The sequence below is a fragment of the Gorilla gorilla genome, chromosome 5 (genome assembly GCF_029281585.2).
Source record: "Gorilla gorilla gorilla isolate KB3781 chromosome 5, NHGRI_mGorGor1-v2.1_pri, whole genome shotgun sequence".
Classification (NCBI taxonomy): Eukaryota; Metazoa; Chordata; class Mammalia; order Primates; family Hominidae; genus Gorilla; species Gorilla gorilla.
In genome coordinates, this window is record NC_073229.2 from 44161022 (window position 1) to 44303614 (window position 142593).

Genomic DNA, 142593 nt, shown 5'->3' on the forward strand with positions numbered 1-142593 from the left:
CACACCCAGCCCAGTTTTAATTTTTAAATGCTAAGTGTTGATAGATATAACTCACATAAATAAAAACTCTCTGGGATTCTCAATTATTTTCAAGAGTATAAGAAGGTCATGAGACCAAAACATCTGAGAATTGCTGCTCTAAGATAACCAAATCTACCCTGGGAGGAAAAGGCTGAGGTTTTAAAGCACAAGTTATTTTCAAATTATATTTTTAGACATTAAACACGTGTGCATGCATGCACACACACACATGTAGAGAAGTCAGTGAGAATGGTTAAGTGAGGACTTCTGAAAATCCCTCCCTCCATAAAAGCAATAAACACTGGCAAAGATTGGCAGAAAAGGCCAGGTGCAGTGGCTCACGCCTGTAATCCCTGCACTCTGGGAGGCCAAGGCGGGCGAATCAACTGAGGTTGGGATTTCGAGACCAGCCTGACCAACATGGAGAAACCCCATCTCTACTAAAAATACAAAATTAGCCAGGCATGGTGGTGCATGCCTGTAATCCCAGCCACTCAGGAGGCTGAGGCAGGAGAATCTCTTGAACCCAGGAGGCAGAGGTGGCAGTGAGCCAAGATCGTGCCATTGCACTCTAGCCTGGGCAACAAGAGTGAAACTCCATCTCGAAAAAAAAAAAAATTGCTAGAATCAACTTTCTCAGAACTCTGCAAATTAACCTAAGGCTTGCAGCAATCAGAGTGAATTTTATTCAAGAAAAAAGGCTGAACCTCAGTAAGAACAGTAAGTTTTATAGGCATTTTAACATGTCCTATTACACTACCACCACCCCACCACAGCTCTGCAGTAGCCTAGAAACCACCCCACAATCACAGTGAAAAACAGCACCTGACAGTCACTGGAGGGAATAGAAAGGGGTTGGGGCTCCTTCAAAACCCCATTCCTAGAGACATTACTAGGTCATTACTAGACCTGCCTGGTTGTTCCTTGTGTAGGGGAGGGAAAAATCTGCTTCTCTCTACCCCTCTAGGTTATTTGGCTAGGCTATTAATTAAATTGATCTAAAACAGATTAACAGGAGAAAAACCACTTTAATTACATGCATATGTACAGGAGTCCCTCAAATCTCAAAATATGAGACTCAAAGAAGGGCCAGATGATTGAAGTTAATATAGCATCCTGAGCTACAGAAAGGAGGAGGTCAGGGCTTCTGGGAAACGATGGAGACAAATTATGGGATGGTGAGAGAAGAAAATGTATGGTGAGTAAAGGTTACCTTGTTACAGATAAAAGTTCCCCAAGTGGTAAAACTTGTCTCAAAGCAGTTCTCTTCCTGGTATAAATACCTCTACTAGTAAAAATTTCTTTTATAGATGTAAATTTTTCTTTACAAAAGGGGTGTTTTAAAATTCATTTTAGACAGTTGAGGGGAAGGCAAGGAGATTTTTCTATGTTGGCTGGTCTTTAATTTCTTTTAGCTCAAAAAGATCAGTATGCCAGGGTGGCATATTTTGAGATGGCATATTCTGGTCTCCCACACTCATATTTTTGGATGGTGTGTCCTGAAACTCAGCACCCAGAAGATGTCACTTGCAAGCTTTGTCCTTATTTGATCTGACTCAAAGCTCACCAAGTGTGAACAGGGTTTTCTCTGGGAGCATTTGTTGACAATAACCAGTGACAATTGTTTAACATCACAGCTGTCTGAGATGGTGGGTAATCATTGGAGCAAACAATAACTAAAAAGCTTAATAGGAAAGGCTAAGGAGTGAAATATATACAGAGGGCTTTGAAAATCTCTGACGTATTTCTTGGATTCTAGAAGTCCACACATATACATAGGGTTGTGCACATGCCCAGGGCTGTGTGTGTGCTCTGGAAAGACCTGAGAAGGCCCTAAGTTCTCACTCTGGCTGATCTTGAGGCTCTGTGTGGCCTCATCCTTCACAGGATGGGGACCCACTGCCACCACCACCAAATTCCTGGTCTCAGAGTCATGTAGAGAGGGCCTGGCCATCTTGACTACCACAGCACAGCACACTCTACCCCATGCCTGGTGGTAAATGAGCTCTTCCCTCTGGTCGCATAAAAGGACCTCTTCCAGTTGCCCCATTGACACCCATTTTAGGCCCCAAACCCACCTCTCTTCCCGATTAAACTGTTGCCTTAGTAGCTCATTAGCTTATAACCATAGGGCGAAGTCCCGTCTCAGGGAAACTATTGCTGCCACAGGGTTGTCAACCAAGGAGAAAAGTGTGAGAAAATGACATGTTGTAAACCACTTGCTTTAACATCAGGGTGGCACATTCAACCTAATGCTTGATTGACACTGTACGCTTGGACTTACAGTCCTCTCTCTCTATATATAGAGAGAGAGATGGGGGTGGGGGGAGAGAGAGAGAGACAGAGAGAGAACTACGGGGCCTCCTAAGGAGAAGAGGAAACCACAAATGAAGGTCAGAGACAGAAGTGGATAGAAAGCTGGGAGAGGGAAACAGCTGTGAGCCTGATTAAATCCCACCATGACAGCTATGAGGCCCAGGAGCTGACAGCCCATTTCCACCCAACCTCAAAGATTTCCAGTCCACACTGGAAATCTCCAGGCCTAGAACTGGGATGAAGGAATATTGTACTCTAAGTTTCCAGGAGAACAAACTCATGATAAGCTGACTTGGTGCAGGTGATCCTAGAATAACTAAGGCTGTAGGCATGGTTACCCATGACCTGAGTTTGAACTTACTGGCAAGCAAGTAAGTAGTGAACCCAGGCTATCATTAGGTTCATCCTCAGTAGCTGGAGGGGACTGAAAGTGAGCCGGGCATCTAAAATGATGGCTTCAAGGGTAGTGTTTTGGATTCAAACCAATTCAATAATGCATTTTTGTAATAATGACCTGGAAAAAAATGTTTTAAAAAAATAAATTTATCAATGTTGGTCAAAACCATCATTAATGCAGTAGTCAGATCTGGAAATATTTAATAGGAAAGTATAAAAATCAGTCTTTTATGGCTGCAGCTCTAGAGGAGTTGTATGCTTTTTTCATTTATTTCTGGTATTGCTGATACTGTTTGAACAGTTTTGTTTAAAGAAAAGGTACAACACTAAGTTTCAGGAAGAGAGAAATTCAGCCGTGGTCTCACTGGTTGTATTTTTAAAAAGTCATTTTATTAGACCATTTTCACATTGCTATAAAGAACTATTTGAGACTGGGTAATTTATACATAAAAGAGATTTAATTGACTCACAGTTCTGCATGGCTGTGAGGCCTCGGGAAACTTACAATTGTGGCAAAAGGTGAAGGAAAAGCAAGCATCTTCTTCACAAGGCAGCAGGAGAGAGAGAGGGAGGGGTGAGAGGGAAAGTGTCACACTTTTAAACCATCAGATCTCGTAAGAACTCATTCACTATCACGAGAACAGCATGGTGGAAACTGCCCCCATGATCCAAACACCTCCCGTCAGGTCCCTTCTTCAACACATGGGGATTAAAATTAAAGATGAGATTTGTGTGGGGACACAGATCCAAACCATATCAGTCTTATCTTCATGGTGTCTCTGTTTCTTCATCTGTACAAAGAGAGTTAAACCTGAGGACTTTTTAAAATGAATTTGTGTGTGCATGTGTGTTTAAGTTATAGAATGTTTCTATTCACTCTTTTAGAGTTCTCATGACAACCCTGTGAGACAGTTTATTTATTTTATTTTATTTTATTTTTTTCTTTGAGACAGAGTCTCGGTCTTGCCCAGGCTTGAGTGCTATGGTAAAATCATGGTTCATTGCAGCCTCAACTTCCTGGGCTCAAGCAATCCTCCCACCTCAGCCTCCTGAGTAGTTGGGGTGGGAAGTGCATGCCACCACACCTAGCTAATTTTTTATTTTTTTGTGGAAATAGGGTCTCACTATGTTGCCCAGGCTGAGATAGAGATTATTAAGTCCATATTGTGGTTGATAAAACTGAGGTCTGGAAAATTTAAGTCTTTTCCTTTCTGAATATTTCCAGATAAAATAAAAAAGAAACTGTTTTGTTTTTTCTTTTCTAAATCCTACTCATCTATATCAATTAGCTATTGTTGCTTAGTAAACCATCAAAAACTCAGTGGCTTTAAAAAGCAAGCATATCTATTGCTTACATTTCTGCAAGATGACTTGGGTTTGGCTAATCTAAGTTAAGTTCAGATAGGGTGCTCTACTTCTCACCTGCCAGTTTATGTGTCAACTGGAATACCTCTGCTCTATGAATCTACCAACCTCCTGGGACCAGTAAGCAAGCCAAGGTATCTACTTCTCATGCTGCCGGCAGAGACAGAAGAGGATGAGAAGTGACAGTCGTGAGGTTTTTAAGTCCTATGATTAGAACTGGCACACTATCATTCTCACCCACATGCTACTGGCCAAAAAAGTCATATGGGCAAGCCTAGAGTCAAGAGGTAGGACATATATTTCACCCATGAAGAAGCATTGCAAAGGTTTCAGGGATGGCCAATAAGTCCTTCAACCACAACGTACCTCTAGGCCATAATTATTCATGTCTCTCACACATACAAAAATATCGATATATTCAATCCCAATCACGGGACCTTCAAAAGTCTTACCCATCCTGTCATCATTCTTAAAGTCCAGCACCTCATGTTCTACCTGAGGCTTGATCCAGCTCCTCTTGATCTGGAGACCAATGAACAAAAAAAGGGTAAGTCCATCCACCATCAGCATAGATCCCTGCATTACACACACACACCCAATGTACAATGGTGGAATAGAAGCAGAATTACCACATTAACTTCCATTTGAGAGAGAATTATTGGAGACCCATAGCTGTCACAGTTCCACAGCAATTATGAAATGAAATCCCACTGGGCAAATGTTGCCATTCTTCCTTACTTTGTGATAGAGTCTGTTCCTTGATTAGGCTGTGGTTCTGTTCACTGGGAGTGGCTCTGGTGTCCTTGTCCTCCACAGCTCTTGGTTCCACCCTTTGGGAGAGTCTTCATTTTCCATCCTCCTCAGCCCCTTCTGAAGAGAACTTTAGAGAATAAACCATTTTGGTCTGCTGAGTAACTTTCTTGGCCAGCTTCATGGCATTCAAAATTGGGAGTCCAAACAATCTCAGTCTCTTCTAATGTAGGCTGACTTTGTCAATACAGTTTTCTCAAGGCTTTGTGAGTTTTCTTTGTATTTGATTTGAGTTCACTCGCATGTCAAAAGCAACACCCAAATTATTTTAGAGAAATACCTCTTTCTCTAAATCTTATTTGGGGTACAGCAAGCTGTTATGGGTCCACACCCTTTAAGCTACCCAGAAACCCTCTTGTACATTACCTTATTCCTTTCAAGGGATTTGAAAAGTATTTTGGTCTACACTGGGCTGTAATAATAACAATAATAATAATAATAAAGAAGTATGTTACAGCCACACCCATCATTTGATCTTAAGCCAGAAGCCATATCTTACATGGCAGTCCCTGAATTTCATCTTTGCTCCCAGAGTATGTCAACTGCTGGCTGGAGATCTACTGTCTCATCTACACTCATAGATGAAAAACAGTTTTATTTTTCAACCCAGAAGCTCGAAGTTCTTTATCTTCTAAATTCTACTTAAAAGCTTGCCTGGGCCGTGCCCAGTGGCTCACACCTATAATCCTAGTACCTTGGGAGGCCGAGGAGGGTGGATTGCTTGAGGCCAAGAGTTCAAGACCAGCCTGGGCAACATGGCAAAACTCTGTCTCTACTAAAAATACAAAAATTAGCCGGGTGTGGTGGTGCATCCCTGTAGTCCCGGCTACTTGGGAGGCTGAGGCACAAGAATCACTTGAGCCTGGGAGGCAGAGGTTGCAGTGAGCGAGATCGATATTGCACCAGTGCACTCCAGCCTGGGTGACAGGGCAAGACCCTGTCTCAAAAAAAACAAAACTTGCCCATTCTTTCCTGAGCCCATCTCTTTCCTGCAGTATCTTATATGCAACTAAAAGCAATTAACTCACATGTCCAACATTTTGCCTGGAAATTTCTTTGCCTAAATCCAAAAGTTCATTAGATAACATTTTATATCTCTCAAGTTCTACAGGCAACAGTTTGAATAAATATTTGGTAAATACATAACACAGGTCGCCATTTCTTCTAGCCTTCTCTGAGGGAAAAAAGCAGTTTTTCTCTCCCTCTACTCACACACTCAAACACAGAATACTTTTGTGATCAGACATATGGGGTTGGCCTCTGCTAACCACAAGGCAATTATCCAGTGGACACCAATTGGGTATCTTATAATTCAATTCTGACACCATCTACCTGGAGATAGTGACAGATCTCACAAGTTGGGGGCTGGGTCCAATAAGACTGCCCCAATTCAGATGCCATTCTAAAATCTGGGCCACCCATTCTTCTGACCCAACAGCTACAAACCAGGGTTTCCACGACCTCTTTTTAGCGGGGAGGTTCATTAATTTGCTAGGATGACTCAAAACTCAGAGAAATGCTTACTTACATTTACTTGTTTATTCACTTATTTTTATTTATTTATTTTTTTTGCTAAACATCTCCTTGCAGACATTTACTGGGTTATTGTAAAGAATATTACAAAAGATAAGCTCCACAGCCAGATGAAGAGATGGACAGGACAAGGTATGTGTGTGGATGGGAGGGCGACACGGAGTGTCCATGCCCTTTCTGGGCATACCATTCTCTAAGCACCTCCATGTGCTAAACAGTCTGGAAGCTCAGAGAGAGCTGTAGTTGTATAGTTATTGTCAGGCCTCTAAGCCCAAGCTAAGCCATCATATCCCCTGTGACCTGCAGGTATACATCCAGATGACCTGAAGCAACTGAAGATCCACAAAAGAAGTGAAACTAGCTTTAACTGATGACATTCTACCATTGTGATTTGTTGCTGCCCCACATAGTTTCCCCGGCCCTTAAGAAGGTACTTTTTAATATTCTCCCCCACCCTTAAGAATGTACTTTGTACGCCTATCCCAAACCTATAAGAACTAATGATAATCCCACCACCCTTTGCTGACTCCTTTTTCAGACTCAGCCCGCCTGCACCCAGGTGAAATAAATAGCCTTGTTGCTCACACGAAGCCTGTTTGGTGGTCTCTTCACAGTGACAGGTGTGACAGTTATATAGTTGTATAGTTTGTGTAGAGCTTTGTCTGCAAACCCCATACCATTTCCTGGAGGTTGGCCAGTGGTGCTAAAAGTTCTAACCCTCTACTCCTCTGATCACTTAGTCTTTCTGGTGATTGGCCCTGTCCTGAGGCTATCTAGGGGCCCTACCCTAACTTATCGAATTTAATAGCTCAGGTGTTATCTAATTGGCTCACTATGAATAACAAAACACACTCCTAAGAATTTTCACTCAGGACATTTCAAGGGTTTTTTTCTCAGTACAAAGACCAAATATATTTCATATTATACCACACCTTCCATAACAGTTTCCAGCCATTTTCAGCTTCCTATTAAGATTTTTTTTAGCTCCCGCCTATCCAAAATCAATGCCACATATTTTTGGTTTTCAATATTGTAACACCTCACTTTCAAGTATCAATTTCTGTATTGTGTAACTATCGCTGAGTAAAAAATCACCCCAAACTCACTGACTTACAACAACTCTTATTATTGTTCATCTTTTGGGTCTCAGCTGAGTGTGGCTGATCTAGTCTGATGATGAGTTCTCATGCCTTCAGGGTCCCCCCTTCCAACACCTGCCTAAATTAAAAAAACAAAACAAAACCAACACCTTCATAGCAGTGACCACATGGCCAGAGTTAGCCACTTATTCCAGAGTTTTTAGAGATATGAAACTTGCTCCAAAAATCTCCACTTAAAGAAACTGAAGATTAAGAAACAAAACAAAACAAAAACAAAAAACGCAGATTGGGTGCAGTGGCTCAGGCCTGTAATCACAGCACTTTAGGAGGCCAAGGCGGGAGGATCACTTGAACTCAGGAGTTCAAGACCAGCCTGGGCAACAGAGCGAGACCTTGTCTCTACTAAAAATTAAAAAAAACAGCCTGGCTAACATGGTGAAACCCTGTCTCTACAAAAATACAAATATCAGCTGGGAGTGGTGGCACGCACCTATAGTCCCAGCTACTCCTGCGGCTGAGGCAGAAGAATTGCTTGAATCCAGGAGGCAGAGGTTGCAGTGAGCTGAGAGAGCACCACTGTGTTGTAACCAAGCGAGTTATAGAGAAATGCCACACTTTGAGACTAATTCAGGAGTCCTTTATTGCTGGCAACTGAGAGATGGCTAGCGCTCAAAATTCTCTTGGCCCCCAAGAAGGGGCTAGATTTTCTTTTACACTTTGATTTAGAAAGAGGAGGGGGAGCCTAGCTGAAGCAATCTTACAGAAGTAAAACAGACAAAAAAAGTTAAAAGACAAATGGTTATGGGAAAACAAACAGTTCCAGGTGCAGGGGCTTTAAATCCATCATAAGGTGATAGATGCAGGCCTTTTGGATACCATCAACTGGACACAAATGTGGGGGCTTAGGGTACCATCAACCGGGCGAATACCTGGGAACTGCGGATATAGCTTGCCACAGTATCTTATCAGTTAATTGCATTCTTTGATGTGCTGGGAGTTAGCTTGCACAAGTTAACTCCTTGAGGAAGGGGGTGGGTAAGGGGCTGCAAGTGAAGAAGCCAAAATGGAGTTTGTCTGGCTCTCTCAGCTAAGGGAGAGTCAATTCAGGTTAGAACAAGGTAGGGTATCACAACTGTACTTCAGCCTGGGTGACAGAGTGAGACTACATCTCAAAAAATAAAAAAAATAAAAACAGCTGAGTGTGGTGGCACACATCTCTAGTCCCAGCTACTCGGGAGGCTGAGGTGGGAGGATCATTTAAGCCCAGAGGTTGAAGCTGCAGTAACCAAGCCTGGACAACAAAGCAGGACACTGTCTCAATAAATAAATAAATAACCAATACCTGAAGGAAAGTAACATCTCAATAGTGCCTGTTTAAAAAGCAGAGAGGGGCTCCTCAGGAAGCTGACTTATTCCTGATTCTGTGTGACTCTTGAGAAGGTAGAGAAAGGGAAGACAGAAGAATCTCCAAAGACGAGACCCCTTGCCACTTCATGTCACATTTTCCCCATTCCTACTCACCTCCCCTTATTCTCACTTTCCTGATCCTCCTCATTTCCCATACTGTATTTATTAGTTTGGAGGGATTTAAACATCAACTCCAATGGTTAAATTTTTTTGTTTCTTTTTTTCACAAGCCCTTTCTCATAATATCTCTTGCTTATCTCCCTCCTTCTCTCTCTCAGAAAGATTCAAAACTTTTTTCGAGATGATCAGGTTGGACTTGGAGCCACTGTTTCTTGCTGTAGGAGGGAAGAATGGATTGGAGGACAGATGCAGCAGTCACAGAAGGCCCTGAGTCGCCCCCGACTCCCACACCAATCGTGCAATTAGGGGGAAAATACTTCCTCAGAGTTTCTCATCAACTTTTCTAGGGTATTTTGTTTTAGCTCCCTTACTCTAAGAGTGATTCTCTGCTCAGTGACTGTAACATGCCTCAGACTTTCCATTTAGACAATAATTTTTCTTTCAGAAATGAAATGGGGGGAAAACACAGAAACGATGAATTTACTTCCTGGTCCATTTCACCATACCAGGCTATTTGTCAGGAATGTTCCATCCTGGTGGGGATTTAAACCTTAAACATGTGCTTGGATTCACACACTTTATGATGATTTCCAATCAAAAGTCATCTAAATGTATACATCTAGAATCTAGAAAATGATTCTAGGTTTTTCAAAATGGAAGGGACAATAAAAGTTATAAAAGCCAAATATGGCTGTGCGCAATGGCTCAAGCCTGTAATCCCAACACTTTGGGAGGCCAATGTGGGCAGATCACCTGAGAGCAGGAATTTGAGACCAGCCTGGCCAACATGGTGAAACCCCATCTCTACTAAAAATACAAAAATTAGCCAGGTGTGGTGGCGGGCCCCTGTAATCCCACCTACTCAGGAGGCTGAGGCAAGAGAATCACTTGAGCCCAGGAGGCGGAGGTTGCAGTGAGCAGAGATCGAGCCACTGCCCTCCAGCCTGCAGGACAGAGTAAGACTCTGTCTCAAAAAAAAAAAAAAAAAAAAAAAAAAACAAAAAGCCAAATACCTTTTAGACCTGAAAGAGAATGAGGGCTCTGATTGAGAAAGAAAAAAAGCAGGCCTGACAGCTATCAGCTGAGAACAGGTCAGGCACTCCCAGCTAGCCTGTGTGTTTCCTACTGAAAATAAGTAACTTCACAGAACACTAAATATCAAACAAGGCTATTCTGTGACTGTGACTGAGTGAGATAAAAACAAGACCACTTCATAATCATGCCAGAGCACAGACAAAATGACCATACATACCCCTCTCCTGGCTAACCAGAGTAACTGCTGCTTCTTTACCAACTACAACTTGAGCCTTCTCTGTTCTCCTACCTCCTAATAAAAAGCACTGGAATAGGGCCGGGCACGGTGGCTCACTCCCGTAATCCCAGCACCTTGGGAGGCGGAGGCAGGAGGATAGCTTGAGCCCAGGAGTTCAAGACCAGCATAGTGAGACCCTATCTCTACCAAAAATACAAAAATTAGCTGGGTTTGATGGTACACACCTGTAATCCCAGTTACTGAGGAGGTTGAGGAGGGAGGATAGCTTGAGCCCGGGAGGTGGAGGTTGCAGCGACCTGAGATGGCACCACTGCACTCCATCCTGGGTGACAAAGTGACACCTTGTCTCAAAAACAAAAACACACAAAACATTGTCTAATGCTTCATGACATTCATCCAGATCAATCCATTGCTTTCTTGAACATCTCCCAAATCACCTACAACAAATTCCTCCCATATTTTCTCGTGGGTGGTGTGCTCCACCTTCCAATTCCCCATGGTGTGTGGAATCTGCCCACAGTGTGTGGAATCCAGGCTGCTGTAACAAGTATCCATAAACCCACTTGGTTGGGCTCCAAGGGGCTCCAGCTGATGAGGTTCAGCACGGCCACAGGTCAGAGCCCACTATAATCCTCCCAGTGCCACTCTACCCACCCCAAACTTGGCCCTAAGACTTTTCGTTCCCAGGTACAGCAAAATTTCCTAGCATCTAAAGCCAAAAGGAACTTCCCACAGATTTCTAAGAACAAAAACTGAAACAAAAAGCAAGTTCATGATTTACTGATAATGTTTCAGTAATCAGGTATTCACAGAAGGGAACAGTTGTTTCATTGTGTGTTTCATGCACGCATTCCATCTTCCTTCCGACATCTTTAACTCAAATGATAATTTTTTTTTCATTTTCTAAATACACTCATCAAAGGGCTTGAAAAATTCTGAGTTTTTACCCCTATTGTTCCACAGACAACAAACATTTTATAAACCCCTCCGTTACTGCAAAATGGAAAAGAGCACAATTGTGCCCAGGTCAGAGACTCTTCACTTCTCCAGGATTCTGAGCTCCTTCCTCCCAAGGGCTCAAGGCCTCAGGATATATGAAAATGAAGAATATTTGAGACCCTGTCTCTACCAAAAAAAGGAAAGTAGGGTGAAGTCAGGACAATAATGAATTCATAGGCTGCTCCTAAGATGTCTAAGTCTTGCATTTTCACATTTATCATAGCCTGTCCTCGCGCGGGAGAATGTACACCTGTTTTGGAAGGATCTACCCCACCAGGTAACAGGAAGAAAGACTAAGATGAACAGATATGGAAGATATCTCAGAGGCTGCAATGGGATAAATTCTGGGCAGAACTCAAACAGTGGTCCACACAACCTTGATCCCTTCCCTGAACTCTTTCTCTCTTACTCAATCCAACCTCAATTTATTGGCTCCCATAAGTTCCCTGTCTACCCCTCTTGTTCTAGGAACTCTCCATTTCAAAAGTACTTCCAAGAATATAATTCAGGGACGTCCACACTCCACCAGATCTCAGCCTTTTGCTTCCCCAGGGCAAATCCCTGCTAACCCCTCTTCCACACAGAAGTCCACCATCTTCATCTCCACACCATCTTCGCTTCACTTCCCCTCCACCTTCACATATGCAAGCTGTTGTGCATAAATTACACAAATTATAATTATAACATTATACAAACTCTGTATGTATAATTTTAACACGGGCTTGGTAAATAGTGGAATTATGTCACTATAATAATATTGAAGCACCATTAGGTCATATCTGACTATTACTACCATATCAATAGTGTGTGCCCCCAAGAAAGAGCAGCTGACCACAAAGCTCACTAGGAAGCCACAGAAGAATACAGTATTGTACATGATGCCCATTCACCCCAGTCCTTTGTCTTGGCTCAGTATGGCCACATGTATAACAAGCCCAAGACCTTGAGCCAGAACCATCCCTCAGAGGCATCTCCATAATTCATGCAAAGCTGGTAGCTGCCTCTTCACAGAAAGCTTCTGAATAAGGAGCAAGATAAAGAGCTATAGCTGGGTGGGTGCAGTGGCACGTGCCTGTATTCCTAGCTACTGGAGAGGCTGAAGTGGGAAGTCCCTTGAGCCCAGGAGTTTTGAGTCCAGCCTGGGCAACATAGCAAGACCACCCCCCAACCCCGCACTCTACACCGAACACCACCCCCACTCAAGAAAGAAAAAAAAAAAGAGCTGTAGGCTGTAGATCTTGCCCTGTGGACCTGTGGACCAGAGCAACTAGCAGTGAGAATCCTGGTCCTATTCCAGACCTACTAAATCAGAATCTCTTTTTAAGTAAGACCCAAGTGCTGCTCTGGGAAGAATGAAGAGAGGGGATTGATAAATTACCTGATATGCTTGACTATGGAAACTGTGCTTAGAGTCAATTAGAGGAGTGGGAAAAACCTGTGAGGGGAATAAAGAAAACAAAACAAAGGAACAAAAATGAATCATTTCACCCCCTCCCTGCTCCTAAAAAAACAAGAGGTCATACATGAAAATAAATGTAATCATATATGATACTTGGTCCCGTAAAACTATAGTTACATAGCCACAGTATTGGAAATATGGAACAGAAGTTGTGATGTATTACTACTGGTGGTATAAGAGAGCTAAATCACAATTGATCATAATAGGGTATAGAAAAGTAATATCTAGAAATGGATATATAGAGAAATAGCAGCATAAATATGGTATTGTCTCTAGAAATATGCAGATAAGTACCAGATAAAACAACTGAGCACTTAAAGAAGCTGTTTCTGGGGATTCAGGAGTAATAGGTTGGAAGTGGGAAGTGGAACTGACATTTCTTAAAAGCTCTTTGTCCCATTTGGTTTTTTTTTTTAAATACATGTAATACATATAAAGAGCTTTTTTAAAAACTTTGACAGAATATGATATTGTCTTGAGAAATATGTAGATAAGTACCACATAAAACAACTGAACCACATTTAAAAAGAAAAGACGTTGACTGGGCATGGTGGCTCACACCTGTATTCCCAGCACTCTGGGAGGTCAAGGCGGCCAGATCACTTGAGGTCAGGAATTCAAGACCAGCCTGGCCAACACGGTGAAACCCCATCTCTACTAAAAGTACAAAAATTAGCCAGGCATGGTGGTGCATGTCTATAATCCCAGCTACTTGGGAGGCTGAGGCACGAGAATCGCTTTAACCCAGGAGGTTGCAGTAAGCCGAGATTGTGCCACTGCACTCCAGCCTGGGTGACAGAGTAAGACTCCGTCTCAAAATAAATAAATAGACTCAAATGGTTGCCTCAGTGATGAAAGTCAAGTAAGATGAGAATGAGAGTAACCATTGAATTTGACAAGAGGATAACACTGAGAAATTTGAACAGATTATAGTGAAAAGCAGGGAGGGGAAACAAATGCTGACATTTTATCATTAGGTTCCATATGAAGCATATCATATTCCTCAGCCCAAATGATTTCATGTCTAAGAAGAAGAAGTTTTTGTTTCTATCTCCCAGTGGGCCTGGGAAGAGCAGGAACTTCCTAAGAGCAGCACCACCTCACAAGGCCTCTCCCAATCAGGAACCATGACAGGCAGGGGCATCCTAGGGGCATCCTAGAGGTTCTGTTCTCTAAGCCTTGGGAAATTTAGAGATCCTGTCTTTCATTGTGTAAGACTGATGACTTGGTTTCTGTCAAAATGACCCAGATGCTATCCAATCAAAATACTGTCTGTTATGCAATAGCTTGAGCTCTAAGTACTTTCTTCTTCTTTCCCCCAGACCCTTTCTTTTCAGTATGGCTCCCTTAGTTGCAAGTAAAAGCTCTTTTTCCCCCCTGAAAACAATGTCTTATGAGAATATGAAGCATGAGACAAAAGTATCATTGAAAGGGGCTGATAAGAGAAGTGAAATGAGGAAGGGGAAATAGATTATAGGTGATATGATCAGAAAGTTAAGCATGAAGAGGAAAATGGGACAGGAGCCTTTCAAACTAGGAAGGCTAAGGAACGATGGGTTTGAACGAAGCCACAAATTCTATTTCAGTCTATGTGCTGATGAGAAGACAGGGAGTAAGAACTAGGAAAGCTCAGTTTAAGAGGGGAAGATAAGCTTGGAAACAAAAGATGACAATAAACACATCTGCTTCTGAAACTAGGGCTCAGATCAGGTGTCTGCCATGAGAAAGGGACCAAGTGTCACAGGATACACCTGGCCCATCTTCCAGGAAAGCCTACTTCTCTTGGAGGGGACAAAGGCTAATCAGGAGAAGCCCTAGAAGTGAGGTTGCATCTGCCTGATGCAATGTCTGAAAGACATTGCAGAAGGTGCAGCCCTTACATGAGCTTTTGAGGGAAGAATAGGAGTTCATCATAAGGATAAGAGGGAACAGGCTAGTCGCGGTGGCTCACATCTATAATCCCAGCACTTTGGGAGACCGAGGCGGGTGTATCACTTGAGGTCAGGAGTTCAAAACCAGCCTGGCCAACATTGGGAAACCCCACCTCTACCAAAAATACCAACAAAGCCAGGCGTGGTGGGGCATGCCTGTAGTCCCAGCTACTTGGGAGGCTAAGGCAGGAGAAATGCTTGAACCTGGGAGTCAGAGGTTGCAGTGAGCTGAAATTGTGCCACTGCCCTCCAGCCTGGGTGACAAAGTGAGACTCCATCTCAAAAAAAAAAAAAAAAAAGTTAAGAGGAGACAGAATATTCTGGAAGGGGGAAGGCAAGCACTGCTATCTGGAGGCCTGAGAGGCATTGTGGGTTGAGGTAACCACACCCACTCCAAATTCAGCCTGTGGGTGGACAAGCAGGGAAGGAGAAGGGGAATGGAGAAAAAGCCCTCAGGAAAGAAGCAAGGAGACTGCTAGAGTATTTTCTTGACCAGATCAAGCTAGACCTACAGTATTTTCCTAACCAGATTAAGGTGCATAAACTTGATGCTGAAGTCACTAGGGAGACGTGGAAGGATTTTTAAGCAAAAAGTGATATGATCAGATTTGCATTTGGGAAAGATCATTCTCTTGGCAGTCTGGTGGGTGAAATGGAGCAACTGTCTTTTATCTTAATCACAATTCCAACTCAAAGATAAATAACAAAACTGGGAAGAATGTTTGTTACAAATATAATACAGGATTGATATTTTTAAGTTATTAAAATTCACACAGATTGCTAAGAACTAGCACCAGGACCAGTCTTGAAAACAATGGGCAACTGGCCTGAACAGCTCATTTCTAGAATGTATTAAATGTCTAATTAACACATAAAAAACTCTAGCCTCGCTAACATATAAAGGCACAATAAATAATAATTTAATTAATTTGACCCATCCCAATAGTAAGGATGTGAAATAATAACTTCTCAGTGCTAGCAGGGATTAGGTGAGGGCACCTCCGTTGAGGGTGTGATGGATTCAACATTTCAGGAAGGGACTGTAGAAATATGCTGATACCAGGTCGGGCATGGTGGCTCACACCTGTAATCCCAGCACTTTGGGAGACCAAGGCAAGCAGATCATTGAAGCTCAGGAGTTCGAGACCAGCCTGGCCAACATGGTGAAACCCTGTCTCCACTAAAATACAAAAATTAGTTGGGCATGGTGGCACGTGCCTGTAATCTCAGCTACTCAGGAGGCTGAGGCAAGAGGAAAATCCCTTGAACCCTGGAGGTGGAAGTTGCAGTGAGCCAAGATTACGCCACTGCACTCCAGCCTAGGTGACAGAGTGAGATTCTGTCTCAAAAAAAGAAAAGAAAAGAAAAGAAATATGCTTATACCATTTGATCTGATGACTCTATTTCTGGAAATTTATTAAACAGTTTATCAGGACATTATCCAATTTGTAAATAAAGACTTATATATAAAGTGTATTATTTACAATAGGAAAAAAATCCCAAATGTCCCACAACCATGGCAATTATACAACTATTAACAATATTTTGAGTTACACAAAAAGTCTAATTGATTGCTTTTATGATATACATAAGCATAAAATAAATCTTGGAAGGACTATGCCAAAATGTGAATTGAGGCTATCATTAGTTAGTAGATTAAGTGTGACCTCCATTTTATAAAAATATTTTTCTGTATTTTTAAATTTTTTCATAACAATGAGAGGTAGGTTTAGTATAAATTAAGGAATTGTAGGCCTCATGATGAGTTGCTTCAAGAGAAATAATTGTCAGGGAGGCAACTTTTGGGCCCTGTAAACAGAATTCACAGCCTACCCTTAAGACTGGCCTTTAATGGAGTTGTGCCAACAGACACAGCACCTAAGGTGGACGGACGCTCCAGTAACGAAGATGGCTATAGCCAGAGGCTACTGCTACCTTGGCCTCTGGGCTTTCATTTTTCAACCCGCAGAAATAATAATAGAATAACAATTTATCCTCCACTGAGTCCCTACTATGTGCTAAGCACTTTACCTGCTTAATCTCACTTAATCCTCCCAACACCTCTTCAAGAAAGGTATGATCAATATTATTACCATTTTAGAGATCAAAGAACTGAGGCTTGGAAACAGGAAATAACTGGCTGCAGCCATCACATCTCATTTGTGTGTTTCCTTGCCTCTCTTCTTTTTTTCTCTTTTCTGCCTTTCATTTGGTCCAGCTCATCAATGCATATCTTGATTTCTGAGCTGAAGACCACAAATCCAGTTTTCCATCTCTCTGAAAAACTTTTCGTCTCCCTTTTTTTTTTCTCAGAGTGAATATACCAGGCCACCTGGAGGCAGGCTTTCCTGAGAGCACCTCCCCCTTCCTTTTCCTGCTGGCTTTTAACTTTTGCCCGGGGGGGCCACAGCCAGCTTTCTCACTTGGTAGCAGTGGCCTCTTGTGCCTTTTTCTCCAAGATCACCCAGGTCAGTATGTGTGGTTACTCTCAGCTCCCTGAGGGAGTGAGCAGCCAGGGGGGCATAGCATACTTCTCTCCCTCCAGCTCCTTTCTCCTCGGTCCTAGGCCCTCTACTCTTCAAGCCCTTTTGCTTGCTTCAGCTCCTGCTTCTTGCTCCATCTCCTCCCATCTTTTCTCGCTTCTCCAATTCATTTCCTTGGACTCCATTTCTGCCTTTATATCCTTATCTTTATTATCATTGCCAAAAGCAAATACCAAATTCTTGTATTTGAAAAAAGACTTTGGCCAGGCACGGTGGCTCACGCCTGTAATCCCAGCACTTTGGGAGGCCAAGGCGGGTGGATCACGAGGTCAGGAGTTCGAGACCAGCCTGGCCAACGTGGTGAAACTCCGTCTCTACTGAAAATACAAAAAATAGCGGGGCATGGTGGTGCGCGCCTGTAGTCCCAGCTACTCCGGAGGCTGAGGCAGAAGAATCGCTTGAACCCAGGAGGCTGAGGTTGCATTGAGCCGAGATCATGCCACTGCACTCCAAGCTGGGCAACAGAGCAAGACTCTGTCTCAAAAAATAAATAAATAAATAAATAAAAAGGAGACTTTTTTTTTAGTGCAGTGATTCCAAGATTTGTTCATCGATATGCAACCAACTAATGAGTGTTATGCCTCACAGTTCCCTTCTCCTAAGTTTTAGAGTTAGAGTAGTGGGTGGGAAGGTGATAACCACAGTGTAAACTAAAAATCCATACTGGGGATGGAGGCTGAGAGGAGGTTTCAGGGCCAAATGACCAGAACACTTGCAGCTGGAAAGAACTGTAGAGAGGACTTTGGAAAGCGGAGGGTTGACAGAGCCGGTAGTTTTCTCCTGTCCATTCATCTCCTAGGCTGAAGCTCCTGAGGGACTCACATCAGTTATCTTGCTGCTCCAGAAGGGTGGGAGATGGCAGTTTTCCCAAGCTCCGGTCTCCCCAGATGTCTGCTCACCCTCATTCTCCTCCAGCTGCCCAAACTGGATTCAGGTAGGTCTCTCTCTCTCTCTGGGCTGCATAGTTGAAATATATCAATAAATGTAAAATAAACAATCCCACTTTGCTCTCCCTGGAGACCTCCACTGGATCCAGACAAACTCAGCTGTCAAAGGAGTAACAGAGCGCGGGGCACTGCGCTTTGGCGGGAATCTGGTCGGTGTCTGTCCGTAGTTCCCATCTCCACATCCCGTCTGATCCCGCTCGTTTTTCGGCAGCTCCCTTTGACGTGATTGGACCCCCGGAGCCCATCCTGGCCGTTGTGGGTGAGGACGCCGAGCTGCCCTGTCGCCTGTCCCCGAACGCGAGCGCCGAGCACTTGGAGCTACGCTGGTTCCGAAAGAAGGTTTCGCCGGCCGTGCTGGTGCATAGGGACGGGCGCGAGCAGGAAGCCGAGCAGATGCCCGAGTACCGCGGGCGGGCGACGCTGGTCCAGGACGGCATCGCCAAGGGGCGCGTGGCCTTGAGGATCCGTGGCGTCAGAGTCTCTGACGACGGGGAGTACACGTGCTTTTTCAGGGAGGATGGAAGCTACGAAGAAGCCCTGGTGCATCTGAAGGTGGCTGGTGAGTAGACGGATTTTGACTTTCTCCGACGACTCCCCAGCTGTATACACTTTCGTATGGATCAGTTACTTTGGAAACCATCAGATTCATTCTCAAAATCTCTTTTAGGTTGATGTCGCCGGGGAGGGACGACTATCTGGGCGGGAGGCGAGGGGGGTAAAAGAATTTACCAAGACAGCTGTAAAGAAAGGCAGATTTACTTTTAAAAGTATGAAAATACTTTTCGAGGAGGCAAAAGGCAGGATCAGCAACAGAGAAGCTGACTGCCAGGAAACAAAGGCTTGCTGGATAATTTATACAATAGTTTTTATGCTGTCTGTTGAAGATGGCTTTGTGCAGTATCTATAAGGCAAAGGTTGCAGTGAGCTAACTTGCAGGTGTTTGGTGATAGTTGGACACAGGAAGGACGACTGTGAGTTATTTGCACAGGAGGGCTGTGTACTGGACCATGAAGAAAGGCAGACTTGTAGCTTATCTGCCTTATCTCTTTGTTTTCCCCTGATTAGGACTCCACAGCTAGAAGGTACTGAAGGTCCTACAGTAGGAAATCAGTGAGAAAGGGTTTTGAGTTGAACATGGAGAGAACAGTGCAATGTCTTTATTGTAGAACTTTATTTCAATTATCTCCAGCCCTTTTTCAATAATAGGGTAAGCATTTCTTCATGAAATAATTAAATACATGTAAGAGTTATATAACATTCTTTTATACAAGTACATCATAATTTACTTCATTGAGTCCCTGAATTGTACATTTAAATTGTATTTGTCACCATTACACATCTTATGGCTGTGGTGAGCATACCACACACTTTAAGGCTGGCTTATGGATTAGTTTCTAAAGACTGACATCCTAAGATTAGAGAGCATGGCCGTTTGTCACATTCCTGATTCATATAGAAAAGATTCTGTTCTTGTTCCCTTTTTTGCTTCAAGCCAGAATTCAAAGGGAAACAATAAAGAAAATAATAAGCTTTGAGGAGGAAAGTACGCATTGAGGTCTGACTTTCTCAATTCCTAGTGAATGACATCAAGCATATCTCTTTCTGATTTTTACTGTAAAACTGAGGATGTTTTTATCTAAGATTATTTTTCAAGAATAAAATAGTCTGGGACCAGTGGCCAACTCCTATAATCTCAGCGCTTTGGGAAGCAGAGGCAGGAGGATCTCTTGAGCCAAGAAATTCAAGGTTACAGTGAGCTGATGGTTGCCACTGCACTCCAGCCTGGACAATAGAGTGTGCTGTCAAAAAAAAAAAAAAAAAAAAAAGTGGGGTGTGGTGTCTCACGCCTGTAATCCCAGCATTTTGGGAGGCCAAGGCGGGTGACTCACTTTTGATCAGGATATTCAAGACCAGCCTGGCCAACATGGCAAAACCCCATCTCTACTAAAAATACAAAAAGAAATTAGCTGGGTCATACCTGTAATCCCAGCTACTCAAGGAAAATCGCTTGAACCTGGGAGCCAGAGGTTGCAGTGAGCTGAGACTGCACCACTGCACTCCAGCCTGGGCAACAGAGTGAGACTTGTCTCTAACAAAAAAAGAAAGAATAAAATAAAATTAGACAATATATGAGAAATGACCTCGCCAATTCTAAAAACATTATAGACTTATTAGATACTATACTGTGCCTTAAACTGATCTAAAACATATAATATACAAACATATTGCCTTTCACATATATATCATATATGCATATATTATCTAAATCTATATGCATATATTATATATATCTATATACATAGATATATATTCAAGTAAATATAAAGTTTGAAAAATACTTGGGTGAAATGTGGGTCCCTGCTTCACGACAGGGTCCCCCAGTTGCAGCATCATGTATAATTCAAATTTTGACATTTTGTTTTTAGGGAAGAAGTATCTTAAAGGTTGATTATAAAAACATAGAAATTTGATGGCATAAAATGTGTTACCTTTTATGAGTGGCAGACACCCTTGAGAATCTGCTGAAAGTGGCAGCTCCTTCCATGAAAAGAATATATATTCTTGTATATACACACATTCTTGGAATGTGGATTTTAACCAGTGGTTGTGGAAATGTGTTTAAGAGTTCTTTTATGCAGCTCAGTGTTTTTCTGTACCATGTGGAATTACAGAAAAAAATAGGCTAAACACACAAGAAAAGCAGCTTTATGTTTATATATAACAGGCCACAATTATGTGAGGGAATATGAAGTTGAGACCATTTAAGAAAATTTCTGAATCAACATCATAGATAAAGAAAGCTTAAATTGTCAACTATAATCTCAAGCCAAAGAATCGCCAATCCTCTACTCAAGGATATTCCTCTGTTCATCCTTAAATACCCAGTCCTATTTCTCCTCCTCCCCACCAAAGTCTTCTCATAATGCTCTCAACCACAGAGCTATCGGCCAGCTCTGAGGCTCTCAGCCTAGACCACTAATCCACCTCTGAGTTATTGGTCTTAGTGTTCCTGCTGGCTGGACAAGCACCCCCAAGTCTGCCCACCAAACTGCTGCAAACATTTCAAAGGCTTGATCCCAACAAGGCATCCCTCTCTGATAAGGTATATGAAATTCCTTTTATTGGTACTTCAATTTCCTTTAAAAAAAAAAACTTTTTTAGAAACAGCATTTCACTCTGTCACCCAGGCTGGAGTGCAGTGGTGCCATCACAGCTCACTGCAGCCTTGAACTCCTGAACTCAAGCAATCCTCCAACCTCAGCCTCCCAAGTAGTTAGGAATACAGGCAAGAACCACCATGCCCAAAGAGATGGGGTCTCATTGTGTTGCCCAGGCTGGTCTTGATCTCCTGGACTCAAGTAATCCTGCCTCAGCCTCCCAAAGTGCTGACATTACAGACATAAACCACTGTGCCTGGCCCTCAGTTTCCTTGTGTATTGAAATATGGAGATGAGTTCTTCCCACTACTAGTCCACTTGTGCCTTTCTGTCTCTCTCTTTCTCAAACTATGTAGCTCTCTGGTTATAAGGCTCCCAAAAGGGGTCCACTAAAACATTAAGTCTAGATTCTCTCTTCATAGCTCTGGGCTCTGACCCTCACATCAGTATGCAAGTTCAAGAGAATGGAGAAATCCGTCTGGAGTGCACCTCAGTGGGATGGTACCCAGAGCCCCAGGTGCAGTGGAGAACTTCCAAGGGAGAGAAGTTTCCATCTACATCAGAGTCCAGGAATCCTGATGAAGAAGGTTTGTTCACTGTGGCTGCTTCAGTGATCATCAGAGACACTTCTGCAAAAAATGTGTCCTGCTACATCCAGAATCTCCTTCTTGGCCAGGAGAAGGAAGTAGAAATATCCATACCAGGTTAGTGGAACCAATGCTGCTGGATTCCTATGTCGACACAGCTTCAGAGCCACACCACCTGGGACACCTGCCCAGATGTGACCTCATGGCAGAGTTGTCTACTTTCCCCACCTAAGCTCTTGTCCAGTGACTTAAGGGAACCCCACCAACTTTATTAGAAGAGTTAAGATACTGAAGACATAAACCTACCTTGATCTCAAATAAATTTCAGATTATTTATCTGTTTATTTTTTGAGACAGTGTCTCACTCTGTTGCCCAGACTGGAGTGCAGCAGCAGAATGATCTCAGCTCACTGCAAGCTCCGCTTCCCAGGTTCAAGCGATTCTCCTGCCTCAGCCTCCAGAATAGCTGGGACGACAAGTGCACACCACCGTGCCCAACTAATTTTGTGTATTTTTAGCGAAGGCAGGCTTTCACCATGTTCCCCAGGCTGGTCTTGAACTTCTGGCCTCAAGCAATCCACCTGCCTCGGCCTCCCAAAGTGCTGGGATTATAGGTGTGAGCCATCACACCCAGTGAAATTCCAGATTTTCCATTTCAGGAGATCTAAGTGAGAAAGAGAAGCTTTGTCCCTGGAGGCCTTCCTGATCCAGAGCCTTCTCTCCTCAAGTAAACAAAAAGACTAAGTTGGCCAGGCGTGGTGTCTCATGCCTGTAATCCCAGCACTTTGTGAGGCTGAGACAGGCAGATCACAAGGTCAGGAGATCGAGACCATACTGGCTAACATGGTGAAACCCCGCCTCTACTAAAAATACAAAAAAATTAGCCAGGCACGGTGGTGGGTGCCTGTAGTCCCAGCTACTTGGGAGGCTGAGGCAGAAGAATGGCATGAACCCTGGAGGCAGAGCTTGCAGTGAGCTGAGACCGCGCCACTGAACTCCACTCCAGCCTGGGTGACAGAGCGAGACTCCATCTCAAAAAAAAAAAAAAAAGACTAAGTTATTTTTCTACTTTTGCCATTTCCACCCATACTCACTTCTCCTTCCCATCCCATGCTAGGGCTCTGTCTAGGTTTCCATGGTCCTCAGGGAAGAAAATCCTCTCATTATTCCCCAGATACTGTCTCTGGTTCAGGCAGAAACCTTTCCTTATTCTTTGGTCAATGAGTCCCATTCTGTTACATACAGAGGCACACTTCCCCTTCCTTATTTACCTCCTTCATCCTCTTGGCTCCCATTCTGCATTGATGGTTAAGGAAGATTTTCCATAATGACATGAATTGGTCCATTATATTTATTATTTCACAGGTCCTGTCCCAAAATTACTCGTCATTTCTCTCTTTCTCTGCTGACTCCTGCTTGAAGTCAATTTTTTTCTGAAAAGTTTAGAGTGGCATTGGAGTGACTATTTTTTTGCTATATGAGGGATGAGAGTGGTCCAGGCCATCACCTCTTCTACCCTCCTTTGGAATCTGGAGAAAAGCTGGACTTGCTCAGAATTTCTCAACTAATGTCCTTCTTGGGGATTTTGTTTTAGCTTCCTCCCTCCCAAGGCTGACTCCCTGGATAGTGGCTGTGGCTGTCATCCTGATGGTTCTAGGACTTCTCACCATTGGGTCCATATTTTTCACTTGGAGACTATACAACGAAAGACCCAGAGAGAGGAGGAATGAATTCAGCTCTAAAGGTAAACCATAGAATCCACAAGGGCTACGTGTCAGGAGTGCTTCAGAGGCAGGCTGGATCCAAGTCCTTTAGAATGACTTATTTTAGGATGACAGGAAGATATTTGAGGCTGGGCATGGTGGCTCACGCCTGTAATCCCAGCAGTTTGGGAGGCCGAGGTAGGTGGATCACCTGAGGTCAGGAGTTCGAGATCAGCCCGGCCAACATGGCAAAACTCCATCTCGACTAAAAATACAAAAATTAGCCAGGCTTGTTGGTGGGTGCCTGTAATCCCAGCTACTCGGGAGGCTGAGGCAGGAGAATTGCTTGAACCCAGGAGGCGGAGGTTGCAGTAAGCCGAGATCGTGCCATTGCACTCTAGCCTGAGTGACAGAGTAAGACTCCATCTCAAAAAAAGTAGAAGATACTTGATTCTAGAATTCTGAAAATTGGAGGAAATCATAAGGGTCCTGAAGTCACAGATGCCAATATGAAGAAGCACAGAGGATTGGGGCATAGGCAGAGTCTAATCAAGATATCAGGGCTGATGTTTACTCACTACCCACCCTCAGACCCTACTCCCACTTTTAACTCAATTACCCAGTACCAATCTTATTATTAAAGATCTGAGGCCGGGCGCAGTGGCTCATGCCCATAGTAATCTTAGCACTTTGGGAGGCTGAGATGGGTGGAACACATGAGGTCAGGAGTTCAAGACCAGACTGGACAACATGGTGAAACCCTGTCTCTAATGAAAATACAAAATTTAGCCAGGGTCGTGGCCCACACCTGTAGTCCCATCTACTCGGGAGGCTGAGGCGGGAAAATGGCTTGAACCTGGGAGATGGAGGTTACAGTGAGCAGAGATTGCACCACTGCACTCCAGACTGGGCAACAGAATGAGATTCTATATAAAAAAAAGAAAAAAAAAATCTGATCCCAAGCCAGTTCCAATATGTAGGAACTTCCTGCATCTTTCTTCGAAAACAAAGCAAAACAAAATCCTTGTTCTTGATTTATTGGCAATGCTTCAATATTCAAGTAGTCATGAATTAAACAGTTCCTCTTTTGTGTGTTTCCCACATGAGTTTTGTCCCCTCCTTTACGTCCACTATAGAAAGCCATTGAGGTATTTTTGTTTGTTTTCCAGAGAGACTCCTGGAAGAACTCAGTAAGTTCAGTCTTCTTGTTATTTCACCCACAGAGTTTTCTCTCTCTTATTATATAACCTGTCAATGACTATCTTTCTCTTTTGTTGCAGAATGGAAAAAGGCTACCTTGCATGCAGGTCAGTGGCTCTGAACTTCTCTAGGGCTCTGAGGCTCTATCCCCTAGGAATTCAAAGTGCTATGATACTTGGAAATGAAAACACTAACACTTTAGTGATGAGGACAGGAAGGGAAACGGTGATGACAGATGGCCTCAACAGTTTCTGTGAGGCACATAGAGAACCCTTGGAAGATGGCACTTCCAGCAGAGTCCCATTAGGCCCTAGGCACAGTTAGCTCTTACATCACCCTCTGGCTGCTGGTAAGGGGGGATCCTGTGGTGAATGGAGACCCCTGAGCAGGCCAAACATCCCCCCACCTCCAGAAGACCTGTCAACTCCTACAACAGTGTTCTGTTTCTTAGGAGAAGGAAAGACAGTCCTGCAACCTGTAATATTCACTGATGTCAGACCTGCTGTTTCTTTCTCTCCAGTTGATGTGACTCTGGACCCAGACACAGCTCATCCCCACCTCTTTCTTTATGAGGATTCAAAATCTGTTCGACTGGAAGATTCACGTCAGAAACTGCCTGAGAAACCAGAGAGATTTGACTCCTGGCCCTGTGTGTTGGGCCGTGAGACCTTCACCTCAGGAAGGCATTACTGGGAGGTGGAGGTGGGAGACAGGACTGACTGGGCAATTGGCGTGTGTAGGGAGAATGTGATGAAGAAAGGATTTGACCCCATGACTCCTGAGAATGGGTTCTGGGCTGTAGAGTTGTATGGAAATGGGTACTGGGCCCTCACTCCTCTCCGGACCCCTCTCCCATTGGCAGGGCCCCCACGCCGGGTTGGGATTTTCCTAGACTATGAATCAGGAGACATCTCCTTCTACAACATGAATGATGGATCTGATATCTATACTTTCTCCAATGTCACTTTCTCTGGCCCCCTCCGGCCCTTCTTTTGCCTATGGTCTAGCGGTAAAAAGCCCCTGACCATCTGCCCAATTGCTGATGGGCCTGAGAGGGTCACAGTCATTGCTAATGCCCAGGACCTTTCTAAGGAGATCCCATTGTGCCCCATAGGGGAGGACTCTGCCCCTAGGGATGCAGACACTCTCCATTCTAAGCTAATCCCTACCCAACCCAGCCAAGGGGCACCTTAAGGAATGTCTCAGCTCATCTGTTTTCCTTTCCTCTAACCCCTCTCCTCCATAGCCTTCTGAGGCTTCACCTGCTAGCTTTACCCAGTCTGTTTCTTCCTGTTGGGTGGCAATTAATTAATCCTGTGAAGGTTACATTGCTGCTGCTAGAGAGGGTGGGGATTGCACCTTCCAAATCTGTTTCTGTACCAATATTTGGGGGATGGAGGGGTGACTCAAACTGCTTCTAGTGTTCTCCTAATCCCTTAAGACTAGAACCTATAGGAAACTACTTGGAGCAAACTCAAAGGACAGATTAGGGATCGAGATTGGGTCAGGTTAGCATGGGGTTGTGGTTGAAATATCTTGGTATCCAGGATAAGGGTATGTGGAAAAACAGGCTTTAGGCAAGTGGAAAATTCAAAATGTGCTGTGAAAGGACAATCTCAGGCTGAAATCCCATAAAGGAACTTGGAGGGAATATTATGATGGAGGGAAGTGAGGTGAATCCAGGCACATGATGAACACCTGGCTCATCCATAGAGTTTTCACAGCCTATATTGCAAATTTTCTAAGCCACGTCCTATAGGACAGAGGAGACTGGCCCCACTTCTATGGGTGCTGAGCTGTGGAAAAGGGGGAGCAGAGAGGAACTGAGATGAGCAGGGATGAAGGGTCAGGCAGAAAGTGTGATAGAGGAGAGAATTTTTGACAAAACTCAAAAGTTGTTTGCACAGCTGTTCTTTGTACCCTGTTCCTTTCTCTGCGCCCTCCTGTTTCTCCCTTGCCTGGAAGTCATTCCACCCTCAATTTGTTGACTCCACAAGTTTCCAGTTGTCCTCTTCTTTTTGTTATAGCATCTGTCTATTTCAAAGACATTCCTAGAAATCATCCTTCAGTGATATCACCACTTGCTCAGTCACCATCTCAACCTTATGTCACCTCAGCCCTCATCTCAATGCCCAAACCCCTTACACACACCTTCAGTTAGCTTCAACTGCCTCCATTTCCACACTGTGCACCTTTCACTGTTTCCCTACCCAGCTTTCCTACATGCTGCCTCTCCTCAGGGTCCCCTGAATGCTGCATCATTGTGTTCAGTGCAGCTGGACTGATTGCACCTGTGTATTTGCCCCTGAGCACTTTCCTTTACACATGTGGCTTGTCTTGCCAATGGACTCCAGGCTTACACCTTCCATTTCCATCATATTCTCCAGTTTCCAGGATAGACGTTGCTCATCGTCTTTACCTAATAAATAAGTTTGTCTGATTGCTGAAAGCAGCCTCTTAACCTTTCTTTTTTAATATCAACTGAAACAAAATAAAACATAGGGCAAGAAACCTGCATGGGAATGCAGCTGTCTAAAGCTTTGCCATTGTATGTGGTCTAAGACCCATCCCTAGGCCTGATGGCAGTGGGCTCACCAGGGCAGGTGCACACGGGGGCTGATGCTTCATGAGGGAACAACTACTTACCAGGGTCTTCAAGCAGGAATACAGAATCTCAACTCAGGAACAATTTTTTATTAGTCCATCCTCATATTTCTGTAAAGAAATACCTGAGACTGGGTAATTTATAAAGATAAGAAGTTTAGGCCAGGCACGGTGGCTCATGCCTGTAATCCCAGCACTTTGGGAGGCCAAGGCGGGTGGATCACGAGGTCAGGAGTTTGAAACCAGCCTGACAAACATGGTGAAACCCCGTCTCTACTAAAAACACAAAAATTAGCCAGGTGTGGTGGCAGGCACCCGTAATCCCAGCTGCTCAGAAGGCTGAGGCAGGAGAATCACTTGAACCCGGGAGGCAGAGGTTGCAGTGAGCTGAGATCACGCCACTGCACTCCAGCCTGGGTGACAGAGCAAGACTCCATTTCAAAAAAAAAAAAAAAAAGATAAGAAGTTTAATTGGCTCATAGTTCTGTAGGCATGACAGCTTCTGCTCAGCTTCTGGGGAGGCCTCAGAAAATTTACAATCATGGCAGAAGGCGAAGGGGAAGCAGGCACATCTTACATGGCCATGGCAGAAGGAAGACAGCAGCAGGGACGGGGGAGGAGAGAGGGGGGAGCGGGGGATATGCTACACACTCTTAAACAATCAGATCTCATAATTAGTCACTCATTCACTATCACAAAAATAGCATTGGCTGGGCATGGTGGCTCACGCCTGTAATCCCAGCACTTTAGGAGGCCGAGGCAGGCAGATCACCTGAGGTCAGGAGTTCAAGACCAGCCTAACATGGTGAAACCCCGTCTCTACTAAAAATACCAAAAAAATTAGCCGGGCTTGGTGGCATATGCCTGTAGTCCCAGCTACTTGGGAGGCTGAGGCAGGAGAATCGGTTGAACCTGGGAGGCAGAGGTTGCAGTGAGCCGAGATCATGCCACTCACTTCACTCCAGCCTAGGCGACAGAGAGAGACTCTGTCTCCAAAAAAATAGCACTGAGGGGATGGTGCTAAACCACTCATGAGAAACCGCCCCCATGATCTAATTACCTCCCAACAGGCTGCACCTCTAACATTAGGGATTACAATTGAACATGGGATTTGGGTGGGGACTCAGATCCAAACTATATCAAATAATATCCAAAGATCACCCACCCCATTTTTTTTCTTTTAATTACAAGGCCTTAACATTAAAGATTTCCCAAATATTTCCTCCTCTTGCAAAAGTACTGTTAATTTAAAGAGTTGGCTTCACTTACCTATATCATTGACCAGGTTACCTTTACAGTAGTAGAAATGAAGTCACCACCCAAACAGGGGCAGAGGGTAGGTAGCCATTGGCACTCTGGCCTTTTGAATAGCTGAACACACGGAGGTTTCTGGAGGGCAGTGCGTGCACAGAGAAAGCTTCGGAGCTGCATGCCCCTTCCCACACATCTTGCCCTGTACATATTTTCCATCTGTCTTTTCATCTGTATACTTTGTAATATCCTTTATAATAAATCAGTAAACATGTATTTGCAGGATAGGGTGGATAAAATCAAGAGTAAAGTCTATTGAAGGAAGGAGGAGGCTTAGTAGCATCAGTCCCCGGATTTAAAAGGGATGTTTGAACGAAACTGGGATTCCAAGAAGAGGAAAGAGAAGACTAAAAAAGGAGCTAAAAGAAATTGCTCGATCTATTTATAAACATTATGATGTATTATGAAAGTAAATACCACTCTAATACTTTCAGAATACATTATAATCCTCCCTGCACTTACTTGCTTAAATCCAGCATCTATTTCTGCAATATTAAAATCCTCCAAAGCATTCTATTTGTTTTAGGGGCAAGTAGGCAGTGGAGAAGCTGTGAGCCTGCATTGCATTCTAGTGTGGGCCACAGAGAAGAGGACTCTCAAGTTGAAGAATGGATGGTATCAGCCAGAAAGAGGAAAATGGGCTTGTTTCTGGAGCTGAGGGGAGAGAAAAGGGGGTCAAATGGGAATTCGCTTGGGGTTATGCATTACATTCAAGTGTGTGTTTAGATACAAGCCTTTACCTCAACACCTTCCTTACCCGCATTCTGAATAGATCTCATGCCAAAGTAAAAATAAAACCAATTCATAATCATTCTATTAAAAATAATAAATATTTAAGAACCTCAGGCAGTTGCTTTACTGATTTAATGTGGAATGTATATCTTAAAATGTATCTCTAAACCTCACCCAGAATAGATGGACTGCCACAGAAATCCCCCTCTGAGAGTAGGGAAAAAGAACAGTCACAGATTATAATCAGCTCTATGACTCCTCTTTCCTTTTTCCCCATGACCTTCCAGGAAAATGGTCACTGGGCACAGTACTGAGCTTGTGGTAGATTCTTAGGAGATACAATGTCCTTCCTTTTTCCCTCCAGCTCCAGCCCCACACACCCCTTAGAAAGAATTTATGTGGGCCAGGCGCGGTGGCTCACGCCTATAATCCCAGCACTTTGGGGAGGCCAAGGCGGGCGGATTGCTTGAGGCCAGGAGTTCTGAGAACAGCCTGGTCAACATGGCAAAACCCTGTCTATACTAAAAATATAAAAATTAGCCAGGCGTGGTGGCACACGTCTGTAGTCCCATCTATTCGGGAGGCTGAGGTTGGGGGATGGCTTGAGCCTGGGAGGCAGAGGTCGCAGTGAGCCAACATCATGCCACTGCACTCCAGCCTGGGCGACAGAACCAGACACTGCCTCAAAAATAAATAAATAAATAAATAAATAAATAAATAAATAAATAAATAAATAAAATAATTTATGTGATAGAGCTAAGAACCTGCCTTTGGCTCCCTGTCCTGGTGGCACCAGCTATAAGGACTGTGCCCCAGAGATAAGGAAATTATCAGTCTCAGTATGTCTGGCCTTATTTCCAAATCTTCTAAAAGACAAGAAATGTTGCATTGCCAATGCTTTACCAAAGCCTGTCTGAGTTACCCAGGCAAAGTAGGTGACACTATGATTTCAAAAGCACTGAAACTAACTGAAGTGTTTGTTAATGTCTGTTTTCATTTTTAATCTAGAAACAAATACCTTTCCACCCTACAACTAAAAATCATACTAAAAATGCACTTACCCCTAAAATAATAATAGCTGACTTCATTTCACACTGCCAAATGCCAGCTCTGGTAGTCACATGTTTCTGGGAGCCTGCCTCTATTTAACAGAAACTATGAGGTAACTAAGCCCAGACATTCAGATTGTGAGAAAAATAACTGAACAACTTCCCTCTTCCCTAATCAATAGCAGCTCTTCCATGCCATTCCTCCACACATCTTGAGTCATGTCTCTTCTGCCTCCAGACAGCACTCATATTTCCTCAAATCCCCCTCTTGCAATAGTCCCTGACAGCCCACTCCCAACTACATACACATTTACTCTTGCGCTCATTGTATTATTTTAAAATGGAAATAACTTATTTTCCTAAAAATACATGAAAGTATATTTTACAAAGTAAAAATGGTCCCAAATCTCATCACTCAAATATGACCAATGCCAATATTTGGGTTTATCCTTTCATTTAAAAAAAATATATATATATGTATGCACACACACACATATATATATATACACACATATATATAATATATGCGCACATATATATATTATATATTTTATATATATATATAATATATATATGTGGTGCCAACAGCTTCCAAGAAAAGGTCAGATGAGCAACAATCATCCATCATAGAAGACTGGCTGACCATGGAGGAGAGCACTGCATATGGATTCCATGCATACTTTAAAGCATTGCTACTCATGCTGATTCTGGACTGTCTTGTTAGAACCACAGAACCTTAGATCCCACTGAGAACTCCTGAATCAGAAACTGCATTTAACAACATGGTGATTCATGTGCACTTTAATGTTTGAGAACAGACTAGATGTATGCTTCAAAATATTATGCATCTACTTGGGATTGAAGATCTTAGTTGAAGTAACAAGAGTCTTTCTAGAGGAATATCTCGCTGGGTGCAGTGGCTCATGCCTGTAATCCCAGCACTTTGGGAGGCTGAGACAGTGGATCACCTCAGGTCAGGAGTTTGACACCAGCCTGGCAAACATGGCAAAACCCCGTCTCTACTAAAAATACAAAAATTAGCCGAGTGTGGTGGCCCATGCCTGTGGTGCCAGCTACTCGGGAGGCTGAGGTAGGAGAATTGCTTGAACCCGGGAGGCAGCGGTAGCAGCAGCCAAGATTGCACCACTGCACTCCAGCCTGGGTGACAGAGTGAGACTCCGTCTCAAGAAAAAAAAAAAGAAAGAACAAGAAATATCTCCAAATTTTGATCATCGTGCAAAATGCATTTATGTAGCGACTGAATATGCATACTCATAGTATTAACAGTAACAAAGTACTTATTATGCGTCAGGTCCTGTATTTTGCGTGCTGTAATTCCTGCCATTTTTCAGACCCCTAGGAGGTAGGTAGGCATCAGTGCAGTCTCCATTTTACAAATAAAGAGTCTGAAGAGCAGAGAGATAAAATGGCTTCTATCACCTGCTAGAGAGTAAGCAGAGATGAGATTTGACTCCAGGCCATCTGACTCCACGGTCCATGCTGTTGGTTAGGTACAAAGTACATTGTCCAGAAAATGACTTTTAAACAATCCTATAAGCTGAGCAAATCTTGTGTTAGTTTACAAAGCAGTATACAACTTAGAACAAGTAGGAGGTAAGAAAGTTAACATAACATCAAGCTACTGCCACAGAAAGACCTTGTACTGGACTGTACAAGAATTTGGCCTCATGTTCTTCTAAGAGAGAGAGGTGAAGGCAGCCACCAGTTCCATTCAAACAGCAAAATAGCAGTGGAAGATAATCAAGTGCCAGGACAGTGGCTTTGGATTGTAATAACCACAGTGAGACACTGTTACATTGTTGTAGTTGTTGAATTGTAGTTCTGGCTGACTAGTTTATTGTTGTTTAAAGCCTTTTAATCCTTTCAAGAGCCTGCTGAAGACTGAATTTTTCTCTCCGTCTGCAGCATTAACTCTCACCTATCGGCTCACTACTCCTGAATCGATGACTCTGGCCCCAACATGGTTTCCAGAATGGCCTTACTTATTCTTCTCCTGAACATCTTCTCTGTGACAAATAATAGGTACCTCAAATTTAAGGGGACCAAAGTACAACTCTAGATTCCCTCTGACCAATTTACACCTTACTTAATCTTTTCCACTCCATTAATGACTCTGTGATCCATTTTCTCGAGCCAAAAATATAGGCATAAGCACTAATTCCTCTTTTTATCTCATTTTCCACCTCCAAACGCCTAGTAAGTCCTGTCAGCTCTACCTTCAAAACATATCCTGGACATGAGCACTTCTTTCCTTCTTTACCACTAGCTCCCTAAGCCATCATCACTTCTTACCTGGATTTTTTATATAGCACCTGCTTGAACCCTTGCCTCTATGGTCAGCTACCCACAAAGACCAGAGTATTGTTTTGCTTCGTTTGGTTTGGTTTGGTTTGGTTTCGTCTGATCTGGCCTGGTTTGGTTTGGTTTGGTTTTGAAATAGAGTCTCACAGCCAGGCGTGGTGGCTCACACCTGAAATCCCAGCACTTTGGGAGGCCAAGGCAGGTGGATCATGAGGTCAAGAGATTGAGACCATTCTGCCCAATATGGTGAAACCACATCTCTACAAAAAATACAAAAATTAGCTGGGCATGGTGGTGTGCGCCTGTAGTCCCAGCTACTCTGAAGGCTGAGGCAGAAGAATCGCTTGAACCAGGGAGGCAGAGGTTGGAGTGAGCCGAGATCATGCCACTGCACTCCAGCCTGGCGACAGAGCAAGAGTCCGTCTCAAAAAAAAAAAAAAAGAATGAAAAAGAAAAAGAAAGAAAGAAATAGAGTCTCACTCTGTCGCCCAGGCTGGCTAATTTTTTTTTTTTTTTAGAGACAGGATCTCCCTATGTTGCCCAGGATGGTCTCGAACTCCTGAGCTCAAGCGATCTGCCCTCCTCAGCCTTCCAAAGTGCTGGGATTACAGGCATGAGCCACTGTGCCCCGCCCAGAGTATTGTTTTCAAAGACAAATCAGATTATGTTATCAAAATTCTCCAATGGCTTCCCAGTGCAGCCTCAGGATTAAACTCTGGCCCAACACCATCTGGTCCTTGGCTATCTCTGCAATTTCATCTCTTTCATTCCCTTATTCCTCCTCTTCAGACACAGAAGCCTTTTGTTGCTCCTTCATTCTCTCCCTAAGTTCTTTGCCCTTGCTCTGCCCTCTGTGTGTCCCCTGGATATGTTTGTCTCGCCCCCCATTTCATTCAGGTTTCTGGTCAAATGATGTCTCTAACCACCCTCTGTAAAATAGCACACCCCCCCCCCCCCCCCCACACACACACACACACTTTTCTACTTTCTGACTCGTCACCCTGCACTACTTTTCTTTTGGGAAAACTCCTGCACAATTACTATTTTTCTTAAAAGTACTTATTAATACTTGAAACTATAAGCATATTTGTTTTTTTTAATAGTCTTTCTTCATCACAGAGGCAAGAATCCACAAAAGCAGAGATTTCCTTTTGTTTGTAAATAAAGTACCTGGCACATATTAGTTGCTCAATAAATATCAACCGACAGATTAAGTTATGAGTGTGCGCAAAGTTCAAGGAAGTTTGAAACTGACCTGGAGGTCAGGGAAAGTATGGTTAAACTACATGAAAGAGATGGCTGCTGGCTGTTTTTCAAACACACGTGTGGACAAACCAAACCCTGCCTCCCAAGTAGGCTTTTATTGACTCAGCCTCTTTGGGAGTCAGAAAGTAATGTATTTTAATGTTGGACATACTTAAACTAAAAAGTCATTCATTGTTTATCTGAAATTCTAATTTAACCATGCATCCTGTATTTCATCTTATTTGAGAGCCCTGAGCCCTTATACCCTCTGGCTGAGTAAACCCCACGCTTCATCAGAAAACAGCTTACCTCAAGAAATTTGTATGAACACCCACTCTCTATCCTCTTCTTATCTTTCACCTGATTTTCAATTTTGTGTCTTACAACTTAGTTTTTCAATTCTTAATTTTGTTTCTTCTCACTATTTAAGATTACTGTGGTAGATGGTTGTACAAATACACCCAATAAACCTTTCCTCCCTGGGCCCCACTCTTGCAGTACCCTCTCCCTACACTGCCTTTAGTTTGGGCCCTGTGACTTGCTTTGGCCAATGTGAGGCAAGCAGAAGTTGGATAAGAACATGGCACTGGGGCAAGACCTCGGGGAACTGCTTTCCCATCACGTCTAGCCTCCTTGGGAATGAAAGACTTTATGAAGAGAGAGGCCTAGCATCTTGGCTGAATGGTGGGCATAAATGAGCCTAGGCAAAGCCAGCCGGAGCGGGGGGTGGGGAGGTGGGGGGTAGGGGAGTGGGGGGTGGGGGGTAAGGGAGTGGGGGGTGGGGGGGTGCGGGGAGTGGGGGGTGGGGGGGTGCGGGGAGTGGGGGGGTGGGGGGAAGTTTCGTTCTTGCTGCCCAGGCTGGAGTGCAATGGCAGTCTCGGCTCACTGCAACCTCCACCTTCCAGGATGAAGCGATTCTCCTGCCTCAGCCTCCCGAGTAGCTGGGATTACAGGTATGCATCACCACGCCTGGCTATTTTTGTATTTTTAGTAGAGATGGGGTTGAAACCCCCGATGTTGGCCAGGCTAGTCTTGAACTCCTGACCTCAGGTGATCCGCCCGCCTTGGCCTCCCAAAGTGCTGGGATTATAGGCGTGAAGCCACCACGTCTGGCCTTCATTTTGCTTTCTACATTTTTAACCATTTATTTAATTGAGACGGAATTTTGCTCTTGTTGCCCAGGCTGGAGTGCAATGGCACGATCTCGGCTCACTGCAACCTCCGCCTCCTGGGTTCAAGCGATTCTCCTGCCTCAGCCTTCCAAGTAGCTGGGATTACAAGCGTGTGCCACCACGCCTGGCTAATTTTTTTTTTTTTTTTTAATTTTTAGTTGAGATGGGTTTTCACCATGCTGGCTAGGCTGGTCTCGAACTCTTGACTTCACGTGATCCACCCGCCTCGGCCTCCCAAAATGGTGGGATTACAGGTGTGAGCCATTGCACCTGGCCATTTTCAACCTTTTATAAAACTATCTAGCCAGGGCAACATAATAACAAAACAATAAAAAAACAGCCAGGCCAGCTGGTGTGTGCCTGTAGTCCTAGCTACTGTAATCCTAGCTCCTGTACTCCTCCTGGGAGTTCGAGGCTACAGTGAGCCAGGATCATGCTGCTACTCTCTAGCGCGGGCAACAGAGCCAGATCCCGTCTCAAAAAATACATACATGTATTGTTTCTAAATTGGGCTTTTCCTCCCCCACTTCTCTTTCTTTAGAGGGCAATTCTATTTTTCACTGGGGAACTAAGCTGGGATTTCTCATGAGGCCTAGAGACTGGAGTTAAAATAACTACTTTATTAGAGGTCTCAGCTTCTCTCCATTTTATTATTATTTTTTAATTTTTTATTCTTTTTTTTAAAAAATAGAATGCTTCGATCGGGCTCAGTGCCTCATGCCTGTCATACCAGCACTTTGGGAGGCTGAGATGAGTGGATCGCCTGAGGTCAGGAGTTCGAGACCAGCCTGACCAACACAGTGAAACCCCTTCTCTACTAAAAATACAAAAATTAGCCGGGCATGGTGGCGGACGCCTGTAATCCCAGCTCCTAGGGAGGCTGAGGCAGGAGAATCGCTTAAACCCGGGAGGAGGAGGTTGCAGTGAGCCGAGATAGCGCCATTGCACTCCAGCCTGGGCAACAAGAGCGAGACTTCGTCTCAAAAAGGAATGCTTCACAAATTTGCCTGTCATCCTTGTGCAAAGGCCATGCTAATCTCTGCATTGCTCCAATTTTAGTGTAAGTGCTTGCCGAAGGGAGCACAGCTCTGTCCATTTTATTTCATGTTTCTTGGGCTCACTGCCCCATTATAGTGTAAGCCCTTCGATGGTGGAGCTTATTCTGTCTGTTTGTTTACTGTTGGATCACCAGCACCTAGAATGCTGCATGGCACATAGTAGGTACCCAATAAATATTTCCTGTATGTTGGATGAATTGCCTCTCTCCTCTCTTGTCTCCAAAGTTGGTATCCACCACTACCCTGTGAAAAGAGCAGAGGTGACTGAATTTTAGAGGCCTTGCAGAGGACTTATTAAACACTTACTGTGGGACTCTATCCTCATAACTTTTTAATTTACTTATTTGTATTTTTAAAATCAACAAATAAAGATATATATATTTATGATGTACAAAATGATGTTTTGTTCTATGTGTACATTGTGGGAAGGTTAAATCAAGCTAATTAACATATCCATTACATCACATACTTATCTTTTTCTTTTTGTGGCAAGAACATTTAAAATCCACTCTCTTAGCAATTTTCAAGTATTCAATAACGTTGTTATTAACTATAGTCACCATGTTGGACATAGCAAAACTTCTGAATCGGTAGGCCTGAGAAGAACAGAATTTGCCTCTAATTGATTCCCTGGAGATGGGGATTTAATGCTTAATTTAAGGGATTAAACATTGTATTCTATCAATTGAACTCACGATGAAAGTATTATAGGTGTCTAAGAAAGCTGTTTCTAATGTCCACAGAAGCAAAATGACTTATCTAAGATTCTCCAGGTAGTGACCAGTTCTAGTTCTGTCTGAAATTCGTACTCAGGTCCCCTGACTTCCAGTCAGTGATATTCCGACCATGGCATCCTGACTGCTAACGCTTGCTAACAAAATTTGAAGTAGGTCACCTCTGACCTTTGTTTATGTTTACAAAAGTTGTTGTGCTCGAGGCCTTCTATCAAGTACCCGCTGCGCCAGGTTTAGTAAAATACATAAGCTACTCCCCATTTTTGTTGTTGTTGTTTTTGCTTTTGCTTTTTAAAGTTTTTATTACAGTATAACATCCACACCGAAAAGTACACAAATCCTCCATAAACTCCGACCGAGAGGCAAGACAAGCCAGCCTTCCCACGCTCCTGTCCCCTCCACCGGCCCTGCCAAGGGTAACCACGTGCTGGGAGATTTGCAGCACAACGCAAAGGAGAAGGACTAGCGAGCACCTTGTTCCAGCAAAAACTGGAGCAAGCCTAAAACTTCCTGGGAGTTAAGTGTAAATTTAAGCCAGGTATTCTAGTAATGTTGAGTTCAACAGGATTGCCATTATTTTAACTAGAATTCAGTTGAGAGCAGAGCGCCATCGCCGTCTTCCGCCTTAGTCACTCGGCCCTGGGCTGGCTCACGCCCGCCCCGCCCCCGCCCCGCCCCGCCCCTCCCACGCCCCCGCCCCCGTCCCGCTCCCCCTACCCCGACCCGCCCTCCCTCGCCCGCCGCCCCACCCGCCGCAGCCCTACCCGCGGAGCCTGGGAGTGACTCGGCGTTCACTCGGGAGACGCCGCTCTGTGGCGCGGACAACCGGTCCTATGCAGCGCCGTCCGAGGCAGTTCGCGGAGTGGCGGCTTACCTTTTAATCCAGGAATGCCCATATCTTGAGAAAAAGAACAAGGGGGTGGGGACATGGTAGGGGGGCGGTTGGTGGATGGGGAACTAATAGCATTTAGATAGAGACAGAAGTAAGTCCTGAGCACAATGTAGTATAAGCGGGTCAGGATGGCCGAGCGGTCTAAGGCGCTGCGTTCAGGTCGCAGTCTCCCCTGGAGGCGTGGGTTCGAATCCCACTCCTGACAGCCGTTAATTTTAGTGTTTAGACACAAATCGAGTTTAAGTTTACGCTACGTTTTCCTACCTGCTCTTTGTGACACGGTCTTCTCTCTTTTTAAAAAATAAATTTTCCGAGTTCCGGAATAAAAGCACTCTTTGTTTTTATTAGCCACTCCAAGGACAGCAAAAAGTACTCTGTACTCCGAAAATAATTTCAGAACCTACCGGTGTTTTGAAATCTCACCTCCTTTTTTCCGTTTCTCCTCTGTCTCTAGTTGTCTTTCCCTCTCCCTCCTTCACAGGCAGAGTTGAATGAATGTTACTCTTCAGTTCATGGCTCATTACATTACTGCAGGGCTCCTCTTTATTTAGTTATAGTTATCTTTTTAATTCCCTTTCTTCAGTCTCATTCCCCACCTCATCCTGACTCCCCGTAAGAAATCACTGCAAGAGTTCCGGTCTGGCAGAGAGCGCGGAGAGACGCAGAGCGCGGCCCGCTCCTCCAGGGCCCTCCAGGCCCTCCGGCCCCGGGTCGGCGGGTGAGCTAGGGGGCGCCCCGGGACAGGCCGCGCCCTCTGCCCTGCAGATACCGGAGGCCTCTGCTGTGGCTGCCCACTGGCTGGGCCCAGGCCTTGAAGCGGTGGCGAACCTCTCTTCCCTACCCTACCTCGGTGACTGATGGCGGCGGCGGCCTCTCCCAGTCCGGACCCTGCCGGCCGTCGGGTCTCCCGGCCCAAGCCTGCCGGGCCTGGACGAAACCCCCGCCGAGCAGCCTGGACGCAGCGCCTTTGGGTGGCGGCGGGAGTAGCGTGCCGGGAAGCATGGCGGCCGCTCGAACGCCGCGCGGCGGAGGGCGTTAGCGCATGGAGGGCCCGGGAAGGCGGCCTAGGGACGCAGGCAGGCTCGGCCGCCTCTTCAGGCCACGGAGCCGCCAGATCTGCGTCCCGGGTGACCACTCTGTCGCCACTGGGCGAGACCTACCTAGTCCTAACGACAACGGACAAAGGCCTTAACAGGCCTGGGAGGTGAGCGAAGTCCCGAACGACGACGGGTGGAACGGTTAGCGGCGATCGGGCGGTTGGTCTTCGTACTACCAGACCTTGCTGTCGGAAGAGAGAAATGGTAGAATGACAGGCCACGTTTGGCCCGTTGGAAATGCCCATCATCCTCTGGGAAGATTCACTGGCCGTTTACGGAAGGCCTGTGTATATAATATGAAAAAGCTGCTCTCAACTCCACCCCAACCTTTTAATAGAAAACATTTGTCACATCTAGCCCTTCTAGATGGAAAGAGGTTGCCGACGTATGATAGAGTTAGAAAGTCACACATCTTGTAAATTCTCATTTGTTTAAAAGAAATCATAGAAAATACATGTCTTCCGGAGTTGACTTTTGGAAACTGGGTTGTGAGACGGCCTCTAGAAGCGATACGTTCACGTTTGTTCAGTGGGTTAGATGACATGGAGCTCGAAGACCTGAGAAGGAAAAAAAGAAGGTTCTATGCTAGACTGGTCATATTTAGAAGACATTTTCATATTCTATCCATTGTTTTGTGTGCATTCGCTTCCTCACTACTACGTATATGGTTGACAATGCTAAGCTTTTTTGAAATGTCTATTCTTTTTAGATATTCTGAAGTGTCTGATATATGTTAAAATTAGAGGTAGTAAAACCACATTTTGTAAATATCTTTTTGTTACAATTCATAGAAATGTTGTTTTTTGGGGGGAATGGCCAAATCACCTGTTGAGTAATACTCATAGTGTTTGTGCAGTGGTTCAGGGGAGGAGAGAGGAGGGGGAGGTGCAGAGAGCTCTATGCCATCCTGCTTACAGCGAGGCAAGATGAATCACTATGTCTGTGCATTTTGTTTTATCTATGTATATAATGTACATAAAGGACAAACAAGTCCTAATTTACAACATCTAGTCTTTCTGGATGTTAAAGAGGTTGCCAGTGTATAACAAAACTAGAGTTAGTAAACTAATATATTTTGTACATTTTGTTTTACAACTCCTAGGAAAGATTGTCTTCTGAAAATTTGAGCATTCTTGCCCACTGGGTTGATGGAGATGGGAAGGGTTCTAGGCCAGAATGTTCACATTTGGAAGACTCTTTCAAATTATAACTGTTGTTACATGTTTGCAGTTTATTCAAGACTGCTGTGTACATAGTGGACAAATTAACTCCTTACTTGAAACATTTAGACTATGTAGATGTTTAGAAGTGCCCGATGTATATTAAATGTAGAGGTAGTAAAATACCCTTTTGTAAATATCTTTTTGCTAAAATTCATAGGAAATACTTTTGGAAGTTGAATTGTGAAGCCACCTTTGTGAGCGGTATATTACTGTCTATACTTGCTCAATGGTTTAGAGGAGGTGGGAGGGAAGAAATTGCAAAAGATAATATGCTAGTGTGTTCATACTTGGACATTTTCAGACACCATTTTTCGGTATGTTTTGTGCATTTTGTTTTGCTCTGTATATAGTGTATATAAAGGACAAATAGTCCTAATTTTTTAACATCTAGAGGTTGCCAGTGTATGACAAAGTAGTAAAATTAGCATATTTTGTATGCTTTGTGTTGAAATTCATAGGAAAACTTGTCTTCTGTAATTGACTTTTGCATAGGAATTTGTTCAGCCATCTCTAAGCATTACACATGCGTGTACTTGTCCACTGAATTGAAGGCAGAGAAGGAAGAGAAGAGGGAATGATTCAAGGCCAAAATGGTCACATTTAGAAGATACCTTAGATGATAACCATTGTTATGTGTGTGCAGTTTTATTTAAGTGCCGTGTACATGGTGGACAAGCTATGAAACATCTAGTTGTTAGATATTTGGAAGTGCTTGATGTATTTTAAAGTAGTAGTAGTAGAATAACACTTTTTGTAAATAGCTTTTAAAAACTGATGGGAAATGCTGTTTGGAAGTGGATTTGTTGAACCACCTGGGAGGTGGGAGGGAAAAAATTGCAAAAGGTGTTTTGCCATTGTTTATTAGAAAATTTCAGCTTAATCCATTGCCTATATGTTACAAGCATTTCATTTAACTTTGCTATACTGTATATATTGTGTATATACTGGACAAATGAGTCCTGATTTTATAATATCTAGTCTGTAGCTATTAAAGAGGTTGCCAGTGTATGACAAAAGTAGTTAGTAAACTAACGCATTTTGTACACTTTGTTAAAATTCATAGAGAGGCTGTCTTCTGAAAAGGACTTTTTGGAAGTGAAATGATAACATCAGCTCGAAGTGACACATGTGCTTATATCCACCAGGTTGGTGGTGGAGAGGAGTTGGAAGGAATGTTCCAGAATATTCTAGACCAGAATGTTCCTATTTAGAAGACACTTTCAGATATAACCATTGTTACATGTGTGTAGTTTATTTGACAGTGCTATGTATATAGTGGACACACTTAAGTCCTTATTTGAAATATCTAGTCTTTCTAGATGTTTAGAAGTGCACAAAGCATGTTAAAAGTAGAGGTAGTAAGTAACACATTTTGTAGTTATCATTTTGATATGAAATATTGTCTTGGAAATTGATCAATTCTCTGAGAAGTACACGTTATGATATTTGTGCTGGTTCAGGGGGAAGGAGGAGCACAAAGTTCAAAGGGCTTTCTACCAGTGTCCAGTGTGTTTATGATGAGGCACATTGACCATTGTCCCTTATGTCTGCATTTTCGTTTACTGTGCTATGTATATAAGCAGACATAGGAGTCCTAATTTACATCTAGTCGATGTTAAAGAGGTTGCCAGTGTATGGCAAAAGTAGAGTCAGTAAACTAATACACTGAGTACACTTTGTGTTAAAATTCATAAGGAACACTTCTTAAAAACAGAAGTAAAATTGTTAAACGCCCCCCGCCCCCAAGCATTACAGATGGCTTATAGCTGTCAACGGGGTTGGTAGAGGTCAGAAAGGGAAGTGTTCTAGGCCAGAATGTTCCTATTTAGAAGACACTCAAATTATAGTCTATGTTATGTATATATGCCATTTATTCAATACTACTGTGTATATAATGGAAAACTTAAGTGCAGTTTGAAACATCTAGTCTTTCTAGGTGTTTAAAAGTGCACAATGGTCAGGTGCGGTGGCTCACTCCTGTAATCCTGGCACTTTGGGAGGCTGAGGTGGGCAGATCACGAAGTCAAGGGATCGAGACCATCTTGGCCAACATGGTGAAACCCCATCTCTACAAAAAATACAAAAATTAGCTGGTCGTGGTGGCACGTTCCTGTAGTCCCAGCTACTCGGGAGGCTGAGGCAGGAGAATCGCTTGAGCCCGGGAGACAGAGGTTGCAGTGAGCCGAGACCACACCACTGCACTCCAGCATGGCGACAGAGGAAGACTGCATCTCAAAAAAAAAAAAAAAATTCCACAACATAGATTAAAAGTAGAGGGCTAAAGTAACACCCCTCTAAGCATTTGTTTTCAGTACTTCCTAGGAGTGGTTGCATTTGGGAATGGAATTGTTAAAACTTGATGCTTAGGAGCGTATGCTGACTATTCACTGTGTGGTGGGCTGGGGAGGAGGAGGAGGTATGCAGGGAGAAGGGTTCTGTGCCCCTGAGTTAGATTAGTTCAGATGGTCTAACCATTGCTCTATATATGCATTTTATTGTGTTAATATTGTGTATTAAAGGATAATCAAGCCTTAATGCTCAAAGTATGTTAAAAATAGGTGTAGTGAGTCAGTCCCTTTGTGAATGTCCTATTGTTAGTTTTTAGGAAGGCCTGTCTTCTGGGAGTGACCTTTATTAGTCCACTTCTTGGAGCTAGACGTCCTATACTTAGTCACTGGGGATGGTGGAAGAGGGAGAAGAGGAAGGGCGAAGGGAAGGGCTCTTTGCTAGTATCTCCATTTCTAGAAGATGGTTTTAGATGATAACCACAGGTCTATATGAGCATTTTTAGTAAAGTGCCTGTGTTTATTGTGGACAGAGTTTATCATTTTGCAACATCTAACCTTTATGAATGTCTGAGGTGACAATGTATGATAAAAACTAGAGCTAGTGGGCCAGGCGCGGTGGCTCATGCCTGTAATCCCAACATTTTGGGAAGCTGAGGCAGGCGGATCACAAGTTCAAGAGATCGAGACCATCCTGGTCAACATGGTGAAACCCCATCTCTACTAAAAATACAAAAATTAGCTGGGCGTGGTGGCACGTGCCTGTAGTCCCAGCTTCTCAGGAGGCTGAGGCAGGAGAATCACTTGAACCTGGGAGGCGGAGGTTGCAGTGAGCCAATATTGCGCCACTGCACTCCAGCCTGGGCAACACAGCAAGACTCCATCTCAAAAAAAAAAAAAAAACTAGAGCTAGTGAATTAGCCAATTTGTAAATACCTTTGTTATAATTGATAGAAAAGATGCATCTTGGACATGGAATTGTTAAACCGCCTCTGAGCAGTATATGTCAGGACTTGTTCATTAGGTTGGCAGCAGAGGGGCAGAAGGAAGTATACAGGGAGAGATGTATGCAGATGTGTCCATATGTGTCCATATTTACATTTTGATGATAGCCATTGATGTATGCATCTCTTTTGGCTGTACTATAGGAATACATTAAGTAATTCAATGGAAATATACCTTGCTAATATTATAATGGTATAGCTCTGCTAATGAACTCTCTTAGAAACATTATACTTAGTGTATTCTGTTGCTGTATGTTTCATTTTAATTGAGCTTTAAGGGAATGCAGCATTTAAATCAGAACTCTGCCAATGCTTTTATCTAGAGGCGTGTTGTCATTTTTGTCTTCTATGAAATTTTTGTCCCAAGAAAGGTAGGACTACATTTTTTTTTAACAGATTAAGTTGGTGTAGTGTATTCTTGTTTATCAAAATACTCATAAAGCTTTGGGATTTTGAACTGGTAAATATTCATGATGTGTCAAAAATCATGATACATACTGTACAATCTCAGTCCCATAAGATGGGATGTTGTGCCTACACACACACAGGACCTAGAAGAACATGTCAAACTGTAAACTGCTTGTGATTGTAAATGACTTTGTTCTTTGCTTCTTGTGATTTTCAGTTTCCTATAATGCACATATTAACATATTAACTTTTTAAAATAAAGGTTATTTTAAAAGCCTGTTTAAAAAAAAAGAAATCACTGGAAAAGGCATCCTTTTCTTTCTATATGCTTTTATAGAACAGGTACGATTGGTTTGGGTGAATGTGTTTTTATTTTACGTAGGTGGTACTGCGTCATAGATCTCTTTCTTATTCCATTGGTACCGCAGTTTTGAGCTATGTTGCTGTGTGCACATCTAAACCAACTATTTTCATTGCCACATAGAGGTCTGCAATGTGAAGTCACCTACTCTTCCACTTTGCCACTACAAATGAGGGTTCCATCAATGAACATCTTCCTATATTTCAATTATGAGGCTGTGTAAGATTTTCCTTGAGATACAGCAGGAACACATTGCAGGTCATGAGATCCGACAATCTACTAATTTTGCAGTTCAGAACAGGACCTAGGACCCAGGGAGCATGATGTATACACACAGAAGTTCATGTTTAATGACATCTCCAGAAATATTCCTCAGATTGAAGTTTCCTAATGTCTAGCCTGATCATCTTGAGCATTAATAGCTACTGTTAGAAACATGAATAGGCAATGTTTCTATTTTGAGCTCATAATTTACTGCAAAGCCTCAATTAATCAAAAACCTCAGATGACTGGAATTTTCTCTTCATTATTCCTTTTTAAAAAAGAAATTCATCTAATTACCGAGTTACCAAAGCAGAATACAGAGTGAATCTGTTTCATGATCATTGATATTCAAAATTTTTCTGCCCTCTTTCTCTCCTAAAACACTCAAACTTCACAAAAAGATTCAAGCATGCACTAAAAGAAAAATGAATTGATATGTGTTAGAAATATCATCATCAGCAAGGCTAGAAAAGAACAAAGGTCCCCCTTATTGCCCAAGTATTCACTCCACATATTCACTCCATTTCTGCCTACCCTGACATTCTGATCAAACATGGCTTTGAATCCCTCCTTCAGAGGTGGCAACATAAGAGAAAGGAGGAAATGGCAAATAGGTGTACCCCCTAGGGTAGCAGAAAAAACACTTAAAGGTGCTTGGAAGGCCAGCAGATTAGTCGAATTCAATTCAGGCTGCCTAGGCCCATCTCTGGACATTGCCACTTGCCAGCTACTTACCTTCCAGGAAAGTGACTTTGCATCCTTGTGCCTCAGTGCCCTTCTCTTTAAAATGGAGGAAATAACTGCACCTTTCCTCATAACTATGCAGTAAGGATTGCATGACTTGGAAGATGTAAAAAGCTTAGAAGAGTGTCTGGCAAACAACAAATGCCTAATACATTGTATTTTTTTTTTCATAGTTGAGTACCTGCTTGTATTAGGGTCCTTCAGAAATACCGAACTAATAGTCTATCTATCTATTAACTATGTATGTATGTGTTTATGTATCTATCTATCTATGCCTGTCTATCGAGAGAGAGACGGTAATTTATGATAAGGAATTGGTTCATACAATTATGGAGGAGGCTGAGAAGTCCCACAATCTGCCATCTGCTAGCTGGAGCCCCAGAAAAACAGGTAGTATAATTCAGTCTGGGTCTCAATCAGGCCTGAAAGCCCCGGGAGTCAACGAAGTAAATCCCAGTCCAAGAGCAAGAGGAAAAAAAATGAGATGTAAATCAGTGAGGTAGGGGGAGAAGAGGTGAATTCCTCCTTCCTCAACCTTTGTTCTATTAAGGCCCTTAACAAATGGGAGGGATCATACCCAGGAGGGCAATTTGCTTTACTGAGTCCCTGATTCAAATGATAATCTCATCCAGAAACACCCTGAGATAAGGTCTCGCTCTGTCACCTAGGCTAGAGTGCAGTGGCACAACCAGGGCTCGCTGCAGCCTCGATCTTCTGGGCTCAAGCATTCCTCCCACCTCAGTCTTATGAGTAGCTGGGACTACAGGTGCGTACCACCACACCTGGCTAATTTTTAATTTTTTTTTTTTGTAGCGACATGAGGGCCTCACTATGTTGGCCAGGCTGGCCTCAAACTCCTGGGCTCAAGCGATCCTCCTACCTCGGCCTCCCAAAGTGCTGGGAGTACGGGCATGAACCACCAAGCCCAGCCAGAAACAATGTGTAATCTGAGTATCTAATGAACCACTCTAATTGACACATAATATTAATCATCACACTGCTGTTGGCCAGGCCCTGTGCTGGTCTCTGGAGATACAGCAGTGAAGAGGACAGGCACAGCCCTTGCCTTGAGAAGTAAACAGGCTAGCTCAGACAGATATGAAGCAAGTAGATGAGCATCGCTACTCAGAATGCAATGGGAAACACAGTCCCTTCTAGCTCCACCTGCCCATAGGAGAACCTCAGCAGCTGAGCTAGAGACCCTACTTAATCCACAACTTGTAAATTCAAATGCTATCCAAACTGCTTTGGTAAGGCATTGTCTTTTTAAAAGAAAGCATGAAACACCTGACACTTATCAACTGCCAAGTCAAATGTTCTCTGGCTATCTCCAGACAAAAAACAGTTTTAAGACTTGCACATACCCTCACCTAACTGCTTTCCACTTATTTGAACTGAGCATTCTCTTCCTCACCTTTAGTTACACACTGTTCCCTTTGCCCAGGGCATCTATTCTACTCCTCCCACGTCTATCCTCTTTCCTTGACAAGTTCTGTGTTTCCCTCATGGCTCAGTGTGGGTATCACTTCTTCCATAAAGTCTTCCTTCCACCTTCGCCCAATCAGGGTTTTTGTTTGTCTGTTTTTCTGTTTTGTTTTGTTTTTTTCAGCCTCAACCTCCTGAGCTCAAGAGATCCTTCCGCCTCAGCCTCCCGAGTAGCTATGGCTACAGGTACACACCGTTATGCCAGGCTAATTTATTTTATGTAGAGATGTGGTCTCGCTATGGACTATGTTGCCCAAGCTGGTCTTCAGCTCCTGGCTTCAAGTGATCCTCCTACCTTAGCATCCCAAAGTGCTGAGATTACAGAGGTGATCCCCACTGCACCCAGCCCCACACAGACAGGTTTGTTTTCAAATGAGGCTGCAGGCCTGCGCAGTGACCCATGCCTGGAATCCCAACACTTTGGAAGACCTAGGCCAGAGTATGTCTGGAGCCCAGGAGTTGGAGAACAGCCTGGACAATATTATGAAACCCTGTCTCTACAAACAAAACACAAAAATCACCTGGACGTGGTGGCAGACCCATAGTGGCACAAACTGGTAGGCCTAGCTACTCAAGGAGGCTGAAGCAGCAGGATTCCTTGAGCCCAGGAGTTCAAGACTGCAGTGAGTTAGGATTGTGCTATTGCACCCCAGCCTGGGCAACTGAGCCAGACTCTGTCCCTAAAAAAAATAAATAAATAAGCAAATGTGGGGCCAAGCGTGGTGGCTCACACCTGTAATCCCAGCACTTTGGGAGGCCGAGGCAGGTGGATCACTTGAGGTCAGGAATTCGAGACAAGCCTGGCCAACATGGTGAAGCCCGTCTCTACTAAAAATACAAAAAGTAGCCGGGCGTGGTGGTGGGTGCCTGTAGTCCCAGCTACTCGGGAGGCTGAGGCAGGAGATTCGTTGAACCCAGGAGGCAGAGGTAGCAGTGAGCCAAGATTGCGCCATTGCACTCCGGCCTGGGCAACAGAGCGAGACTCCATCTCTAAATAAATAAATAAATAAATAAATAAATAAATAGGCAAGTGTGGCTCAAAGCACCCTGTACTCCCAATAGTATTACATCCCACTATACTATAACTGCCATTAAATTGTTTTCCCTTCCCATCAGCCTCTTCACCCATGTGTGATTAGCATGGTAACTGCCACATAGTAATTGGCCATTGACAAATAGCCACTCACTAGACAAACAAGCATCTGATTGCAAACCATTTCCACTTTTACACATTAATTGTTTCCATGATGTATCCATATATGGAGAACTAGGAAGACATAGGCTTTTGGGAAAGATGGTGAGACTCATCACCTGGAATATTCAATAGCTTCAGTAGCCAGTACCACTACTGCCAACTCAGTGTACAGACCATGCAATCTGTTGAGGGCCACTTGGCCACAAGCCTCCTATAAAGGTATTTCTGGAGCTGATGGAGCAGGAGAGTGGAAATGAGGCAGGATTGGTAAGGGGATGAATTAGTGATTTAGTGTTGACATCTGCACCAGTGACCCAGCCTGTCTTATCATTTGAGGGAAGTTTGTATCTGGGCCTAGGGAAAAAGAACAGAAGATAGAAGGCTCTAGTGAAAAAAAAGAAGGGTCTGCCTTTCCATTGCTGCTTGATGTTTATAAAGAAAAGTGGGGAATTGGCCGGGGGCGGTGGCTCACACCTGTAATCCCAGCACTTTGGGAGGCCGAGGTGGGCAGATCACCTGAGGTCAGGAGTTCGAGACTAGCCTGACCAGCATGGTGAAACCCCGTCTCTACTAAAAATACAAAAATTAGCCGGGCATAATAGTGGGCGCCTGTAATCCCAACTACTCGGGAGGCTGAGGCAGGAGAATTGCTTGAACCCTGGAAGCAGAGGTTGCAGTGAGCCAAGATCACACCACTGCACTCCAGTCTGGGTGACAGAGCGAGGCTCCGCCTCAAAAAAAAAAAAACAACAACAAAAAAGAAAAGTGGGGAATTAAGCTGCAGAATGGGAGTAGAAAGTCTCCATAAAAGTAGAGTTGCTTCTGAGCTGTTCCTCCAAGTGTTGGGATTTTGTCTCCAGAGCTAGAACAGGAAATCATATTGCAAGCCTTGACAATCTACATAAAATAACATGCTCTGAAAGCAAAAGCCAGAGAAGTGGAACTTTCTGTGCCAGGTGAGCTGTGGGCTGGGTCTTGGGAGATGGGTGAGAGGGTTGGTAATAGTTACAGTGAACTTCCATTTCCTTGGTCTTGTGTTTCTATGTGGAGAACTTCTGCTAAGAGTAAAACTGACTTCTTTCCTACTTCTCAATTTCTCTTTCTTCCTCTTGGAGAGTTTGGGAGAAGGCATCTCAACCCTTCCTGGACTTCTTCAAGTCAGCCTGTTCTAGTGGGCCCCATAAGCAAATGGAGGCTTCTCTGACAGCTTCTTTTCTCAAGTCTTGGTGACAAATATTTGTTTTTGCTTTGATTTGTTCCTTTACAAAAAACTCTGAGTACAATGCAATCTTTTTAAATAGCGAATCACAGCTTGTTTTATGTGGCCAGATCTTACTATTTGCTGTGAATTTTCAGAGATGCTACAGCCTTCTCAACAACAGATTATGAATCATTCCAAAGATTGACCTTCTAAAAACATTACCTGCAGATTCTGACAATGAATCTGTTTAGGATTTCCCCAGGAAAGAAAATAGAATGACTAGAGATTATGATGTTGCTTGTAGTTTAAATTTGGTGTTTGCCTTCTGCTTTCCCTGGTTCCTCTCGTACATGTTGTAAGATATAACATGTGGAAGAAAAGTGTAAGAAAAGCAAGAAATTCAGAATTTCATTATTCTGAAAGCCAAATTTATCTTTGCTTCTTTTTTGTAAACAAGGAGGTTTCACACCGGACCCATATAAAACACTTTGATGGAGCCCCATAGGGGAAAATAACCTTTTCACGCTGTACTTCAACGGTTCCGTGGGTACTTTGAATGCAGGAAAACTACAACAGGCCCCGCTGGGATTCGAACCCAGGATCTCCTGTTTACTAGACAGGCGCTTTAACCAGCTAAGCCACGGAGCCACCGTGTCTGTGGTAGTACAAATGAGCATAGAAAAGAGATGATTTTTGCCTTTGTTCTGTGCATTGATGCACTTTCTTGTTACTGAGGTTTGAAAGTAGCCACACGCTTCTTCAGACACTGAAGATTAACCTTGGCTTCGCCCCAAAAGACCTAAGAAACCGCTCAGCTGCAGGATAACGAAGTTTTTCGCGTGGGGGAGGTGGGGGGTGAGGGAAAGGCTGGCGATAGCCTGACCCCCGCCCCGAGGCGAACAGGAGAGTCCTCCGAGAAACTGCCTCAAATAGCAAGCAGCTCATCCTAACGTGGGTAAAGTATGACCTCGGGCTTCAGGGAGAACAGGGTAGGAGAGCGGGTAGCCAGCCACATTTACAGAACACTCCTCCGAGTCGTGTAATGCATTTACACCAGAACACTTACGGCACCAAGAACTGATCTAGCAGGAAGCAAGCTATTTGTTTCTTATTTCATGGCTTTTAAATTAAACTGGAATTAGATTAAAATTCCAGTCATTCCTTACCCCATTTCTTTCCGTTAAAATTGGGCTCCACCTACCTGCTTCTTGCTTATTAAAGATTAACTAATGGGGTTCCAGAGTTGCTTCTTAAAAATGCAAGATTTAAGAATTAACAACTTAATCTTGGAAAGAGATAAAGAAGTCCCCTTCCCGGTATAGCTACACAGAAAGAAAAGCTTTCTTGTCCTAATACTTGTCCAAAGGATCTGATTTGATGTGTCAAATCAGCATTATATATATATGTGTGTGTGTGTGTGTGTGTATGTGTATATATATATATTATATATATATATATAGAGAGAGAGAGAGAGAGAGAAAATTTCTATATTGTCATGGGGGCTTATGTGTTTCCAACTTATTCTGTTCTCTATTAAAAATAAATCTGATCTTGGGAGTATAATTTGAATAAAGGGGTTTAATGAAATTCTGAAGAGTATACAAATTGTTGGCACAGCTGTGAAAGTAACTTCCCAAATGAAACCTGTAATTATGTTTGGCTGTTTTACTTGAAATCTGTTGTCCTGGTGATTATGCTGAAACAGACATTTCAGTATTCCTTAGCTGTATCAATATTTGAAGGATTTCTCTGTCACAGTCTAAGGCAGACATTGGCATGTACCTTTGCCTATGTATGTGATGGGGGGAACAGTAAAAGGTCACGCCGACTAGAGTTTTCATTTTTATAAAAAGATGCAAGTCGGCCGGGCGCAGTGGCTCACGCCTGTAATTCCAGCACTTTGGGAGGCCGAGGCGGGCGGATCACGAGGTCAGGAGATCGAGACCATCCTGGCTAACACGGTGAAACCCCATCTCTACTAAAAATACAAAAAAATTAGCCAGGTGTGGTGGTGGGCGCCTGTAGTCCCAGTTACTCGGGAGGCTGAGCCAGGAGAATGGCGTGAACCCGGGAGGCAGAGCTTGCAGTGAGCTGAGGTCGCGCCACTGCACTCCAGCCTGGGCGACAGAGCGAGACTCCGTCTCAAAGAAAAAAAAAAGATGCAAGTCTATGAACTCAGCACTCACTTTGATTGAGACTCATGAAATAAGCACTTATTACTTTATTATTATAAGATTAGCCATCATATTATTAGTGTGCTTGGAGCCAATATAATCATCATAAATAGCACAGTCACACCTAATATGGCTTTAACCCAACTGTGGCAGGCCCCAGACAGCAGAGCCAATAGTATTTTATTTTGGTTTTTCCTTTGACTGGCAGCTGATGAAGTTTGCACAGAATTTCTAGAATGTCAAAGGAATTGTTTAGCCAGAGATGAGCCTTGGAAGCAAATTGAGACTTTGAGCAATCATTTACAGAACTCTTGGTGTGAACCATATCTTCTATTCAGTTCCGACTGTGATTAGGAACCATGGAACCCTCACATTGGCTCCGCTCCACACATCTGAAATTGGAGAGGATGCAGGTGGCTGTGTCACAGACTGCCGACAGTCATGTAAAACAATGTGAGAGAGGCAGATGGTGTAGTTTTCCATGTGCCTGGGAGTGAAACTAAAAAAAACTGCACTGAAACAGAGAAGAGACCACCACTGTCATAGTTGTATGTGTCAACTTAGGCTACCCAGTTATTCAATTAAACACTAACCTACATGTTTCTGTGAAGTTATCTTGTAAATGTGGTTAACAATCAGTTAACCTTAAAAAAAGATTCTCCCTTATGTAGATAGGCCTTATCCAATCAGTTAAAAGGCTTTGAGAGCAAAACAAAGACCTCCCTAAGGAAGAAGAAATTCTGTTTCAAGACTTCAGCATCAGCTTCTGCCTGAGAGTTTCCAGCCTGCCCTTCAACCCTACAGGTTTCAGACTTGCCAGTCCTCACCCTAGATATATATAGATATATATGTAGATTTATATATCTGGACTCTTTCACCGATATATGCTGAAGAAAAGACTGGAAGTTGAAACTGGAACTGTCAGAAAAGATGTAGAAAGATTTCCAAGAGCAAAGCAAAAGCATTTCTTTTTCTTTTTTTTTTTTTTTTTGAGACAGAGTTTTGCTCTTATTGCCTGGGCTGGAGTGCAATGGGCGCGATCTCGGTTCACTGCAACCTCCGCCTCCCGGGTTCAACTAATTCACCTGCCTCAGCCTCCCGAGTAGCTGGTACCCACGCCCGGCTAATTTTTTGTATTTTTAGTAGAGACGGGGTTTTACCATGTTGGGCAGGCTGGTCTCGATTTCCTTACCTCGTGATCCGCCCACCCCGGCCTCCCAAAGTGCTGGGATTACAGGCGTGAGCCACCGCGCCCAGCTGAAAGCATTTATTGTAGTGAATATGGCTAAGAAATTTGAGGCACCCAAGGGAGGTCTTCAAAGCCTGCAAAACACAGATAAATTTTTATAGACAAACACTAAGGAGACTGAATGTGGACAGAGCCTACAGCCAGCTGGGTTAAAGCTCATTTTTAAGGTGCTAGGTGGGACCTGTAACTTCCAGGGATGCTCTAGCCTGACCAACATGGAGAAACCCCGTCTCTACTAAAAATACAAAATTAGCCAGGCGTGGTGGCGCATGCCTGTAATCCCAGCTACTTGAGAGGCTGAGGCAGGAGAATCGCTTGAATCCGGGAGGCAGAGGTTGCGGTGAGCCGAGATCGCGCCATTGCACTCCAGCCTGGGCAATAAGAGCAAAATTCTGTCTCCAAAAAAAAAAAAAAAAAAGTTTTGGTAACCTATTTTAACATAATTAGTTTTCTTTTGAAATCTTACATATTTATCTTTTCTTTCGTGTATTTAAAAGTATTATTCTGAGACAGAGTCCTGAATCACCAAGCTGCCCTTGGGGTCCATAGTACAAAACCTAACGAGAAGATCCCTATGCTATTGCCTAGGGAGGAATCCATAACCTAGGTCTACCTTAATATTTATGCAGAAAGAGCAAAATATTTTTTGTAACGGCTGTTGAAACCTTATGAACTGAAAACAAATATTTTCTAATCTCAACGTGTATATTCTCAATATCAGGCAGTTTTACTTCTGTTTAGTAGACCTCAACTTATTTAAAATGCTCACCAGGCATGGGGATGATTTATTCTCAGAAATATGGACAAACTAAAACACACACATATGAGACGTCTGTTTGCTTTCAAAGTGAAAAAGTGAACATTCATATGTGTGTCCGGGTTGATGATGCTCCTTATAAAGCTGTCAAATTCTGAGATCAAGGCCCTGCAGTAGAAGCAGCATGCAGTGAGGAGGCCTAGCACAGTTTCGCTTAGTAAAATATATGAAGAAAAAAAAAAAAAGAAAAGACCCACAGAGAGACAAACAAAAACTCAGACCACGTCACCGTACAACGGCTTCCAGTTTCCTACAGAATACCAGCCAGAGTCCTTACAAGAGCCTGTAAAGCTGGAGGTGGTCTCCCAGGATCTCCTCTTCCTCTCCACTGAGCACCGGCCTCCTCAACATAACTCCCAAGCCTGCTTCCACCTCCAGGCCTTTTCCCTAGCGATTTTTCCCTGTTCCAGATCACTCATTTCCCCTGATATCAGCATTTATCCCTCATTCATCACTTTCACTGCTGGCCTTTCCTATCCTCTTTCCCTGTTTTATTATTATTTTTCTCCAATCGCTTATCACTATTATTTTGTTTATTTAATGCTTTATAATCCGCTTCCGCCACTGCCATGTAATCTTGAGGGCAAGGGTCTCTCATGTTTTCTTCACCGTTATCTGCAGTGCCTTGAACACTAATACTGGTTGAATGAACGAACGCATTAATGGAGCAGTGATATTGGGGCAGAGAGGATGCAGGGCTTGCTTTTCACCGCCATTTTTCAGCCGGCAGAGACAGACCGAGAAAGGAATGAAGGCTACGGGGCGTGTGCAGAAATAGCTACCACGGAGTCCATGCGCTGCGAGCCTGGACCAGCGGGCAAACGCGGCTTACAGGCCTTCACCCAGACATTACGGGTACAACCTAGTTTCTTATGAAATACCTCGCCCCTAAAACACGCGCGGGGCCAGTGGCGCAATGGATAACGCGTCTGACTACGGATCAGAAGATTCCAGGTTCGACTCCTGGCTGGCTCGGCATAAGCAGGCTCATTTTACAACTTTCTGACTCCGCAGGAGTAAGGAAATTCCTGCAAGGTAAATATGCCTGAAGTCTCAGAAGCAAGAGGGGCACCTCACGACAACATATGGGGTTATCATTTCTTTGCGGAGCATATTGCCACTGAGCACGTGGTAACGCCAACTACGTCAGAGAAACGCTCGCCCTACCCAAGTTGTGCCCAGCCTTGCCTGGCCATTTTGGCCGAAGAACGAAGGACCGTTCAGAGATTAAATTAAAGTCTCTATTCTGTTCTTCCCTATTCAGTCATTTGTAGAATAAATTCTATGGCTTCAGTTTGAACACTGGAGGGGCTGGGTCTGAGCTTTTCATTGGTTTTTCTGGTTTGAGAGGTCGGTACAGAGACGCACGCGCACATCAGCAAAACTCGCACTTGGAACGAAGAAACACGGAACTAGGCAGGAAAAACTATTTACTCTGAAAAACAAGTACTTTGTGGGTTTCCGTAGTGTAGTGGTTATCACGTTCGCCTCACACGCGAAAGGTCCCCGGTTCGAAACCGGGCGGAAACACGTTTTTTTTTTTTTTCCTCATCTTACTACGAAATTCTTCCAGTGTGTATCTTTTAAAGACTTTTTCAGGCCGTCATAAATTTCCTGTCTTCTTCTCTTGCTAGATCGGGGCAGCGGTGCTTAGGGCGGGCCTCAGAGGCTCACACGCGTATCGCCAGGGGGAGAACCGGCTCTCTCCGGCTTGGACTCGGGGCGGCTCCCCGCCTGCAGCCCCGGAAGCGCATCCTCACCTTCCCTCGCCTTCCTGTTCCTGGCGGAGCCGGGCTCCGCTCGTCTTCTCTGTCTTAGGGCTGGTGCTGGCCCTGCCCACGCCTAGGGCTCCGGCGCGTCACGGGCCTCAGCTGGGATTCCCGCGCCCCTCGGACGGCCACGAGACTCGGGTAAGTGCCTCACAGACTTTGTGCGCTACCCCGGAAAATGAGGGGCGTGGTGGGGGGGGGGTCCCGCCGCCCTCCGTATACTTAGGACCCTCCTGCCAGCTGGCCCCGGTCATGATTAGGGGACTTGGGCCCCGTCAGCCCCGCCTGTCTTCCCGTCTCCAGAGTAATCGCAGCATCTCTCCTGAGCTACGAGTGTGAATCCCTGGGAAAAGCTGAATCCAGAGGTGGGGTCACAGAGAGCCGCAGGCCCGACCGGGATGAGAAGTCCTAATCGGCGCTCTAGGGGCGTTCTAAAAGAAGGAAGGAAGGGGATTTGAAAGGATTGCTCCCGCAGGGCTGTGGCCTTGAAGAGGTGGTGACTGGCAGGTTGGACTGACCTGCCGTGGGCTCTCCCTTCCTCCCCAATTTACCTTCGAGAAACCCTCGTTGAGGAGACACCCAGGGGCTGAGTCCTCCTCCACTTTGACCTTTTGCTATTCCATCACAAAGAAAAAATGGATCCCAAAGTTAGGAAATGGACCAGCACTTGTTTAGAATCAGGACTGGTGCTTTGGTGTTTGGCCTCTTACCTCTGCCACATGGCTTGCTTACAAGTTAATTGGATTAATCAAACGCTTTTATGAGAAAGTTTTGTTGTGTCACCTGGCAGCCTCGGGTGTTCCCTAAGAGGGATTTCTTTCTTAGATGTATTACTACTTTTTCTAGGGATTAGCCAAGCCTAGCCTCTCAGATCATATTGCTCCAGGTTCCCTCAAATGACTAATAAGAATGTGATGTGTTTGTTTTTGTTTGTTTGTTTTTGAGACGGAGTCTCACTCTGTCGTCCAAGCTGGGGTGCAATGGTGCGATCTAGCTCACTGCAACCTCCACCTCGATTCTTGTGCCTCAGGCTCCCGAGCAGCTGGGACTACAGGTGTGTAACACTACACCCGGATAATTTTTGTATTTTTAGTTAGAGACGGAGTTTCACCATATTGGCCAGGCTGATCTCAAACTCCTGACCTCAAGTGATCCGCCCGCCTGGGCCTCCCAAAGTGCTGAGATTACAGGCATGAGCCACCGCGCCCAACCGAATGTGATATTTTTATGACCATGAGAAAAGAAGGGCTGCATTCTTTGGTGGGTCCGCAAAATTAAAAAAAAGAAAAGAAAGAAAAGCACAATGTTAATGAGCTGTTTTCTTTTTATCATTTTCTTAAACAGGCTGCTTGGGTAGACGTTGACTTGAAAGGTCCATTCTTTTGTCATCTTGCTGGTTCCCTTAACAAGACAACACCTTGGCTAGCAAGATAATATCTTGGTTAGCAAGACAATAAACTTGGGCATGTGCTGAACAGCAACCTGTCTAAATACATTTTCATTTAAAATCCCCTCTGTGCTACTCAGAAATATAAGCAAGTTATTATGGTGCCCAGAAAGGGGGCAAAGGTTCCAGGGTCCTAGGAGATGACAAGGATTTATCCTCTTCATCTTTCTCCGATCCCAGTTAGCAGGAATACTTTAGCCTGGAAGCTGAGTGTGCCCCTAACCAACCTTTACAGATGGGTGACTGTTTGGGAGCTTATGGCTCACTCCTTCTCTTCAAAGCAGATGCATTCTGGCAAGCTGCAGCAGCAAACCTACCCTTTTAGACACCCTGCGTTTTCTCATCTTTCCTTTCTACCCCTGCATCTCCCAGTCTCTCTCACTTAACATCCATGGAAACTCATGCTGCGTCTCTAATACTTTGGAAGATGAAGAACAAACGTCCTGGAGAGTGACTGACACCATGTGACCTCTTGCTTCTGTAGCACACTGCATCTTGCCTGTGAATCTTTTTTTTTTTCTTTTTTTTTTTGAGACCGGGTCTTGCTCTGTCACCCAGGCTGGAGTGCAGTGGCGCAATCTTGGCTCACTGCAACCTCCGCCTCCCGGGCTCAAGTGATTCTCCTGCCTCAGCCTCCCAAGTAGTTGGGACTATAGGCATATGCTACCACACCCAGCTAATTTTTGTATTTTTAGTAGAAATGGGTTTCACCATGTTGGCCAGGCTGGTCTTGAACTCCTGACCTCAAGTGATCCACCTGCCTCCACCTCCCAAAGTGCTGGGATTACAGGCGTGAGCCACCGCGCCCAGCATTTGCCTGTGCATTTTTTATTGTATTTTAATTATATCCTTTATTCTCTCCTTCCTAAGCTTGGTGTTCTTAACTTTCTTCCAGATCTTCCCTCCAACCCCCAAACACGATCTCTCCTTAAGTAAGAGGCAGGGAGGAAGAGGGGAACCTTCTGATTTTGGGGTGGAATTGAGGCTAAAACCCAAGTTAGAACTACCTCCCAGAAACCCAGTTCCGTATCCATCGAGTGATCAAAAAGACGCTGCTAAAATGTGCCTTGTGTTTGCTAGGGATGAGGTGAAAATGAGTATTGAATGAGGTGGCATTTTGGTCCATGGATTTGCTTGCTATGAAAGAGAAAAAACATGGAAAAATATATTTTGAGAGCTGGGTGAGACCCCCAAATTAATGTAATCCAAGATGTTTCCCTAGTCGTTACATTCCTTTTTTTTTTTGAAACAGAATCTCACTCTATTGCCCAGGCTGGAGTGCAGTGGCGCAATCTCGGCTCACTACAACCTCTGCCTCCCGGGTTCAAGCAATTCTCCTGCCTCAGCATCCTTAGTAGCTGGGATTACAGGCACGCACCACCACCCCTGGCTAATTTTGTATTTTTAGTAGAGATGGGGTTTCACCATGTTGGCCAGGCTAGTCTCGAACTTCTGACCACCTTGGCCTCCCAAAGTTCTGGGATTACAGGCGTGAGCCACCACGCCCTGCCTGAGTCACTAAATTCTTACACTGTTCCCTCCTATGTTAGTCCGCTAGGGCTGCCAAAACAAGGTACCACAGGCTGGGTGACTTAAACAACAAAAATTAATTTTCTTTGACTTCTGGAGGATAGAAGTCCAAGATCAAGATGTCAGGTTTGGTTTCTTCTGAGGCCTCTCCTTGGCTTGCAGATGGCCACCTCCCACCACGTCCTTAGATGTGTTCCTCTATGTTGTCTGTATCCTAATCTCCTCTTCCTATAAGTACACCAGTAATATTGAATTAGGGCCCACCCATAATACCCTATTTTGCTTTTTATTTCACTATTAGTTTTTTTTTTTTAAGCTATTTTTGCCAGTTAATTTAAACATCATGATCTTCTTCTAATGATAAAAATGCAAGTCTTCATGCTAACAAAAGGATTGGAAGAAGGATGAAGCAGATGTTTCTTCTCCCCTACAGCAATCTGGTTAAATGAGGAGTTAAATTGAGAGCTTTCATGAGAATTTCAGTCCAGTTCTGTGCAATGAAGACAAGTGATTCAAAACTTTCACTAACTTGCTCTGTTGTTTGTAATATAATGTTATTGGAAGAGTTATTTTAACAAAGGGGAACTGTTATATTTCTAAAACTTTTAAAATTGTTGCCATGTCTTGGGAAAATAACTTCAGTATCTGTCTTGATAATTTCTTGCCCTGATGATACCACTGAAAGTCATTTCTCTATGTTTCCAAAAGTTATACAATTACTACTACGATTTATCTGCCAGTTAATAATTTTTCTTTTCTTCCACATGCATGAAGGAGTATTTGTAATGACTTTTATATTTTATCATTAACATTATTTTTTTGAACTCTTAAAATGCGTATTTTTTTTACATTAATAGACTTCCTTTTTTCAGAGCAATTTTTGGTTTACAGAAAATTGAGCAGAAGATACAGAGAGTTCCTACATACTTCCTTTCCCCCACCTCAGTTTCTCCTAAGTTATTAACAACTTGCACTGGTGTGGTACATTTGTTACAAATGATGAACTAATATTGATAGCTTATTATTAACTAAAATATATAGTTTACATCAGGGTTCACTCACTGTGTGAAGTTCTGTGGGTTTTGTCAAGTGCATAACATCTACCATTTTATAATATATGCCATTACAGTAGCATACAAAAGAGTTTCATTTACCTAAAAATCTCTTCTGCGCCACCTCAAATAATTTCTTCTAAGTTAAAACCACTGTGTGGTGAGAGCTCCTTCCTTTTCCAACCTCCTTGTCCTTTATGGAAATGGTAAGAGCTTTTACCCATCTCTCTGGTCCCTTTTCATTATGTGTGTATCTGTCTCCTACATTTGTAAGGTCTCTAGAGAGTCAGTGACCTGGTCTCCTAATCAGCTTCCTAAAGGTGAGTTTCAAGAATTAAATCCGTATTTATATACTCAGATACAGCATCCAGGCAGTGGCCTATTTTTCCTGATTTTATTTTGTCACCTGCTGTATTTTGGCCTTTGACATGTGGAGATCATGGCCCCCCTACTTAGGATGGACTTCAATGGATCTAACTCGAAGAAGACTGAACCCAGGAAAAGAGACTGTGTGAGCATTCTCACACCAGGAAATGGGCTGAGAAACAATTTTGGAGTGAGATGGAAGGAGAATGGTATGGAGTATCTATTCTTAGGGAAATGTGTGCTAGGCCAAAAGCTCACTTTTTGGTTAAACACTCTCATTCTCTGAAAACATAAAGGCCTCTAAAAATACATGCAGAATATTTGGGGTAACCTTATTATTCATTGCCCAAGTTGGGTCACTTTTCAAAGTAAAAGGGAACATTATGAATAATTATACTAGGGCAACAGGTATAAATCAAGTCACCCTACCATTAGACCAAGTGATTTTCACTGGTTCCTTCATTGTAAGAGTAGCTCCTTTTGTTTCCTAAAAATTGTTAAAATGATTCCTTAATGTTGCATTTGAAATAAAGGGAAAAAGACAAAAATTAGCAATAAATTTGCCGGGCGCGGTGGCTCACGCCTGTAATCCCAGCACTTTGGGAGGCTGAGGCGGGCGGATCACGAGGTCAGGAGATCGAGACCATCCTGGCTAACATGGTGAAACCCCGTCTCTACTAAAAATACAAAAAAAAATTAGCCGGGCGTGGTGGCGGGTGCCTGTAGTCCCAGCTACTCGGGAGGCTGAGGCAGGAGAATGGCGTGAACCCGGGAGGCGGAGCTTGCAGTGAGCGGAGATCGCGCCACTGCACTCGCGCCACTGCACTCCAGGCTGGGTGACAGAGCGAGACTCCGTCTCAAAAAAAAAAAAAAAAATTAGCAATAAATTCATGTAATGTCTAGGCAAGGATTTCTTCAGAAGAGAGCACCTTTTTTTTTTTTTTTGAGGCAGAGTCTCACTCTGTCCCCCAGGCTGGAGTGCAGTGGCACAATCTCGGCTCACTGCAACCTCCGCCTCCCAGGTTCAAGCAATTCTCAGGTGGATCACCTGATGTCAGGAGTTCGAGACTAGCCTGGCCAACACGGTGAAACCCTGTCTCTAGTAAAAATACAAAAATTGGCTGGGTATGGTGGCGTGCTCCTGTAATCCCAGCTACCCAGGAGGCTGAGGCAGGAGAATTGCTTGAACCCGGGAGGCAGAGGTTGCAGTGAGCCTAGATCGCACCACTGCACTCCAGCCTGGGTGACAGAACGAGACTCTGAGACTCGATCTCAAAAAAAAAAAAAAAAAAAAAACTGGAGCAATTTGGAGACAAGATTAAAAAAATAATAATAACATTGTAGAATGGTGGCCACTCACAAGGTTACAGAATTTCCCAGTAAATGTTTTCAAGGGTGGGGCAGAAGGTATGATAGACAAAAGCTTTAAAAAAGTCACACAGTGCCCATGAATGCCAGCCCTAGGCCTAAGTCCTAATTACTCAAACTCAAACTATTTTCCATTTCCTACCTGTGTGGCTCTCAATCTGTGCTCTGGGCTACCCACATTTTTTAGTACTTTTATTAATTCTTGAGCAGACACATACAATTTTTCTGTGTAAGACATAGGTAATACTCCAGCCATGTGCTTCCCCTACAGTTTAAAGAAGAGAATGCAACCTCCCCCATCTCTGGACTAACCTACATGCCTTCTCCAACTACATCCCTTTCCCAACTCCCAAGAGATGACCACTGTCCAATTTTTATTTATCCCTTTTTTTTTAAGTTTTACTATATGTTTGTGGCCTCAACATGTCATAGTTTTACATGTGTAAATGGATCTATAGTGTACATATTCTTCTGCAACTTGCTATTTTTCTTCGGCATTATATTCTTGAGATTCATCCTCGTTTTTGAACCTACCTGTAATCTATTTGTTTCTGCTGCTGAATAGTATTCCCTTTTATAGATACTACCAAAATATATGTATCCCTTCTACTATTGAAGGACATTTGGGTGATTTACAGGTTTTTGAAATTACAGTGTTGCTAGAAACATTCTTGTGGAGATCTCCTGTCCACACCTCCAAAAATCCCTCTAAGTAAACACCTAGAAGTAAAATTGCTTTACACAATACCACTGTTTGCAGAGTGCTTTACAAATAACCACTGTTTCCAAAAGCAAATACACTAATTGGCATACACACACAGCGGTACATAAGGGTTTTGATTGCTCCATATCAGCTGAGCCCTTGATATTGTCAGACAACTTGGTTTTCCTCAATTTGATAGATATGAAATGTTATATCCTATGCTTTTAATATGTACTTCTTATATATTTTTAGGTGCTTATTCCTCACTCATGCTTCCAAGAAGTACCTGTTAACATTTTTTGCCATAGTTTTAAAATTTTCATTTTGTCCTTTTCTCATGGATCTATAGGAATGCTTTATGTATTCAGGATTCTAACATTTTGTCCATTATATATGTTACATATATCTTTGCCAAGCTGGTACTTATTGTTTTACTTTTATTATGCTATCTTTTTTGATATACACGAATTATTAACAATATAGTCAAATTTGATTTTTAATGTTTACATTGGTCAGTCTTTCCCTTTATGGTTTACACTTTTTGTGTCTTGTTAAAGACATCTTTCCAGGAGCAGCGTGAGGAGGACAGAAGCACCCAACAGGACTGCTCAAGCCACCTGCGAACACTGCTGCTACCATGCCCAAGAGAAAGGCAAAAGGAGATGCTAAAGGTGATAAAGCAAAGGTGAAGGATGAGCCACAGAGGAGATCAGCTCGGTTGTCTGCTAAACCAGCTCCTCCAAAACCAGAGCCCAGGCCTAAAAAGGCCTCTGCAAAGAAGGGAGAGAAGCTTCCCAAAGGGAGAAAGGGGAAAGCAGATGCTGGCAAGGATGGGAACAACCCTGCAAAAAACCGAGATGCCTCTACACTCCAGTCCCAGAAAGCGGAAGGCACTGGGGATGCCAAGTGAAATATACATTTTTGATAGCTCTGTACTTATAGTGACTCTACTGTTTGAAATACTATTTTTTTAAATCAAGTTTTATAAAAGTGTAGAATTTTGGCTTTTTTAAGTTATGTTGTTAGCACACAGGACACTTCCTTGTTGTCTTTTGTGGAAAGGGCAAGTACCACTAATAGGGTGTATCTCAGAAACTGAATTGAAATAAGGGAAAATAGGATTTTCTGTCCTGGTTTTTGAAGATTGTTCTTGATTCCCTTGATTCCCAGGAGAGATTCTCTGACATTCACGTGTCAGCCACTTTGGCACGGAAGCCTTACAGTGTGGGGAACCAAAACTTCGTGTCTCCTCTTTCCCTGATGCCATCAGCATAGACTTGACTTCCTTAAACCGAGAGTTTTGATGTGGCCTTGGCAACCCTAAAATCAACTGTGTTAGGTAACAAAACTCAGGCTTTCTGTTGATGACATCGAGATGGTGTCACTTAAAAGAGCCAAGATTCCTGTTTTCAGTTTGTGGATTCATCCTGCTGGTTTTACTTTAGTCCCTCCATGTCAAAGTGGGCCTGTGAAAAGCTCATACATGCCTCATGTGAAGTGTCCACCCTCTCTGAAAATCTTTCTTGTTCAAAACAGCAACGACATATGTTGTTAACTTTTACAGTGACTTTTGGAGGAGGGGAGTTTGGAAATTGTAAAATGTTATAGATTGTTGCCTATTTCCTGCTGAAAGTAAATGTTTTTGAAAAGTATCATATAAAGCTGAATACAAATTGGTTTGGGGGGAGATCCTTTCCTACCCAAAGTCATAAATGTATTCTTTACTGCCTTGTGGAAATTTTATAGTTTTGCCTTTCACATTTGTCTTTAGTCTGTCCTGAACTGATTTTTGTGAAAATTATGAGTTAGAAATTCAATTTAACATTTTTCATATTCGAAGTGGTTGTCTCTGCACTATTTACTGAAAAGCTCATCCTTTCCCCAGTGATTTGTAACACTGCCTCTTTCATAAATTAAATTTTTGTGTACATGTGTGGGTCTTTTGATGGTTTCTATTCTGACTGACATCAATTTGTCTAATCTTGTAGCAGTACAGTACAGTCCTGATTATTGCAACTTTAGGAAAAGGTCTGATAAAAACGAAGATGCCTCCACATTTTGTCATAATTGTAACCAATTTCACCTCTGTCTCCAGTATCACCACAAAATTGTTCTTCTTTGGAGTGTCTTGGCTATTCTTAGCCAACTGTTCCTCCATATTACTTCTAGAATTAGACCAACAATTTGTAAATCAAACAAACCCAAGAGCATTGAAATTTTGATTGGATTTGTATTGAATTTATAGATTAATCTGGTAAACCATGTCATCTTTACAATGTTGTCTTCCAATACATGAATATGGTACAGCTCTTCATTTACTTAAGCCTTTGAAATATCTTTCAATAAAGTTTGTAATTTTCTTCATAAATGTCTTCTTGTTAATATTTCCTAGGGACTTTATGCTTTTTAACACTACTTCGTATGGTATATTTTTAGTTACCACATTTTCTGTTTTTAGCTAATGTTGATTTCGATTTTTGTATCCAGCAACCTTGCTACCTCTCATTCTTGTATCTGCATATTCTTGTGGGTTTGTTTTTTTTACATAGACAACCATATATTCTGTGTATACAAACAATTTTGTTTCTTCTTAGTCCTTATTATACCTGTAATTTCTTTTTCAAATGCTCAGCGTAGTCTAGGTGTTGGTGTCTGCTTTTTTTTTTTTTTTTTTTCCCAGACAGAGTCTCACTCTGTCTCCCAGACTAGAGTGCAGTGGTGTGATCTTGGCTCACTGCAACTTCCACCTCCCGGGTTCAAACGATTCTTCTACCTCAGCCTCCAAGTACCTGGGACTACAGGCGCGCGCCACTGCACCCGGCCAATGTTTGTATTTTTAGTAGAGACGGAGTTTCACCATGTTGGCCATGCTGGTCTCGAACTCCTGACCTCAGGTGATCCACCCGCCTCAGCCTCTCAAAGTGCTGGGATTACAGACGTGCGCCACCACGCCCGGCCGTGTCTCTGCATTTTTTTTTTTTTTTTTTTTTTGAAATGGAGTCTCACTCTGTTACCCAGGCTAGAGTGCAGTGGCGCAATCTCTGCTCACTGCAACCTCCGCCCCCGATTCTCCCGCCTCAGCCTCCCGAGTAGCTGGTATTACAGGCACCTACCACCAGGCCCGGCTAATTTTATTATTATTATTATTTTGCATTTTTAGAAGAGACGGGGTTTTGCCATATTGGCCAGGCTGGTCTCAACCTCCTGGCCTCAAGTGATCAGCCCGCCTCGGCCTCCCAAAGTGCTGGGATTACAGGCATGAGCCACCATGCCTGGTGCCATCAGAGTTTCGAGCAAAGAAATGACACAATCTAAGGTGTTTTATATATGTGTGTGTGAGTATGGCTGCTGCATGAGCAATAGACTGTAAGCTGTCACAGCAATCTAGGCAAAACATGTTGATGATTTGGACCTGGTATGGAAGGGTGAAGAGGTCTGAGAGAGTTGGCAGTAAATAATGCCAAGCTTGGATGATTGCTTAGCCTTTCTGAGCCACAATCTCCTCAGTAACAAAGCAAGAACTATTATCTATTTTGCAAGGTTTTGAAAAGAATTAGAGATACTTTATGGAAATGACTAGTATTGCAATTTACCTCATTAGCATATTGATGCATAAAGCTCTGTTGAAGATTTGAAAAAAAGATTCATATTTCCCAGAATCTTACATCGCCACTGAAAAACAAGGAAAAAAGACAATTCGATTACTCCACAAAACTGAGACCCAGGCCACTCCATATGGAGCCCTTACTAAAACCAGTAAGTAGCATATATAGTAAAACTGGAATTACATAATAGCATTTTTTTCCATTGTAATAGTGAATTGCTGGCATTTCTACTTTGTCATGCCGTATTACCATCCTTCATCTGCTCAACTATTCCCACTCCATTTTATTTGATAAACAGCAAACATTTATCTGCACTTTATGCCTGACAACAGATTAGGATCAAGGATAAAATAAATATTCCCTGTTCTCAGCTCAAAGTTGAATGAGAGCCGGGTGCAGTGGCTCACACCTGTAATCCCAGCACTTTGGGAGGCCAAGGCGGGCAGATCATTTGAGGTCAAGAGTTTGAGACCAGCCTGACCAACATAGTGAAACCCTGTCTCCTACTAAAAATACCAAAATATTAGCCAGGCGTGGTGGCGCATCCCTGCAGTCCCAGCTACTCAGGAGGCTGAGGCAGGAGAATCGCTTGAACAGGGGAGGCGGAGGTTGCAGTGAGCCGAGATGGCGCCACTGCACTCCAGCCTGGGCGACAGAGTGAAACTCCATCTCAAAAAAAAAAAAAAGTTGAATGGGATAGAGAGATAGGTCACCATACAGTAGTGTGCTCTCTGTTATAACACAGCAAGAGACCCAAACCCTGATGCCAGGGCATGAAGGGGCCTTAGGGAGGACTTCCTGGAGTATGTTGACATATGACCAGCAAAATGAAAACAGAAAGGAGCTGGTCAAGCAAGCAGTGGGGAAAAGGCTTCCAGTAAGAATAATAACATTTACGAAGATGTTAAGAGAATACGGATAGTGCATACAGATGTGCATATTAGTTGTTTACTTTTATTCTTTTTCACCCTTCTTGCTGTCATCTTAGGTGCATAGTAGATGTTCAATAAATTATTGTTGGATCAAAAAATTAAGATGAATAACCAAATTATATCAGGTTTCTGACTATAATAAAAGAGAATTATTAAGTGTTGTTGCCAAACTGTGTGCCCAGTGATTTACATGAAAAATTTTATTTCGAAAACCCTATGAGCTGAGTAGTATTGTTCTCATTTAACTTTACATTTAGACAAACATAAATTTAGACATATATCAGCCTGGGTGATCTAGAGTTTTTTTGTTTGCTTGTTTGTTTTTTTGAGACGGAGTTTCACTCTTGTCGCCCAGGCTGGAGTGCATTAGCGCGATCTCAGCTCACTGCAACCTCCGCCTCCCGGGTTCAAGTGATTCTCTTGTCTCACCCTGCCGAGTGGCTGGAATTACAGGCGCCTGCCACCATGCCCGGCTAATCTTTTGTATTTGTTTTAGTCGAGACAGGGTTTCACCATTTTTGCCAGGCTGGTCTCGAACTCCTGACCTCGTGATCCACCCGCCTCGGCCTCCCAAAGTGCTGGGATTACAGGCGTGAGCCACCACGCCCCGCCTAGAGTTTTTAATAACCAAATTTCTGACCCTCACATCTGAGGCACTGAGCATGGAAGAGTTGGAAAGAAGAGGGAGGGAAACTTATTTTTCTGTATCTGTCCTTGCACCACTACCTTCTTTTCTCAATAGTTGTTGTGTTACAGAAAAAGGGCCCCGATCCAGACCCCAAGGGAGGGTTCTTGGCTCTCCCGCAAGAAAGAATTCAGGGCGAGTCCGCAGTGCAAAGTAAAAGCAGGTTTATTAAGAAAGTTAAGTAGTGAAAGTACAGCTACTCCATAGACAGAGTAGGGTGTTCCTGAAACGCGGAGGAAAGCGTCCACCCTAGATACATACTCGTATGTATGGGGAGATGTGCTCTGCTACAAGGGTCTGTGATAAAGGATTACTTTTCTTATTCTATTTTGTAAGAATCGATATTATTATCTTTAAAGCAAAATTTGGAATGCCTTTGTTCTCCAGATACGGGGACATCTAGACACTCCCAAGTCTGGGTCTGTTTAGTAAACATTATTAATTTGTTCCCTTAACCATAAACATCTAGAGGCTAGGAATGCCTGACTTTCTGGGAATGCAGCCCGGCAAAAGTCCCGGCCTCGTTTTCCTAGCCCTCACTCAAAATGGAGTCGCTCTGGTTCGAATGCCTCTCACAGAAATCCCGCTAAAATGTAGCTCCCTCGGTTGCGGTGAGCCGTGATCGTGCCACTGCACTCCAGCCTGGGAGATAGAGTGAGAACTCCGTCTCAAACAAACAAACAAACAAAACCTCCCTCTTCTCTCAAAACTCTCCAATGGCTTCCACGCTGGGTCATCAACATGGCCTGGAAGAGCCCTACTCTGGATACCCGAGGGCACGGCCCCAGCGCCGCGACGCCCCGCCCCTCTGGCTGCTCCGCTCTGGGATGCACTTCCGACGCCCTCTAGGCTTGGGAGCGCCTCTCGGTGTGGCCTGGGGGGCCTGCTCCGGTTGGCGCACTGATTCCCAGTTGGGTAGGGGAGGCTTGACTGAGCTCCCACCCGGAATTTCACCTTAGACCTTTAAAGACCTTGCTCCGGCCTCCCGCGCCAGCGCTAACACCTAGTCCTCTTTAGTGGAGTTTCGGCGGAAGGGGATGGCGGGCACCCGACGGTGGTCTCCTCCCAGATGGCGAATTTCCGCGGCTTCTTCATCTTTTAGCTCCCAGGGAGCCCTCTGGCCCCAGCATGAAGCCCATGGAGCCCTTTTCAAAATTGTATTTTTAAAAGCTTTTAAAAAATACACAGGATTTTAAAGAAAGCCAACTGTACTACAAAACAGTTTTCTAATGGTTAAAATAATTTCATAGAGTAATGTGTGCTTCTCATTAATGCATTAAATATTAAACATCAAGACCCGTCATATGACTGCTGTAATTTTCAAACAGTTGTCTTGGGTATTTGTAACAACTGTATTGTGATACAAAAATATGTGATTTTTCTTTTCTTTTTTTTTAGACAGAGTCTCCCTCTGTCGCCCAGGCTGGAGTGCAGTGGCGTGGTCTCTGCTCACTGCAAGCTCCGCCTCCCGGGTTCACGCCATTCTCCTGCCTCAGCCTCCCGAGTAGCTGGGACTACAGGTGCCCTCCACCAATTTTGTTTTTGTATTTTTAGTAGAGACGGGGTTTCACCGTATTAGCCAGGATGGTCTTGATTTCCTGACCTGGTGATCCGCCCGCCTCGGCCTCCCAAAGTGCTGGGATTACAGGCATGAGCCACCACCCCCGGCCAAAAATATGTGATTTTTTTTGATGACAGAGTCGTAGTTACTTCTCTTTCAATTGTGGTTTGTTACCTGTATTAGTAAGTGAAAGATATGTTAAATTTCAGTTAGAATAGACTAGAATCAGAAATAATCAGAATGCAGTGTGTGTGGTAAGAGTAAGGAATAGTTCATGCAACTTTTGTTTCTGTTACATATGTATGACTGAATGACGATGTAAACTAAACTAAATTGTAGGTCACCACCAAAAAAATGAAAGCTACTGCCACTAGGCCCAAGTTCTGGGTGAAGAACCACGTCTGTTTACGTGGGCAACCGCAGGGATCAGGAAAGCAGGGGATCAGAAAGGAGCACGCTAATGGAGAAAAGAGGGAGCCTGTGCATTTTTGTTGCTTTTCAAGAAAGAGTTTAACCGTTAACAACTTGTAGCCATTGTTATTGCAACTTTTACTCCTATTGCAGATGAAAAGCTTTGTGCGCTGTGGCTCCCTTTCCAAAAGGCCCATCTATTTTCTAAAGAGCTCCTAGGTTATGAGACCTATGGTCAGCTCAAGAGTCCTTCATTTATTCGGGGATATCAGACTGTGACTTGACCTTAACCTTCCTCTCTCTAACTGCAGTAACCTCTCCCGCCTTGTCCATAGTTTCCCTTCCGCTGTCTCAGTTACCCCCTTCAACCGTGGTCCAAAAATATTAAATGAAAATTCCAGAAATAAAAAATTCATAAGTTTCAAATAACTCCCCTTTCTCAGTAGCGTCATGAAATCTCCCACCAGCCCGAGGATCATCCCTTTGTCCAGACTATCCACGCGGTATGCGCTCCCCACATCTTAGTCACTTAGTATTCATCCTGGTTATCAGATCGAAAAAACATAGTATACTATGGTATTATCCGAGGTTTCAGGCATTCACTGTGTGTCTTGGAACATATCTCCCGCTGATAAGGAAAGAATACTGTACGTATTGGGTTAAAAATGAAGAAATGGAAATAAAAAAGGAGAAATACAGCGACACCTGAACAGGGACTTGAAACCTGGGTCCTCAGATTAAAAGTCCACGGCCATACTGACTGAGCTACCAAGCTTCATACAAAATGTCCAAACTACATCAACCCTGGTTTATTAATCTATGTATCTGACCTAGAACGTGATTTTAGAAGGTTCAGCTGAGATTTTAATAAGGAGCTGGTAATTTAGAAATTCTTGCTAATAACAGCACAGAAGCTCAGCCATAACGAGGGTCCGTTTGAAGACCGAGGTCTAACCATATTACAAATCAATACTAACATCCCCCCAAAATTCTATCTATCTATCTATCTATCTATCTATCTATCTATCTATCTATCATCTATCTATCTATCTATCTATCTACCTACCTACCCATCTACCTATCTTTCTACACGCATGTATATGTATTCATATAATCCAGTCCAGTCAAGGACTAACAGAATGCTCGCCTTCAGTTCCTAGGCTTCCCAGGTAAGTATCTCAAATCCTCTCTCTAAACTTGGGCCCAAACAAAACATTTTCAAAAGTAACCTGATCTGACGCTGGTGCACGTAAAGGGGAGTAATTGAATCACCTTTTCGGCGACGGACTTAGGGAAGCTGTTGTGAGACGAAAGATAGAGAAAACTAATTTAGCAGTTCTTGGTTTCACCTGCCTTGGTTTTCCTTAAAAAAGGAAAAATAAATTAAAGAAGTTTGTAAAGAAGCGTCCTCACTCTCCTTTTTCTTGTCAGATTTCCAGGTAGTTATCAATAGTTCTATCCCTTGGTCAGTAGGTTAAGTATTTGACAAGTGTGTCTGATGGCTGGAAGGTTTTCCACACTTTGAAAACTGATGGATGCTGCCCCATTAACCATTTCAGGATTTTGTTCGACAAATAAAAGAGAATTTAGTTTCAGCAGTCCGCAAATCTTAGAACTTTGGGGACAGAGATGGGGACGGGGACAGATATGGGAGGACGGAGACGGCGGGGCGGTGGGGTGGTAGCAGAAATCGTTCACAAACAACTAGGGAGAGCTACAAAGAACGGTTTCTTAGAGTAGGGGATGTAGCTCAGTGGTAGAGCGCATGCTTCGCATGTATGAGGTCCCGGGTTCGATCCCCGGCATCTCCAAATCTTTTTATCCTATCTACCCAATACTATTAGAAACTATATTTCAAAATGTCAAATAATTATGTTTTGTATCCTCCACTTCTTTAACTTTTTATGGCTTGTTTTTAGCCACTGTATGTAGAATTGTATATGGAGCACGGGGAACAAGATTGCTATGAATTATGTTGAACTGTCTATGTGAAACAAATGGAATTGAGAACACAGAAAAACATGCCCAATGGGGAGATGACAGAAGAGGAGCAACCTGGAAAGTTGCCCGGAACCCATTAATGAGCCCTATTTGTGGTATATGGTTTGCCTTTAGGGCAGAAATAATCTTGGCTTGAGAACATGGAAAGGGGAGGGAAGACGGGCTATTGTTAGTCCTGTGCGTCATAGGATGATAAAAATAGGACAAATATCGGGAGAAGGATGAATCTCAGCTCAGCAAGGGCGAATTTGGCTGCTCTAGTGCACCGGTCTCCCGTAGCGGAATAACAAAAATGAAAACATTCCGAAATACTGATGAAATTCTTGATGCAGTTTTTAAGACTTCCCATAGGCAGGTGGCCGGTTAGCTCAGTTGGTTAGAGCGTGGTGCTAATAACACCAAGGTCGCGGGTTCGATCCCCGTACGGGCCAACCTTGTTTTCTTCCGTCACGTAACTTACAGCCAAACAAGGAAAGATCAATTGTCTGAGGACTGTTACTACAGGAAAGACTGTGCTAACCTTTATAACTAACACTTTGCCAGAAGTCCAAACTTTTGTAGCAAGTCCAGAGTTACTGTTTTCTTAAGTCATGGTGCTCAAAATGTTTGCTCATGAGAAGCAGAAAAGCAGGAGGATATTTTAGGAGTTAGATTTAAATTCAATAGAGGGCAAAACAGTGTCACCAATTTGTTTAGTGCCCCAACACTGTCCTTGAAATAGTCTGAAAACAGATAAATCTTCAGATAATGAAATGTGGGGCAAGTGTGAGAAGGCAGTGTTCATTATCTCTGATTGCCCAATTAAGGATCCGTACTTGGGAAGATCAACACTCCCACATCAAGACAGAAATTCCATTCTGAGAGGAACATTTTCTTGTTACTTTGATTTCCCAAGAAAGGACTAAGCCCCTTTCCAAAATCTACCTTTCTCACATCAGCAACCTGGACCCTTTGGTCCAGGTTGGCCAACGCCAGGAATAACTGCTCAGTCCACATCTTGATGTTAAATATCCCCTGTTCCTTGTACAACTAATGCCCTCTGTTTATTTACGACCTCACAGCTGTATAGCCTGTCGAGTGAATTTTCACGTGTTTTACTATTTTCTGTGGAAAATGCTGATCGCAACTCACGAGCTCCACGTGGGCTTTGTTAGCCCCACACCTGTGGGTGAGCTCTAGCGCTTGTCAAAAACGAAACTTACTGGGCCTCGCCTCCAGAGACTTTGACTCAGATTTGAGAAGGAACCCAGATTTCTGCGTTTTAAACAAACGCCACAGCTGTTTCTCAGAAAGGATGTGTCAAGAGCCCTTTGAGATAACAGTCCTTAGGATTGGATTGAGGGAAAATTCGGAGAAATTCTGAGAGCCTCATTGACCTGATAATTTTTTTAACAAAATTAATTAAAGGTATTATCAATTATAGTTGCATATAGCTACACGTACATTAAAAAAAAAAGAAATTTGGTAAATATTTAATGCATATAAAATAATGAATGCTCAAGTGGCTCGTTGGTCTAGGGGTATGATTCTCGCTTAGGGTGCGAGAGGTCCCGGGTTCAAATCCCGGACGAGCCCTAGTTTTGTCCTTTGCTTCTGAATCTGGCTGCTTTCGCCCAACCTTAGTATATAAGTTAAAACTTGCCAGTTAGAAGCGCCGATAATTGTGGCATCGATATGCGTTAGAAACCAACAAGTGAGTTGCGATCTCTAGTTAAGGACTTTTTTTTTTTTTGCTTCTCTTTAGTCCGCTCTACAGACTTTGGCAAAGGCAAACGTTTCCGGATCTTCTAGAAGTTCCGACTTCACGATTGTGTTCGTGTGAAATATGTTAGAAATAAAATGGTCACATCTTAATTCAATGCTATTTATTATTGATTCATTACATCAAAGGATGGATTTAAACGGGAAGATCAAGAGTCAAGGTGTTAGGAACCTTTGAGTTATTTAGACTTTCCTCGTTGCCACAGCGTCAAGTACTACCCTGTCACACAGATCACGGTTCTGCTTTCTTCTGAGAAGGAGCATTTTTTCTCTCCTCCTGGAGCGTACCATTGGTATACTCATTAAGTAGATTTTTTTTTAATCTGTTGTGCTGAATCTACTTTTGCGGTTGGCGGTAAACACAACATACAAGAATCACTGCATCCTATATTGTAGTGGTTGTCAGATACTTTATATTAAAATATAATTGCAACCCTGCCCCCTTTTCTACGTGTGCCTTGATTATGAAGGACAACAAATGAGCAAACATACGGGTCCCGCAAAGGTGGGAGAACACCGCAGACATTTTCTTGAGGGCCATATAGCTTGGCAGGAGGGGCAAGAATTGATGGGTTATGAGAACAAGAGAGGAACGCCTCACTGGGCCACAGAGAGGGTCCAGGAAATTGGGCTCGAGGACCTAAGGTCCTTGGGACTATGCTTGGAGCCACATTGGTAACCGGGTCTGCAGTTTTGGGAGTGCCAGTGCAGGGGTTACTCCGGTAAGCATCCAATGACACTGACTTTTAGGTCCTGGAAACATTTTGCGGCCTATCAACACAAATTGGTGAGAATGGGGAAAAGAGGGAAAATGTAGAGAAAGTGACTGGAATGCATGCTAATGATTCAGGTAACATTTACGTCCTTTGAGTTTCATTTCATCTTACCTATAAAACCAACATAAACATTGAAATCTAGAATCCTAATCATACAAAAGAAATTATGTATTCTCTTAGCGTATTGGGGGAAGAACAACATCTGTGTGAGCCCGGCTAGCTCAGTCGGTAGAGCATGAGACTCTTAATCTCAGGGTCGTGGGTTCGAGCCCCACGTTGGGCGCTGTAGTTTTCAGTCCTAAAACGTTTTCAGGTTTCTCATTGCGGTCCAAAAAAAGGGCATTATTAAAGCTCATCACTCTGGAAGAATGGAATTGTGTGATCATCGTGACCATATTAGCCTTACTGACTTGACTGACACATTCCAGCCTTCTCTGAAACTCTAGCTGAACTTAGTCTCAGTGCTCCCTGGTGTGGATACACTTCTCTGGCCTAGAGGTTTTGTAAAACCAGATATACTTAAACATAGGTTATGTAAGTCGTTGGTAGGCATGAGCTCTTGTATATTTAACAAGTTCCTGGGCTGATTCTAAAGCACAAATCCCAGCCAAAAAGGTTTAGGAGGCAGGAAGGACCCATGACCATGAGTTAAAAAAGCATACCACACACCTCTTCGTTGATTTCAAAAGCCCAATTAGCCACATACTTTCCTCTCACTTCACTAACATAGTTCTCATCTCTTCAGGTCTCAGGACAATATAAAGAAAATGCTCTAGCTCAGGTGTCCAAGACTGGCTGTACATGTGAATCACCTGAGGCACTTCTAAAATTTTAGATTCCTGGGCTCACAGGATCTGAATCTCCAGTGGTTTAGAAACCATTGTTTTATAAGGTCATTTTTTAATTTTATGATACATATAGCAAGTTGGCTGCCTACTCAGTCTAGAATTCCACAGGAAATCAATGCCTTATGGAAAACATCACGTTTCTATAATAGGTGTAAGGTATTAGCTTTTTGGGTTGAGAAACTTGATGTTACATGTTTTCCTGCCATTCCCAGTGGCTGCAGCAGTATGAGAGAAGAATGGTGGGGAGGAAGTCAAAAAGATATGGAGCCTTCTGGGCTTGTAAGGACTTTAGATTTAACTGAGAGATGTGAAGTCTGTGAAGATTCTGAGCAGAAGAGTAACAGAATCTAACTTACCTTTTAAGAAGATAATTCTAACTGCTGTGTTGAGAATAGACCTTAAGGGCACAATGATAGAAACAAGGAAACCAATTAAGAGGCTCCTGGTAACAAAAAGTATTAAGAAAGATCAGAGTGCTAACAGGGGAAGAGGAGAAGTGGGTCTATCTGGAAGGCTGAATCAGTAAGATTTCCTGGTAGATTTGAATGGGAGCGAGAAGAATAGTCAAGGATAACTTTAAGGTCAGAACACCAACCTTATACATCGATACCAATGAATAAAGTGTTAAGTGGCCCAGTGTATTTTTTAAAAATTGCCCTCAAACTTGGAAAGACTGAATTCACATGAAATGTTCTCTACTATATAATCAGAGCAAAAGGGGTTCAATGACAACAAGAGTTATATCACTGTGAAGGCTTGATATATCAGGTCTGCAGCCCACATCATCTGTAAGGAGCCCCAGAATATGGATATTGTATTGAAAGAATGCTCACCTCTGAGCACACTGGAGACACAGTGACAAACTACCACTGTCTGTCCTCTGCCATACAACCCTTCCTTTCTTCTTCTTCTTTTTTTTTGTAGATCTCCCTATGTTGCCCAGCCTGGTCTCAAATCCCTGGCTCAAGGAATCCTCCCCCCTCGTCCTCCCAAAATGCTGGGATTACAGGCATAAGGCACCACAGGCCCTTTTTTCTTTACTCAGTAACCTAAATATTATCAGTAATTTATCACTTGCTCCATGTGATATGTTATATCCAGTTTTAAAATGATTCCATATTTTATCTACTTAGATAAATAGCACGTACAGTTGGGCACAGGAAATCATGAGTATTAAACTGGACGGGGCCAGTCACAGTGGTTCACGCCTGTAATCCCAGCACTTTGGGAGGCCAAGCTGAGTGGATCACTTGAGCTCAGGGGTTCGAGACCAGCCTGGCCAACATGGCAAAACCCCATCTCTACAAAAAATACAAAAATTAGTTGGATGTGGTGGTGCTCATGTCAAGTTCCAGCTACTGGGGAGGCTGAGGAGGGAGGATCGCTCCTCAGGTGGCGGAGGTTACAGTGAGCCATGATTGCACCACTACACTCCAGCCTGGGTGACAGAGCAAGACCCTGTCTCTAAATAAATAAATGAACAAACTAACTAACTAACTAACTAGATGGACTCCCTAGGATTTGGGTGTATTGTTGGTATATACACCATGAAACTGAGAATTATGAGTTAACACAAAATGGATGAATTTGACCACAGTAACTTTTCTTGAGTACACTGAGAGTTGACTGTTCTCTAAGTCTACTTTATAAAAGATACAGTGTCTTTCAAAACAATTGACGAACACATTTTTATTAAGCACCTTTTCATTGCTGGACATTTAATAAAAATATGAACATGATATAGTCCCTGCCTTCAAGAAAGTTTCCATCAAGACTGCTTTCAGTGATCGTTTCTATGCTTTGTTACTAGAGAAGTTTCTCTGAATGTATAGAGCACTGCAAGAAAAAATAAATAAAAAAGAAAATTGCCATATACCTACTGGGTGAATGTGACTGATTTAACAAAAATTACATCCACAGCTATATTTTAATTGTCTGGCAATAGGAAATGAAGATGCAGCCAGGTGCAATGGCTCGTGCCTGTAATTCTAGCACTTTAGGAGGTCAAGGCAGGAGGACTGCTTGAGGCTGGGAGTTCAACACCAGCCTGGGCAACATAACGAGACCCTGTCTCTATATTTAAAAAAAAAAAAATTCTTTTTCAATAAATACAAAAATTAGCTGGGTGTGGTGGTGCACACCTGTAGTCCCAGCTACTTGGGAGGCTGAGGTGGGAGGATCACTTGAGCTCAGGAGGTTGAGGCTGCAGTGAGCTGTGACGGAGCCACTACACTCCAGCCTGGGTGACAGAGCAAGACCCTGTCTCAAAAAAATTAAATAGGCTGGGCGCAGTGGCTCACGCTTGTAATCCCAGCACTTTGGGATGCCTAGGCGGGCGGATCACGAGGTCAGGAGATCGAGACCATCCTGGCTAACACGGTGAAACCCCGTCTCTACTAAAAATACAAAAAAATTAGCCAGGCGTGGTGGCGGGCGCCTGTTAGTCCCAGCTACTCGGGGGCTGAGGCAGGAGAATGGCGTGAACCAGGGAGGCGGAGCTTGCAGTGAGCCGAGATTGCGCCACTGCACTCCGCCTGGGCGACAGAGCGACACTCCGTCTCAAAAAAAAAAAAAAAAAAAAATTAAATAAAAAAGGATAAAGCATTGTGCATTGCTTTATGCTTCTGTAAATAATTCTAGGGTTTGAGTGCTAGAAATAGCATCAAAAAATGTTAGTGGGGCCAGGCGTGGTGGCTCATGCCTGTAATCCCAGCACTTTAGGAGGCCGAGGCGGGTGGATCACCTGAGGTCAGGAGTTCGAGACTAGTCTGGCCAACACAGTGAAACCCCATCTCTACTAAAAATACAAAAATTAGCAGGGTGAGGTGGTGGGTGCCTGTAACCCCAGTTACTTGGGAAACTAAGGCAGGAGAATCATTTGAACCCAGGAGGCAGAAGTTGCAGTTAGCCGAGATCGTGCCACTGCACTTTAGCCTGAACAACAAGAGCGAAACTCTGTCAAAAAAAAAAAAAAAAAAAAAATTAGCCTGCCGGGCATGATGGCTCATGCCTGTAATCCCAGCACTTTGAGAGGCTAAGGCAGGTGTATCACCTGAGGTCAGGAGTTCAAGACCAACATAGCAAAACCTCATCTGTACCAAAAATACAAAAATTAGCTGGGTTCGGTGGCTCGCACCTCTAATCCTAGCTACTTGGGAGGCTGAGGCACAAGAATCGCTTGAACCCAGGAGGCAGAGGTTGCAGGGAGCCGAAATCGCACCACTGCACTCCAGCCTGGGTGACAGAGTGAGACTCCGTCTCAAAAAAAAAAAAAAGTTAGCCTTGTATGGATATATGATTTTAAATATCAACTTAAAAGCAATCTAAAATGAAAATTGAAATATATGGGCCGTCTAATGTATTACAATATGAAATGCCAGCAGCATCTACGAAATCCTTTTGCCAAAAATATTTTAAGTTGAATTGAATCAAGTTTCTAGACATACCTTCTAATTCATAGAACATAGAGGATCAAATGCAACAAAACTATGAATCAAATGGTCTTTAAAAAGTCAACGTTATAAAAATATTAAGAGACTAAAGACGTTACAGTCACATGTAATGAGTGACTCTATACTGAATTCTAGTTCAAAAAAATAAATACATAAATATATTCTTGGGATAACTAGAGAAATTGGGTCATAAGCCAGTTATTAGACACAATGAAATTACTGATACTTTTCCTAGGAGTGATAATAATTTTGTGATGTGTAGAATGCTCTTACATGTAGGAGTGCTTGCTGAAGTGTTTAAATGGTAAAGTCATCACATCTGTCACTTATTTTCAAACAGCTCAGCAAAGGAAATGTACATGCTGTCTGTGTCCATACACAAGAAAGAAAGATTGTTTTAAAGCGAGTATGGCAAATACTAGCAATTGTTGATTGTGGAGTGTATATATTGTTCACTGCAATATTATTTCAACTCCTTTCTGTAAATTTAAAACTTTTCATGGTAAAAACCCTATAGGGTAAAAATAACCTCCTTCAAGAGCAACATAAAAAACATGACACAACTAAAAACTGTGATAATTGTGTCCCTTTTGTCATTTCTGAGAATCTCAAAACATTGTCTTGTATTCTGTTGTAAAGGAAGAAAGTTTAGTCAAGAGTTTATTTTAGGGACAAGCCTAAGAACATGTCCTCATTTATTATTTCTGTTTTAATCCAAAGAGCTTCTTCAGATGTCAAAAGTCATGTAAAATTTGTGTATGGATGAGATTATACAGCAAGGCAAGTTCCTAGCTAATGATTCACATTAAGGGGCTGAACATACTGGGTTTGAAAATGGCTCAGGCTGGGCGCTGTGGCTCCTTCCTGTAATCATAGCACTTTGGGAAGCCAAGACCAGCCTGGCCAACATGTTGAAACCCAGTCTCTACAAAAAATACAATAATTAGCCAGGCGTGGTGGCAGGTGCCTGTACTCCCAGCTACTCGGGAGGCTGAGTAGGAGGATGGCTTAAGCCCAAGGAGGCAGAGCTTGCAGTGAGCCATGTTCATGCCACAGCACTCCTGTAGCAGGAGGAGTCATAGACAAAATCCCTCAGACACTGGATTGTGGAAGGAAAGAGCTTTATTCAGCTGGGAGCATCGGCAGACTCGCGTCCTAGAAACCGAGCTCTCCGAATAAGTAATTCCTATCCTTTTTAAGGGCTCACAACTCTAAAGGGGCTGCATGAAGTGGGGGTTATGATCGATTGAGCAAGCGAGGGGTACATGACTGGGGGCTGCCCGCATCAGTAATCAGAACGAAACAGAACAGAACAGGGAGTTTCACAATGCTTCTTCATGCAATGTCTAGAATCTATAGATACCAAAAGCGGTGAGGTCAGGGGTTGAATTTTAACTACCAGGCCCGAGATGTGGCGCCGGGCTGTCTGACTATGAATTTCACTTCTGCCTATTCTTTTAACTTCTACCTTTTCAGCAAACAAGAAATTAAATTATAAGACAATATGAGGAGTGGTCTCCTCTTTCACTCCAATCTGGAAACAGAGCCAGACCATCTCAAGAAAAAAAAAGAAAAAGAAAAAACAAAGAAAGAAAAGAAAATGGCTCAGTAAATTGGATTGGGATTGTTGCGAAATTTGAGAAACTAGGTATTAAAGCATGTACAGTGGCAGCATCTTGTATGCACTATATGCTAATAAATAATTACTTAATATTGGTGAGGTTTGGCAGGGTAATGGAATATGTGTTAACTGAAAGAGGACACCAACATCTAAAAAAGGCAAAGTTCTTACCAGCTGAGAGCTGAAAACACAGCTAATATTTAATTATTCATAGAAGGAAAATAAAATGAAGAAAAATCTCGACTGATCTATCTTCTAATGTTCTGAAATTTACAGCTCATTGCTTAAAGTAGGCCTAGTAAAGAGAATGGAGTCAATGCTCTTTTTTTTTTTTAACCAAATAACATCTATTAACATCTCAAGGAACTATTGATACTCAAGGAACTAACATTTAGCAAAAATGTATTTTAGAAAATATGGTTCTTTTCAAATGTAAATTATTAATTGTGACAGGCAAACAACCAGGAAATAACAGAAAAGACTGGAAGAACTGGTTAAAGACACATCTAATGCCATAAAAGTTCACAAGACTACTTACAGATAAATAATAGTTTATTAACAATCTTGTACTTTTAAAATTCACACTGGTAATTCTAAAATGCTTCAAGTGACATCAGAATCACCTAAGATGTGGGCATGACAATCAATTAATTAATTTATAATTAATCTAAGAAAAGTGATATACATTTTAGAGACCAGGAAGACTAAAGTGGCTTCTGAATTACTGTGTTTATGAACCAAGAACTGGATTATGAAGACTTTTATAAAATCATCTTGAGGTAGGGAAAAAACCAACATTCTGGGAGTACGATGCCCATTTTTGTGTGTGTTTACAATATTGTGATTGCTGTAATAATCAGGCAGTGAGAATACTAGCCCTTCATCTGATAAGCCTTACCCTCAGGTCCCTCTTAACCGTTTATAAAACTGGTGATATGGTGTGATATGGTGTGGCTGTTTCCCCACCTAAATCTCACTTTGAATTGTAGTTCCCAAAATCTCCATGTGTCATGGGAGGGACCCAGTAGGAGGTAATGAAATCATGGGGGCGGTTGCCCCCACGCTATTCTCTTCATAGTAAGTTCTCACCAGATCTAACGGTTTTTATAAGGGGCTTCCCCCTTCACTTGGTTCTCAGTCTCTCTCCTGCTGCCCTGTGAAAAGTAGGCACCCTTCTAGGGGCATGCATTATCACGTGAAAGTATACCAATGTTAAATGCAGAAAAAATAGACTCTAAGGAGACTTCAGAAAGGAAAAACAGTAATATAAAAGAGGTCAGAAAACGGATACCTCTCATTGACACCTATTAGACAAGTACAGGACGAGATCTTGACAGGGAGTGGAAGAATATCCTGCCCTATCTCATTAGGGTTACTCTGTGAGGCAAGACCAGGAGTGGGGATAGGTCTGGAACAGCCATGTTGTAATAAGCTTTCCAAGAAAACGTCACTACATTATTTTGGAGGAAAGTATGAAAGGTAATGTAGCTGGGAGAATTGGGGATAATCAAAAAACAGGCTATCTCACTCAGCTTTCTTCCTATTTATTTATTTATGACACAGGGTCTCCCTCTGTTGCCCAGGCTGGAGTACAGTGGCGCGATCTCGGCTCACTGCAGCCTCGACTTCCCGGTGAGGCAGGAAAATAGGGTCTGGAGTCAAGGAACGTAAGGCCAACTCACACTTCAGCTATAACAGGAAATATCCTCTCCATAGGGCATACACGGAGTAAATTACTTTGTAACTTTACTTCATCCTCTTCATTTACATAGGGCGTACCCCAAGTAGATGATATTTAAACTCACAAAAACTCTGTAACGGGGCCTTTGAGCTCCTATGCTCAGCCCCACTCCCACACTGTGGAGTATACTTTCATTTTCAATAAAACCCTTCATTCTTTCCTTGCTCTATTTGTGCGTTTTGTCCAGCTCTTTGTTCAAGACGCCAAGAACCTGGACACCCTCCACCATTAACACCAGGCTCTAGTGATCCTCCCATCTCAGCCTCCTGAGTAGCTGGACTGTAGGCACGTGCCACCACGCCCAGCTAACTTTTGTATTTTTTGTAGAGACGGGGTTTTGCCATATTCCCCAGGGTTAAATTTTTTTTGTTGTTTTTTGAGATGGAGTCTCACTCTGTTGCCCAGGCTGGAGGGCAGTGATGTGATCGGCTCAACTGCAACCTTCGCCTCCTGGGTTCAAGCGATTCTCCTGCCTCAGACTCCCGAGCACCTGGAATTATGGGCATGCAACACCATGCCCGGCTAATTTTTGTATTTTTTAGCAGAGACAAAGTTTCACCATGTTGGCCTGGTTGGTCTTGAACTCCTGACTTTAGGTGATCCGCCTGCCTCGGCCTCCCAAAGTGCTGGGATTACAGGTGTTAGCCACTGCACCCAGCCAAAAATTTCTTTATTAAGCATCAATAACTGTTATCATTTATTAAAACCCTGCCACAGTCAATCAAGGCCCTATACTATGTGCTCGAAGGCTAACTGAACACAAGACAGAAAGTCCTGACCTCAGTTAGTGAAGGCTACGTAAGTAATGCCTAAAAGTATCAGGTATTTGCCAAACATATCAGGTACTTTGAAATGTTAAATGTTTTCCTGACAGTTATCTAAAGTCTATCAAAATGTTACGGACTTTACCATTCACTTTTCCTACTTTCCTAGCTCTTTTGGTTTTTCCTTTTTAAAAATCTTACACTTCTAGCATAAAATACCTTTAACCAAAAGTCATGGGGGAAGGAGAATTTATGAATCAATTAAAAAAAAAACTCAAGGGAAAAAAATGATAAAATTTTACTCTGAAAAACTTCTAGAAATACTGATGTCTGCAGGTATGTATAAGGCATGTTTTAACCATCTTATGGCATTCTTCATGTTAGGTATTTGCAATTAAGCTATATAGCATACCAGGGGAGAAATTTATCTTAAAGCAGGGAAGTTGTTTGCAAGTATGATTAATTTAGCTTTGCCTTGTGTAATCATTTTTAGTATCTGTCTGTGTCCCAGCACATATTTCCTAATTTTCATAATTACTTGGGTCTAGAGTTCAGAGAGTCCCAGGACTTTTTCCAAAAGACATACGTTTACATAAGCAAAATACACTTTTATTATAGTATGGTGTAAATCACCAACCAGAAAGGTTCTACAAACCTAAATTCCAAGCATTCTGAATCATACCTTCAAAGCCAGAAACCTTTATTTCCGTAACTGACTCATGACCTATTCTTTGAGCTTTTAAGTTTTGACAGCTTTTGAGGACAGAGGCTGTCTCGTTTCTGTGTGTTCCCAGCACTTAGCATGGGACTTAGAATAGTGATCAATACATGTCTGTGAATATACAGGTCACCGCTGTGTACATATTGTTTCCTTTTAGTACTTTTATTCTCAAAATTACAACAGCTGTAATGTTCACTCATTTGACTACCAAGACCAATGTAAAAAACACAAATAAAAAAATCAAGTAACTTTTAGATCTTGCTCACATATACATAATCCTGGGATGGATTCAAAATGTCTCTACTTAACTTTTGTCAGGAATCTATTCAAAATGTCACTACTAACTTTTGTCAGAAGTGATTCTGGGCAGGGTGCGGTGACTCACGCCGGTAATCCCAGCACTTTGGGAGGCCAAGATGGGAAGATTGCTTGAGCCCAGGAGTTCAAGACCAGCCTGGGCTACATAGTGAGACCCCATCTCTATTTTTTTTTTTTTTTTTTTTTTTTTTTTTAAGTGATTCTGGCCGGACACAGTGGCTCACGCCTGTAATCCCAGCACTTTGGGAGGCTGAGGCGGGTTGATCACGAGGTCAGGAGTTTGAGACCAGCCTGGCCAACATGGTGAAACACTGTCTCTACTAAAAATACAAAAATTAGCTGGGTGCAGTGGCGGGCGCTTGTAATCCTAGCTACTAGGGAGGCTGAGGCAGAAGAATTGCTTGAACCTGGGAGGCGGAGGTTGCAGTGAGCCAAGATCGGGCCACTGCACCACTCCAGTTTGGGTGACTGAGCAAGACTCCGTTTCAGGGAAAAAAAAAAAAAGTGATTCTGATCAATCGCTTCTTCAAAATTCCTAACTAAGCATGGGCAACATAGTGAGACCTATGACTCAACATACTGAGTCTCTACAAAAATACAAAAACAAAATAAACCAGCCCATTAGCTGGGCATGATGATATGTGCCTTAATCCCAGCTGCTCAGGTGGCTGAGGGGAGAGGATCCCTTGAGCCTAGGAGTTCAAGACTTTAGTGAACTTTGATCCCACCGCTGCACCCCAGCCTGGACCACTGCACCCCAGCATCAACAACAGAGTGTGACCCTGTCTCGAAAAAAAAATCCTCTGTAAGGACTATAACTCCATCTAGGAGGCTTTCCTTAATTAATCTCAACCAAATCTGATCTCTTACATAGTCTAAATTCTTGTGTACTTAGCTTTTTTTGTGGTACTGTTTGGGACTTGTTTTAGTGATTACATTATTACTCGTATGCTTCCTATGGTGTTATTCTTGAATTTTTTATACTCTAATTTCACCAAAGATAAGGCCCAGCTAAAAGGCTTTCAAAGTACCCTCTGTGGGTTCCGCTGTTTGAGCCTGTGGGAGTAAGGCAGTGGACAGCACACTCTGAGAACTGTGCGTTACAAATTCTATTTCATTTGATATTCACAACTATCCCCTTAGGATCTGTATTACCTTCATTATCATCATCTCCATTTTGTATAAGGCATGAGGAAGTTAGGGAAGTCATACTACTAGTGAGACATAGATTCAAAGGTGGACTAAGTGGCTCCAATACCTCTCTGTGTTCTTTCCATTACATCATACATACGAGTAAATAGCCTGTCCATGTTGCTGTAACTTCTACTACCAAAATTCATTATTTACTTTTAAATTGTGTTCAAAAGGGTCTATGTATACAATTAGTTCAATACATATTTACTCTTTTTAGGAAGTATTACAGTACAGTTACTGTTGAAACACATGCCACAGAAATTGGTTCTTCACTCAAGCAGCCTCCACTTGGGGTTCTTCCTGCGTTATCTGGCGCTGCTGCACCACGTCCTCCCCTACACGTGGAGGTCGGTGGTGCGATTTCCTCACCCTCAAGGGACTCAAGGGACCACGCGCTCGCAAAGAACCCAGGGCCTCTTCCATCAGCTCGCAGCAGGTACACAGTAAACCTTTACCGAATGAATGAATGGAAATCAAATCTGCGAATTAACTGCATGTTAGTTTGCCACATGGGCTGCATTTTAAAATTTTATTTATTTATTTACTTATTTTTATTTTTTGAGACGGAGTCTCGCTCTGTCGCCCAGGCTGGAGTGCAGCGGCGCAATCTCGGCTCACTGCAAGCCCCGCCTCCCAGGTTCGCGCCATTTTCCTGTCTCAGCCTCCCAAGTAGCTAGGACTACAGGCGCCCACCACCATGCCCGGCTGTATTTTTAGTACAGACGGGGTTTCACCATGTTAGCCGGGATGGTCTCGATCTCCTGACCTCGTGATCCGCCCGCCTCGGCCTTCCAAAGTGCTGGGATTACAGGCGTGAGCCAACGCGCCCGGCGGGAACTTCTTTTAATGGTGCCAATCTTATGGACCTCAGACACCTCTCAGTGAGAACTTGCTGGCGTTTTGTGTGGAGAACAGAACCGAGGGGACCAATCTGGACAAAGGGAGCCAATTAGAAAACTGCAGGCCCAGGATTATCTTATTTTCATTCTCTAGAGCAGAGTTTCAATAGAGCGCTATTGACATTTTGGACTAGATATTATAATTCTTTTTTGTGGGGGCTGTTCTATGCATTACAGGATGTTTACTAGCATTCCTGCTCTTTACCTACTACATTCCTCAGTCACAACAATTTACCTACTATATTCCTCAGTCACAACAATTAAAAATGTCTTCTTACATTGTCAGATGACCCTTGTGAAGGCAAAATTGCTCCATTAGAGAAATTACTGCTCCACTAGTATGTACCATTGTTTTGGCTTACTATTTATTTTTGAGACAGGGTCTGGCTCTGTCACTCAGGCTGCAGTGCAGTGACACAATCATAGCTCACTGTGGCCTCAGACTCCTGGGCTCATGGGATCCTCCCTCCTCAGCCAGTCCCAGTAGCTGGGACTAACAGGCCCCCGACCACTACGACCCGCTAATTTTTGTATTTTTTGTAGAAACAGGGTTTCATCATGTTGGCCATGGCTGATCTCGAACTCCTTGTCTCAAGAGACTTAGCTGCCTCAGGCTCCCAAACTGCTGAGATTACAGGCCTGAGCCACCAAGCCCGGCCTAGTTTACTGTTTATTGATTAGGGTAGTTTTTCAGCTTTGTAAGGGAACGTCGTGATGTGGTGATGCAAATGAACTTCGTCTGATATTTAGTTATTTTCCGTCCTGTAGAAACAGTAACAGTTTTATTGTCCTGTAAGGCACTTTCCAGTTCTCTACCTCACTTAGCAATGTTAATTTACAGCATTGCTTCTTTCAGTGACTATCAATAAATTCTTCGATCCAGTTTTACCAGTTTTACCATCTTGATGATTCCCTCATTAGTGAATTAAACCTTTGACAAGTGTTTATTTCATATTCGTATACGAATCATGCATTTAACCGTTTGAAAAGTGTATTTTGAACAAATGTATTAATAGTAAGTACATCTGTGAAATAGGATAACTTATTCAGGCAATTGAGGTTGGAGAGGAGATAAAACATTACATTTAATTCATCGAGACACGCCCCACTCAAATAAATGTTTCATGGACTTGAGGAGATTAATGGCCAAGTTAAATGTACTTTCAATTCTTGTTCAGAAAAGAAAAGAAAAATCTGTGTGCCATAAAGGAGTGAACATTGGGCTCAATGGCCTACTTGCACAAGAAGGATCATTTGCCCTGTGCATGTTTCATTATATGACAAGCTAATTATCTTTAATGGAACATGAAAAAGAATGAAACAGATTTTTTTTCTCTTTTCTTTTTTTTTTTTTGCGACGGAGACTTGCTCTGTGGAGTGGCTGGAGTGCAGTGGCAACATATCTGCTCACTGCAACCTCTGCCTCCTAGGTTGCAGTGATTCTCCTGCCTCGGCCTCCCGAGTAGCTGGGATTACAGGCGCCCACCACCACCACCACGCCCGGCTGATTTTTGTAGTTTTAACAGAGACAGGGGTGTCACCATTTTGGCCAGGTTGGTCTCGAACTCCTGACCTCAAGTGTTCTCCCCGTCTCGGCCTGCTGAAGTCCTGGGATTACAGAGGTAAGTCACCGCGCCGGGCCGTAATGAAACAGATTTCGGATGCCAGATTCCACCACAAGTGGATTTTTTCATTAACAAGGGAGGATAATAGCTATTCTGAGCTTCAGAGTCATAGAAAGCTAGACAAGAATCTTACACTTTGCAAAACTAATATTTGAAATGATATTACCTTGTGTTAAAGTTGATCATTCAAAAATGTATCATTTTAGCACACTCATGGATAGGTTTTTGCTGACTTAAGAATTAATATGATGGCCAGCTGCTGTGGGCTCATGCCTATGATCCTAGGGCTTTAGAAGGCCAAAGCGGGCGGATCACTTGAGGCCAAGAGTTCGAGACCAGCCTGGCCAACATGGCAAAAATCACATCTCTACTAAAAATACAAAAATTAGGCGGGCGTGGTGGCTTGCGTTTGTAATCCCAGCTGCTCGAAGGCTGAGGCGGGAGAACGGGAGAATCGCTTGAACCTGGGAAGCGGAGGTTGCAGTGAGCCGATATCGCGCCACTGCACTCCAGCCCGGGCGACAGAGCGAGACTCTGTCTCAAAAAAAAAAAAAGAAAAAAAAAATTATGCTTTCGAAGTTGCATTATTTAGCCTGCTCTTCCTTCTCTTCCTCTTGTCAGTTATCTCAATAAAATCTCATTAAAATTGCATTGTTAAAGTGTTTCAAATTCTATTTTTAGGTAGAGGTTAAAATTGGTTATATAATGCATTCATCACAACAAAAGATGGTCATTGCTAAATTCTTATCAGTTCCTTGTGCCTCCTTAACATTTTATGTTTCTTTTTGTAAACTAGTGAGGGTGGTGCTCCCGTTTTCTCCCTGTTTCAGAGAAAAGGGCCTCTGAATATCAGTCAGTTCCGAAGGGGTAGTGGATGTCAAAAGAACATCAACGACGCAGGTAAACAGGACGACAAGCATCCACGATTGCCCAACCTTCCGCAGAGATGGCATCCCCAGCGGGAAGTAGAAATCGTGTGAATCCTTCGATAGCTCAGTTGGTAGAGCGGAGGACTGTAGTTGGCTGTTTCCCTAGACATCCTTAGGTCGCTGGTTCGAATCCGGCTCGAAGGAGTCCACAAATTTTTTTTTTTTTTTTTTTTTTTGCGTAAGTTTTAAAATTCATTCTCAGAAATGCGTATTTCACTTATACATGTCCTCGATGAGAATCTATTTAAAACTATTCTGGATGTGCAGTGAATCTCTTTAATTTTTTATTATTCTCCGTAACAATTTTTAACACGCGCCATCAAGACTTCATCCCTATAATTCGTATAATCCAACCCTCTTAGAAGCCCTGGGCACTGAGGAAGTGAATCAGACACTGGTCCACTGGGCTAGAGATCCACAGAGGCGTCTCCACCCCTCAACCCCGGATCCACAGCCGGGGGAAAGGGGCGGCTGGTGGGAATTACTCGGAGCAACTGGTAATTGGTGGGGCACGCGCGTCCCCTGGTGTTCAGAGTTCTGAATCGTTGAGAGTCAGTTACAAGCTGAACCACTAGCGTCTGAACCCTACACATCTGAAGCCGGGATGAAATTCGGGGGTTCTATTCCCCCTTCTCCTTTTAATTGTCGTGGTGGTGTCTTTCGACCCTAGCTGAGAATATGTGGTCGATATTAGAATCACCTGGGGAGATTTTACAAAGCATCTAGCTTGGGTTTCTTTGGAGGTAAGATTCAGGTATTGTAGTTTCAAAAGCTCACCAGGTGACTTTCCTGTACTGCAAGTTTTGAAAAACACTGGTAGAAGAGAATCATTTTAGGAGAAAATAGTACATAAGGGAAAAAATGGACAGGATTTCCTACCCACATAGGGAATTAGCTCACAAAGTAGAGATCTGGCATAACAGTGGTACATATTTGCTAATTTTGTGTCAATCTAATTACAATATATTAATCCCATTGTACCCTTTTGTGTCTCAAAAATGTGATCCCAGATACCTATGGAAGAGTTCTTAATGACAAATATCTTTGTCTAGATCAAAGTAAGGAAGCGTTTTCTGAGGATTTTGTGCCTGGTAATTTCTTGTATGTTCCTTCCCATGTTTCCAAACTTTTATTCTTTATGAAAATAATTCTCAAACTTGGATATCAGAACCACCTGGAAAACTAACAAAAAACACAGAAGCCCAGGCTTATTGAATTAGGGTGGTGGTTGGAGAGCCCTGCCCAAAAGGCATTGGAAGCCACTCCTAGTAAGGGCTGGAGATGGATCTAAACTGATAGCTCCCCATGAACTTGCTTTTTGAAAGCTGGTTGGGGGCAAAAGAAAAATGGCCTTTTGTTTGTGGTTTCTTGAGACGGAGTCTCGCTCTGTCGCCCAGCCTGGAGTGCAGTGGCTCCATCTCAGCTCACTGCAACCTCCACCTTCCGGATTCGAGAGATTCTCCCGCCTCAGTCTCCCGAGTAGCTAGGATTACAGGCGTCCGCCACCACGCCGGGCTAATTTTTGTGTTTGTGGTAGAAACGGGGTTTCACCATGTTGGCCAGGCTGGTCTGGAACTCCTGACTTCAGTTGATCCACCAACCTCGGCCTCCCAAAGTGCTGGAATTTCAGGCGCAAGCCACCGCACCCAGCCAGAAAACAAAACAAAACAAAACAAAACAAAACAAATAGGTATTTTCAAAGGTAATGTTTGGGGCTTGAATGCAACATTTGTTAAATAGTCCTGGACTAAGCTTCTTGCCAAGGCACAATAGATTTCAGTCCAGATAGATTCTCTGTCACAATTTTCCTCCCATGTGCCAGCACCAGTAACAGCAGCAGACCCCCCACCCCACCCTCCGGCAAGATATAGCAAGATGACTTCAGAAGAGGAAGAGTGAACGTCAAAACAAAACAAAACCCTCAAACATACCTACATACCCTTTGGCTCTCCATCATTTTATTTTTATATGTTTTATTAATTTTTTTCGAGACAGAGTTTCGCTCTTGTTGCCCAGGCTGGAGTGCAGTGGCCCGATCTCGGCTCACTGCAACCTCCGCCTTCCGGTTTCAAGCCATTCCCCTGCCTCAGCCTCCGGCGTAGCTGGAATTACAGGCATGCGCAACCACGTCGGGCCAATTTTTGTGTTTTTAGTAAAGATGGGGTTTCACCATGTTGGCCAGGCTGGTCTCGAACTCCTGACCTCGTGATCAGCCTCCCTCGGCCTCCCAAAGTGCTCGGATTACAGACGGGAACCACCACGCCTGGCCCATCCACCATCTTATTGAGATAATGGGAGTGCATTTGTTACAATTGTAACAACTTAAGGTGGTCCTCAATAGGTCGGACATGTAGGAAATAGATTCTAAGAATAAAAATGTAATTTTAAAAATCTTTTAAAATTTGTGATACAGGGCCAGGCGCGGTGGCCCACGCCTGTAATCCCAGCACTTTGGGAGGCCGAGTCGGGTGGATCACTAGAGGTTAGGAGTTCGAGACCAGCCTGGCCAACACGGCGAAAGCCCATCTCTACTAAAAACGTGCCGGTGTGCTGGCGCACAGCTGTAATCCCGGCTACTCCAGAGGCTGAGGCACAAGAATCGCTTGAACCCGGGAGCCGGAGGTTGCAGTGAGCCGAGATCGTGCCACTGCACTCCAGACTGGGCGACGGAGTAAGTCTGTCTCAAAAAAAAAAAAAAAAAAAAAAAAGGAAAAGAAAAAAATTTGTAATACGTCCTCAGTCTGCTGTGATAAAAATGTAATACATAAATGATCGAAGTGTATAATAGATTTGCCAATGCACCTGGCAGAGGCCAACACTCAGAACTGAAAATAGTGAGAGAAATTCGAAGAATCCAGCTCTGTCTACGATAGAACAATCTGAGGACTAGGGAACCACCGAGTAGATGGGTTTTCATGGGTGGTGAGAGAATCTTGAGCTTGAAGGAAAGACCACCCCCATTTCGATACGGGAGTGTGTTGTTAGCTGCTTATGTGTCAGCAAGATATTCATGGAAATATAGGAGTAAAGGCCAAAGGGTAAGGTGGGAGAGGAAACCACATAAAACTGGAGAATGCGGGCGTCGATCCCGCTACCTCTCGCATGCTAAGCGAGCGCTCTACCATTTGAGCTAATTCCCCTTGCGGGAAAAAGTCTTTATATCCTTTACCCTCTTTGATATCTGAAAGTAATTCAGGACTCGCGCTATTTCAATTGACTTTCGTCACTAGCCAATAGGAAAAAAATGAAGAACTGTGTACAATGGTGACTAAAGAGCCTCAGCATGACTTCCGCCCCTCAGCGCCATCTATAACCTGTTTTACCGTGTCGGATCCCGTCTGGAGAAGCCCACCGAGTGCAGGAGAACCAGGGAGGCGAAGTCCATAGAAACAGCTGTCTTGGGGATCCGGGAAGAGTTTAATACTGGAATCACATCTGCGGAAACCGGGAACTGGAAGCAAATTGAGGATGCGGCCAGAAGGGACAATCAAGTTTTTCAAGCAATGAGGTTCGGCCTTGGCCTAACCAATAGTTTCTACCACTCTCCGCATCCCTAAAATTTCCATCTATTCATCTGGTTCCAGAAACAGATTATCCAGCGTCTTTGTAGATCTACGAATATCCCTTAAAGTCGGGTGCGGTGGTTCACGCCTGTAATCCCAGCATTTTGGGAGGCCGAGGCGGGTGGATCACTTGAGATTAGGAGTTCGAAACCAGCCTGCCAATATGGTGAAATCCCTGTCTCCACTAAAAATACAAAAAATTAGCCGGGAGTGGTGGCGCACGCCTGTAATCTCAGCTGCTCGGGAGGCTGAAGCAGGAGAATCGCTTGAACCCAGGAGGCAGAGGTCGCAATGAGCTGAGTTCGCGCCACTGCACTCCAGCCTGGGCGACCGAGTAAGACTCCCTCTCAAAAAGGAAAAAAATAAAAATAAATCCGCTTTTTGTCTGGCTTTGTCGCTGCCGGAGGACCTGTGGCCACAAGGGGGCGTGCGTCCCATTTGATTTCTTTATTCTGGTTTCTGTAGTCCTGATTTCGATCCAGGGGTGTTCAAATTATTTTTCTAAGGTAAATATTAGCAAGAGAAGCGAATATACTTATGGCTGCAGACTTAGAGGCAGAGTCTTTGCACAAAGACAAATGCTTTAGTTGCCACTTTTTCTTCTGGGTCTATTGAGTACCAGGTACTGTGCCAGGTGCTAGGTGCTAGGTACTGTTCAGCAGAAGCTAGTTGGGAAAAGGAGGATCCGTTGGGCATTACTAGAGGCCCATCACTCTCAGAAAAGCCATACGAAAGCCGTCACCCAACATCTGCACCTTCAACTGCTTCTTTTCCAGAAATTCCATCATTAGAAACTTCCTCTTTTTATTTTCTAGTCTCAATGAAATTGGGGCAAGATACTAAAAATTGAAAGTGGAGAAGACAAAATATCTTATTTAAGAAAGTGACTTTGCTGCGCAGGGCATAGTAGGTCTTTTAAAGACCTTAAGACAAACTTTAATACTTGCTTTTCTCTTTTGCTTTTTCATTGCAATCAGGGCTGACAAAAAGTGGATAACTCTGTTGGAAGAAGACCGTCCAATTTCCTGCCCCCACCGTTTTAGACAAGAGAGTTAAAAACTCAGATATTAGCCAGGCGCAGTGGCTCACTCCTGTAATGCCAACACTTTGGGAGGCTGAGGCGGCTGGATCACTTGAGGTCAGGAGTTCAAGACCAGCTTGACCAACATGGCAAAACCCTGTCTCTACTAAAAATACAAAAATCAGCCGTGGGCGGTGGGGGGTAACTGTAATCTTGGCTACTTGGGAGGCTGAGACAGGAGAATCGCTTGAACCTGGGAGGCAGGGGTTGCAGTGAGCAGAGATTGCACCACTGCTCTCCAGCCTGGGCGACACAGCGAGACTCTCTCAATAAACAAACAAAAAACCAACTCAGATGTTCTAAGCATGTGTAGAAACCCACCACTCATCTCAGAACTTGGCTCAAAATCAGCCTTGCTTTGAGGCTCACACCACCTAGGTGCTTTCTCCTTCTTCAACCCTGGACAGAATTTACCCAGTCAGTTTGGCCTCCCCTTACTCTTTTCTGTTTATTTTCTATGACTCTATTAGGCGCACAGGTGTGGAAATGAGGTGAAAGAAAATTAGCCCAATCCCATAGTTCAGATCCATGGGTTGTGTATTGGCATGACTGTAAACTGGGAGCAATTGGTTTGCCTAGGGCTTTTGAATTGGGAGTTCTGTTTTCTAGCAACATTGGATTAGGTATCAAATTTTACAACTTCTTAGCTTCCACAGAAGTAAATTAAGGTCAAGAAACCCCATCTCTACAAAAAGTACAAAAATTAGCCGGGCTTGGTAGCATGTGCCTGTAGTAGTCCCAGCTACTAGAGAATCTGAGGTGGGAGGATCACCTCAGGAGGGTGAAGCTGTGGAACTGTGATCATGCCTCTGCACTCCAGCCTGGGTGACAGAGTGACAGACTGAGACCCTTTCTCAAAAAAAAAAAAAAAAAAAATCTTAAGTTTCACATGGAAGTTTTAACAGTTGTTAGCAGTTGTTAAACTATTGACTCTCAACTCCAAACCCACTGCTATGGACTGAATTGTGTTTCCTTAAAATTCTGTGTTGAATCCCTAATCCTTAAGGTGACTTAGTTGGAGTAAGAAAGTAGTTAAGGTTAAATAAGGTCATAGGGATGCACCTTGATCCCTAAGATTAGTTTCCTTATGAGAGGAGACAGAGTACTCAAACCATGTGAAGACACAGCAATAAGGTGTCCATCTGCAAGCCAGGAAGTGAGCCCTTACCAAGAACCAAATCAGTTGGCAACTTAATCTTGGACTTCCCAGCCTCCAGAACTGTGAGAAAATAAATTTTTGTTGTTTTAAACCATCCAGTCTATGGTATTTTTGTCATAGCAGCCTGCTATAGTTTGAATGTCTGTGTCCTTCCAAAATTCATTATACTGAAATCTAAGACCCAATATGATAGTATTAAGAGGTGGGGACTTTAGGAAGTCATTTGGCCATCAGAGCTCGGCCATTTTTTTGTGGGGGGGGGGCCTTCTCTTTCTTCTGCCATATGAGAACACAATGTTTCTTCCTTTTGCCCTCCATTTCTTCTGCCATGTGAGGACACAAACATAAGTGCTATCTTGGAAGGAGAAAGCAGGTCTCACCAGACACTGAATCTATGAAACTGAATCTGCTGGTACCTTGATCTTGGACTTCCCAGTCTCCAGAACTGTGAGCAATAAATTTCTACTTTTTTTTTTGAGATGGAGTCTTGCTCTGTCACCCAGGCTGGAGTGCAGTGGTGCAATCTCGGCTCGCTGCAGCCTCTGCCGCCCGGTGTCTCCTGCCTTAGCCTGCCCAGTAGCTGGGACTATAGACATGAGCCACCATGCCCAGCTAATTTTTGTATTTTTAGTAGAGATGGGTTTTCACCATGTTGGCCAGGCTGGTTTTGAACTTCTGACCTCAAGTTATCCACCCACCTTGGCCTCCTAAAGTGCTAGGCCACAGCACCTGGCCTCTACTCTTTATAAATTACCCTGTCTCAGGTATTTTGATACGCAGCACAAATGGATTCATTATACAGAAGACGTCCAGTGTCTGAAAAAACTGCTTTAAAGCCGATTGTAGTTTTAAAAATGAGTATCAATATAATTAAAACTGAGTCTCCTTAGTGCAACAAGACTTGAAAACCCAGAAACTTTCAGGACACATATTATTTTAGGAATTCTAGAAGGTAGAGGAGTAAGGGTCCTTCGGTAGCTCAGTTGGTAGAGCGGAGGACTGTAGGTTCATTAAACTAAGGTATCCTTAGGTCGCTGGTTCGAATCCGGCTCGAAGGACGGAAGTTTTGAACTACGGGCTAATAATTCCAGAAATAACGAACTTTACGAAAATCAGGATCTAGACAGGAAGATGTATTAGACTGCTGTTTAATCCCTTCTTTAATCCCCTTTGTGATACAGGAAGTAGGACTCTGTTAATCACATCGCAGTTCCACCACTTGACCCTATGGGTAAGCCTTGCCAAAAGGGTGGTTAGAGACTCCAAGGCTGAAGGTGGGGAAGTGAACTTGTTTTCATTCTGGGGCCTTCCTGTTTCTCTAGGTGTCACCCCAGTAATCCTAACAGAGACAACAATTTTGTAGCAGCCCCGTCTTGAAATTTCACTTCTTATTGGCATCTCTGTAGCTTTTCCGCCTGGTGTCTAAGGCACAGATAGGACACACAATAATGTCAGGAGAGACTGTCCACATCCTGGGATCCCTCCTCTCTAGCTGCTAGCTCTCTATTAGGTTAGAAACATTGAAAGTTAGCATATACTATTTTCTTAGTTACCCATGCAAGGGACTTAATTACAGAGTTCAATATCAACTGTATGCTATTAATATTTCTGACAAGAAGCACTGGCAGTTGCCATTTGAAGAAAAATTTGGGATTTTTCCTTTTAAAGCCTTTTCTTGCGAGATAGTTTTAACATATTCCCCATTTCTGCCTTAGGTATAAGGAAGCTGAGCAGACAACAATCTACACAGAACCTCTCTTTATGTTGGACAATTTGCTTTGAAAAACGAATATTTATATTTCCACGTAAAGTTTTCAAGAATTTTTGCTTCATTTTAACTGCTCCACCATGATTATGTAATATACACTCAAATATACACATACACGCACAGATGACACTTCCACGTTTCATCACTACAGTTGTGAATACACACAATTTATCATTCGACTTTCAGAAAGGAGAACTGCAATGATACCAGAATGCTTTGTTCACAACCCTGGGATCCTCATCAACCCGGTTATCTGTATTTATCAAGCAAATACATTTTATCAAGCAAATACAAAAGCCATAGCATTTATCAAGCAAATCCAGACACTTTTAAGACAGAAAGGAGGAGTTAATCAGACAAAACAGCAGGACAGACGGCGTAATCTGGGAGATTGTGTATATCTAGGGGAGGAGGACGGGGGATTCCAGTAAGGTTTTTGGTTTGAGCTATGCATAAATATCCTAATGTTTTCAATATAAAACCCAATGCCTTTTACATATTTATAAACCCATGAAGCCAATTACCTAGAACATTACACAGAATACTTCCGGTGTATGAGAATACTGCTTTAAAGCCGATCGTAGTTTAAAAAATGAGCATTAATATAATTAATTAAAACCAAATCTCCTAAAGGGAACAAGACTTGAAAACCCAGAAACTGCCAGGACGCACATTATTTTGGGTATTCTAGAGAACGCAGAACTACGTGTCTAGAGAAGACTCAGTCGTGTGTCCTTCGATAGCTCAGTTGGTAGAGCGGAGGACTGTAGGTTCATTAAGCAAGGTATCCTTAGGTCGCTGGTTCGAATCCGGCTCGAAGGACGGTAGTTTTGACCTAGCAAGCTAATAATTCCAGACAATAAGGTCTTTACAAATACAAGGATCCAGACAAAAAAACGTATTGGATAGCTCTTTATGCTCAAACATGCGCAAGCAAACCATTTTTGGTTACATGAGTAAAAAATTTTAGGAATAAACTAGAAATGTGGTAGCTTCACCGAAGGGCACCTGCGTAGATGAAAAGCAGCGTTTCCAGGAAGTCTGAGGCTTTACTTTTTCCCTGTGAAATTTGTGCCTCGCAACACTCTTCACCTCCACTCCCTCCCTGAGTCTCCTGCTGGCTGGCTCTTGGTTTCTCGATGCCATTATTATTTCCGGCTACTGATCGTCAAATGCAGTTTTTATTCCCACTTCCCCTCTCCATCCCCGACCCGAGCTGACGTTCGACCAGCAAACCACAGCCAACGTCCGCAACGGAGTTCAGTTAAGAAGGTGCGTGGGAGGTGTGGGGAATGACAGGAGCACTCTGGCCCCAAGGTTTTCATTTCAGTTTTTATTGGAGGTTAGGATATACGATGACTTTTGGGGTCCTCTGTTATCCTGTTACTTTTCTTCTCTCTCTCTGTTTCTCTGTGTGGTTTTTGTTGTTGTTGTTGTCGTTGTTGTTTTAAACAATCTCACTCTGTCGCCCAGACTGGAGTGCAGCGGTGCAGTCTCGGCTCACTGGACTTCCCGGGCTCAAGCGATCCTCCCACCTCAGACTCCCGAGTAGCTGGGACTACAAGCGCAAGTCAGAACCCCTAGCTATTTTTGGAGAGACGAGCGGTGTGGTGGGAGGGTCTCGCTATGTCGGCCAAACTAGTCTCGAACTCCTGGATTCAAGTATTCGTCCGCCTCGGCCTCCCGCAGTGCTGGGATTACAGGAGTGAGCCACCGCGCCTGGCCAATACTTGTTTATTCTTTAAGCACAGAAAATGAAGAATAAAAATTGAGAACTTTTTTATTTTTAAATTTTCGGTTCAGGGGCTACATAGGCAGATTTGTTACGTGACTAAATTGCGTGTCGCTGGGTTTTAGTGTATGAATGTTCCCATCACCAAGGTAGTAATCGTAGTACCCGATAGTTTTTCAACCCTCATCCTCCTCCCATCCTCCTGCCTCTAGTAGTTCCCAGGGTCTATTGTTCTCACCTTTGTGTCTGTGTGTACTCAATGTTTAGCTCCCTACTTATAAGTGAGAGAACGTGAAGTATTTGGTTTTCTTTTCCAGAGTTAATCCACTTACAATAGTGGCCTCCAGCTGCACCCATGTTGCTGGAAAGGACGCGACTTTGTACTTTTTCATGGCTGTGTGGTATTCCATGGTGTATTTGTACCACATTTTCTTTATTCCACCCTTAGTGGTATGTAGGTTGATTCCATGTCTTTGCTATTGTGAATAGTGCTGCAATTAAGATACTGATGCATGTGTCTTTTTGGTAGAACGATTTATTTTCCTTTGGGTTTATACTCAGTAGTGGGATTGATGAGTCAAATGGTAGTTCCAAGTTATTTGGGAAATTTCCAAACTGTTTTGCACAGTAGCTGAATTAATTTACATTCCCACCGACAGTGGGAATGTAAGCATTCCCTTTTCTCTGCAACCTTGCCATATATCCATTATTTTTGATGTTTTAATAACAGCCATTCTGACTGATGTGAAATGGTATCTCATTGAGGTTTGATTTGTGTTTCTCTAATTAGTGATGTTGAACATTTTTCATATATTTGTTGGCTGCATGTATGTCTTCTTTTGAAAAGTGTCTGTTCATGTCTCTTGCCCATTTTCTTTATTGGAGTTATTTGGTTTTTGCTGATGGAATTATTTAAGTTCCTTCTGAATCCTTGGCATTAGAGCTATGTTGGATGCATAATTTGTGAACATTTTCTCCATTCTGTAGACTGCCTATTTACTCTGTTGATGGTTTTGTTGTTTGTTTGTTTTGTTTTGTTTGTTTCAAGACAGAGTCTCACTCTGTTGCCCAGGCTGGAGTGCAGTGGTGTGATCTCGGCACACTGCAATTTTGGCCTTCCAGGTTCAAGTGATTCTCATGCCTCGGCCTCCTGAGTAGCTGGGACTACAGGTGTGTGCCACCATGCCCGGCTGATTTTTGTATTTTTAGTAGAGATGGGATTTCGCCATATTGGCCAGGCTGGTTTCGAACTCCTAACCTCAAGTAATCCACACACTTCCACCTCCCAAAGTGTTGGGATTACAGGTGTGAGCCAGTGAACCGGGCCCCTTGATGGTTTCTTTTATTGGGCAGAAGCTCCTTAGTTTAATTACATTCCCCTTAACAATTTTGGTTTTTGTTGCAAATGCTTTTGGAGACTTAGTCATAAATTACTTGCCAAGGCTGATGTCCAGAATGGTATTTCATAGGTTTTCTTTTAGGATTTTTATAGTTTGAGGTCTTACATTTAAATCTTGAATCCATCTTGAGTTAATTTTTGTATATGGTGAAAGGTATGGGTCCAATTTCAATCTTCTGCACACGGCTAGCCAGTTATTCCAGCACCATTTATTGAACACAGTCCATTCTTCATTGCTTGTTATTTTGTCAACTTTGTCAAAGATTGGATGGTTATAATTGTGTGGCTTTATTTCTGGGTTCTCTATCTTGTTTCATAGGTTTGTGTGTCTGTTTTTGTACCAGTACCATGCTGTTTTGGTTACTTGTAGCTTTGCAGTATAGTTTGAAGGTGAGTAGGGTGATGCCTCTGGCTTTGTTCTTTTTGCTTAGTATTTCTTTGGTTATTTGGGCTCTTTTTTATTTCATATGATTTTATTTTATTTATTTATTTAGAGATGGAGTCTTGCTCTGTCACCCAGGCTGGAGTGCAGTGGCACGATCTTGGCTCACTGCAACCTCTGCCTCCCAGGCTCAAGTGATTCTCCTGCCTCAGCCTCCCGAGTAGCTGAGATTACAGGAGTGAACCACCACACCCATCTGTTTTTTGTGTTTTTAGTAGAGATAGGATTTCACCATGTTGGCCAGGCTGGTCTCAAACTCCTGACCTTAGGTGATCCGCCCACCTCAGCCTCCCGAAGCGCTGGGATTACAGGCGTGAGCCACCATGCCCAGCTTGATTTCATATAAATTTTAAAATAGTTTTCTCTAATTTCTAATTGGGGAAAACGATGTTGGTAATTTGATAGAAATAGCAGTGAACCTGTAAAGTGCTTTGAGCAGTACGGCCATTTTAACAATATTGATTCTTCCTATCCATGAGCATGGAATGTTTTTTCATTTGTTTGTGTCACCTCTGATTTCTTTCAGCAGTGTTTTGTAATTCTTCTTGTAGCGATCTTTCACCTCCTTAGTTAGCTGTATTCCTAGGTATTTTATTCTTTTTGTGGCTATTGTAAATGGGATTGCATTCTTGATTTGGCTCTCAGCTTGACCTTATTGGTGTATAGAAATGCTATTGATTTTTGTACATTGATTTTGTTTCCTGAAACTTTATCAAGGTAGTTTATCAGTTCTAGAAGCCTTTAAGATTTTCTGAGTATCGTATTATGTCATTTGCAAAGAGAGAAAATTTGCCTTATTCTTTTCCTATTTGGTTGCTTTTTTTTTTTCTTTTTTTCTTTTTTTCCTGAGACAGAGTTTCACTCTTATTGCCCAGGCTGGAGTGCAATGGTGAGATCTCAGCTCACCGCAACCTCTGCCTTCCGGGTTCAAGAGATTCTCCTGCCTCAGCCTCCGGAGTAGCTGGGATTACAGGCATGCGCCACCACGCCCACCTAATTTTGTATTTTTAGTAGAAACAGAGTCTCTCCATGGGGTCAGGCTGGTCTCAAACTCCTGACTTCCGGTGATCTGCCTGTCTCCGCCTCCCAAAGTGCTGGGATTACAGGTGTGAGCCACCACGCCCAGCTTGGATGCTTTTTATTTCTTTCTCTTGCCTGATTGCTCTGGCTAGGACTTCCAGGACTTTTTTCTTTATTCTGAGGGCAATAGATAGGCTTTACAGCTGTTTATCAAATATAGTTACCCTCTTAGATTTGTTTTTTATAAAGCATTTAGTAGCACCATGAGAGTGGGGAATACTGTTGGAAAGGGGGATGGAAAAGGAGTTTGGGGGAAAGGCAGAGAGGTTTTCTAAAAGGTTACATGAGAGATAGTGAAGGGTGATACTGATGTACTATGCTGGCAGCAGAAATGGAAACATTCATTTAGAAACATTCTGGGTTTCTAAAAAGTGATTGTTGCTACTCTCTTGCATCGTGGAAGATGCTAGTCTGAGTCCAGAGACTATTCTAGCCTCCCAAATAGAGGCTGTCAAGGAAGCAAAGGTCTGTCAGAAAGGGAGGTTCAGGATCAAGTGTGAATGGTGGATCCCTATTTGTATGCCAAGCTAATGGACAATTTACTTTGATTAAACAAGTTAGTAGAGGTACTGATTTTACAGATACTCTTACATAATCGTATTGGTCCTCCTGGGCACTAGATCCCATCCCATTCTCAACGATGACACTCCAGCTGTTGTCCTGATTATCGTTCCTACATCATCTCCCCCGCCCCCTCACTTCCTGATATTTTACATTCAAGGCTAACTTTATGCATATGCAACCTGTGCAGTTGCACAGGGCTTTGTGTTCAGAAAGACTAGCTCTTGGTTTAATACTCTGTTGTTGCCATCTTGAGATTCATCATAATATAATTTTTGAATTTGTGTTTTTTTTTTTTTTTTTTTTTTGAGACGGAGTCTCGCTCTGTCGCCCAGGCTGGAGTGCAGTGGCGCTATCTCGGCTCACTGCAAGCTCCACCTCCCGGGTTCACGCCATTCTCCTGCCTCAGCCTCCCGAGTAGCTGGGACTACAGGCGCCCGCCACTGCGCCCGGCTAATTTTTTGTATTTTTAGTAGAGATGGGGTTTCACCGTGGTCTCGATCTCCTGACCTCGTGATCCGCCCACCTCGGCCTCCCAAAGTGCTGGGATTACAGGCGTGAGCCACCGCGCCCGGCCGAATTTGTGTTTTGAACGTGATGTCCAATGGGACAATGGAACATTCACATGAACAGAGGAGACAGGTCAGGTGGCAGCCTCAATTCCTTGCCACCCTTTTCACATACAGCATTGGCAATGCCCCATGAGCACAAAATTTGGGGGAACCATGATGCTAAGACTCAAAGCACATATAAACATGTTACCTCTGTGACTAAAAGAAGTGGAGGTGCTGACAGCCCCCAGCGGCCACAGTTTATGTTCAAACCAAAACTTGCTTAGGGTGCAGAAAGAAGGCAATGGCAGGGTCTAAGAAACAGCCCATCATATCCTTGTTTATTCATGTTACGTCCCTGCATAAACTAATCACTTACACTGAAAATATTAACAGAGGAGGAAATGGAAAGATAGGGCAACCCATAGTTCTTTTTCCTTTTAGTCTTTCCTTATCAGTAAACCAAAGATAGTATTGGTAAAATGTGTGTGAATTAATTAATGAGTTAGTTTTAGGCAGTGTTTCCACTGTTGGGGTAAGAACAAAATATATAGGCTTGTATTGAGCTATTACATGTAAATTGTGGAATGTCAGTGATTCCAAATATGAATTAAATATCCTTGTATTTGCATTTAAAATTGGCACTGAACAACAAAGATTAACAGTAAAATTAATAATGTAAAAGTTTAATTCTTACTTAGAATGACATTAAATAGCAAATAAAAGCACCATGATAAATCAAGAGAGAGACTGCGGAAAGAAGGAAAACGTTTTTATTTTAGTATATTTAATGGGACTTTCTTCCTGATGTTTTGTTTTGTTTTGAGAGAGAGGGATGTGGGGGCAGGGAGGTCTCGTTTTGTTCCCCAGGCTGGACTTGAACTCCTGGGCTCCAGCTATCCTGCCTTAGCTTCTTGAGTAGCTGGGACTACAGGCACACACCACAGTGTCTGACATTTTCTGGATTTTTTTTTTTTTTTTTTTTGGTGAGACAGGTTCTGGCTCTGTTACTCAGGTTGCAGTGCAGTGGCATGATAGCGGCTCACTGCAGCCTCAACCTCCTCAGCTTAAGCTATTGTCCCACTTCAGCCTCCTGAGTAGCCAGGACTACAGGTGTGTGCCACCACACCTGTGGCTAATTTTTGTAGAGATGGGGTCTCTCCACGTTGCCGAGGCTGGTCTCCAACTCCTGGTCTCAAGCGAACCTCCTGACTTGGCCTCCCAAAGTGCTGGGATTACAGGCTTGAGCCACTGCATCCAGCCTGTCCTCTGTGTTAAACCTACTCCAATTTGTCTTTCATCTCTACATAAATGGCTCTTTACAAAGTTCCCATAGACCTCACTGTTGCTAATCTAATAATAAATTATCTGCCTTTTCTTACATGGTTCATCAGTAGCAGCATTAGATTGGGCTGCGCAATTCTTCTTGGTATATTTTCTTCATTTGGCTTCTGGGGCATCACACTCTCTTTGAGTTACTCATTCCTCATTGATAGCTTCTTCCTAGTCTTCTTTACTGGTTCTTCCTCTTCTCCCTGACTCCTTAATATTGTTTTTCTCCCCAGGCTTTAGTTCTTAGTCCTCTTCTGTTATCTATTTACACCCAATTCTTTCAGAGTCTCCTCCAGAGTCATGAACTTAAACCTGTTTCTGTGCAGATAATTCACATTATTATATCTCCAGCCCAGACTCTCCCACAAACTGCAGACTGATCCTACTGCAGTATTCCTACCTACTCATCATCTCCACTTAGAAGCTAATAATCATCAAAACTGGACTCCTTATCTCATTCCCTCCCAAATCTGTCGCACCCACAGTCACCCTCACTCCATTCCATCCTTCACAGTTCTCTGGTCAGATACCTGGGAGTCATCCTGATTCATCTTTGTGTCGCATTCTGCATCAATTTATTGGGTGATTCTGTTGCTTCTATCTTCACTACATATCCATGATCTTACAGCATCTCACCACTCTTACTGCCACAACTCCTTTTGGAGACATCGTAATTTTCACCTGAACCAATCTTGCCTTCCTGCTTCTGCCCCTGACTACTTACCTATTCTTCCACAGCATATTGGATGACCTTTCAAAACCTACTGGTTTTTTCTGGGGTGGGGTGGGGTGGTTTATTCAAGGATTTAGGGGCAAGTGGTTTAATCCAGAAAACACTGGTGTGGAAAAAACAAAGTGAAAAAGAAAAGAAAAGAAAAGAAACCAAGGAATACCACTCTGTGCTATTCAAGCTTAATCCTTCTTAACCCCTCTTAATCCTCAGAGGAGGAACTCTGGGAAACAATGTTGAAAATATGCCTAAAAATGATCAAACTTCAAGGGTAAGGGAGCTGGGATAGTCATACACCATTTACCAAAAATTGCTTGGGAGCTGTTCTAAACCTCCAATTCAGTGGAACATCTGGTCTGCCATGAATGTGGGCAAAGTGTGATCAGCAGGTGGGGAAAGCTCTCATGCAATGAGATGCAAGTACCGGCAGGTAGAAATCAGCCTGGTGGACATTGACATGGTGAAGGTCAGGGGGATATGGGTGGGGCTTCTTGGTGGGATGCCAGAGGTAATATGGTGAGGCTCCAACATCTTCAATGTGGAGTTGATCCTTGATCCTTGGTCTTCAAAGTTGGTCAGTGGCCAGGTGCCGTGGCTCATGCCTGTAATCTTAGCAGTTTCTGAGGCAGGTGGATCACTTGAGGTCAGGAGTTCAAGACCAGCCTAGCCAACATGGTGAAACCCCGTCTCTACTAAAAATACAAAAATTAGTCGGGCGTGGTGGCACATGCCTGTAATCCCAGCTACTCGGGAGGCTGAGGCAGGAGAATCACTTGAACCCGGGAGGTAGAGGTTGCAGTGAGCCAAGATCACACCACTTCACTCCAGCCTGGGCAAAAGAGCGAAACTCCATCTCACATACACACACAAAATAATAATAATAGTAATAATAATAATAAAATAAAAGTTGGTCAGTGGTCAATACATTTTCCAGGTCATTCCTGGGAGAATAAACAGTTTAAAAAAGGCTCAGATATCTTAGAGAGCCTGAGATGTTCCCAGAACTGAAACCAGTGTTGTACAAAAGGAACACTGATGGTGAAGAACTACTGCTGGATTAGAAGGAGTTAGGAGTATTAGGAAGCCCTACCTGCCATTGGGAATAAAAGTAGAAGATAAGACAATGATCAGGTTCCTTGTAGCTATTTTAGCCATGAAAATAGAAACTTTATACCAGATACAGCATGCATATATAAGATAGTCATGTAACTTTCCATTGAATGTGATGCTCAGTCTATTTACTAATAATAATTAGGCATAAAACTCAACATTAAGAAATGATCTCGCATGGTAATTTTCAGGTGCAGCAAGGATTTAAGAGGCTAAGATTTGGTGATTCACGCTACAATTTTCTATTTGTTTTAGGGAAGATCTGTCCCCAAAGAAGCAAATGGTTGGTAGAAGTTATGAGGGAAAAAGGAAAGCAATCCGAATTGTGGGTGCTGTGGCAAGGGAGAAAAGGAGAAAAAGGACAGTCACTATGGCTACCTATGGGGCCAAGAGACAGAGCAGGTGAAATGCCTCTTGTGTCTAATAATTATTTTTGCTGTAATCCTAATGACTGAACTTTCCAGGCTTGAAAAACTGCCATAGTATTTTAAAATCCCAATCTTAGATCTGTGTTCATTCTAATTTTGAGATTTTTACTACTTTTAGCTCAATACATTTAAATGTTCTAGAATTCTACCACAAAGAACCAAAGAAACTTTAGACATTTTCCTAAGCTTATCATAATATAAAGTGACATTAGGCTGTACGTAGACCACTGGCAATACTTCACTAAGCTTTTTCTTGGGATATGTTGATATTAATATATTAAAATATATATGTATATTTAAAAACCTGTTTTCTATGAACACTTTTAGCATACCTCTTAGTGCTCAAGTTCACACAATTTTGTTGGATATTTACCTAGAAAGGAATCTGGTCTTCTTAATGAATTCATACTTCTGAATTTCCTGGATGTATCCATCTGGATACATTAGCTTATGCTGCAATAATAAGTAATTCCTCTCCCCCACGCCAAATCATACTGGCTTATAACCATAAACTCCTATTTCTGTGTCATAAAAATCTATCATGATTTGGTTGGTGGTCTCTATTTCACTAAAAAACCCTTATTTGTAGATCCTCTACAATCAAAATAATCAATTATTTTGTCAAGGTAAGGTAAAAAGGGACCCGATGGATTGCTCACTGACTCTCAAACATCTGGAAGGGACACCTCATTTTCCAAAACAAACGTGTCATATGTCCACATCTATTTCTGTGGAAGTAAGAACTACAATCTACACATGCTACATTACTAGAAGACTGTGGATCAGAATGACCATATGACCATCACAGTGCACCATAGGGCCACCAATTATTCTGGCTCCTCTCCTTCCTAAAAGCCAAATACACTTAGCTTTTCCCTATGGGAGACAACACAAAGGTCCATTAGAACATGAGCCAGTTGGAAGTCTAGCATCTCTGAACCATGGTGGTCCCTTCATTGATGAAGGATTGCAGTAGTTTCTATGATGATTTTCATAAAAGCAGCTAGGCAAGTTTCCCAAATCTGAAACTTAGTGCAATAAAAAATATTGTACATAATATGAAAACATCAGAACAAAAGCATTGGAGACAAAATATGGTGAAAACAAACTTGTATTGTTGTATAATACGTTAGAACATAATTATTATGGGTAAAAGAACAAACAGTTCTTTTAGTTCTCCTAAATCTTAGAGAATACTTTGATTTTGTTTGTTTTTATTTTTTATTTGATTTATTTTTTGTTTTTGTTTTTGTTTTGAGACGGGGTCTCACTCTGTTGCCCAGGCTGGAGTGCAGTGGCTACATCTCCACTCACTGCAAACTCTGCCTCCTGGGTTCAAGTGATTCTCCTGCCTCAGCCTCCCAAGGACCTGGGACTACAGGCACCTGCTCCAATGCCCGATGAACGTACCTGCCACAGTGCCAGCCGGTTTTTGTATTTTTAGTTGAGACAGAGTTTCACCACATTGGCCAGGTTGGTCTCGAACTCCTGACCTCAGGTGATCTTCCCACATCTGCCTCGCAAAGTGGTGGGATTGCAGGTGTGAGCCGCCATGCCTGGCCTAAGCAGTGTCTTTTATAAAGCAAACATTTAAATTTGATTAAGTCTAATTTATTAATTTATATTTTTATAGCTTTTTTTGTGTGTGTGTTCCTTTAAAGAATTTTTTGCCTAACCAAAAGTCATACAAATTTTCTTCTAGAAGTTTTACAATTTTATGATAAAGTTTTAATTATTAAATATGTTGCTGATGTGGGGCCATAGATTTTTTTAAATACATGAATGTCCAATTGTACCAGTACCAATTACTGAACGCCTATCCTTTTTCCATTGAATTATTTTGACTGCTTTCTCAAAAATCAATTGTCAATATGTATGTGAGTCTGCTTCCTGGCTCTCTAGTTTGTCCCATTGATCTGCAGGCCTATCCTTACACCAACACCATTTTGTCTTGATTACTTAATTTTTAAATAAATCTTGAAAACTTAACAGTGTATGTCCTCCAACTTTGTAATTCTTATTTAAGATGGCTGTTGTTATTCTGAGTTATTTGTGTTCCAAGTGAATTTTGTAAAATAATCTGGCCCATTTTTACAAAAAAAAACCCAACCCACTGGGATTTTTATTGGGATTGTGTTGAATCCATAAATTAACCGGAGGGACTTGGCAGCTCCACAGTATCAAATCTTCTGATCCATAAATATGTTATATCTCTCATTTATTTGGTTCTGAGTGATTTATTTATTTATTTATTTATTATTTATATTTTTGAGACAGAGTTTCCCTCTGTCTCCCAGGCTGGAGTGCAGTGGCAACATCTCCGCTCACTGCAACCTCGGCTTCCCGGGTTCAAGCGATTCTCCCGCCTCAGCCTACCGAGTAGCTGGAATTACAGGCGTGCGCCACCACGCCCGGCTAATTTTTGTATTTTTAGTAGAGACAGGGTTTCTTAGTCATACAGTAAGTTGATGCGAAAGTAATTGCCGTTTTGCCAGTAGAAAACGGCAAAAAGTAATTGCGGTTTTTCCCATCTTTTACTGGCAAAACCGCAATTAATTTTGCACCAACCTATAAAGTACAACTTATAAAGTATTTTGTTTACTTTATAAGTCAGGGTTTTGTACAAGTAAAACTTTCAAAGTGTGCATTTAAAATTTTTTTTTAAAAAATTGACAGCCGTCTGTAAGTGTTGAGAAGAAAGTGCACATTTTAGCAAGTTCAGGCAAATGTATGCTGGATGTAACCAACACAAACACAAAGATAAATACATATCCTTTGCTTCCCAAAACTGTCTCATGCCCTTTTACAGTCGATTGCTGCTATCCATTCTCAGCCCCCGGCAACCCAGGCTGGAGTGCAATGGCGCGATCTCGGCTCACTGCAACCTCCATCTCCTGGGTTCAAGCGATTCTCCTGCCTCAGCCTTCCGAGCCTCAGCCTCCCGAGTAGCTGGGATTACAGGTATGTGCCACCACGCCCGGCTAATTTTTTATTTTTAGTAGAGATGGGATTTCACCATGTTGGTCAGGCTGGTCTCGAACTCCTGACCTCAGGTGATCTGCCCGCCTCGGCCTCCCAAAGTGCTGGGATTACAGGCGTGAGCCACCGCGCCAGGCCTGATTTTGGTTTTTATACTTTTGTCTTTTCTCTAACTGTATAAATGAAATAATTTGGGACCAGGCACCGTGGCTCATGCCTGTAATCCCAGCACTTGGGGAGGCCGGGGCGGGTGGATCACTTGAGGTCAGGAGTTGGAGACCAGCCTGGGGAACAAGGCGAAAACCCGCCTCTACAAAAATTAGCGGGGCGTGGTGGCACGTGCCTGTAGCCTCAGCTACTCGGGAGGCTGAGGTTGGAGGATAACTTGAACCCGGGAGGTGGAGGTTGCTATGAGCCGAGATCCCACCACTGCACTCTTTAGAGCCTGGGTGACAGAGTTGAGACCCTGTCTAAATAATAATAAAAAAATATTGAATGTATCCCTTTGTAATCCCCTTTTGTTGTTGTTGTTGTTGAGACAAGAGTTTTGCTCTGTCACCCAGGCTAGAGTGCAGTGGCGCGATCTTGGCTCACTGCAGTCTCTGCCTCCCGGGTTCAAGCGATCCTCCTGCCTCAGCCTCCCAAGTAGCTAGGGTTACAGGCTCCCGCTACTGCGCCAGTTTAATTTTTGTATTTTTAATAAAGGCGGTGTTTCACCATGTTGGCCAGGCTGGTATCGAATTCCCGATCTCAGGTGATCCGCTCTCCTTAGCCTTCCGAAGTATTGGGATTACAGGCGTGAGCCACACCGCCCAGTCAATGATTGACTTTCTTTATATAACATAATGCTTTAAGATTTATCAATGTGGTGGCCTTTTCGGAGGCCGAGGCAGGCGGATCACCCGAGGTCAGGAGTTGGAGGCCAACCTGCCCAACTTGGCGAAACCCCCTCTCTACTAAAAATACAAAAAATTAGCCGGGCGTGGTGGCGGGCACCTGTAATCCCAGCTACTCGGGAGGCTGAGGCAGGAGAATCGCTTGAACCCAGGAGTCAGAGGTTGTAGTAAGCCGAGATTGCGCCACTGCACTCCAGCCTGGGTGATAAGAGCGAAATTCTGTCTTAAAAAAAAATAAATTATCAATGTGGCATATATTAGTAGTTAATTCCTTTTATTGCTGAGCAGTATTCCATTATGTGGATTTACTACAACTTATCCATTCACCAGCTGATAGATACTTGGATGTTTCTAGTTTTTGGCAGTTATGCATAAAGCTACTATAAATATTCATGTAGTGTTATGGCAAATATATGTATAACTTCATTTTTAAAAACTGACAGTGTTTTTCAAGGTGGACCAGTTTGTATTCCCACCAGCAATATATAAGAATTTCAGTTATTTCACATCATCATCGGCGCTCGGCACTGTTAATTTCTCACCTTTTTTTTTTTTTTTTTAACTTCAGCTATTCTCTTAGGTGTGTAAAGTATCTCATTGTGGCTTCAATTTGCATCTGCCTAATGAATAGTGATGTTACATATCTTATTATGCTTATTGGCCATCAGTACAGCTTCTTTTGTAAAATATCTGTCCAAATCATTTGTCCATTTAAAAAAATGTATTGTCTGGTCTTATTATTGAGTTGCAAGACTATGTTATTGTTCTGGTTATAAGTCCTTCATCAGGGAAGTGTTTTCCAAGTATCTTTTTCTAAACTGTGACTTTTTTTTTTTTTTTTTTGGTAGAGAGGGGATTTCGCTGTGTTACCCAGGCTGATCTTGAACTCCTGGACTCAAGCAATCTGCCGGCCTCAGCATTCCAAAGTGCTGGGATTACAGGCTTGAGCTACCATGCCTGGCCTGACTTATCTTTTCTTAACAGTATCTTTTGAGGAGCAGATTTTTTGTTAAACTTTGATGAAATTCAACTTATTTTTTCCTTTATGGTTTATGCTTTTGTGTCCCATTTAAAATCTTTTTGCTTAACCTAAAGTCACAAAGAGTTTCTTCTACGTTTTCTTCTAGAGGTTTTGTTGTTCTAGTCCTTGCATTTAAGTCTTTGATTCATTTTGAATTAATGTTTGTACATTGTGTGATATAAGGGTCTAAGTTCACTTATTAGCACATGGATATTCAGTTTTTTTAGCATCATTTTGCAAAGATTATCGTTTTCCTGTAGAATTACCTTGGCACCTCTGTCAAAAATCAATTAATCATAATCATGTAAGTTTATCTCTAGACTCTATGTAGCTTTGTTGTAAGTCTTGAAATCAGGTAGTGTTCTTCCAACTTTGTTCTTCAAAATTGGTTTGGATATTTTGCATCTTTTGACTGTCTGTATACATTTTATACATTTTATATTCGGCTTGCCAATTTCTAAAAAAAATCATTGAGATTTTGATTGTCATGGCATTAAATGTATCAATCAATTTGAAAGATGTGGAATTGATATCTGAAAATTGTTTAAATTTTCTGTTCTGGAAACAGTGCATTGCTTTCATTGCATCTTGGTAAATTTATCTCTAAATGTTTCATATTTTTTATACTATTTCAAATGGTATTTTGTATTTCAACTTCTAACTATTTATTGTTAACAAATACAATCTATTAATAAATAGAATTACAGTTTATTATATTTGTGTCCTGCAGTTTTGGTAAGCTTACTCATTAGTTGTAGTAGCTTTGTAGAAGTTTCCTCAGTATTTTCTCGTAGACAATAATGTTACATGCAAATAAAGATAGTCTCACTTTTTCCTTTTAATCTGTATTTTTTTCTTTCTCTTGTGTTATTGCACTGGCTAGAATCTCTAGGATAATGCTGAATAGTAGTTGTGAGAGTGGACATCCTTGCTCTGGACCTGATGTTAGGGCCAAAACATTTGAGTTTTTCATCACTAAATATATTAGCTGTTGAATTCTTAAATATGCCTTTTATACTTTGCAGAAATTCTAACAAATGTATCTGAATTTTGTCAATTGCTTTTTTCTACACCTACTGGAATAATCATATGGCTTTTCCTGTTTAGTCTGATAATAAAGTAATTATACTGATTACATTGATTTTAAAATTAAATTCTAAGCTACACTTTACTTTTCTTCTACTTTAATTCTTTGAAAGTTACTCTTCCCATTTTTTAGATTAAGGTACAATTCACATACAGTAATGTCATCAGTTTTAATGTACATTCTCCTTAGTGTAGCAAATTTTGTCAAATATAGACAGTCATGTTATCACCATTACAATCAAGATATAGAATAATAATATCACTCTACCCCCAAATTTCTGCATGTTTCTTCTTCTTTTCCTCCTCCTTCTTCTTCTTCTTCTCCTTCTCCTTCTTCTTTTTTTTTTTTTTAATAGACAGGGTCATGCTCTGTTACCCAGGCTGGAGTGCAGTTCTTCCATCATAGCTTACTGCAGGCTGGAACTCCTGGGCTCAAGCCATTACAGGCATGACAACAGGCCTAGCCTCCCAGGAGGAAAGAAGAAAGAAGTTGTTTCTTCTTCTTCTTTCTTCCTCTTCTTTCTTCCTTCTTTCTTTCTCCTCCTCTTCCTCCTCATCCTCCTCTCCTTCTCCTTCTTCTTCCTCTTCTTCTTTTTCTATTTTGTTCTTACTGAATCACTATGTTTCTTTTATACTTAATTTCTCCCCTATCTTCTACCCCAGTAGCAACTAAGGATATTTTCTGTCCCTATATAGTTTTGCCCTTGCAAGAATTTCATAGGAATAATATAGTATGTAGCCTTTTGTATCTGGCTTTGTAAATTCAGCATAATGCAGATGAGTTTCATCCCTGTTGTTACGTTTACCAATAGTTTGTTCCTTTTTATTCCATAGGAATATTATAGTGGTCTGTAAGCTTCAAGAGAAGTTAAAACCATCTAGGAAGGACTCAATTCACAAGTTGAAAAGGTGCTAAAACAATAGAGAAGCTACAGGGTGAGATTGTAATCAAGTGATGATGATACATTTCCAAGAATTATTTCAGATAGTTAGATTTAGCCATAAACCCATTTTGAACTTGTGTCTGCAACAAGAGGGAATAAATAGAATGGTCGTTCTGACACCAGATTCTGTAAGAAGAGGAAGAAGGAAGTCTTCCCGCAAAGTGATACAGAAATCTAGTGCGGAAAGGTACTAATTACTTGTTCTTGTATTCCCAGGAGGCAAATCTTGGGGATTATCAGGGGAAAGAGCATTTCAGGCAAATGAAATTCCAACTTTAACAGCCCTGAGGTGGGATTCTTATGCTAAGATTAGTTTATAGGTAAAGAAAATAATTGATGAGATTAGCTATTGGAGTTCTTCCTGATCAAAATCAACTCTATAGTACCGTGTCACTGAGAGTCAGGAGGCTCTGGGAGCTCCTGAGCATAGCAGTAACTGATGAGAAACATACTGAGCATTTTTTTCTGTATGTTTGCTGCCGCCAGTGAAAATTAGTGAAGCTTTTATTCGAGAAAGCATGTGAACTGAGATCCTGGGGTTTGGTGGTGAAATGGCAGGGTTGGTCAACTGCTTTCACATCTGGTGTCCAAGGCTCAGTTAGTACACTTCATATGGGCAGAGACAATCTCATAAGAATCTGCTCATTTCTCTTCTCTGGCTTCTCGTATTTTCCCCGACTAGGTTACATTATTGGAAAGGAATTTACCAGACCATATATCCTTAGTTTTTCATGGCAAAGAATTGAATAACTGAATTAAATATTAGTTATGTTGCTGCAGATATTGCTCATGGGAAACGCTGGAGAGGATCTTTTGAAAAAAAACCGTATTTTTGTCAAGATTACAATTATGGAGAACTTTAACTGTAATAAGTGATGATCTTTTATAAATAAATTCGCCAACACTCCTTTCCATAAATTTCACAATTTATAATTTCCATATACTTCTAATAATTTTATAAAAAAGAAAAGTCTCTCCAGATGCCTTCCCGTTCTTCCCATTGGTGTTCATTTCTGTTTTAGGCACGAGGAAGCTGAATGCCATAATAGGTACTTATTAGCAAAGCATGACAGCATACCTTTGTGAAAACTGTCAGAATCAAAATGGAGTCACTATTGTTAAAACACACAAACACACAAAACAAACTAAAAACGCTAATTAATAGAGCTGGAAAAGGCCATGCTTGATAACAAAAACTATCACAAAAGACTGCAAAAACCACAATCTTGCACACGCCATCACAATCTTACACAAAAAATACTTCTACAAGGACATCTGCCCCACAGTTGCCTGTCCAACCTCGGACTAGCTTCCTCTTTGCTATCCATTTTTGTAGCAGACAATAATTACTTCAACACAGTTATATAATCCTTCTCATTTTTTCCCTTACAAATCTTTGTCGCTGAGCTCGGTGGCTCACGCCTGTAATCCCAGCACTTTATATTCTGGATCATGAGGTCAGGCGGGCGGATCGTGAGGTCAGGAGTTCGAGACCAGCCTGGCCAATATGGTGAAACCCCGTCTCTACTAAAAATACAACAATTAGCCGGGCGTGGTGGCGGGCATCTGTAATTCCAGCTACTCCGGGAGGCTGAGGCAGGAGAATTGCTTGAACCCGGAAGGCGGAGGTGGCAGTGAGCCGAGATTGCGCCATTGCACTCCAACCTGGGCGACAGAGCCAGACACCAACTCAAAAACAAACAAACAAACACCTTTGTCTTCCTTTACCTCCCTGAATATACATAGTTTCCTATGGCACTCGTATTTTCATTGCAATGCTCTATTCCCAAATAAACATCATTTTCTTTCAGAGAGCTTCTCTTTGTTATTTAGGTTGACACCTGTAAATAGAATGCTATATTTCTTTTTTAAATTGTAGGGGGAGAGAGAAGTGTTGTGTTTCATTTACTTGTCCCATTACAATTGTGCAATATCATATGAGCCGCTCAATTCCTAAACATATGTACACACACAACGCACTTCTGTTTTGTGTCTCGAACACAAATTACAAATTATACAAATTGTGTAATTTTCCTTGCCCTGCAGAAAGGAGAATCTCAATGTTTCCGAAATGAACTGGGCAGTAACTTCGCTTCAAGGCGGTAGGTCCCCCCTCTTCAACCCAGTTGTCTAAGATAACCTTGTCTTTATTATTCACTTCCTATAGAGAGAGGAGGTGCTAAGCGGACAGGACAGCTGGACAACACGCGCAATAAGGGCAATGGTCCTATCTATTCTAAGGGAGCAGGACATGGAATACTGGTGTGGTTTTGTTTATTTTTATTTTTTTTTGGACCTATGTGAAACATTTTTACAGTAAAACCCACAAATTTTAAATGTTCAAGAGAATTGTTCATATACTTGTATAGTCAGTATCCCTACTCAGATGAGAACATTTTGGAACATTTCTAATATCCTAGAAAATTTCCTCACGTTTCCCTATATTTTCAAAATGAACAAGAATACAGGATAGTCAAAAGCAATAGGTAAATCCTAAAGAATCCAAAAGAAGGGTAATAACATCCTTCGATAGCTCAGCTGGTAGAGCGGAGGACTGTAGGGGTTTGAATATGGTCATCCTTAGGTCGCTGGTTCGAATCCGGCTCGGAGGAGTCCCATTTTTAAAAGTGTCTCTTCTGGGCCTGAAATAAGGAAACTTGGAGAACGCAGTGTGCAGCTTGCTTACTCATGAATTTGTAAGACGCTCAGAGAAGGAAAATAATCCACCTTGAAAATTGCTAACAAGGGTTGCTTCACGGACAGTCGAGTGGGACTCGATTTTCACCAAGTTGAGAAGGGATCATGAGGAATGTGGGGAACGGGAAGAACACGCTGCCCCAAGGCTTCATATTTTTTTTTGTCGGTTCCACGGTCCTTTAGCACCCCATGTTATATTGATACTTGGTGTGAATAAACATTTTATTAATGATAATTTCAAATATATACAAAGTAGAGAAAATAGCTAATAGCTACCATTAGCCACCCCACTGGCACAACTGACCGACACTCTTGCATCCATCATGCCCCTCCCCTAGCTCCAGATCTTTTAAAGCCACCCCAACACGTGTTCTCATTTCATTAACTGTACTGTGTTTTGAAGACGTCAGTGTTTATAATTAAATAGCAATAGACGGAGTTTATCGCTCTCATCGTACCCCGCTCCTCTTCAAAAAAGGAGCAGTGGACACCTACCTGGCAGAAAGTTCTCTTCAATAAAGTTAATGAAACAGGCGTGTTTGAATTCGAGAAGTCTATTATTAGACTTTTAGACACTCCATGAAAGAGTGCAGGGCCCTGTTACTTTAGAAATATACTTGGGGACTGGCAAAAACTGTCATCTCTGATTTTAATAGTGGACACATTTACTCCCTGCTTCCATTCTCTGGGCTACTCTGCGTTCTTGGAGCGAGATGGGAAATTTTGTCAGGCCGCAGCAAGGGCGGATTTATGTTGATAGTCATCAAACTCGCCCCGGGCTGCTTCCAGAAAGCTAACCGGATTATTTGTACGCGGTTCCCAGCACTGTCCTTTGCAGTCAGTTTGTCGCTGGCGCGGATGGGAAGAACTGAAACGCCTCAAGGGTGGGGACGGCGCCCCCTGCTGGTCGCGCCCTCGGGCGACGATAAGAGACTGAGGACCCGAGCCCGCGCGGGGAAAACTGCCCTGAGCTTGGCTTAGGGATGGTCGGCAGGCTGCCTGGTGGGAGCAGGACCGCCGTGGCCCGGTCCGTTCTGCGGTTGCGTAGGTCATAGAAGGAAAAGTGGTTTGTGATCTGATGGGGAATCTGAGGACAGACCCAGGGAGAGCAGAAATAAGCGCGCCGCCCGGGGGTCGCCAGAATTGGAGGCTTGTGCGCCTCTGACAAGTATTTGCAACATAAGTATGCATATGGATAATGTATCAATACACACGTGTAATAGATGCCAAACAAATTCTTCAAATAATTGTCACACATTTAAATTTTCAGACATTCACAAAATCAAATGTAAAATATTAAACTGAAAGTTCACAACTTAAATTTTCAAAAATTAAATCTAATTAAATTTCCAAAGTTAAACTGTTTTCAAAATTAAATTTTAAAATATTCAAAATTCCGACGTAAATTTCCAGAAATAGTTAAAACTTCAAAACTCAAAATTTTTAAATGAAATTTATAAACTTTAAAAGGTGAGTCATTCCTCAGCTGGAATCGCACCCGGGGCCCTTAAATAAAATGCTATTTTGATCGCTAGAACACATAGAAACTTCTCTAAAATTGTTCTGCGAAATTCCCTAAAAAGCCGGCATCAACCCGCCTTTTAGCGTCTCGACAAGGCGTTCTATAGGGTAGGTTATATTTGGGGATCTGCCTTTTCTGGTTCTGCCTGTCCTGAGTTGGAGATCTGACCGGGAATCTGAGCCTAACCCAAGTTTCCCATCCCGCTTCCACGCTCTGAATCAGGCTTCCGACCTGACACACCACTTCCTCCCTCTCCCCTCGGCCTTCCCCTGGACCCGACTGTATTGCCCAATCATTTCCTTTCATTTGTCATCACCACCTTGGACCCGCCCCCTCGTCTCAGGCCGTCGCACGCGTTTTGCGTCAGTTGGCAAGGCACTTTACGGCCGTCGTGCCGCTCGTGTCAGTCAACATGGAGGCAGAGGAATCGGAGAAGGCCGCAACGGAGCAAGAGCCGCTGGAAGGGACAGAACAGACACTAGATGCGGAGGAGGAGCAGGAGGAATCCGAAGAAGCGGCCTGTGGCAGCAAGAAGCGGGTAGTGCCAGGTATTGTGTACCTGGGCCATATCCCGCCGCGCTTCCGGCCCCTGCACGTCCGCAATCTTCTCAGCGCCTATGGCGAGGTCGGACGCGTCTTCTTTCAGGCTGAGGGTAAGTATGCAGGCCCTGACGGTGACAGGAGGAGGTTGTCGCTCGCTGGCGGGGTGCAAGCATGCATGTCCTGTTGCTTCGCTGCGCGAGGCTGAGGCACGAGTTGCTGGATTTTGGGGGTGGGGAGTGCGGTGCTTGGCTCCTGGCTGGTGAATCAGTCTGTGAGGATGCTGGGGTGGGCGGGCGGAGGGGATATGGGGAGAGTGGGTAGCGCAGTGTGTCTGGTGGTTCTTTAGTTCTCGGATTGTTACTATTTGTGTTCTTATCCCGGCTCTGTTCACCTCTCTTTCCGGACCTGTTTACTGGTTTGTTACATGAATACAACCTGAGTAAAAGTCTCGTCAGCTTTTCTACAAAACTGAACATAACTCTTTAGCGTTGCTGCCTAGGTCAAGAAACTATTTGATCAACCGCCCCTCTTCTTTCCACCCTCAATTTTACATTGAGGCTGAGGACTTGTGCCGGTTTTAAGTAGCGTTCAGGGCTGGCCAGATTAAGGAGTGGACAATTAAGGAAAGAATTGAGTTAGCTAGAGGAAAGGGTGCGATTTACAGTTCCCTTCCTCCTGGGCAAAAACTCTTTAGGTGGGACTGCCACTGGCAGATGTGAAGAACGTTGCGGGCAGTGGGAGGTGCTTTTGAGTGAGTGCTGCATAGGCGTCCTGGACGGGTCTTTGTCTTTGGCGCGCAGACCGGTTCGTGAGACGCAAGAAGAAGGCAGCAGCAGCTGCCGGAGGAAAAAAGCGGTCCTACACCAAGGACTACACCGAGGGATGGGTGGAGTTCCGTGACAAGCGCATAGCCAAGCGCGTGGCGGCCAGTCTACACAACACGCCTATGGGTGCCCGCAGGCGCAGCCCCTTCCGTTATGATCTTTGGAACCTCAAGGTGAGGAGATAGATCTTTCTGCCACACCTCTCACCCTCCCTTCTCCCCAACTCTGGCCCAAGTATCCCCGTGGCCTCTCATTGGCCTTGTCCCCTTGTCTCATCTTTCTCCCTAATCTGCACTATCCTGATCTTTTCTTCTTTTCTGCCCACAGTACTTGCACCGTTTCACCTGGTCCCACCTCAGCGAGCACCTCGCCTTTGAGCGCCAGGTGCGCAGGCAGCGCTTGAGAGCGGAGGTTGCTCAGGCCAAGCGTGAGACCGACTTCTATCTTCAAAGTGTGGAACGGGGACAACGCTTTCTTGCGGCCGATGGGGACCCTGCTCGCCCAGATGGCTCCTGGACATTTGCCCAGCGTCCTACTGAGCAGGAACTGAGGGCCCGTAAAGCAGCACGGCCAGGGGGGCGTGAACGGGCTCGCCTGGCAACTGCCCAGGACAAGGCCCGCTCCAACAAAGGGCTCCTGGCCAGGATCTTTGGAGCCCCGCCACCCTCAGAGAGCATGGAGGGACCTTCCCTTGTCAGGGACTCCTGAGGGCCTGGGTGGCCCCTTCCATTTCCTGGCCCTGCTCTGCTTCCTGTCTGCCTCATACTAGAATGATCGTGACTGCCCTGGCAGACATTTTACTGTGTTTCTCAGACCAAGTGTCTACTGATGGCCCAAACATGGAGTTTTGTGGGCTTCCACTATCCCCACTCCGAACTCCTGTATGTGCCTGGCTGAGTCACCTAATTCATACTGTCATACTAGCATGATTATGACTATTGCATATGCTTGTTCTGTTTGACTCTTGGCTGCCTACGTCTGTAGGGTCCCCTGAAAATCCCACTTCCTGCCCCCAGAAAGGGCCTTTATTTCCAACTAGGGGGATAATGCCTAGTCCAGGCAATCTTTCTCTGTTTAGCAGTCACAGGTGAGGGTGGTATTAGCATCTTTTTTATGCAGAAAAAATTGAGTTAATGGGGTGGACTGGGTTGGGAAGAAATACATTTCTTCCTAATGTATTTATAGAAAATAAAAATATTTTTATATGCCTTTTTATTTTTGTTGGTGGGGAGGTCATTGGACAAGTTCCAACTTTCATCTTGTGTTCCCTTCACCTTCATATCCTGATCTTAGAGCCCCCCTCCCCCTGCCACCCACCTTACTGTTTAACCTGGATTTTTTTTTTCTATTTAATTTTTGTCTAATATCTTAGCCCAGTTTATCAATCAGTTGTCTTAAGTCAGCATTTTCTAAGCCATTGTTTGAGGAAACAGTGACAATAGGTAATAACACATCTTAGTATTAAGAGTTTTACAGGCCACTGGTATAAGATAGGCATCGTGGTAGATGCATATAAAGGGTGGAATGGGAGCCATGGCAGGTCATAGAGTCCTCTCAATGGGAACCTGATGGATGATCACAGTCTTCAGTGGTGAGTCAGTCCTCACCAAGTTTTCCAGATCATTCCTACAAAGTAAACTGGGAGAATAATAAGTCTGAAAGAGTGTGGAGTGCTCCCACAATTACAAAGAATGCTTCCTGGGTGGAGTGTTGAGTTGGAACCATTGTAAAGGTGGGCAAAGCCTAGTAGAGAACCAGTGCACCTCAGGTGCACTTACATATGGTGGGGCTGAGGCAAAGCAGCCCTGTAGGCTTCAAAGAATCAGTGTAAGCCACTAAAAGGAACTGAAAACCTAGGTGTCACAATAAACAGTCTACACAGTCTCACGTAGACCAAAATTCTGATCATTTTCCAGGCTGTTGCAGGAAGTGGTAGAGTATGATTATAATTTGTATTTTGCTTGTGCTGTTTGCTTTTGTTTTTCATCTGTCAATGTGATGATCTGTGTTTTATAGGGTAGAGTGGATTTGTCTACTTTGGCTGTTAAATACCCTAACCACATTATGATCTTGACAGGTGCACTTTACTGGGGAGAATAAAAAGGACCATACGGTAAAGCTGGTATAACATTTCTCACAACCCACATACCTCTTATACTTGGCACACAAACTACGTTTCCATTTAGAAACTTTCGTCTTGTTTCTGTTTTTATTTCTTGTGGGTTTGTTTCATGTGAATTGTTCCCTCAGATCATTGATGTCTTAAAGTGAAACAGAAAAATCCAGAATCAGAATTTGACAGGCTGGCATATTCATTTATTCAGAATTCCAAGTGCCCATTGCTACTTCTGCTAGATAAAGAGATACCAAGGTGAAGAAGAAACTTTCCCTCTAGTTGCTAACAGCTTAGAAAGTACAGTAGACATACTGGGGTTTTATTTAAGACTTTCTTGAATGAAGAAATAAATTGCATTCCCACGGTGGACAGCATTAGATAACAGTCTGTCCAAGGGCTGGTATTTCAGGGTCCATCTCCAAAACAGTTCTGTACAAAGAGCTCACACCTGCGGCCAGGCAAGCTAAGTAAGTCACAGGTGGAGTGAAGAATGAGAATAAGTGGGTGGAAGAAAATATCCTAGGAACTTTCATCTTGACTTTAAGCCCATTGAGTGTAGGAAAATAATTTTTTACATCCACAATTTTGTTTCTATTTAAACAGCACTTGTTTTTTTATATGAAGTAACTCATTTAATCCACAACTATATAATATTGTTATCCCCCCATTAAAACTGAGCTCAGAGATATGACTCAATTTGTCTCTTAATATTTTATCCTTTGTTCCCCACCTTTTCCCCAGCTTTTCCCAGTGTGCATATGGTGAATGCTTATTACATGAAATTCATGAGAAATGCACACGTTATAGACTAGAGAATGACGTGTACCTGCCAATATGAGTGGATTTATTTTATCTAGCACCAAGAGTAGCAAACTGAGTAATAATTCTCAGTCATGATCCTGTGGTTGCAGTGTATACTCTGATTCAACTTAGTTTCACTCCTGACTGAGAAGCTGGGACTCTGCATTTGATGTTAATGGAGTGGGCTGATTTCTTTCCAAATAAGTTGAGGTGGGACTCCTGGTAGAGTAAGAGGGCTTTAATAGGGTATGTCTGGGTGCCTAAAAGCTTTCTCTCTCTCTTTTTTTTTTTTTTCAGAGACAGGGTCTCTCTATGTTGCTCAGGCTGGCCTTGAGCTCCTGGGCTCAAGCGATCCTCCCGCCTCAGCCTCCCAAAGTACTGGGATTACAGGCATGAGCCACCACGCCCTGCCCTAAAAATGTTCAAAAGTCGTATTTACAGCTACTCTCAAATTCCTTTTTTTGTGATTCCTCATAAAACCTTTCTCCCTGCAATTTATCTTGTTATATTACAGTAGAATTATGAGGGGAAAATCCTTTGGTGGAAGTCTAGGGACATGCTCAGTTCCCCAGGAGGCTTAATGTGAATTTTAGTGAATTGCTTAAGATCCAATATTAGATCTGCTGGTCCCTGCCCACCCCCCTTTTATTTTTTGAGACAGGGTCTCACTTTGTCACCCAGGCTGGAGTGTAGTGGCATGATCCTGTCTCACTGTAGCCTCCATCTTCTGGGCTCAAGCAATCCTCCCACCTCAGTTTCCTGAGTAGCTGGGACCGCAGGCATGCGCCATCATGCCCAGCTAATTTTTAAAATATTTTTTGTAGAGACGAGGTCTCACTGTGTTGCCCAGGCTGCTCTCGAACTCCCGTTCTCAAGCGATCCACCCACCTTGGCCTCCCAAAGTGCTGAGATTACAGCCACGGCACTCGGCTCCCATCTTGAAATCAATACCTGACAGAATATTAAAGAAAATGAAAATTGGCCGGGTGTGGTGGCTGACGCCTGTAATCCCAACACTTTGGGAGGCCAAGCCTAGTGGATCACTTGAGGTCAGGAGTTCGAGACCAGCCTGGGCAACATGGTGAAACCCTGTCTCTACTAAAAATACAAAAATTAGCCGGGTGTAATGGCGGGCGCCTGTAATCCCAGCCACGCAGGAGGCTGAGGCAGGAGAATCGCTGCTTGAACCCGGGAGGCGGAGGTTGCAGTGAGCCGAGATTGAAAATGAAAAATTTTCTATGTTCTTTTACCAGGGCCCTTGAAACCACACTTTTTTCGCACCCCTTGTTAACTGGAGACACGAAGGCGGGCGGAGGGGAGAGGCCATCGGAAACCTGGCAATGTCTTTTGCAGCTGCATGGTGTGTGCCCAGCCACCTTCAGCAGTTATTGTAGTGGCCAGTCTGTGGCTGACCTGGGCTATCAGGGTTAGCGCACTCCAGTGAGCTCCCCCAGCACATTGCCTGCAAATGAATTCAGAGAACTTCTTTCTGTTTTTCACCTTTGCCTCCAATTCCATTGTGTCCATTATCATTGATTATTTAATCAGGACTTTATGGTTGGACGTGCAGCTTCTTCTAATCTTTTTTTCTTTTAAGTGTTTAAAAGAATAATGCTGACATGAGTCAATTTTAGTTGTACAAATATAGCTATTGTGTAAAAATTGTCAGAAGCGGAATTGCAGAGTCTAAGAGAGACCATCTTTGGTATTTATTTTGTTAGCAAGAAAAAAATTGAGAGTCTGATAATTTAGGAAAATACCAGTCACAGGAAAATACCAGTCACAGGAATACAGGTGGAAACCTAGCTAGAGGTCTCCACCCCTTTTATTCGTGCTCTATTGTGACGTCCAAAGCCTGACCCAAGGAACTGATTCAGGTAGAGGCGACGCCAGCTCAGTGTAGGGGGCAAGCTCTGCAAGACCTTGGCCGAGTGACTTCTGCTGCTTTTTGCTGTGGGGACTCTACTGGATGGACCAGCACATGAGAGAGATGGAGTTTGGAAACAAAACAAGTGTTCCGAAACATGGGATTGCTTTCATATCTACTGGCATTTAGAAGGAGCTTGGTAAATTTAATCAAGAAACAAGGAAATGAAAATACCCAAGGAACACCAGGGGAAGAATAATGGTTGGATTTTCATTTAATTTGCCAGACACAATCCCTGAAGTAAGAAAATACCGTTTCTCACGAAATTCCGGCACCCGAGGCTCAAACCGCCAACCCTACGGTTAACAGCCGAACGCGCTAACCAATTGTGCCACAGAAATGAATGTGGTGGAATATCTCCATTCCAACAAGGTTATTTTACTTTTTTTCAGTCTAAACAATACATTAGAAAGGAGGCTGCTTCTCCGTGTATTGGGAAAATGTTTTCCCATTTTTTGACTCTCATTGTTCCTATGTTAATGTGTTTTAAAAACGGAGGTTTATAGGCTTGCCGCCGTGGCTCACGCTGTAATCCCAGCACTGTGGGAGGCCAAGGCGGGCGGATTATGAAGTCAGGAGTTCCAGATCAGCCTGGCCAACATGGTGAAACCCATCTCTACTAAAAATACAAAAATTAGCCGGGTGTGGTGGCGGGCGCCTGTAATCCCAGCTAGTTGGGAGGCTGAGGCAGGAGAATTGCTTGAACCCAGGAAGCAGAGGTTGCAGTAGGCCGAGATAGCGCCACTGCACTCCAGCGTGGGTGGCAGAGCAAGACTCCGTTTCAAACAACAACAACAACAACAACAACAAAACACAGAGGTTTGTAATAATACAGATATTATTCTTAGAGAGGAACATAAGAGTGTTAATTGGGTGGAGAGCAGGACGCGGGACTGGTGCGTTTTGCAAAATAAGTATGAGTAGAATCAAAGGAAAGAATTTATTTTCGGTTCAATAAGGAAGTTTTCACTGATAGTTCAGTTGAGAGAGAAACCACTGGAAGGCTGTTGCTTAGAAGAAAATATATTAAATGAGAAAGACACCAGCAAGAGCAGAGGGGAAAACCATTTAATGGAAAATCTGATACAAATATTAAGGGAAAGTACTTTAAGGGGCCAAACACCAGGACATGAAACCAGAAACTCCTATACATTACTGCTTGACCACCAAACTGCGATCCTGAAATTGCGATCATACTTTATATTTGTGTTTTAAAGAGTAAGTTGGTGACAGATTTTATTTCATTTCTTTTCTGCCTGTCTTCCTGCTTCCTCTTTTTCTTTCTGCCTTCCTCTCATTCTCCAGTATGTATACCTTCTAATCATTTTCTTCTGGGTTTTATTCTGAATATTAGGATTTTCTAAATTTGTTCCTGTTTTTCTCATTTTCTTAAGCATATGTGGGTTGACCTTGGAAGTACAATGATGGGTAGGGGGTGGGTGGATGTTGTGATATTCACTATCCTATTTGTCTTTCTAGTCCTGTCAGTGACATTTAAGCCCAGGAGTCAGGTTACATTAGGATGATGTCCTCAACTTGAACTGTTGACTCTTGGATGTCCTCTATTCGTTTACTCTCCCAACTAACAGTTATTGAGTGTCTGCTAAAAGCTAGGCACAGTTCTAGGCATTTGGATACATCAACAGTAGACAGCAGAGACTAGGGTGGATTTTTCAAGCTGGGGAGAAACACATAATAAACACAAATAAGTAATTGTATATATTTGAAGGTAATAAGTTCTATGGAGCAAAGACAAAGTCAAGCAGGGTAAGGGGACCAGGGAGTGGGAGGTATGTGGTTTGCAATATTAAACAGGCAAGTTAGGGTGGCCTCTTTGTTTATGATATTTTGGAATGGCTTGTTGGAGTTTTGATATATCCATCTTTGTCTTTAAAAGATGTCTCTCTGAGAACCTAGGCTGAAACAGACAAAAGAGACTGGATAGATCTTTCAACAGCAATTATGGGGAGTTTTGAGAGGAGGTGCTCCCTGGGATTGGATGAAAATACCAGTTAGGAAGGATGTAAATGTCTATTATTTAGGAATAGACAAACCTCATAATCTATTTTACGACCAAGAATTCTGTATTTGCCATTTTCAGAGATTTGGGTTGGTGGCTCAATGTAGAATGCCCTTTTCTATGGATCACTATATTCCATGTTGGACTTCTGGTTGGCTTGTTTAGTTTTTTCTTTGGAATTCAGTGCTACCACACACACGTGTGCAAACACACCCACACACACACCATTAAACAAACAAAGGCCAGTGGGTCTCTTGGCTAAGGATTCTATGGTGCATATGCAAGAAATGCTACTGATAAGGAATGTTAGATCAAGTTTCTCAAGAGTGGATAAAGCTGACCAATCTCGCTGCTATACTTGGAGAGGATAATATGGATGGTGTAAATTAGAATTGTATATAAGCAATAAGTTGGAATATGGACAGTCTTTTTTTCCCTTTTTTTTTTAAAGAAAATGGACATTCTTTTATGATTCATCGAAAGAATCATTGGAGAAACTGATTTATCATGCGACCTCAAGTGTTTCTTGGAAACCTTTTGGAGGAAAAAGAAATTAAATATGCTGAATTGGCTGAAAAAAATATAGAAGAAGCACTTTCAGATCATATTAAATATATACAAACTGGAAAGAATCTATGCACACAGAAAACACCCAATTTGAAGTGACTTTTAAAGTCTTCAGCAGAGTTAGCGGCATGACAACAGAATGAAATGAAAGTCTGGACAATGTTTGCTCCACTTAATATGGAGAAAAAAAATTTCCCAAAATAGATGATGATCTGAGCCATGCACATGAAAGTTGCATTTCTACAGAAAATGGGCCAAACGTCTTACAGAAAATCCTGAAAGTGCTATTTGTTCTTCACAAAGCCAGATGAGTTCCCATGAGGAAAAATTATGATAACTGGAGGTCATTGAATCTGCTTGCTGAGAAAAACTTAGTTACATAAGAAAATAAAATGAGCCAGGCATTGTGGCTCATGCCTTTAATCCCAGCACTTGGGGAGGCCAAGGTGGGAGGATTGCTTGAAGCCGGAGTTCAGAACCATCCTGGCCAACATAGTGAGACCTCATCTCTATTTTTTAAAAAATTAAAAATTTGTTGTATGCATTTTATATTTATTTTATATTTTATATATAAAGGAACATAAAATGCATACAACCAACAAAGTATATTGAAGCCAAGATCACATGCAGCTTTTGGGAAGAGGATCCACATGCTCCTGTTCTAACAGGGCCACTTTGGAAAGGCCCAGGACAATATGTTTCCCTGGAATATCAGATCACTAAGGAAGGTTAAGCTAGGTGGGCTCAGAAATCTAGAATCCATAGTCCTGTGAGGACCTGAAGAAACTTAGGATAAAAGACAAATGATTTCCCTAGAACGATTCCATTCTGATCCAGATCTTGCTCCAAAAAGCCTTTTGACTTTGGTAGACTTGCTGAATCTGAAGACTTCAGAAGTTTCAGTACACCTTCAATGGAAATAAAGTCCAACAGAAATGCTACAAAGATGTACCTGATGAGAACAAGTGACTTGTCTCCCCCACCTGAAAGTGGAACGGCTGGCTCAAGCATAGTTCTGCCATCTCACAGTCAGAGTCCCAAACATTCTCATGAACTCCAGGGGCATTTCATGTTCCAAAGACTTCCGTTTGCTCGCACTTCTTTGGAGAGTATATATGGATGTCCCCCAAGTGCTTGTTCTCTTAAGTGATTTCCAGGACCTAACACACTCTCCATTTACAATGCCAAGTTATTCTCTCCTAATTGCTGTATTCCTCCCCTCCCATTTGAAAACCCTGAAGGTAGATGTGACCCGCACTTAGGGTTAGCTGAGCTTTCAAATAAAACTCAATCCAAAGATCCGAAACCATAGTAAGGAATTCTTTGGTCCCTTGTGTCAACTAATTCTGAATTATCTCTTATTTGATGCAAATAATCTTAGTTAAGTAGTTATAAAATTGGATCAAATGGAAGCCTGATAGAATTTTAAATCTTAGTGCTTCCATTATATCCTAGAAGAGATAGTATAAGTATAGTAATTGTTATTATCTGGTCTTCTATAACAAAAACTTCAGTGGAAGTCTGACATGAGCAGTTTAGCATTTGGAGAAATTTGGAAGTGCAAAGGTCATATTTCTATGTCATAAATTGTGTTTATTATAATTCTTAGACAAATGTTAAAATAACTTGTTTACTAATACAATTTAATTTTTTTAAAAAAATCATCTGTATATTGTCAAAATTAGCATGATAATTTGGGATACGGGAAGAAACATTGAGGACCATGGGGTAAAGCAATGTGTTGCTGGTTTTAGGGTTGTGTGACGGAATAAGCAGTATATATTTGCATGAGCACTACATATTCCAGTAACTGAGGCAGATCTAGAGTCCAGGTTTTCTGAAGTTCACATTTGGATCTTAAGCGCAGGGAAAAAGGAATTTTATAAGAAATTTTTAATCATTTCTTAATTTCTATTCAATTTACTTTGCAACAAACATGTAAAGGTATAAGTTTACCTCTGCAATAAGGTCTGGAAATAACACTTTTAAAACTTCTTGCAGTGGGGTAACTTGTAGTAGGAAAACTCACATAAACACACAAATTCAATATAAAAATGATGCCAGTTGTCATATGTGCCAGTTATCACACGATTGTGTCCCAGCCCTGAATCCACCCTCAAGTACTGGGCTTTGAGATGTGGGGCTTGGGCTCTGCAAAACATATTTCTCTTTTGCTTGCGGTTCCCTGTTAGATTCTGACACTAGAGGGCCCCAGGAGCCTGTTCATTCTCTGTTACTTTATTATAGGGCAACAGCCCTTCACCCTGGCAGTGATAGAACAGTTTGTTCCAAACTTTCCATCTGGAAAGTTTTCAAACACTTTCCAGATTTTGAAAAGTACCTGCAGACCCAGGCTCATTGCACCTTCAGAGGTGCCAGGGTCATCTAGGAAGTGTCTCCTTTTCAGATACTGAGTCTCAGCTCCACAAGACCCCAATCCTAGGAGCTCCTGAGGTACTGACGGCAGCCAGGATGCACTTTCTCTTCAGAGGTCTAAGCCCACATGCCGGGATCTCTCTTCTCTCTTTCTAGTTTCTGATACCAACTCCTTTCCTTTATTCCCCACCATAGTGAGTGGGAGCTGCTTGCTGCAGTTTTCAACTCTGTGTTACCTTTTTGTGTTTTAGATTTCTAAAACCTGAGCAAGCAATTCCCTATATGAACTTCATGTTGAAATGCCTCACGTGGTTTTTGAGTTGCTGACTAATTTATTTCCCCTTGATGTCTATCCAAATCCTACCCACCCTTTCAGGCCCAAGTCTTTCCCCACAGGTTTTTCTCTTTGCAGACTGGATGAATCTCCAGGTCCTCCAAATGACTACATTATATCATGCACACCTCAGTTATAGACCTCTGGGTAGTTATTTTAGTATTCATGCTTTATTGCAAACTTCTAGGTTTTTACAGTCATATTGAAGACATGGTATTTTGTTACCAACTAGGATATATGCTCTTCAGGGACAGAGAACAAACCTCAATGTTCTTGGGATGTTTTTCTTGTTTTTTTTGAAAATCAAAATGGTAAAAGTGAAAATAAATATGCCCCATCCAAACTTAGAATTTTCATTGGTTACAGAGCTGAGATGATCCAGGAAGCTGCCACCTAACTAACAAGCCTGTCCTATTTGGGAGAGTATGGGCATGGGGAATAATTCTAAGTTAGGAGAAAGGTCTTTAAGTGTTAAAAAGACAATTAGGCCAGTCATGGTGGTGAATGCCTGTAATCCCCCCACTTTGGGAGGCCAAGGCGGGCAGATCACTTGATGTCAGGAGTTCAAGACTAGCCTGGCCAAAATGGTGAAACCCCATCTCTACTAAAAGTAAAAAAAACAAAAAAAAAATAGCCAGGTGTGATGGCACATGCCTGTAATCCCAGCTACTCAGGAGACTGAGGCAGGAGAATCACTTGAACCTGGGAGGCAGAGTGAGCTGAGATTGCGCCACTGCACTCCGGCCTGGGCAACAGATCAAGACCCTATCTCAAAAGAAAATTATTCCAAAGTATGTTCATTATTCAGAATTCTTAACATACACTAGGGGTGACATAGGCTGTACTGAGGTCAAAAAGATGGACAAGAACCAAAAGAAGAAAGAAGCAAGGGTCAGCCATGCCCTATTCCTTCCCTGTTTCCTCTGTTTCCTAAACCCTCACTGATGAAAATCAATGCATAGTTTGACAATTCAGAAATTCGTATTTGAAGACATAAAATGGTGCTGCTTTCTTTATCCTGAAAACTTGGCCCCAGAATATGTTAAGAAGTAAAGTTCAGTTCTTACCAACATACCATCTTTGGTAGACAGAATGACTCCCTCAAAGATACCTAAGTCTTAATCCCCATAACTTGTGAATGTGCAGCATTTCATGGCAAAATAGACATTGCAAACGTAACTAACGTTGTGAATCTTATAATAGGAAGATCATATTGGATTTCTGGGTGGGTCTAGTCTAATCCCATGAACCCTTATAAGCAGAGAACTTTGAATTCAGAGAGATGCAGAAGGAAGAGAAACCAGATATTTGAAAAAAGAAAAAGACTTGACAAGCCATTGCTGGCCTTAAGATAAAGGAGTCCATGAGTCAAGGACCTTAGTTATAAGAACACTAGAACCTGAAAAATGCAAGCAATCTGAACGATCTTGGAAGGAGACTTTTTTTACAAGCCTCCAAATAAGAGTCCAGACCAGCTAACACCTTGACTTTGGCCTCGTGAGGTCCTGAGCAGAGCACCCAGTTGGAATACTCTGTGCCCAGACTCCTAGCTCAAAGTGCTGTGAAATAATAAATGGGTGGTGTTTTAAGCTGCCAAGCTTGAGGTGATTTATTATGGAGGCAGTGTAAAACTAATTTATCATCTTTCATGCAAGTCAATTCCTCCTCCAACTCAAAGAGCAAATATACACAAATGTCAGACAAAGTCACAAGAGAAAGGCTTTTCATAAGCAAACCAGGGGAGACAGAGATGAGTCTAGTAAAACAAATGGGGAAGGAAGAGGAGGTGACAGCTGTAAGCAGCAATGGGCATTAGGCCCACTCCAAAATTGTAGGAAAACTGTCTAAGAGGTTCTTTCTCAAGGAGCAAGGAATCTGACTGATGTTTTCCAGGCTAACAGTCTTAAACCTCTAGGTGTTTAAGGCTAAATGGGCAGAGAGAGGATGGGGATGGAATATCATTTTTCTTTTCTTTTCTTGTTTTTTTTTTTTTTTTTTTTTTTTTTGAGACAGAGTTTCACTCTTGTTGCCCGGGCTGGAGTGCAATGGCATGATCTTGGCTCACCACAACCTCTGCATCCCAGGTTCAAGTGATTCTCCTGCCTCAGCCTCCTGGGTGGCTGGGATTACAGGCATGTGCCACCACGCCCAGCTAATTTTGCATTTTTAGTGGAGACAGGGTTTCTCCTTGTTGGTCAGGCTGGTCTCAAACTCCCGACCTCAGGTGATGCACCTGCCTCAGCCTCCCAAAGTGCTGGGATTACAGGCGTGAGCCACCGCACACGGCCTGAGCATTATCTTTCTAAGGGACAGTGCAGACTTGGTGGGAGGAAGTCATTCAGCAGGAGTAGCATCCACAGTGTCTCTCAGGGGATGATCAATGTTTCCCAAGGATAAGCTAGATTCAAGATTTTCTTAGAGCTCCTCCAAGGACTGTGTATGAACAACTAGTGAAATGTGGACAAACAGGCTCCCTACGAAGCCAGAGGGGGCCGGGCCTGGTGGCTCACACTTGTAATCCCTGCACTTTGGGAGGCCAAGGTGGGCGGATCACTTGAGGCCAGGAGTTTGAGACCAGCCTGGCCAATCTGGCGAAACCCCATCAAAAAAAGCCAGAGGAAGAAAACCACACTTTAAAGCCAGACCAAGGAAGGGAAAGATTAAAGGCAAATGCAATTTCCCACCCCCAAGATGCAAGTGAGGAAAGACTATCTTCCCTTTTCTTCAGGCAAGCATATTCCCAGGGAAAAGCAGGAAGGTAAGACTCCTATCTGAGCTTACATATTGAAAAGAGAAATGTCGGCCGGGCGCGGTGGCTCAAGCCTGTAATCCCAGCACTTTGGGAAGCTGAGCTGGGTGGATCACTTGAGGTCAGGAGTTTGAGACCAGCCTGGCAAACATGGTGAAATTCCTTCTCTACTAAAAATACAAAAATTAGCTGGGTGTGGTGGCGGGTGCTTGTAATCCCAGCTACTTGGGAGGTTGGGGCAGGAGAATCACTTGAGGCGGAGGCTGCAGTGAGCTGAGATCGCAACACTGCACTCCAGCCTAGGTGGCAGAGGGATGCTGTCTCAAAAAACAAAAAGTAAATAAAAATAAATAAATAAATAAAAAGAGAAGTGTCAATAGCATGGGCAGAAAAGTTGTGGAAATTTCCCAAAGGTTGTTGCTTCTGGGCTTGCAGCTGTGGCTGAGCTCTTGTCTTATAAGACAAGAGTTTCCATCCCAAACTGATGGAAAATGAAAGTGCTGGTGCTCTGACAGGTCCTTCTCCCACTGAACCCTAGTCAGGGGGCATTGGCTCCCTAGGGGCACTTCTGCTGCTTAACAGGCCCACTCTAAGCAGGACACTCTGACGGCAGCAGTGAAGAGGGTTCGAAACCCAGGCTTACTCTGTGGTGCTGTCTCCTTTGAAGGGAAATCATGTGCCCTGAATAAAGGATCCTGGGTGTTCAGGACCAAGTATACCCCAAAAGACTGATGGCACCAGTGGTCCTACTAGGGCCTGCTTCACTGATGAATGCTCCAGAAATGGAACTCCTGACTGAGCTAGACAGACCTATCCTAGAGCACCAGTGCCTTAGGATTGGCATTTCTCCAAAAGGAAGGCTCATGTGGCTGTGCTATCAAACGCTGAGCCACTGGCCTCATTGTCAGGTGACTGTGTGGGACCCAAGTGGCCTTCTTTCTTTCTTTTAGATTGGGCTTCTATACTAGCCTAAATATAGATGGATCAGAAGATCCAGAAGGATCTGTATATGTAGGAGAATTAAGGGTTGGGATGCTTACAGGAATTGGTTTAGAGCAGGTATGGTTGGGGACTTGGCAGACCTGTCAGCCTGAGGGGTCAGAGGTGGCTTGGTGGGGTCAGTGATGAGTAATGTGGTAGAAGCAGGAGTCAACCAGGAGTAAGTGACTGTTGGCCTCAAGTCTGAAGAGGTGCCTGGAAGTGTCTCTGACTTCGAGGACACCAAAGGGGTCAGCAAGCTGGATGTCTCCTGAGGCAAAGCAGCCACACAGGTTATCCCTCCAGTGGACTATAGGAAGGCCAGTGGGCCTGGGGTATTCTGCATCACTTTCAAGCTCTCCAGCTTGGATTAGTGCTCACAAATGGAGGGGTAGTTGGAAATGGTGCAGTCCCAGCAGCAGGTAGGGTGACAGAAAGGATGGGCTGAGTGGCAGGCACAATCTCAGGGACAGTCATTGGTGGCCTCAGTCTGCTCCTTTATGACTTCGTTGACCTACCAGAGTGAAGCTTTCTTGTCCAAGTTTTCTGCAGTGACTGCATAACCAAGTTGGGGAGTTGAAGACAGGATACCCTCCCCCTATGGCTTAGAAGGCAGTAGCAAAGTTTTGCCTTCATGAGGCCCAGAACTAACAGATGTGGGCGATGTATTCCTTGAGTTTTGCTTTGTTTTCTTCTGTGAGGGAGTGTCTGCAGCCTGAACCTCATTGTTTAATCCCTATACAGCAAAGTGTGGACGGATGTTTTTCTGTGCCTTTTTGTTTGTTTTTGAGAGGGAGTCTTGCTCTGACGCCAGGCTGGAGTTCAGTGGCATGATCTAAGCTCACTGCAACCTTAGCCTCCTGGGTTCAAGCTCTTCTGTGCCTTTTTTAGGGTAAGAGGATAATGAGTACTTTAGACATCAGGAGCAGATCAGGAGGGATGTCAAACTGCAAACTGGGACCTCCTCTCTTCCCTGTCTTTGAAATGTTTCCAGTAGAGCTGTAGGAGCTACCAATGTCATTTCTGTTGGAGCTGAGGGGACCACTTGGGAATATGCTGGTCAAGGGGCTCTTGGAGGGATGATGAGACTTATTCTAGTGGTCATCTGAGCTCTGGGAATGGGGGTTTGGCTTCAAGGGACTCAGGCACCAAATAAACAGGGATCCCATTGGCCATCACAGTTGAATGCAAATATCTGGTCTCCTGGAGACTTGTTTTCCTGTCCTGGCTCAGGGAATATTGGGTCTTCCACTTTCATTTTTTTGCATTCTCTGAGGGCCTCGGTTTGATTTTTTGCGCCATAAGGGTCTGGAAGCTTTAAGGGTGCTTAGCTCAAAGTCGGCTTTGGTACTGGAAACTGGCTCACTTGGATGAGGTCAGGGGAAGCAATCTTGATGGTCACCAGGCTCCTGCAGGGTGACCTCCTGGCTAATCTGTGGAAGGGAGTGGGGCGAAACACAACAATGTATGGAACACTGCAGGGTCGTAGAGAGCCAGCGACTGGCGGGCTTCTCCGAAAGCTCCTGGTCCCCCTAGGAAGGCGGCGGTGAGGGATCAGGCTTCTCCATGTAGAACTACCTTTGGTGAGCGATGTGGCTGGACCTGGGTTTTCGAGCTGGATACTGCCTCCAGGGAGTTTTCATTGGCTGCCGATTAGACCCCGCGCGAAGTGCACAGTGTTCTGGTGACAGGTGACCGTCAGGGATGAATGATGTGCACGGGTCTTCCGCGGCCCTGGAGCCCTTCTAGACAGCCAGCGCCCAGCACATGGGCACTAGGGACCACTGAGGTATAGCGACAACCCCAAAGAGCGTCCCCAGCCCCAGCTCTGCCACCCCCGTCCCCACCAGTTTCTCGTCCAGCCATCTCATTTATCACTTGCCTTAGCGAGGGCTTGGGAGACACCAAAGGAAAACAAACCCTGCGAAAGAGGAGTCCGGGCATCAGGACCGATAGGCCTACCCGGCTGCCTCATCTCCCGCTTCTGCTTAACTGCTGGAAGTCTCAGATTTGGGTTCCCGGGCGCACGGGAACTCTCCCTCAGCGCTGTCCGGACCCTAAAGGCAAGTTGCCGGGGAAGGTTCCTTAACAAACAGCGGGCTTCCGGGTAGCCGGGTTCCCAGCCCAAGAACCTTCTCATTCACCTGCGCAGCGCCGCGGGACCTCACCCTTCCGGTGTGGTGCCAAGATCCAGACTGCCTGACTTGTTTTCGTGCCGCCGGACGGTGTGTTTAATCGATGCTGATGTTTTACTCTCTAGTTTGAGGACCCGGCGACAGGGCTCTAGCCCCTCTTCCTGCAGCTGCGGATGACAGACATTGGCTCTTTGGGAATCGCAGCTTGCTAGCCCAGGAGCGCCGCGCTGTCTGGGGACTGTGGGGCAGTGGTCCCTCGGGGCGGACAGAGCTTGGGTACAGGGGGCTCGCGCTCCCTGATCCCGGCTTCAAGGTTCAGCTTGAAGAGAGTCGGTTTACCTTTCCACCCACACCGGGCCCTGGTGCGGGTCGAAGGCCACAGGCTGAGAATTTGCTGGGAGGGGTCGGGAAGAAGCGTAGGAGCGCTGACCGTCTCCCCTTCCTCTTTCTCTGTCTTTGCGGGCGGCGCTACTTCCCTTTCCCGAATTCCGAGCCCCCCTCTTCAGGTCAAATGCTCGGCGCGGCCTTTCCGAGACTACCCGAGAAATTCTGACGGTGAGCGCCAGACAGCTGCGTGGTAGCGGCCTTCCAGGGAACTGCCTCTCGGGAGAGGAGGGGACGGGCGGGGAGAGGCCCTTGGCCCCTCTCATTCCCTGAGTCCCTGCGGCGGCCCCCCTCCTGGAGCTTGAGACCTCAGGGATTGAGGATCGCGGGGAGCCTGGGACACAGCAGGCAGGTGGTGTGGAAGGTGCCACCTTCATTCTTCGGTCTCTGGGGGCTCTGGCTTTTTCTTCTTACTGCCCATCGCTGGCGATCCCGGGAGGAAAGGGTCAAATGGCAAACTCTCTCGCAGGAAAATTCAAGTTTCCAGGGTTTTTGCCCCACAGGTCTTTAGAAATTTTTCATTGAGTGAAAATTCTTCCGGGGTCCCTCTTCCTTCACGTCTCTCTCACCTATGACAACTTCAGATTGTGCACCAAGGATGGGAGGGAAGTTATCGGGAAAGGACAAGATTATATTTAGAATTCACTGGGGAGGTGGTGATTTCTGAAGACGGACCATGGGATCTTGGTCCTGTGCTTCTCAGGAGTCAGGTGTGGAGCTGCTTTTGCCCTTGCTCTGGCACTGATCTCCCATAGGATCTGCATCTCCAGCCTCTCCAAACTCCAACTCATCCTACGCGGGACATCAAACCCACCTTTATGCTGCCCAACGATAAAAAATTGTTATTTCAAGGGCTCCTCAACCTTTGGATACAAAATGAGTTATCACTAAAGCTAATTGGGATATTCCCAACTCACAGACCCCAGGGAGCAGCAGGGGGTGAGGAAGGATTTAGCAGCAGGACATCAACACCGGGGCGAGCAGTGCAGGCCTGATGGAGGTGTGGCAAGGAGACACCTCAGTGCTGGAAGTCTGGATGAGGCACCAAGACCTCAGCACAGATCTGGGGTGTGTTCACAGTGGGCTTCTTTATTAGAGCGGAGAGTGGAAAATGGAAACAATGGAAATATCCAAAAAAAAAATTGGAGTGTTTAATTAATATAAAGATAATTTAGATAAAGTCATGTGATGGGAAAACAGACAAGATAGACTGTGTGTGTGAGTGTTCTGTATCTTGTCCCTGATACACAGTATATTATGTAAATCATACTTCTATTTATATTTTAAAATGGCTATTGATATATAGATAGAGATGTGTTTACAAAGGCATAAAAGAACAATTGAAAGGATATAGACTGAACTGTAACAAAGTGATTAACTCTGGTGTGGGACTGGATTGGGAGGAATGGCAATGTTATAGTGGTATATTGTTTCAAATTTTCTATTTGTATTATATCTTTCCAGTAACAAAACAGTGAACATAATTATAATTTTATTTATTTATTTATTTTTGAGACAGAGTTTTGTTTTTGTTGCCCAGGCTGGAGTGCAATGGCGCGATCTCGGCTCACCACAACCTCTGCCTCCTGGGTTCAAGCGATTCTCCTGCCTCAGCCTCCTGAGTAGCTGGGATTACAGGCATGTGCCACCATGCCTAGCTAATTTTGTATTTTTAGTAGAGACAGGGTTTCACCATGTTGGTCAGGCTGGTTTTGAACTCCCAACCTCAGGTGATCCACCCTCCTTGGCCTCCCAAAGTGCTGGGATTACAGGTGTGAGCCACCACGCCCAGCCATAATTTTAATTTTAAAGGCAAAGAAAAAAAGAGTTCATTTTGGCAACTTGGAAGAATGGATTGGAAACCAAGAGTTTGGAGGCTGAGATGTGAAACGGTTCATTGGAAGAGTCAACATTATCCTGATATCAAGATCAAATAAAGACAGTACAGGAAAAGAAAAACTACTACTATCCTTCATAAATATAGACACAAAAATTCCCAGCAAAATAATAGGAATTTGAATCTGGCAATATATATTTAAAAATACAATTAGGAAAAAGGTAAGGATGTCCCTCTCATCACTCCTTTTCAGCATTTTACTGGAAGTTCTAGCTAATGCAATAAGACAAGAAAAGAAAATATAAGGTATACAGATTGGAAAGGAAGAAATAAAAACTGTCTCTGTTCACACTATTGTCTATGTAGAAAATCTGAAAAACTGAAAAAAATTCTTGGAACTAATAAGTGATTATAGCAATGTTGCAGGATACAAGGTTAATATACAAAAGTGAAATGTTTTCTATATACCAACAAAAAACAAGTGGAATTTGAAATTAAAAACACAATACCATTTACACCCACCCAAAATGAACATTAAATGCATACCACTAAGTGAAAAAGGCCAATTTGAAAAGGCTACATCCTGTATGATTCCAAATAATGTATATGACATTCTGGAAAAGGCAAAACTATATGAAGACAATGTAAGAACCAGTGGTTTCTAGGAGTTAAGAGTAAGGGAGGGTAGGAGGGAGGGATGAATAGACAAAGTACAGAGGATTTTAGGGAAAAACTGTTCTATATGATACTATTATGGTGGATACATGTCATTATACATTTGTCAAAGTCCATGGAATGTACAACACCAAGAGTGAACTTTAATGTAAACTATAGACTTTGAGTGATAGTGATGTGTCAATGTAGGCTCACCAATTTTAACAAATGTACCACTCTGGTACAGGATGTTGATAGTGGAGGAGGTTCTGCATAGTGGAGGAGGTAGCAGGTATGTCGGAATTCTCTGTACTTTCTGCTCAATTTTGCTGTGAACCTAAAACTTCTCTAAAAAATAAATCTATTTAAAAACGCACCACTGGTAAATGGGGTTAATCCCTTAAGTGCAAGGCTGTTTGAATATTTGAAAATCAATCAATATTCTCTACTACATTAACAGATTAAAAAAAATCACATTATCATATCAATGAATGTGAAAAAGCATTTGACAAAAATCAACAACCATTCATGATTAAAACTTTCAGCAAACTAGGAAGAGTTTGCTGTTCCTAGCAACTGTTTTTGACCTAATAAATGACATCTACAAATTATGTATATTAGACAGCATATTTAATGGCAAAAGACTGAATGCTTTTCCTGAAGTTCAGGTACAAGTTAAAGATGCCCACTATCATCACTCTTATTCAATGTCTTACTGATATTTTTGACAGTGTAATAAGGCAAGAAATTGGCATAAAAAGTGGAAAGGAAGCAATAAAAAATGTTCCCATTCACAGATGACATTTCTGTCTACATAGAAAATCCAAGGAAATCTATAAAAAAGTTCTTAGCACTGGCTGGGCATGGTGGCTCATGCCTATAATCCCAGGACTTTGGGAGGCCCAGGCAGGCTGATCACCTGAGGTCAGGAGTTCAAGACCAGCCTGACCAACATAGAGAAACCCTGTCTCTACTAAAAATACAAAATTAGCCGTGCTTGGTGGTGCATGCCTGTAATCCCAGCTACTCGGGATGCTGTGGCAGGAGAATCGCTTGAACCTGGGAGGCAGAGGCTGCAGTGAGCTGAGATTGCACCATTGCACTCCAGCCTGGGCAACAAGAGTGAAACTCCATCTCAAAAAAATAAAAAATAAAAGATTCTTAGCACCAATAAGTAACGAGTTTGCAGAATACAAATTCATCATAAAAAATCAATACTATATATACTATCATTGAATAATTGGAAACTAAAATTTTAAAACATACTATGTACAGAAGCTCCAAAATATTAAATTACTTAGATATAAATCTAATAAACATGTGCAGAGTCTGTATATTAAAATTTACAAAGTGTTATAGACCTAAATCAAAGAACAGATAAATTAATGGAGGGATATACCATGTTCATAGATTGGAAGACTAAACACAGTTTAGATGTTAGTTCTCACAATCTGATCTATGAATGTAACCCAATTTAAATTAAAACCCATCATTATTTTATTTGTATATGTATACAAGATGATTCTGAAATTTATATGGAAAGGCAAAGAATCAGAATGGCCAAAACAATTTTGAAAAAGAACACAATTGGAGATCTCAAACTAGCTATTATAAAAATTGTTATAAAGAAACAGTCATTAAAAGTTTGGCAGCTGGGCTCGGTGGCTCACGCCTGTAATCCCAGAACTTTGGGAGGCCAAGATGGGCAGATCACGAGGTCAGGAGTTCGAGACCAGCCTGACCAACATGGTGAAAGCCGGTCTCTACTAAAAATACAAAAATTAGCCTGGTGTGGTGGCACATGCCTGTAATCCCAGCTACTCAGGAGGCTGAGGCAGGAGAATGGCTTCAACCCGGGAGGCGGAAGTTGCAGTGAGCCGAGTTCATGCCACTGCACTCCAGCCTGGTCAAGGGAGCAAGATTCCATTCCCCTCCACCCCCCACCCAAAAAAAAAGTTTGGTATTAGTGAAAAGATAGACTCACAAACCAGTGGAATAGAACAGAGAGTCCAGAAATAGACACATACAAATACACATAGTTGATTTTTTTTCCTTGAAAATTATACTGCTTTATTTGGAGTAGAGACAGAGGAAAGAGTTTGGAATGATATTATCAAAAATATGTGTGTGGTATCTAGAGCAAGGCCATTTACTATGTATAATGGAAATGAATAAGAAAACAACTGTGAACTCATACAAAATCAATAATTTTAATCATAACATCATAGCTAAAAATATTAAGAGATTTAAGAATAATTCACTTATTCTTTTAGTGTCAAAAACTCAAGAGACTCCATCATCTCCTCATTTTCTTTAAAAAATCTGTCTGCATATTAATGTTCTAATCATGTCAATATAGAATGAAGAAAATATTTAAAATTGACAGACTGACATTATACGAAAGGATGCTTTCAGCCGGGCGTAGTGGCTTATGCCTGTAATCCCAGCACTTTGGGAGGCTGAGGTGGGCGGATCACGAGGTCAGGAGTTTGAGACCAGCCTGGCCAATATGGTGACACCCCCGTCTCTACTAAAAATACAAAAATTAGCCAGGCGTGGTGGCGTGTGCCTGTAGTCCTAGCTACTCAGGAGACTGAGGCAGAAGGATCGCTTGAACTTGGGAGGCGGAGGTTGCAGTGAGCCAAGATCACGCCATTGCACTCCAGCCTGGGTGACAGAGCAAAACTCGTGTCTCAAAAAAAAAAAAAAAAAAAAAAAGGATGCTTTCAAAATTATACACGTTGTGCAGAGATTTACTGTTCAGTTCAAAGATGAACAACAGAGAGCATGTACCTGGCCTTATTTCTCCTGGTTTTCAAGGAATCATGATCTTTGATAGGTTTCTTGAGAAATGCCACAAAAAAGAACAACAAAAACGTTCTGGAATTTTCTATCCTTTAAAAAAGAAAATGGACCAAAAAATAATAAAGTATAACTTTTTGCCATAGAAAAGATAACAAGCAAAGAAATACAAAGTCAAACACAGATTCAGAAGACACTTGCTCATGAGCAGCTTTGTCTTTTTTAGCCGAATCTACAGCCAAAATTCCTGATTCAGATATGCATTTTTATTGAAGATTACTTTTTTTTTTAACATACTAACTGAATCACAGGCTGTTTACAGTTAAAGAAGTAGCAGTGGGTAAACAGATGGCACTGGAAAACAGTACAGATCACAAACAGTTCAGGGATGAAACTCTGAATGTAGCATCTTCAGTGAAACTTGAAAAGGCCTTTTTGAACACACACTGTTATGTGAGTGTGGGCAATTGATTTTTGATAAAGGTGCAAAGGAATTCAACGGAGAAAAAATAAAGTATTTTGTTGTTGTTGTTGTTTGTTTTTTTGAGACAGGGTCACATTCTGTCATTCAGCCTGGAGTGCAGTGGCATGATCATGGCTCACTGCAGCCTCCATATCCTGGTCTCAAGTGATCCTCCTACCTCAGCCTCCCAAGTAGCTGGGACTTACAGGTGTGCACCACCATGCCAGGCTAATTTTCATTTTTTTGTAAAGATGGGGTCTCATTATGTTGCCCAGGCTAGTTTCAAACTCCTGAGCTCAAAGCAGCCTCCTGCCTTTGTCTCCCAAAGTGTTGGGATCACAGGCATGAACCACTGCACCCCACGTAAAGTATTTTTAACAAGTGCCGTTGAAACAATTCAGCATCCGTATGTAAAAATAACAAGCCTTCACCAAAACTTCATGCTGTATATAAAAATTCACTTAATATGAATCATAGACCTAAATGTAAAATCTAAATTAGCTATTAAAACTTTTAGAAGAAAGCATGAGAAGAATTTTGTGAGCTGACATTAGGCAAAGACTTCTTAGATATTAGATACTGGAACTAGCCTAACATTTCTTTGGTGGAATGTTTATTCAAGTCCACTGCCCATTTTAAAATTAGTTGTTTTTGCTACTGAGTTGTAGGAGTTCTTTACACATTTTGGATATTAATCTCTTATCAGAGATATGATTTGCAAATATCTTCTACCATTCTGTAGGTTGTCTTTTACTTTCTATGATAGTGTACTGTGATACACAAGTTATTAATTTTGATGAAGTCCAACTTATTTATTTATTTTGCTGCCTAGACTTTTGGTGTCTGTCATATTTATGAAATCGTTGTCAAATCCAATGTCATAAAGATTTCCCCCAATTCTTTTTCTAAAAGTTTTATAGTTTTAGCTCTTGAGTTTAATTTTTGTGTATGATATAAAGTAAGGGTCTAACTTGAATCTTTCACATTGTGAACAAATGTGAACCTGAAAAAGCCAATCTTTAAGATGGACCTTAAGTGGCTAATTGGGCCTAGATTTAAAATAGAGCCAAGTGGCCTTTCATTGATTAGAGGTCACACCGGTACACTGAGATTCCTTGAAAACACTATCTCTGTTCAACTTAGGAACTTTCAGAGCTGATCTGAGCCAACCAATCAGAGCTCACCTGTACCACCCAATCAGGGCTCAGCTGTATTGATGAATCAGAACTCAGCTGCATCAACCCATGGGAACTAAAGCAAATTTCAATCTTTAATTTGCATAAAGGGACTAATTGGAAACCTTGGCGGGAACGTTTGCTATAAAACCCTCTCTTTGTCCTCTGGAACACACCTTTGTTTTTGAAGGCTGCTGCATCTCCCCATTTGCAAACTGTTCACTGGACAAAAGTCACTTTCCTGTAAATTTCTTTTCAGAGAACTTTTGTTCACAATATGTGGATCTCTAGCACCATTTCTTGAAAAGGCTCTCCTTTCCCCATTGAATTCTCTTGCCACCCTATCAAAAATGCGTTAGTCATATATCTGAGGATTTATTTCTGGACACTATTCTATTCCATGGACCTATATCTTCATATGCTACTACTATACAGTTTTGATTACTGGAGTGTCATAGTAAGTTTCAGTCAGGTCAGGAAGTTTGAATCCTTTAATTTTATTCTTATTTTTCAAGATTGGTTTGGCTGTTAATGGCTCCTTGCAATTCCATAAGCACTTGAGAATCTGCTTTTCCATTTAGGTGAAAAGGGCTGTTGGATTTTTAGTAGAGATTTCTTTAAATCTGTAGATCAGTTTGGGTAGTGTTAGCAGTGGAATATTAAGTATTCCTATCCATGAATGTGGGATGTCTTTCCATTTATTTTTTGTAAATTTTTTTCAGCAATGTTTTGTAGTTTTCAGTATACATGTCCTTCAGCTTCTTGGTTAGATTTATTCCTAAGCAGTTAATTATTTTAGATGTTATTATAAATGGACTTGGTTGTTAATTTCCCCTTTCTGATTATTCATTGTTGGTGTATATTAACACAACTGATTGGTGTGTGTTGATCTTGAAAACTGAAACTTTGCTAAATTAGTTTAGTAGCTCAAGTAGCCTTTTGTAGATTCTTTGAGATTTTCTTCATAGAGGATTCTGTTATCTGTGAATAGAGATGGTTTTACCTTTCCCTTTCCGATTTGGATGCCTTTTATTTCTTCTTCTTATAATTTCTTCTATTATTAACATATTATAGCGGTATAATTATTTGTTACAATCAATGAACTAATTATTACATTATTATCACATTATTAACTAATAGATGTAGCATTCATATTTCCTTAGTTTTTACCTAATGTCCTTTTTATGTTCCAAGATCCAATCCAAGGTACCACATTTAGTTGTCATATCTCCTTAGGCTCCTCGTGGCTATGCCAGTTTCTCATATATATATTTTTAGTTTTGACGTCCTTCACAGTTTTGAGGAATGAAGATGATCAGGTCCCAGTGGATCCTGGATTCAAAGTCCAGAGTGCTAATCATTACACCTAGAGGTCTGGCAAATTTACCAATTTTTACTTTCATGGATTGTAATTTTGGTGTCAAGTCTAAGGACTCTTAATTTCTAGCACTAGATCTCAAAGATTTTCTTCTGCTTTTTTCACGACTTTAATAATTTTACTTATAGAATATTACACTTAATGCAAAAGCCCACCAACCAAAGGCCAGCAGGGAGCACACTTACAGATAAACAAAATTAGATTTATTTAGCTTCCTGTGGTAAACCAGAATGCACCCCAGAGGAACCTGCAGAAATCAGTAAGGAAGAGATGGGAAGTTAATTTTTTTAGAAAAATAGGGTTTGGCCTGTACTAGCTGTCTTCACCTCCAGTTGAAGACATTGATTTAGCTGTTTGCTGATTTAGCTTCTAGAAGAGGTTCAAATACCAATGGTGAATATGTCAGTTTTGGCTTAGCTTGATTGATAGTTTTAGTTTTTATTTTCAGGTATAAACCTTGAACAAACAAAATTAAATCAGGGTTATCCAAAGGAGTTTCCAAGAGAACTATAAGGGGTATGAGTAGTTCACAAACAGAAGTTAAAATATTGTGTGGGCCTGGAGCAGTGGCTCATGTCTATAATCTCAGCACTTTGGGAGGCCGAGGCAGGTGGATGGCTTGAGCCTAGGAGTTCGAGACCAGTCTGGGCAACATGGCGAAACCCCATCTCTACAAATAAATTAAAAAAAAAAATGAGCTGGGTGTGGTGGCGCATGCCTGTAGGCCCACCTACTCAGGAGGCTGAGGATCACTTGAACCCAGGAGGCAGAGGCTACAGTGAGCCATGTTCGCACCACTGCACTCCAGTCTGGGCAAAAGACAGGGACTTTGTTTAAAAAAAAAAAAAAAGAAACAAGGAAAGAAAGAGAGAGAGA

The 142593-nt window shown here is 42.9% G+C and overlaps 3 protein-coding genes, 2 long non-coding RNA genes and 14 other non-coding genes across 19 annotated transcripts; 15 read left to right on the forward strand and 4 right to left on the reverse strand.

Annotated features, from left to right (window-relative positions):
- Positions 1–17903: 17903 nt before the first annotated feature.
- Positions 17904–27317, forward strand: BTN1A1 (butyrophilin subfamily 1 member A1). The gene is made up of 7 exons (XM_004043429.4): positions 17904–18207; positions 18432–18779; positions 21801–22082; positions 23560–23709; positions 24838–24858; positions 24949–24975; positions 25389–27317. The coding sequence occupies exons 1-7, from the start codon at positions 18129–18131 to the stop codon at positions 26060–26062; spliced, it is 1581 nt and encodes a 526-aa protein (XP_004043477.1). The 5' UTR covers positions 17904–18128; the 3' UTR covers positions 26063–27317.
- Positions 18614–21038, reverse strand: LOC134758723 (uncharacterized). Its single transcript, XR_010134219.1, has 3 exons — positions 20710–21038; positions 20199–20309; positions 18614–19314 (listed from the first exon to the last, which is right to left on the reverse strand). It is a non-coding gene; the product is annotated as an uncharacterized lncRNA (long non-coding RNA).
- Positions 27318–36285: 8968 nt separating the features above from the next.
- LOC115935109 (U6 spliceosomal RNA) lies at positions 36286–36387 on the reverse strand. Its single transcript, XR_004070819.1, has one exon. It is a non-coding gene; the product is annotated as a U6 spliceosomal RNA (small nuclear RNA).
- A 1722-nt stretch (positions 36388–38109) lies between these two features.
- TRNAL-CAG (transfer RNA leucine (anticodon CAG)) lies at positions 38110–38192 on the forward strand. The gene has a single exon. It is a non-coding gene; the product is annotated as a tRNA-Leu (tRNA).
- Positions 38193–49828: 11636 nt separating this feature from the next.
- TRNAT-AGU (transfer RNA threonine (anticodon AGU)) lies at positions 49829–49902 on the reverse strand. The gene has a single exon. It is a non-coding gene; the product is annotated as a tRNA-Thr (tRNA).
- Positions 49903–54396: 4494 nt separating this feature from the next.
- On the forward strand, positions 54397–54469 carry TRNAR-ACG (transfer RNA arginine (anticodon ACG)). Its single transcript has one exon. It is a non-coding gene; the product is annotated as a tRNA-Arg (tRNA).
- Positions 54470–54951: 482 nt separating this feature from the next.
- TRNAV-CAC (transfer RNA valine (anticodon CAC)) lies at positions 54952–55024 on the forward strand. The gene has a single exon. It is a non-coding gene; the product is annotated as a tRNA-Val (tRNA).
- A 105-nt stretch (positions 55025–55129) lies between these two features.
- Positions 55130–64097, forward strand: HMGN4 (high mobility group nucleosomal binding domain 4). Its single transcript, XM_004043430.4, has 2 exons — positions 55130–55404; positions 62287–64097. The coding sequence occupies exon 2, from the start codon at positions 62367–62369 to the stop codon at positions 62637–62639; it is 273 nt and encodes a 90-aa protein (XP_004043478.1). The 5' UTR covers positions 55130–55404; positions 62287–62366; the 3' UTR covers positions 62640–64097.
- Positions 64098–70662: 6565 nt separating this feature from the next.
- TRNAA-CGC (transfer RNA alanine (anticodon CGC)) lies at positions 70663–70734 on the forward strand. Its single transcript has one exon. It is a non-coding gene; the product is annotated as a tRNA-Ala (tRNA).
- Positions 70735–71281: 547 nt separating this feature from the next.
- On the forward strand, positions 71282–71355 carry TRNAI-AAU (transfer RNA isoleucine (anticodon AAU)). Its single transcript has one exon. It is a non-coding gene; the product is annotated as a tRNA-Ile (tRNA).
- Positions 71356–72427: 1072 nt separating this feature from the next.
- Positions 72428–72499, forward strand: TRNAP-AGG (transfer RNA proline (anticodon AGG)). The gene has a single exon. It is a non-coding gene; the product is annotated as a tRNA-Pro (tRNA).
- A 1172-nt stretch (positions 72500–73671) lies between these two features.
- TRNAK-CUU (transfer RNA lysine (anticodon CUU)) lies at positions 73672–73744 on the forward strand. The gene has a single exon. It is a non-coding gene; the product is annotated as a tRNA-Lys (tRNA).
- Positions 73745–87626: 13882 nt separating this feature from the next.
- On the forward strand, positions 87627–87717 carry TRNAY-GUA (transfer RNA tyrosine (anticodon GUA)). The gene is given in 2 exon segments: positions 87627–87663; positions 87682–87717. It is a non-coding gene; the product is annotated as a tRNA-Tyr (tRNA).
- Positions 87718–88132: 415 nt separating this feature from the next.
- Positions 88133–95509, forward strand: LOC129534203 (uncharacterized). Its single transcript, XR_008680675.1, has 3 exons — positions 88133–88316; positions 92114–92274; positions 95092–95509. It is a non-coding gene; the product is annotated as an uncharacterized lncRNA (long non-coding RNA).
- Positions 90641–90713, reverse strand: TRNAA-AGC (transfer RNA alanine (anticodon AGC)). Its single transcript has one exon. It is a non-coding gene; the product is annotated as a tRNA-Ala (tRNA).
- TRNAY-GUA (transfer RNA tyrosine (anticodon GUA)) lies at positions 94345–94434 on the forward strand. Its single transcript is given in 2 exon segments — positions 94345–94381; positions 94399–94434. It is a non-coding gene; the product is annotated as a tRNA-Tyr (tRNA).
- A 368-nt stretch (positions 95510–95877) lies between the features above and the next one.
- Positions 95878–95966, forward strand: TRNAY-GUA (transfer RNA tyrosine (anticodon GUA)). The gene is given in 2 exon segments: positions 95878–95914; positions 95931–95966. It is a non-coding gene; the product is annotated as a tRNA-Tyr (tRNA).
- A 17992-nt stretch (positions 95967–113958) lies between these two features.
- On the forward strand, positions 113959–114047 carry TRNAY-GUA (transfer RNA tyrosine (anticodon GUA)). The gene is given in 2 exon segments: positions 113959–113995; positions 114012–114047. It is a non-coding gene; the product is annotated as a tRNA-Tyr (tRNA).
- A 1965-nt stretch (positions 114048–116012) lies between these two features.
- On the forward strand, positions 116013–119828 carry ABT1 (activator of basal transcription 1). Its single transcript, XM_004043432.4, has 3 exons — positions 116013–116307; positions 116998–117194; positions 117349–119828. The coding sequence occupies exons 1-3, from the start codon at positions 116067–116069 to the stop codon at positions 117727–117729; spliced, it is 819 nt and encodes a 272-aa protein (XP_004043480.1). The 5' UTR covers positions 116013–116066; the 3' UTR covers positions 117730–119828.
- Positions 119829–142593: the final 22765 nt, after the last annotated feature.

Excerpts from the sequence above, each read along its gene's own strand:
- ABT1 (XM_004043432.4), top strand. The coding sequence starts at position 116,067 with ATGGAGGCAGAGGAATCGGAGAAGGCCGCAACGGAGCAAGAGCCGCTG. Across the intron at positions 116,308-116,997 it reads CGTCTTCTTTCAGGCTGAGG|ACCGGTTCGTGAGACGCAAG; the intron begins GTAAGTATGCAG and ends TTTGGCGCGCAG. Across the intron at positions 117,195-117,348 it reads ATGATCTTTGGAACCTCAAG|TACTTGCACCGTTTCACCTG; the intron begins GTGAGGAGATAG and ends TTCTGCCCACAG.
- HMGN4 (XM_004043430.4), top strand. The coding sequence starts at position 62,367 with ATGCCCAAGAGAAAGGCAAAAGGAGATGCTAAAGGTGATAAAGCAAAG.
- BTN1A1 (XM_004043429.4), top strand. The coding sequence starts at position 18,129 with ATGGCAGTTTTCCCAAGCTCCGGTCTCCCCAGATGTCTGCTCACCCTC. Across the intron at positions 18,208-18,431 it reads GCTGCCCAAACTGGATTCAG|CTCCCTTTGACGTGATTGGA; the intron begins GTAGGTCTCTCT and ends GTTTTTCGGCAG. Across the intron at positions 18,780-21,800 it reads GGTGCATCTGAAGGTGGCTG|CTCTGGGCTCTGACCCTCAC; the intron begins GTGAGTAGACGG and ends CTCTCTTCATAG.